Genomic DNA, 144,179 nt, shown 5'->3' with positions numbered 1-144,179 from the left:
TTATATTTCAGTTTTAAACTACATCTATGAATCAGAACTTACCGCTGAAGAGTAGAATATATAGCCAGTCATCTAAATATTTGCCATTGTGTAGACATCACTTAAAAATACAAAAAGAAGAAACAAAACAAAAACTCAGCTTTCTTTTGAGTGGGTTGTTTGCCCTTCCCTGCGCTACATCCCAGGGAAGAAGGGGAGCATGCATTTCTTTACCAATTTATTTTAAATGTATTGAATTCTGAGAGCAGTTCACTTACTTATTCATTTGTTTCAATGTAACAACCATTTACTGTATGTTTTGTTTGTCAGTCCTGCATGCTGTGTGCTTGAGATAAAAAGGCAAAAATGTATAGTCCTCTACCTTCAAGTTGCTTACAGCTGGTGATCAAGTCAAATACATATGCAGCTAAGAATTAAGTTAGACCATATAAAACTGCCGTTTTTGTAGATCAAAATGATGAATGTTTGCAATTTCATATGGCTAAAACTAATACAAAACTTTGGAAAAAAATCTGTGAGGTATATTCAAAGTCCTGTTAGCACACAGTGCAGAGAGAGGGATAAATTATTTCTGAACTGCTTTCTGTTACATTTTGAGTAAAATATTCCTTAAAAGATCAGATTCAATTCAGGTCTTATGCTTGCATTTAGATGCTTCTGGAAAATGTTCCTTGTGTCTTCTAGCATAAAAATCTCTATGAATCTGTGCTTTTGTCATTGTCCTAACAACAAGAAGTTTACGGTAATTTGACAGGAAATATTTTGTTAAAGCAATGTGAAGTGCACAACTGAAAAGTATGAAAGTTTATTTCTAAATTTTGAAATTCCTGAATTCTAAGAATTTTGGAAATTCTGTCACTTATCCTACTCTTTCAGGGCCTCTGCCTCAGGTTTTCTAAGAGCGCCTGGTTTGCTCTAGAAAGGATTTACTGGAAAACTTTGGCAAGGCTATTTAGCTTTGTGTATCTTAGCACTCTCCTTCTCTCTGCATTTCAAGAGAGTTGCAAAAGTTTGTTTTTAACCAAGCTGCTTACTGTGAAGGTGAGTGAGCTGACACGCTGATCTATGCAGGAGTAAGTGATGGGACCTTTATTTTTAGGACTCATCGATACGCCACCTTCAGGCGGTTTCCCTGCAGTTACAGCTGTAGAGAGAAGATGGGAATTTCTTTAAATATGCAGAAATGATTCTGAACTGCACTTCTGAAAGAGAGGAAAGGAACAAATAGAGCTTTTCTTGATCTTGTTTGATTTTGTCACACCGAATTTCTCTTTAATCTCCTTATTGAGAAAAGAAGTCTACTTTATACCTTATAATTTAACTGTCCCCAAATTAATAGCCATTTAACTGAATAATTTTTTAGCATTTTTAGAATTAACTTCTATAATGTTCCAATAATATAATAATCATTCTGTGATTCCTTTTGGAACCTATTTTCAATGGGCCATTCCATAGTGAAACCAAGGCAATTTGAAGAAGGCATTTGAGTAAAATTTTGCTTAGAATTCAACAAAAAAACATTGAGAATAACAGCAGAGAACCAAAACTGAAGGACATTTTACAAAATAATTGACTAGTATGCCAGAATATACTTTTCTAAATAGTTGAGGTCATGAAAAACAAGGAAAGACTAAAAAATTGTTACCAAAGCTGACTAAGGAGAGGTAACAACTAAATGTAATGTGGTATCCTTGATGGCATCCTGAAACAGAAAAAGGACATTCGTGCAAAACTGGTGGAATCTGAATAAAGTATTAGGAAACACTTTATAAAGAAATTAGGAAATAGTCACTACTAGAGTTGGCTTCTTAGTTTTAACAAATGAACCACGGTAATGTAAGATGCTAACGTTAGAGGAAACCAGGTGATAGGTATAAAAAAAATCTCTGTTGTATTTTTATAACTTTTCTGTAAATAGAGAAATTATTCCAAAACAAAAAGATTTTTAAAAAATAAAAGCAAAAAATATTAAAGTTTTAAAAGTATATTTCTAAACTTCACTGATGTTGGATTCAAATCCCAGGAAGCAATACCAATCTTAACAACAAAAAACAATTCGATTTTGTTTTTGCTTTGTATTTTTCTCTGGAGCAATTCCATATGTAATCTCATTTGACCCTTACCACAGCTTTTTGAAGTAAGGAGAGCAAATTAGGAGGGAAAACATTTCCAATCCAAGGTCTCAAATGTTAGGCCATATTTTTTTCAAGTCACACTTTAACTGTTTTTCCCTGAGGATTTGAAAGAGGCGTCTTTCATCACAGAGTGGAATCTGGCCTACTCTGTTTATTTAAGGAGAGTCAACATTCAGATTTGTTTGGGGAGGCTTCCCATCTATCTCAGGTCACTCTGTGCTTTTTAAGTTACCAGTAGAAGAAAATCGATGTGAAGACCTGGGAAATGGGGGCGAATACTGGATTTTGGATTTGGGAAACACATTTTTGCCCCAGTTGTAGACCCGATTAAATGTAATGATCCTGAATTTAACTGTTTGTACCTTCAAATATTTCCCAAGGAAACTGAGATGAGCAAGAGCCTGAAATTGTGCCAGCCAGCCTTCACCAAAGGCTTTCAAACCTGATACAGAGGGGTGCTCTCTAAGCCAGTGGTCTAATCTACCATCAGTGCTCCTAATAGGTCATGGCTACAGGGCCGTTTGGGCCAAAGCTCATGCTTATGAGGCCAATATCTATTTGTTTATCTTTAGTTTGTTCGTTTTCCTTCTTAAAGGAAAAAGTATTAATGGTCTTCTGGTATTTAGGTCATTATTGGAGGGTGATTATGATTATGTATGCTTTTATGCCTCTGCTAATTCTCTGATAATTCCTCTATCCCAAAATAATTTGTGAAATCTCTCTCTCTCAAGAATCAATATCACCAAGATTACATTCTCCAACCATAATGCAATAAATTTAGATAGTAATTAAAAATAGTTTTAAAAACCACAAGCTTTAGAACCAAATTATATTCACTTTAGAGCCCTTGGGTTCAAAGGAAATCAAGGGAAATTATACAATACTCAGATTGTGGACAGATGGTAAAGACACAGTGCTGAATGAAAAAAGTGATAAGTACAATGAAGACCTTAGCTGTGCTTCTTGGAGTATTTGTGATAAAGGACCAGTTTTATTAAATTTCTAAACAATCACAGACCTATTAGATTGTAAAATGAAGTAAAAACAATTACTAGAAAAATGAAATTTTAAAAAGTGAAGATATACAAAACATAGGCTTGAATTTTTATCATTAGATTCCAAAGACACAAAATTACCTTTTATGTAATTTAAATATAATCAGAGCAAACAAAACATAGGAAAAATGTTTCTACATGCTAATTCTCAATTATTTTTCTTGTCTTAACACAGGCCAGTAACAAAGAATTTGGGGGTCAGTATTCTGAGTAACATTGATTTGTATGACAATGCCATTTATAAACTTTAAAAATATACAGAATAAAAGAACAATCCATGAATTATAAGAATACAACAAATAAAGAAACACACATCAAACCTATCGGCATGATTATTTATTAAGGGGACAAAGTTTGAGTAAATGAGAATCAACCAATCCAAAGAGTGACCCAGGGGGCAGCCTGTAGCGTAGTGGCTAAGTTCACATGCTCTGCTTCTGCAGCTGGGGGTTTGGAGGTTTGGATCCTGGGTGTAGACCTACACAACGCTCATCAAGCCATGCTGTAGTGGCATCCCACATACAAAACAGAGGAAGATTGGCACAGATATTAGCTCAGCGACAACCTTCCTCAAGCAAAAAGTGGAAGATTGGCAGTGGATGTTAGCTCAGGGCCAATCTTCCTCACCAAAAAAAAAAAAAAAAGTGACCCAGCACAGATGCATAAGAATGGTGTCCAAGGAGCAGGAGGATGACTAACAACTTCTGCCTCTGGGGGACACATGCACACACACACAAACACCTCCCAAAATGGTATATGAGATAGTCTTTCTCACACTCTTAGTTTCTATCACCAACTTATTATTTTCTATCTACTTTAAGTCATTTTATTGTCATTAACCCTTTTTTCCTACTCTTTTTGAGCTGCATCAAACTGATAAGAAATCATCAGGTGTATATATTTTCGCCAGGATTAAGTGTGTACTTTTTTTTCACCCTTATCATTCAGAAAAACCAAAGATATCTCCTATTAATACCTTGGCTAGTTTATACTGGTTAGAATCAGGGCCAAGGAATTTTAGATCTTGTAAAGATCTCCAATATGTTGTCTGTACTTATGGTTCTTCATTTCCCACTCACTTTCAACCCACCCACAAATCTGAAACATAATCTTTAAAGTATAACTATTAAACATAAGGTGAATTGAAAAAAAGCTTTAGCACTGCAGAGGTATATTTTAAAATCTTAACATTTGTCCAATAAGTGATTACTCCGGTCTGCTAATTCAAGAACTCTGCTCTGTAGTTGCATGAGCTGAAGTCATGGGATCAGTGCATCTGTATCCACACCTTCCTTTTTGGAAGCTCCCCTGTGTAGGCTTTTCAAAGTGTGTGACCGTGCACATCTGGTTTGCAATTAGCCTCCCTATTTTGCAGTGACCTGCATTTTTCTGCGCCCAGGAAAGTAAAGGGAAGGGTTGAGTAACAGTTATCTGTGATTTGAGCTGTGAAGAAAAATAATCTGTCTCTATGAGGCCCCAAACTCTTTGTTTCACTTAAAAGTAGATTTTTTAAAGTTGACTTATTAAGATTATCCTTTCGGTTTCTATTTTATTTGTGGAGACATGATCCAATTGAGACTGGAAATATATCTCATGCTTTATTTCTTAAACTGTAGCCCTTCAGTGTTCATCACTGAATATTAAAAACTAAACAAGTAAAATTTTGAAGTTCATCTGTTTTTTTCTACTTCATTGGGTTTTTAAATTAACTAAAAAATTAATATGGACTCATTGCAGCAAGTCAAACAGAAAAGATGTATACAGAGAGTTAGAAGCGCTTCCCTACCAAGCAAGGCTGGATTACTCAACATGCAGACCAAATATGTTCTTGGGATCCACAAAAACAGGGGGCTCCAAAATGTTTTTTGAAAGAACGTTCTAGTTGATATTTCAGAAGAAGCATTGGAAAAGTGATCATGGGAAAAATCAGAAACTTTTGGACTTTATATTTGCTTTGCGTTCAGTATTTTAATTAAATTTTAACATTACAGATTGGTTGGGGGAGAACAAATATGTACAAATAATGCATATATGGCAAAATTATATTTTGTCCAAAATGTAGATGCATATATAATTTCTATGTAATTATCATTGTAGAATTGTTTTTCATCTTAAAATTTCACTGATTTTATAAGTATTTCCATATTCAAAGAGAGAGATTATGCTTATTATGTAATCATTGTACTAATACCTTGCTTGTCCATTCTTCCACTGTTAAGTATTTTCTAAATTTCCCACTGTCAGTAAATTATGGCTACATTTATATTTTTGTTCATTGGCATTTTCTTTTTCAAAATGAATTTCTTGGGATAAATCACTGGAGTGAGATAAGTGCATCAAAACTTACAAATATTTATATAACTTTTCATATCTATGACCAAAGGCTCACCCAAAGGATTTTATAGATTCACAAAGTTGTAGACTGTATGCATTCTGATTTTAAACCAGTTTGGAGCATGATAAAGGTGGGTGCAGACAAGGCTGGAGGCAAGACGGAGGACAAGAAGGAGGAGAGTGCCATTATCCTGGCAGAAGATGTTGTATGTCCCAACTAGAATGTTAGCAGTGGGTATAGAGAAGGAAAGGAATATAATTCATATTTAGGAGGTGGATTTGACAGGCTTGATGATATGGGGAAGGAAGAATAAGGAAGATTGGGAGGACAAGTCACTGGCTTTTTGAAATTTGAGAACTGTATGGAATAGAATAGTTCTGGGAGAGAGGAGGATAGTACTATGTGCAATATCCACAATATCCAGCATAATAGCTAGACAACAAAGGCATTCAATAAATGTGAGTTGAATGAGTGTTCCAAGCATATATGAATGAATGAGTGCTGCAAAAAATGAATCAACATTCCTGTTCCCAAAGCCTCACAAGCATTTGGTTGTATACCTACAAGTTGATTTACTGTTTTAACTCCTTGACAGTATATTCAAAAATCAGGACTCATGAGAATAAGGAGGTGAGAGAATTAGGAAGGACATTTTGGAAAGGAAGAGAATCGAAAGCCAAAGCTCAGGACTTCAGAACAACCAGATCCTCCCCACATAAGACTAGTCAATTATTTACATGGTCAACCTTCCGCCAATTTATATAGACTTAGCTATTCCTTAGAGAAAGTGGCCTATCCCTATCTCTGGATGCTAAAAACTCAATATTCTTGGATTCAGAATGAAGCAATGGCTTCATTCCCTTCGCTTCATTCTTCACCAGTGAGGGACTGAGCAGATTTTTCATAAAGCTCTCTCCTCTGAGTTGCCGTCCTCTCCCAGTGCCCACATCTGGCCATAAGAGTTTGGAGCTGAAAGGTTTTTGTGGGAGAATCTCTAAACAGTCTTCTATCTCCGGCTGTACTTTGGGCACCATGAACCTTAGTTATGTGATTGTGACTTGTGTTTATGTTCCTACATCAAATTTTGTCACTTTGGGTTACCGTATTTTCCTATATTTGTCTTATATGCCCTGGAGGGCAAAAGCCACGATTTCTATTTCCTTCATAGCTCCCCAAGGATCAGATATAATAGTTAGCATCAAGTGAGGACTCAGAAGCTACTGACGATGACCGAAGTGTAATTACTAAATTGAAGAAAAGTGGTGTTTTTTAATGGTCAATAAAGGTACCAGGTATCTAGTCTTAGGAAACAAAATGTTTATTGAAATGGCATGTAGATAAATTATTACCAGCATAAAACTGTTAGTGGAGTTTTCGATAAGGGTTCTTTTTACTCTTAAAATGAAGTGAGGCTTTGCAAGTCCATTGTCCCATAGGAAAACATTATATTTCTCTGCTCAGATAAAGTCCTTTTAAAAAGGTCTACCATTTGAAGTTGTCTTCTAAACGTCTCCAGCCTATGACCAAACAGAAAATATATTAAAAAGATAAAATTCTCCCCATTTAAAAAGAAGCATTAAATATGTATGATTTAGAGGGAATAAATATGGAAAAAAATAGGCATTTGAAACACTAGAATTTACTCCTATTTTATTAGTATATACTGAAATATTTAAGAAATAACTTTAAAAATCACCAAGATAAAATGACATGTTAAAATAAAAGATATGGCAATAACTTTATTTTATATCTAGGAGATAAGCTAAAATGTTATCTCATCAAATAAACAAATTTTAAATAACTCTGAGCTCAGTAATTTGCGTCAACAGTCCAAAGTGAGTTTTAATTTCCATTTAAGGCTAAATATCCTTAATAAAAGACTTAAAATTAATAAGTATAGTAAGAGAAACCGAGAAGAAACTTTCAGAAAAGTTTCTGAAACTTTGTGGGTTAATAGAAATGAGCATTTAATTCTCAGTGTAAAATCACTCGTCATATTCTGTGTCATATTCATGTTCTATTTTGCCACGGTGTTCTGGTCCAACCTGTTTGGCTGCCCCAAGGTGGAACTGCTGTCCTTCTCCAATGGCGATTCTGTTGAATGGGATTATCTTCATGGTGGTTTTCTTCATGGAATACCACCGGCTTTTCCAAGTGGCCCAAATTATGCCATTATCATAACCATTAAGCGTAGATGATTTTGAGTAAGTGCCACCTAAAACAAGTTGGAGATGTACGTATTATTGCTCTTGAATTTCCTTACCTCAAAAAATCTGTAAAGAAGTCTGTTATGAAGTCCACTGTCACATCAAATCTATAGTGTTATCTACTAACTGAAAATATCCTTAAAGATTCCCAAAATCTTGATTTACAATTGAAATAAGTTTATTATTAAACAATTCCTTACATCTGTGTTGTGCTTCCTGGTCATATTCATACTCTAAATGTACCCACTACTAACAGGGCTAGAATCCCCAATTTCCCCAACTGGTCTCTCTGCCTGAGCTTAGCCATCGTGGACTCAGCTGTTATGGACCATCTTCCTGCAAGCAGGTTAGAAAGGCGGGAGTCATAATTCCTGATCAGATGGTCTCAGGTCATCTGAAACACAATTTTATTGGAAAGTATGAGGGACTTTAGAAAACAGTTCTGGAATGTTATGTTACATCTCCATTATAAAGTGGAGACTAGGTTGATTTGCTTTCTTTTTGTCCCAGGGCACCGGATCTCATGTAATTTTGTAAGGGATTGTCTGAGCCCAATACTGGAGTGTACCGCAGACTATGAACATGGATCAAGCACCTTCCCTGAGAGTTTCTTATAATTGTATGGTTTGTAGATGCAAGGATAAGTTAGGTTTCTAAAACAGAAATGTGAAAACTAAAAGGTAAATTTAAATATTTTTTAAGAAGAAGACAAGTAATCTATTGGCTAGGTCAGCCCTAAGAAGGAAAGATTGCTCATCTTAATGGATCTTTTAGCATCAGGAGGGCTTCCCCAGATGTAACTGTCAGGTAGTAGCAATAGTTTGTCAGTAAGTAAAACCGGTGTTCAGAACTACTCCAGCCTTAGAGAAAACTCTGACTTGCCCTGCCCCCATTCTAAAATAAGGGCCTACTCTCCTCAGATGGACTCCTCTCCTCTCTGGCTTTCATGGACCCCTGCCCTTACCAATATTTCCCTGCTCTCTACTCTCCTCCCCCAGATACCTGTTCATTGCTCACTGGTTTTATCTGACACATAGGTCATGGGCAGCTGAGCCAGTTGAATGTGTTAACAAGCATAAATACAGTAATTAGTCCATCCAGATCATATGCAGGGTTAGTCTAGAGGAGATACCATAACTCAAAGTGTCAACTCTGATAGTGGTAGTTTCCGGCATAACGACAAGCTACCGGATATTTTGCAGCAGGTGGATTTCTTGTAGAGGGGCCAATTTGAGGTATAAGCTTAGTATTATCCAATTCTGGTTTAAAATACAGAACTATACAATAAATCCCCCAATATCTTTACTAATTATTTCTCATTTCCCTATATCTATTTATTACCTTTTATTAAAATATAGACTAAAGCATACCTTGGTAATAAACTCCATTGAGGTGGCCAGCATGACACTTGTTCATCCACCAACCCGATCCATCCTGTTCAGCACAGTTGCCTTCAAATCTATCGTTGTCATTGTCCCAGGTACTGAACTGCATGCCATTGTGGGATGTGAAAACCTTGTCACTAGGATCATCACCAAAATCAAAGCCATCAAAGGCATCTCCGGCCTCTCCACCCATGAAGTAGGCATATGTCAAGCGGTATTTGTCATTTTCAGGTCCCACCCTGAACGTGGAATAGTCTGCAGTGCTACAATAAAGGGAATACAGATATCATATCTGAGCCCCGCTAGGGATGTCAGAAGTTCACTCTTTCACAGGACAATTGTTTAGAACTTTTAACTTTGCTTCTTAAGTCTGAAATATGCTCACTGCATAGTTTTCTGCAAGTCTGGCAAGAGGCAATGGATGTCTGAACCAGTTCAGAGCTGATCAGCACCACCCAAAATGAGTCTAGAAATCTTCAGGGCATCCGAGTGAAAACTAAAAACTGCAGCCATTTGAATGGCTATAGGATCCTAACAGGAAACATACATGTGTGGATGAATCTGACTGATTTCATATTTTCCACTTTTGTCTAAGTGTTTAGCATTGTGCACAAAGTTATCATAAACCACAGGAATCATCTGGTAGTGAGTGACCATTAGTTAAAGCACCAAACTTGAAGAAGCTACAGCTTCATTAGCCACTTCTACCATCTAAAAGGTGAGATCCTAAAGGGGTTTTTCTTTACCAAAGCATTGTGATAGTGGCAAGAAGGAGGGCTTCCTAGAGCATCGCATAAAAGAAGTGGTCCCTGTGTGGCCCACAAAACATGAGCTATAGGATAAGAGTGAGATTCCTCCCCAGAAAAAATTGTGAGGTTCAGGGAAGAATGGGCCTTGGTGCACAAAAAGAGATTTCCAGAAAATATTTATCTTCTTCCCCGATCTCCAGTAGTTGGAAAATGGGAGATGTTCTCACAGAAGGTCTACTGACTATGGTGTTTTCTGGGTAAAAATTAAAAAAATAAAAATAGTGTTTGGATACAGAATATATTTCATTATTTCATAGACACAACAAGAGGGTTGAATATTTTTCTCAATTCTAATTAGGGACACAATGCTCAAGGCCTCCAGATATCTCTGAGCACAGAAGGGGCTTTAGGGGCTGGCCCAGTGGTGCAGTGGTTAAATGTGCACGTTCTGCTTCGGCGGCCCGGGGTTCGTCGGTTCAGATCCGGGGTGCGTACATGGCACCGCTTGGCACGCCATGCTGTGGTAGGCATCCATATATAAAGTAGAGGAAGATGGGCATGGATGTTAGCTCAGGGCCAGTCTTCCTCAGTGAAAGGAGGAGGATTGGCAACAGTTAGCTCAGGGCTAATCTTCCTCAAAAAAAAAAAAAAAGAAGAAGATGCTTTATCTCACCAAAGGAGCTGGCTGATTTGATTTTAAGATAGCTCTAGATTTTGACTGAATGAATGGTCATTAAAGCACAGGGAAATCTGAAGAGGCTGGATTCACTTTTCAACTAGCATATTTGTTAAGAGGACAGGCTGTAGAGTCAAACTACCTGAGTTCAGATCCAACCTTTACCATGTACCAGCACTGTGAACTTAGGAAAGTTCATCTGTAAAGTGGGATTAATAATAGTAACTGCCTCATGAAATAGTTATTTGTAATAAATTATAATTTCATGCTCAATTTCTGGTACATATTCAACTCTTAGTAAATATTGACTTTTATGATGGTTGGAAAGTGCACATTCCAGACGGTCTCTATGACAAAAAGAAGTCCTTTCTAAACAGTACCTGGTTTTGCCATTCCAGTCCTCCAGCTGCACTCTTAGTACATATGGGATGGTAGTCTGTGTGCTTATCAAATGAATCTTCTCATTTCCCAGCCAAAATTCTGTGGTGCCAGTAGGAGATAGATATCCAAACCCTTCTTTATATTGAATCCAGTTTTTCTTGAAATCCACACTGCCATCGAGCCTCTAATTACACAATTACATGGGCAAAAGGAGAGAATAGATTATCAGTGCACATGAAGAACACATTATAAACATCTTGTCTAAAATATGGAGGGTATGATTCCATCATTTACTAACTAAGTGAACTTGGGCAAGCTGCCTCAGTTTCCTCATCTGTCAAATAGGAATAATGATGCTTACTTCTCGGGGTTATTGCAGGGATTACACAACAGAATGTAAGAGAAGTACTTAAAAAGTGCCTGGCACATTATAAATTCTAAATTAGTGATAGTTTTAAAAAAACACCTAAAGGATTTCAGAACTCCACCTTGATATTGCTGATTCTAGTACTGATGGTGGAAAGGTCAACCCATTGCTCAATCTTTGTCTACCTACCAGCACATCTATCAGTCACTCCCTCTGAGCGCCCCCTGCAGGAGTAGTTGTAATAGCGGTCCAAGGTAAACAAAAGGTAAAAGGATCCACAGTGGGCGCCAGGCACTGGCAGAGGCAGCAGAGGGCCATTGTCTTGGAGCAGCCCAACTGTATCCTCTGTGGGACTTCATCTTCTTGTGATGGGCAGTCTTAGGTCTTGATCTACCTGATGAAAGAGGTCTTTTCTAGTTCTTCATCAATATGATACTGTGATTGCTTGCTATCATGAATCTACAACAGCAGTGCCAGCATAGTAGAGAGTCAAAGCACAGCCTCTGAAACCAGATCACCTGGGTTCAAGTCCTGACTCTGTTACTTAAGAGTTATGTGACCTTGGGCAAGTTACTTAACCTCTCATGCCTAAGTTTTCTCCTCTGTGAATAGAGGTAATAGTTGCAGCAACCTCATAGAGAAGTTGTGAGGATTGAGTTAATGTTCGTTAATGTTCACGAAGTGTTTAGAAAAGCATATGGCAGGGGTTTATTAAATGTACATGGGGAGGAAAACATACCTTCTGAAGCACAGTCCACCCATTTCCAGTTGCATCGATTTCACAGTAGACTAAGAACTGCTGCTTAGCTTTCAGAGGTTTGATAAAGTAAAGCCCACTCTCTTTGGCTCCCTTATTGGCAATGTCTTGACAATCTGAAGAAGAAGACATTTTTACTGTGGTTTGAAATCCAGGTAAGACTGTTCCAGTCTTGAAAATGAGCTTTTAACATGTTGCAAACCACTGTGTTCATTTCCCAAGAAGCATTTTCTTACTTCTCTCATCATCATTCCTTTCAGACTATTTTTAGCTACTCAAGAAAAGTCTAAGCAATCGGACACGTTAGATTTAATGAGTAGACACTTTCCAAATTATTCCTATATATTCTAATTTGTAAAATCTCCTTCACTTTATATATTCACTTTAATGGACATAATCCCAATATAAACCTTTCACTTACCTTTCCCAGTGGTATCTTGTATGTGTACTGTGTCTCTGCAAGGTTCCTGACACTTTGCTTCAAGCTGGGCTACTTTCTGTTTCAGATTAATGATCTTTTGATTATTTGAATTATATATATCCTGCAAAAATCTGCAAGCAGAAGAATAAGATAACAGAATATTCTTTCAGAGGAGTAATTTTGTGTTTTCTTTTAAAAATACTACCTTATTTTCTCAGGAATGGCTTCTTGATAAATTACTCCATTTTGGAAAAATTAAATTATGTTACTAATTTGAGATGAATTAAAATTCTAAGCTTTTTAGAAAAGAAAATAACAAAGCCCTTGTCAATAAACAAAGTCATTGTAAATGGTCATTCTGATTTTTACCTTCTGCATGAAGGGCAGCAGATAACAAGCTATGTGAGTGATGAGCCTGGTTAATAGGAAAACCATCTGATAATTATTCTTAGGATAGAGTTTTCTTAGGCAAGGAAGAGCTCTGATTAGTAATTCACATATGTTGAAGCATTATTCCTTTTCACTTGTGGAACTTCTGAGGATTTATTTATGGATGTCAATCTATAACTTACATGGGAAAACTATCTGGGGCATTATCTTGCATAAAATAAAACAGACACTTTCCCTTTTTCCTTAATGTTCATATTTACATAGCTTTGGAAAAAGGCTAGGGCAAGTAATGACCCCACTTTTGTTGTTTCTCACAGGCTTGCTTCTACATATTCAAAAATGACAGAAAACTATCTACAATGAATAGACTGTTGTGTCTTCCTTTGAAGTAAAGAAGGATAGACAAACTATTCGACTACTTCTTTTTCTCTACTGCGCCTTAGAAAATTATTGCACCATAGTCTCCTTCAGCTTCAATGATGAGCAATAATTATACAAATTTTAATGCTAATAATAATCACAGCAATAAAAACAATGGCCTTCTGATACCAAAAAAGTGGAGAAACCCCTCCTTGGCCACTTTTCCTCAGCCACTGTTTAGCTCAATTTCTTATGCTGCTTTGAGAACAATTTGCAAAAGAAATTGAGATAGAAACTAAAACTGATATCTGAGACCCCATGTTCAGAAAGTTCATGAGTCCCTAAGAAGTTGTTAACAGAGACATTTTACTCTCAAGTGAAAGGAGGAAAACCCATTTTTGCAGGTTCATTTTGCCACGATCAACACGTAGCTTCATAATGTGTGTTACACTTAGTCTCTTAAAACACATTTTTTTCTGCTCTAACTTCAATATAATTTACTTTTATAGCTAAGATCCTTCTTATGTCTCTGCTTGCAAATTCCTCATCACTGATTTATTGACAATCTTATAAAATAATCTTATTTTCAACACCCAAATTCTCATCAGTTTGAATTTATATTGTAAGACAAATGGGGGTGCGGGGGTGGGGGAGGGCGGAACATTCTGACCATTGCATTTGAAGACAACTACACACCTTTCTCCCACACGATTACTAAAAAGCTATTATAACCCAATAGAATTCATTGCACTAAAAATTCCTATCTCCACTGTGTTCAAGATGGTCAGGCATAATGCCAATTGGATAAATGGGAAAAAAAAATAAAAAGATTATTTCCATGGAAGCTTGGAATATTGAATAAACACTAAATCAGTCTTGGAGAGTAAATTAAAACAAAAATGCTTACCGAATAGTTGATTCATGTGTTACAACCAAAGCTTCATATTTCACAATTTCTTCCATCATTTTCTTGGACTCTCTAGTAGCAGCATCTATTCTGCCTGTAATATGGGATCAGAGACATAAACTTGCTCAGACAAATACAACAACTAAAACAACAGCAAAAGAAATCCACAAATTATTTTCTCCGTCGGTGGTATTCCGTTTCTCACCTGTCTTTGGTGGTTCATCAGGATTATAGCTGGTTCGGATTGCTTGGATCAGTTGTTCGGCTTCTGAGGTTTGATTTTCAGCTCGATGTAAGATGTCTTCAAAATCCTGTAGATCCTTGTCCACACTGGTTTGGTAATTCGACAGGAAATCTGCAATTCCACAGGTAGTCGGACAATAACTGCCCTGGAAATACAAGAGAGTGATTAGAAATCTTGATGAAAGCTATACTTAAAATCTATCAATAAAAATAGCTAAAATGTAGACTATGTTAAAAAAAAAAAGAGTTTAAAACGCTAAATGATATTTATGAGAGAATTCCTTTCATTCCTCTGCCCCTTTCCAGTTCAAACACAGCGAGAAACATAAAAATTACTTACAAATCTTTCATCTAAGATGCAGCAGTTGTCTCTGGTAGCAACATACTAGAGGAGAAAAATACAGAAATTTCACTAGTTTATCATATATTTTCTTATTTTTTAGCTTTCTGTTTAAAACAAATATGTCTTGTGAACAGCACACTTACTGCCAGGCATGTTGAAGAGAGCAAAAAAAGAGTATAGAAGTACAGAATTAAATTCCGGGGGTACAAGGACCAACTCATGATGTCAGGGGTCCTCTGTGCTCCCAGCCCTGAAAGTGTTCACACTGTGGCCTCTCAGGTTCCAATTGTCCCTTTATGTAAGCTCCAGGAATGGCCAAGAGTGCCAGTGGCTGGAGCTGATCACGAGGTATTCTGACCTAGAAGGTGGGGACATCTTTCCCGTCTCTTTTTCTTCATCCTGGCCCCCAACCTGTGCCGGGTCGGGTTCCCAGATTTTGCACACAGGTTTAAGCTCCTCCTTTGTGACCCAGCTCAACCTTTCTCCCCTGAAGCAGATCCATCTGCAAAGGGTAGTGAAGCATTAGCCATTGCGATGAGGAGGGCGGGGAGCCTGGGAGGCTGCGTGATGCAACCTCTTCCAGTACAGGGCCAAGAGAGCAAACACAGAGTGCTGACCTCGACCAGAACAAACTCTGCCAGCTGACCTCGACCAGAACAACCCAGCCCAACTTTAAGATGGAACCTGGTGCCATAACCCAATTTACCGAAAGTTCTTTCTTAGCCCAGGGATGAGATAACAATTATTTGCAACCTGTGACTATGGCCACAGGACACTGCTTTCCACCTGTTCCCAATCTTCCAGTACTTTCAGGAACAAATGACACCGGAAATACATTCCTGTTCGTTTGGGTTGACCATTTTCTTAATTTTCTTCTTCCTTTTTAAAAAATTGAGATATAATTGACATATAACATTAAATTAGTTTCAGGTGTACAACATATTGATTCGATATTTGTATATATTGCAAAATGATCATTACAATGTCTCATTAACATCCATCACTACATAGTTACAAATTTCTTTTTCTTGTGATGAGAACTGTTAACATCTACTTTCTTAGAAACTTTTAAATACACACTACAGTATTATTAACTATAGTCCCCACGCTGTACATTGTATCTCCAGGACTTATTTATTTTATAACTGGAAGTTTGTACTTTTGACCCTCCTCACCAATAAGTTGACTATTTCCTAGGCTCTGGGTTCACAGTGAGCTTTCGAGCTCAGTTCTTCTCTTGGTCTTGAAGAACTGGCTGATGAGGCAACGCATGTGGCACAGAGGGGAAACCAGTCAGGAGCTTACTTTGTTTTTCCTGAGGTTCCATCTAGATACCTCAGAGGAAAGCCTGGACAGAGGAGGCAGCAGCTAGAAAATCCACCTCCCATAAGTGACTAGAAGCATAGCTGGAGGAAAAGGGCTAAAATGAGACATTAGGGCAGGGCTGTCCTTTTTTTTTTTTTTTTAAGGAACATTAGCCCTGAGCTAACATCTGCCACTAATCTTTTTGCTGAGGAAGACTGGCCCTGAGCTAACATCTGTGCCCATCTTCCTCTACTTTATATGTGGGAGCCTGCCACAGCACCGCTGGACAAGGGATGCATAGGTCTGCACTTTGGATCTAAACCTGCGAACCCTGGGCCACTGAAGTGGAAAGTGTGAACTTAAATGTTGTGCCATCGGGCCAGCCCCAGGGCTGTCCCTTTTGCTCTGCCCCTAGATCTTCCTGGTATATTGGGAAAACACATTTATTATCATCTCCTGTCGATAATTTACAATTGTGCATTATCACTATTATTAAATTCCTATTTTGGGTTATTCCTCATTTCCTCCTCTGAAACTAAGCTTACTGCAAACTTTGATTAAATACATTAGTGAGAAAAATGCATCTAGATTGAAAGAAATCCTGATGCTTTAATGTTTAGTCCTAAGTCTTTATAAAGGAATATTTATGTTTTGACTTGAAACAAAGGTAAATATTCCTACTCAGTCAGTAATAATTATTATAACAAAGTGAATATATCAAAACCAGACTTGCCTTTTCTCTCCTCCTTAATAGTTCCCCTTAATAGTATTGTCAGTTAGTGCCAATCACAACACCTTGACCACCAGCCAATTAAAGTTTCACAGTCTTCCTCATCCTCCTTATCTATCCACCTAATCAGCTGTCAGAGCTTGTGGTTAAAACTGTTTTTACGCTGTCACTTCTATTTTATTCCTACTTTCTATTTCCACCGCTGACATCCCAGAGTAGGCCCTCTTATTTCTTGTCTAGACTGCTTGTCTAGACTGCCTGCCAATTGATCTCCCTTCCTCCACTCCACTCACTTCCTGCTCCTAACTGTTTGTCACTCTGCTGACAGATTCTTCTTCCTATAATGTAGCTCTGATTATGACATCCACCTGCTTAAAAACCTTCTATGACTCTCTATCCCCCATCACAGTGAATATAAACATAATAAATGTCCCTCCTACCTTTGCTGTTTTTCTCCCTTGATTCTATTTCCTACACCCTCTTGTCTAACCAAATTGAATCACATAGCATCCCCTTAATGTGCACCTTATAGTATTATCTCTCAGATTGTGTTTTTCTTTTTATATGTAGCTCCCTCTGCCTGGATTGCCTTCATACTCACCCCTGCATCTCTGGCTGTCAAAATCCTATACAACTTTAAGATCCTGTTTCATGATTCCTACTTCTCCCCAAAACAAAAACCAAAACTCTGGAGGCCAGCTCTACGTTTTTCATAGGATTTATAGCAACCTTGTATTGTATATATTTGTGCCATATCTACCTCATTAGACTGTAAACATTTTTATGGCTACTGCACCTACCATAGCAATATTTAATACTCAATAATGATTTGATGGCATAGAATTGAATTGGGCTGGAAGTAAGCCTTTATAGTTTACATTTCTAATATCTCTCAAAACTTCCAAATTGCAAAAATAAAGCACTTTGGTAAGGGTAACCACGTAAAGTAAATGAATGACAATCAGAAAGTAGCTATTGATAAAGTGGGTATGTAAAAGTCACTAATCAGAAATCAATAACCATCTGATTAGTGATAAAAACACCACCAAGTTAGAATATGTAATGGAAGAAGAAAATTGCACTTATAATTTCAACCACAAACACACAACTAGATAAAATATCCAAGGAAAAATTTAACAAGAAATAGGAGGATTGATATTACTAAAAATTCCAAACAATACCTTGGAGGTGTAAATTAAGAACTGGAAAAGGTGAAATCATGTTCTGTTTCTAAATTTAAAAAATCAAGAAGAATGTCAATGATTTCCGCAATTTAGAACTGTATTGATATTCCAATAAAACTATGAACAAGATATTTTCCTCTTCTTTTCTTTCTTTTTATAAGAATTAGATGAGCTATTATAAACTTCAAATTAAAAATAAAAATAAAATTATCCTGGAAAATTCTAAACAAGAGGAAGAATAATGAGGACCAAAACATGTCCCAAATATTAAAACATATGATAATCCATAATTTTTTAAACAATGATACTGAGCCATTGTAGGTAGATAAGTATTGTCAAGATAATAGGCTTAGACTTATTTTGATGTTTAGTATGATAAAGTCGACATTACAATATCAGTGAAGACAAAAAGATTATTCAATATTGCATACTGTATACTGTATACAAAATACAAAAAGACAACCGAATGAATATACATACATGTTAGCATACGCATTGAATATCATTTCTAGATTACACACTAGAGTTGACCAGTGTTCACATGGAGGGGTGTGGGGCAGGAGAATGCAGGACAAACTTGGAAAAAAGGCTTCATTTTCTCTGTATACTCTCTATATTTAGAATTTTGAATATATGCACATATTACCTTCCCCAAAAGTACGTATAATTAAAATATGCCATTATTGATGATTCACAATGATTTATTTGTTGTACTAGTAATTATTTCTTGATTATTTTTTATTTCAATATAAAAGGTGACTAAGGCATTGCCTTTTAAGGGAAGTATAGCCCAATGGAGGAGAATATGCCTAAGCAGTTGTTACGAGCTCTGGAGTCTGTCTTCCTGAGTCTGAATCCCATTTCTATAACTTACTAGCTGTGTCACTCAGGACAAGTGACTTAATCACTCTAAGTTTCAGAATCTGTGTTGGTAAAATAGAAATAATATTTATAATATAATACTGCATAGGACTGTTACAAGGATTCAATGAAATAATGTGCTGAGCACATTGCCTAATTCACAGAAAACACTAAACAAATGTTTATAAGGTTTATGAATTACCAAATGTTTTACAGTGACAATTGGAATTTGTATAAATAGGCATTTAATTTCACAAAATTGTAAGAGGGACCATTATTGGTAGATTTGCTTCATGGGGACCAAGCTTTGTTGTTCCAGCTATAGAAAGTTCTCTTTAATAAATGATCTGTTGCAACTAACTACAGGTTGATTCTGTAATGCTCCCAAGAGAAGAAAGCATCTAGTTGTCTAATTTAAGAAGAAATTCCACCTAAATTAATTGCACCAATCAAAGATGAAATAGTAAGAGAGCTAGAGTGCATGCCTTGTGAGAAGGTATACTTCCCGTCAGTAAAAGAGTTCAAGCAAAGCATGTCCGACCAAGCATGTTGCCATTGTGGTTCTTTTTGCTGAGGATCATAAATCATAGGTTTGTGGAATTTAAGGTAACAATTCATAATTTTGTGTTAAAACTTATGTATCTATTATATATGATGTATTATATGTAATCTCATACACACAAAGTTGATAAGCATAAATTGAGGAAATTGAATATTCTATCATCCAATTTTAGAAGTATAGTACTTGTATTCCTGGCTTTTTGTTGACTTGCATTAGAATCTGAGATGTGTTATCACAATTTTAGAGAAAAGACTTGCTTTTTACCACAATCTCAAGTCCTAAATCAGAATCCTATTAGACAAGATGCTCTCTGAAAGAAAATAACCAACATTGATTTAGACGCCTACACTGGTCCTGCATTCAGTCACTAGGTTTATTAAATTTTAACTAGCTGCTCTTGCCCATATTTGGGCAAATTTTTTCTCTGGTAAACTATAAATGATTAACGAATTCCAGGAAAAAAGAATATTTCTTAAATCAAATTTCCTCTACTTCCAGGTTTGTTTTCTGAGAAAATAGCATAGGTAGTTTTTAAGCCAAAGTAATTATTTTATTTAATTCAGAGGTCAATGGGCTTGTTTATTGAAATAATAATTTCCCAAACTGCCTATCGACCAACTCTCTGTATTCTGATTTGAAAATATAATATCAACGGCTAATGGTTGTCATGCATATTGATAATTCACTCTGTGAACACCTTGTCTGTTTTGTTCATCTCCGCTCCAAAATTGCTTGCTAAATTTGAATTGGATTATGTAGAGTTAATTTAGGACTTTCTGACTTGGCCACACATGATATAGGCCTGAAGGAATAATAAATGAGCCACTGATTTTGAGCATCTTCTTTATGTTCCATGTCATGTGATAGTTCAGTTGTTGCTGTTTTGTGTATTCTCTCATTTAATCCTCACAAAAAGCTTAGGAGGTAGATATGATTATCTGCATCTTATAAATGAAGAATGAGAGCCTTGGAGAGGTTATGGTGATGTATGCAAAGTCACCGTGCCAGAACATGGATTCAGACCCATGGACGCAAAGCCTGCACTCTTAACCATGACTCTAAACAAAATCGTGAAGCACTTCTTAAGCTAAGATGATACACAGATACAAGATGTTATTACAAGAATCAAAGTTATTCACTGATGGAATGGATTCCTAGAGGAGTTGATGACTTTAAAAATATAACATGTGTGTGTGTGTGTGTGTGTGTGTATGTGTACATATATATGTATATAAGCTTGTGTGTGTGATTGTATGAACATATATTATCTGTCTAATCTGCATATCTTCTCTGGGTTAGAAACAAGATTGGCTAGATGGTCTTTTACAGTCTTTCTCAAACCTGGATTTTTATTGTTTTATAATGCTTGTATTTTCAGCCAATTTTAGATGGAAGCAGCTTTTCAATGCTGACCTCATGGTTCAAGTTCAATAGGACTTGATGAATTGAATTCTTTCAGTAACTTAAAGGAAAATACATCCATTGGGCGGTCCTAGGAAGCTCAGATTAATGCTGACAATGATATGTCTATTTTTCCAATAAATAAATCATTTATAGACCTAAGCTAAATTTATAGCCTGACTCCTCAACACTGGATTTCCTCAAAATAGGCAGAATGAACATGACCTGTTGGTTGGCTTGTCAAAAGTCATTCCAATCTAATAGGAAAAATATCTCACTAAGGGAAACAAAGTTGTCTGTTAGAACGTTTACTTTGTTTATAAACAAAAATAGCCCAGGGAAAGTGAAAATGAAAATGTTCCCTGGATAGCCTATGAACAATGTGCTTTTAGTTTCACTATGTAAATCACAGAGAGAAAAACAACATGGGGCACGTAATATGGAGTTCTCACTGGGGGCAGGACAGCAGCCACAGGTTGGGTTCTGAGCTTCTTCATTTCATAAAACTTCCCTGGATGTATCAATTGGAGCATGTGGCCAAGTGGCAGGGATGTTCAAAAAGTGCTATGTATAGGATTTAGAAAATAAAGCAACCAAGGGCCTAGAAAATGAAGAATTATCCAAATTGGAATTAATCCAGAGCCAAAAATGGCTGGAGATGAAGGAATGTTCTGAGGGTGCCCTGGATTAAGAGAAATTGGAATGGAGACAGATTTAAGTGTTTGCTGTGCCAAATTGGTCTATTAATTGAGTTTCTGGTTCATTCATTTGTTTCTATCTTCACGTAACTTACAATTTGAGATTTTTTTCACCCTATGAAAGAATTTTCACCCTACATGAGATCAGTAGAAGATTTACAAGAGCAAGAGAGTGTGGTAAAAACAAAACAAAACAAAGGGGCCAAGTTACATTGACAAGTTACATTTCCCTGTTTAAGGAAAACTCTGGTTACTTTGTCAAATAAATTATTTATGGAGAAAAAAATATATATTTCCAAAGAAGGAAGGAAGGTAGGAAAAATACAAAATGCTATTAGATCAACAAAACAATTCATCTTATCTTACTTAATGTCCATATTTTCTTTAAACTTCAATCTTGAATGAGGGCAAATAAATTATCTATAAGTTTTATACCTTTGTTTAAAATTCTAACCTCTTGGGTTAGTTTACTCCCTTACTATGATTGCACTATGGTCCTTTCAACTCAAATTTAAATCCATAAAGAATACACTGTGTATGAAATACTGTGTATGTGTATTTTTAATTGAAATTTGAAGGACTTGGCTTCATGCATGAAAGGTGACAAACCTTGCCCTTCCTCAAAGGTAGATTGCTGAGTATGCTGTACCTTCAGTGGTGGAGCAGTGACCTCTGTTTGGTAAACAAAGATATGATTTGTAAAACCCCAAATATTTACTGAATGTTTTGCAAGGAACACCGCAGTGTAAACCACACTCTTGGTTGGTAACTACTGTGCCAGTAGATTACTGAAAAACGGCCTGTCTGCAGGACTATCTAGGACAAGCTCATCCGTAAAGAAACAAAGTAAGTAAAAATTCAGAACACTGTGTTTCACTGTTTATAAACAACACAGAGGAAATTCTGTTTAAGAAGATCCAGGAAACCAATTGCTCAATCATGCATCCCTCTGGATCAGAAAACTACCTGATATTCTCATATCAACAATTCCTGTGGATCTCACCCAATATGTTTTATTAGGTTAATTTCCCCATTAGCACTTCATCCATATTTAATACTGCATCATCTCATTATGGTTGTGGAAGACCCCTTCTTCTCATCCCTACTCATAGCTTCCTGATATGGCAAACTGCCTCTAGCTCTGACACAGAAACTTATAAAATTATCCCAGGAAAATTCCTGAAATAATGCTTAATCAAATACACACCCTAAAACTTTGTTAAAGGGTCCCATGATGTTCCTCCAGGCGATGCTTGGACCAGATGTTTATTGAGCATGTACTATTTGCCAGGACCTCCTCATCCAATGTAATGAGCAAAATAAAGTCCCTGCGGTCAAGTTTACACTCTACCAGAGAGACAGAGGCAATAGATGACATATTATATAATGTCAATTGGTGACAAAGGCTGTGAGCAAAAGTACAGAAGAGTTAAGGGAATGAAACACTCTGGCCAGTACTCGCTGAGCTATGGCAGTCTTGGAAGGACTCTGTGATAAGGTGCTGCTTGCTGGGTTTGTAGTGGTGATAGCCACAAAGCTCATGGCTGGCTCACCATTGCCACCTGCAGGCCCCCATATATTTGGAAGGTGGGTGGTTCAAAGCAAACCTATGTATTTTTTTTTGATTTGGGGCTGTCAGAGATTTGACAAGCCCAGGTAAGTGACCTAGTGAGAATGAAAGAGAGGAAGCTTCTGAAAGTTAGCCTGAAAACACCATGAAGTCCATCTACACACTACAGTCATGTCCAGTCTCCTATGAGGGAGCTCTAATGACATCATTCTCCTCACCAAAAATCTCCAAGGACTCCCTATCTCCTATCCAATTAAATACAAACTTCTCCACCTTATATTTAAGCTTCTCCACCAAAATATGCCCAATATAACTTATTAGCCAGATCTTCTAAGTTAAATTGAGGGATTGGAATCCCATACAATTTTAAGATATTATTTTAATAATATAATAATTAATTAAATAAATTTTATGTAAGCCCCATGAAGGCAAGGATTTTTATCTGTTGTTACCTGCAGCATTTAAAACAAGCACTCAGGGCCAGCCCTGATGGCCTGGTGGTTAAGATCAGTGCCTTCTGCTTTGGTGGCCTGGGTTCCGTTCCTGGGTGTGGACCCGCACTGCTTATCTATTGGTGGCTGTGTTGCGGCAGTGGTTCACATACAAAAAGAGGAAGATTGGCAATATGTGTTAGCTCAGGGCCAATCTTCCTCAGAAAAACACACACGAAAACAAAAAAACCCAGTGCACTCAATAAATACTTGTGGAATGAATAAAGTATATTTTACTAAATATTACTAAATGCTAAATATTACTCAAAACTGAAATAAAATGTTAAAATTCAGTTTGAAGCAGAGCACATGACCACAAAAGGGCGTACAAAATCAGTCAAGGAAAGAAAAGACAAAGTACACCAGCCTCGAAAGCATCTGTCTCAGAGCAAAGTCTGTTCACAGATGTAGCAAGTCCATCAGATGCCGCAGGGCGGGTCAGCTGTGAAACTGGTGCAGAGCAGCTGCCCATAGATAGACCCCGGTGATTCTTCTATGACTCCATTTGTGTGGCCTCAGGAGGGGAGAGAGATGTTCAACATGACTTTTTGACGGAAGGGCACCTCGCAAGTGTTTAATTTTTGGAAAACAAAAGCAAAACTATATGGCACTTTAAAAGAAATCCAAGTTGAATGATGTCAATAAAATAGGCTGGTCAAGTCCCAGAAAACCACGACCCTAGGAAGAATTTCATGAGCCGCTGCTCACCATTTCTCCTGATCCATTGTATGAAGTGTAAGGAGAGAAGAGTATATACTGGATTCTGGGCTTCTTCCACTTGCCTGGAACAAGGGGGCTATAACCAAACTGTACAACCTTAACAAATTTAAATCAAACACTAGAAGAGGGGGAAATGAGGGAATTTATATAGCATTGTGTGTTGGAGCTCTGACAGGTAGTTGCATTAATGTAAGAAAAATGTCTAGAAGGGCCGGCCCAGTGGTGCAGCGGTTAAGTTCACACATTGTGCTTCAGTGGCCTGGGGTTTGCCGGTTAGGATCCTGGGTGCGGACATGGCACTGCTTGGCACCCCATGCTGTGGTAAGCATCCCACGTATAAAGTAGAGGAAGATGGGCATGGATGTTAGCTCAGGGCCAGTTTTCCTCAGCAAACAGAGGAGGATTGGCAACAGTTAGCTCAGGGCTAATCTTCCTCAAAATAAAAGAAAGAAAGAAAGAAAGAAAATGTCTAGAGCACACAGGACTAGGGTTAGTGTGTATGGTAAAGAAAGCCTAATGACTTTACCCTGTTCTTTCCCGAGGCTTGTCTGTGCTGGTCCCATGCTTTAGCTCAGCTCACTCAACTACGCTCCAAGCCAGCATCAACAAGAATGGTGATGGCCCGCCTTTGGGAAGTTCTTACAGGGTCTTGGGTTCCCCACTCCACTTCTCTGATCAACTAGAATTTGCAACTGAGCTCCAGACTGCCACACCTCTGCTGTAAGAAAATATACTAGCGCCTCCCAGCCTGGCCCCAGCACCCTACCCTCTTTGGTTGTATTGTGCTACCTTCTTTCCCCTTTCAGGAATCCCTGCCTACTTCTTGCTCTCCCAAGAACAGGTCTGATAAACTCATATATGGTAAGGCATGAATGACTGATCTGGTCTAAGGTGTTACTTCTTCCAAGACTGAAATTCAAACTTGAGATAAAACTGGAAACCAAAGTTACAAGCTTCTAAAGATAGAATTTTAGGAAACAGCTACTGGGAGAGAAACACAGGATCAAATTACACAACTTACGTGATTAAATTAAGAGTAGTTGTATAAGCAATTTAATGATATAAGGACAATCTTTAATTTCTGTATTAAGTATTTAGACTTCTTTTCTTCATGACTATTTCTTAAAAATACTCCTTAGAATTTTGTTTTGTTTAAAATGCAGATTCCTTCACTCCTTTCCAAGTATACTGATTCAGAGTATCTGGGTGTGGGCTCCAGGAATCTGCATTTTATTAACAAGCTTCCCCACGTGATTACTGCACACGGGAAGGCAGGAGACCCCCTGCCTCACTCAGAGCTGAGAGTCACCACACCTGCTTGACATAAGGAGGCTTGAGTCCTACTCAGCAATTCCAAAGCTCACATAATTCCTCTTATATTTCTACTGATGGTGCACTGAAATCATTTCTTGTTTCAAAAAGAATAAAAAAATAAACTGTAATCAGTTCCTTCTATTTAAGTCACAAAGTAGATTTTTGGTAATTCAATTTATAGATATGTATTGCTTCATTTGTGAGTATCGCTTCAATGCTGCCGAAAGTACAAAAAGTAGACTGGCACCAAGCCCAATGCCTTAACACGTTGCAGAAGCCCTTGTGCATAGTAGGTGTTCAAGAAATAGTTTGGAGAGATTCAAGCACTTTACAGAAATACACTAAAAAGGACGTAGGGAAGGACTGATTTGGGAAGAAGAGGAGAGGAGAAAGGGGTGAAAGACAAGAACTCTGAGGAACAGAAGAGACGGGGACCATCAACATAAATAGGAAAAACAGAAGGAGGAACTGGTTTAGGGGAGAGAGAAAATGAGGCCAGTTTCCGACATTTTAAGTTTGAGCGGTAGTGCGATCTCTAACAGGTGATGGCATTGGAATGCTGGAGACAGAGCTTTGGGAATGAGAATTGATGTTGAGTAAATGGGACACAATGACAGTTTCCCAGAAGAAAATATGGTGTGAAAATAAAGGAGCCTGAGGACAGAAATTGGACCTGAATTTAAAGCCAACAGGACAGAGAGGGAATGAAAGAATGGTTGTATCCCCATCTCATGCCTCCATCCTGCAGACTTGCTGTGGACTTTCAGATCTCCAAAATGAAATCCCTCGGACTTGAGGTCACCTATTTATCTGGGCCTTTGGAAGGCTTTCAAATTAAAGAATAATGAGCAACATTACATAGAGAGAACCTTTGCTGTTGTAGAATATGTTCAATAACACAGAATGAGTAGTGGAGTAGTCATTTTACTTATTTCATGTTCTATGGAGCCGGAAGCAGGTAGAGTGTCTAATAAGTAGATATAGTTAGTATATTCTGTGAAACAAAACTCCTATTTGTGCTGAGTTTCCTGAAGGGCTTGGAGGAATCTGCTGGAGTGCACAGTGAATGGGTTTGACGTAGTACATGTCATTGTAGATGTGTTTGATTACACAGGGCTTACTCGAGCTAGTCACCAGAATAGAAGGAATTTAGAAGTCTGCTTTAAGACCCTGTTGGAAGACACGAGCCCTCTCCGATAAGTAATGTAATAGCGCCACCTCCTGGTGAAGTTATTTCACTACTAGACAACAGCAGGCACAGCTGCGGACACTTAACCTCTCCACTCAAAATGCCTCTTAGATTCTTATGGGTAAAACATCCTCCTATCCATTCCTCTTATATGTAGCTAATTTATTGTCTGAATGTTAGATTTCTCTGCTTTTGTGCTGATGAAGGGATGGTAATGTAGGAATCAATTATCAGCCAGTATTGACCACTGGCATTCAAAGTGGGTCCTCAGGTCAGAACCCGGAACTCAGAATTTGAGTGTGCAACACGCCTAGGAGAGACTAGGGCATCAGACTGGGCCTGGTGGAGCTGTGGATTCTGGGTGTGTTTGGCTGTACTTCTTACTGGGTCTTAGGATGTTACATAAATAAGCCAAAGATAGCCTCAGTATTTTAGTCCCTAGGTTGTTGCTTTGTTCACAATAGGCTGGGACCCATGAACTCAAAAGCCTGTGGGCACCAAAGCTAAATTCTCATACTTAAAACATATTCAATTGTTTTAAACACAGCCTAAAATAAGCAGATTTTTAGCAATTTAGAACCAGCCGCATTTGCACACTGCATTCAACATCGGCTAGCCATAGATAAGATAAACTTTGTAGCTATTAAAGACCCCACCCTGCGGCTGTCCTTTGGAGCTCACTGACCCACAGCTGCCCAGAGGGGCTGCTGAGCCACCTCACTCGGACATGTGTCTCCTCTCCCATCCCCTTCTCCGCCAGAAGTTCCCTTGTCCTCCTACCCTTCTGGGTGGTGGCTCCCTGCTGCCACAGCCTCTGGATGGACCCATGCTGTGTGGGACTGACTCCCCTCCCCACCTGTTGCTTGCAAACCTGTCAAAGTGTTGCCCAAATAAAGCTTGTTGTATGCTACTCCCATCTCATAGTCATCTCTCTTTCCTTGATCAGCCCCAGAATCCCTTGAACTCACTACATGGGGCAAGATAAGCCTTGCCTCTGCAGAGAGAAGCAGATGAACTTCATAAACTGAGATGACGCAAGCTGTTCATATAGCCATGTCTTCCATAACTCTGTGCCTCCTCTTTGATTGTTCTTGTTCCCCTTCAGAAAACAACACTGTTTCCCAGATAGGGGCAAAGGGCTTGGTGGTACTAGTGTCCCTGGTGTCCCTTACCAAAGTACCCTGGAGGTCTGGCCACAAAAGGGATGAAAGCTCCCAGTGTGTAGCTGCTTTGACATGCTATTCCCTCCTCAGGGAGGAGTTATCCCATCTGTAGGCAAAATTGGTGGACCTTGTCTGGCTCTGAATTTGGTCAAGGGCCCCTTACCTTCTTGGCATCCCTAGTGAACTGCAGGAATGGTGGAGCTACCTGGAGAGACAGTCCAGCCCAGCACGAAGCCTAAGAAAGGGCACTGAGGACTGAGTCTGAAGCCCATGGGCTCAGTATTTGAAGGTTATGAAAGCTCCACACGCTTTCCAGGAAACTCCTCCTCCCTCTGTACCATTGAATGTACGAAAATAGCGTCTCCCTTCCCACGATTGCTAAAGGATCAGACTGACTGTTCCAGTCTTGCCTGCACCCCCAGTTACTAGTTGCATGATCCTGGACAGTTATTCAGCCTCTCTGTGCCTAAGTTTCCTTGTCTGTAAAATGGAGACAATAACAGTGTCCACCTTGTAGGTTTGTTGTGAGGATTAAATGGGATCGTAGTTAATTTTTTTCTAACGAAGGCAGTAGAACATGAGAGCTGAGAGTCTGGACACTAGACCCAGAGTGCCTGGGTTCAGATCCCAGCTTTCTAACTTACTTCTAGCTGTGCGGCCTTGGGATAGGCACTTACTTGGGAAAGATCCCGGTTTCCTCAACTGTAAAATGGGGATAATGATATTATCCACCTCATAGGATTGTTTTATTTAATGTATTAACAAATGTAAAAAATTTCAAGCATCTTATAACCGCTTATTTTTACTAGTTTTATAAATAAAGCTCTTGAGAACGGTTTCTGGTCAATAGTAAGAACTCAGTAAATGTTAACTATTTTATTATTAGTCACATACTTGCTCAGATAATCCATAAACTTGATTAACCATCCTATAAAAGTGGAAGGCTTGGTTTCTGTTTTCTTCCTTTTATTCTAAAATTTTTTCTTCTAACAAACTCTTGCCTTGCTAAATTCAGTCTAGGAAAAGAGTCAGTGCCCTCTGGGACTTGAAAGAAAGACAAGCGCGTAAATGGAAACAAAAATGACTCAAATACTAAGTGTAAAAAAAGGAGACTAGCTCTCCTTTCTTTGTCAACTAATAATTCACGAGACTGTAAACTGCCCGCGCGTTCTTCCGCATCCGTCTCAGTACCTAGGAGAGAATATTTGCAGTGACCCTCAGATTCCCCAGCACACCTTGCTCGGATGGTATTTATTACTACAGGAAAACCAGTTTCTTCACGGACCTGGCTGGAGAAACAGAGCTGGCCTAGGATACAACTCTGGAGCTCCTTGGAGGAGAATTTGCGGGCTCCCATACTCTTTATCTTGCTGATTTTTCCTTCTTAAACTCAGAATTTGGAAGGGAACAGGGAGTGCGGGGAGGTCTCTTTAAATCTTTGTCGCAAACTCCAAAATCAGAGGAAAGAAGCCGAGCCGGCAGCCCTAAACCACGTCTCCTGGTCATGTTTGTTGAAATCAGAGGAACACAGGGCGGCGGGGACTGGGGACCTCAGACCCGGGCTCGGCGCGCAGGTGGGGTCTGGCCAGCAGGAGGCGCGCGGGGCACCAACCGCGCGCAGAGGCGCCGAGGCGCGCGCGGCTCCTGGGCTCTCCGCCTCCCGCGCGCTGCACCTGCTGCAGGGGACTCTCCGGCTCCCGCCGGCGGCCGCCTCGGCGCAGGGCCCCGGACAGGGGCCCCAGAGCCGGGGACGGCGGGGATGGCCGTCCGGCGTTGGAGGGCTGCGCCTCCGCCTTCTGGGGAGACAGGGCGGTATCAGGTAAGCCAGCAGCTGCCTGCGCCCCGCCCTCACCCCCACGGAGCCCCGCACCTCGTCCACCCCGCGCCCCTTTCTGCCCGGGGTCCCGGGAAGGGAGGCACGAGAAGTTAGCTGCAGCTCTGGAGGGAGACACCAGGTATGGGGCTGGAGTCCGAGCGATGGCACTTGGATTCTGGAAAGTTTAGAGCCCACAGCTGAGCTCTTCTCCGCCACGCGTCCCAGCTTGGCACCGACATTTCCCCTCACCAGAGGGCGAGTTGGCCGTGTGCCGGCCCTCGCTCAACCTCTCCCACGAGAAGTGCCTGCCTTCTTCCCTTTCCCTGCCCCGTGGCAGTCAGTCCCTCCTTCCCCGTCCGGTGCTGAGTAACTTTATTGTTCTGAGCCTTGTGCATCTCCTTTTCATCCATCCTCAGCTCTTCTTCCTTTTGGAGATCTTCACTTTCTATTCTACAAAATCGTTCAGCAGACGTTGGCAACAGAGTGAATTTCTTAAAGGATTGAGCCTCTTTGGTTGTGGGTGATTGTGGGTTTGAAGGGACGAGTAGGGTCTGTTAAAAGTGTAGCTTTTATATCTGAATGGTTTGGGGCTTTCTTATGCCTTTGGCCCAAAATTTGTTTGATTTAGTAAAATCTAAAGGAAAAATATATCCTCCCTCTCCCCCTTTTTGGGCACTTTGATAAAGAAACCAAGTGAAGGAAAGGGGATCATCATAATTTAAGCCCTGACTCTTAGTAATAGTAGTAATGTGTGGTAATCAGGCCCGGGGGTATTTATCTGTTTACATGGAAATCATTTAGTGAAATACAGTGAACAGATTTTGAGGCGATGTAAACATTTCTTTGTATTGAAGTGTATTTTGACACCTGGCTGGGCTGCCCTGGTTGCAGTGTGTGCCTATTTCATTTGATTTGAGGGCTAGTGTCTCTGTCATGAAACACGAAACCGTTGTCTACTGTCATTGTGCCCCGAAATTCTGCTACTGATGTTTATTCCTTTTTGTATACAGTCCTAATGTTCTTTTAGAGTCTCCCTGATAAATCACAGTTACCATGGGAAGGATGACATCACAGTATGTTATTGAAGAAGAGCCTGGTCTGGGATTCAAGAAACGTGGCTAACTTCTGAAGGCCTGTATTCAGTGTTTGGTTCTAGGCCCTGTTCTGCAGCTAATTGGCTATGTGACCTTGGTTCAATTTATTTAATCGCTAAGAACCTTGATTTTTCTCCTTTCAGTGAAGCTGGGACTAATAACCTCCATCTGTTGGCCAATGACTTCTAAAGTCAGTGGTCAATCTTGGTCCTCATCTTTAGCTATCTTTTACTATGATTTATCATAGTGTTGGACCAAACTGACTACTCTCTCCTTAAAATGCTTTCTTCTTGAAGTCTTTTGAAGTTTTCCTCCTTCCTCCTTGCTTGCTCCTTCTCAGTATCCTTGACTGATTCCCCCTCATCTCTAAACACTAAAGTTTGGAGTGTCCCAGGCCTCTTCTCTGACTCACTCTTTGGGTGCTTTCATTTATGATATTCAATATCAGTGCCTTGATATTGACTCCTGCAGTTATGCCTCCAATGTGGAATTGTCCTCCTCTAAAATCTACATTCAGGTATCCAGCTGCCTTCTGGACATCTGTGAAGGCATCTCAGAAGTAACATGTTTAAAACTGATGTCTGATCTTCACCCCCAAATCTGCTTCTCCCCATCTTGCCCGTCTCAGTAAATGGCAACCCTATCTTTCCACGCTCAGGCCAAAACCCTTGTGGTCAAACTTGTCTTGTCTTCCACCATCACCCTCGTCTAAAGCACGGTCTCTTTAATTGGACTATAGGAATAGCCTCCTACCTAGTCTTCGTGGCTTTTCCTTTGCCCTTCTGTAGTTTATTCTGCTCGCAGCTGCAAGAGTAATCATGCAAATCAGTCGTGTCCTGCATTGAATGAAAACTGTCCAGTGGTTTATCTCATTCAGAGTAAAATCTGAAGTCCTTACAGTGACCTAAAATTTATGAGATTTAATCTCAGCTTCCTTTCTGGCCTCATCTCTTTCTTGTCCCGCCTTGCTCACTAGCACTGCTGGCACATTGACCATTGGAGCTAACACTCCAATATGCCAAACACATCCTTGTCTTGGGGACTCTGCACTTACTAGTCCCTCCATCTGGAACACTCTTTCCCTGGACAACCCATGGCTGGCTCCTTCACTTCCTTCAGGTTTCTGCTCATTCAAATATTATCAAGATGCATGCCTTGACCACTCCATATCCAAAGCTACAATTCTACCCCATCTATCTTGGTACCTCCTAACTCCTTATCTTGCTTTATATTTTCCCACAGCACTTGCCAGCTGACAATACTTGTTAGGCTTTTTTTCCCCTTCCCACCCCCTCCCAAGAATGTAAACTCCAAAGAGGGCAGAGATGTTGAGTTTTGATTGCTGCTGTGACTCCAGTGCCTAGAAGAGTGCTTGCCATGTGTCTTAGTCCCTTTGGGCTGCTACCCCAAAATCCAAGAGACTGTCTGTCATACAAACAACAGAAATTTATTTCTCACAGTTCTGAAGGCTGGAAGTCTGAGATCCGGGTGCTGGCATGATCAGATGAGGACCCTCTTCCAGGTCGCAGACTTTTTGTTGTATCCTCACAATTTGGAAGGGGACCAGGGAGCTTGCGGTGGTCGTAGTGGTAGGGTGTCTCTTTTATAAAGGCACTAATCTCATCCATGACCCCTCCCAAAGGCCCCACCTGCTAATACCATACATTTGGCGTTAGGATTTCAACATGAATTTTGCTGGAGACACATTTGGACCATCAGCATGTAAGCTTATCAACACATCTTTATTGAATGAAACAGTTTGTAAAGTGATATTTGTAGTGTTTCTATCACAAGGCTAAAGTGAAGATCACATTGTGAGACCACTTTGGATACTAGAAAGAACCCTGGCTTTACAATTAGATAAACCTGGTTTTGAATCCTGGTTACAGTCTCACTAGTAGTGTCAACTCTCAGAATGTCCATTTTCCATATTTGTGGGATGGGCATAATATAATACCTTGAAGGTTTATTGTGAGTATAAGATGAGACATAAATGTACATAAAGCATTTAGGTATGAGGAGGCTAAAAGATGAGCAGCTTTGATAATTTATGCGTGAATGTGCTTTGTAAGCTATAAAGTCACACATATACATATAGCACTAATATTACTGAGGACTATTGTATGCAATGTACTGTACTAAATATTTCAGGGTGAATGGTTTCAGTGCACAGAGCATAGTGCAATTGAAAAAATGAATAATTAGTGGCATCTATGCCTCATATCTATGGAACCGATGTCTGACATCCCATTATTCCTGCATAATTTTCCCTTATCTTTTGGCCCTGCTATGCCCACAAAGAAGTTAGTATATATTCTTATTATCTGAGTCTCTCACAAAAAAAATTTGTGCACAAATTCAGCCAGTTAACTCGCTCACAGGTAACTCAGGTAATTTGCTGGTGAACAGCTGTCAGTTGCCATTTCTTCAGCTTGGTCCTGCTGGGTGAGTATTATTTATTTTAGTGCAGCACACAGTGCTCGGCTCTAGAGATTCAAAGGGGAATGTGACATGTCCTTATCCTCAGGAAACTCATCATCTCTTGCTATAGTCTAGGCCAGTTTTACAAGGTGAATACAATACAGGCTATTAGAGGACAAGAGGGAAGTCAGCTCCTGCTGCAGTTTGAAGACAGCAAGAAGCCAGACAGATAGCATACTGTATTTTTTTCATCTTGAATTAGTGTTTTCTTGCAACTCCAAGGTGTAGGCCATGTTCTTGAGACTCTGTTTTATCTTCGAAGCCTCTAGGGCACCGAGGGTTGTGAGGTGGCGAGGCCCTGAGACTCAAGCCCAGTTCTGTGTTCTTATGGGTGGAGATTTAAACATTATAGACTACAGGACTGCTAGATAAATGGAGGCAGCTTCAGAACCTCCCTGTGGGCTCCCAAGCAGTTCTGCTTTGACTTTGAGGTACTTTTCCCTGGGTTGCAACGTGCTCTTTAGTAATCATGCAGGCTCAAAATGACTTTAAGAACTGGCAGCCCCGCCTCCCGGCAGCCCCGCCTCCCGGCAGCCCCGCCTCCCGGCAGCCCTGCCTCCCACGCCACCTGAACAAGGCTGGATTCCAGAGCTAAAAAGCCGAGGGCACCAGACAGCGGTGAGGAGATGATGCTGATGTGTGAGGGCTCCACTGGGATAGAGTTGTCCTAGACCTGGAGAAGAGAAAGGTGTGCATGACGTGGGACGTTACACTTGAAGAAGGCACTTCAATAAAGAAGTTGGCCCTGGCCAGTAAATGCCTTTATTTCCCAATAAAGTAGACCAGCCTTGAAAGCACTCATAGAATTGGGACCAGGTTTTATTCATCCTTCTGGCACAGTGCCTCTCACACATAGTACACCAGTTACTTATCAATTGTACGTAGGTTTATTCTTCAGGGATATCTACTAGTCTTATATTTATTGATCTGGAATTCTGGAAAAGCTATGTAATTTGAATTGTTTCAGTTTAACATTTACTTGTCAATAAATATTTCTTGGGAGCTGTAATGGGCTATACAAAACAGAATACAACCTATTTCCTGAACCCAAGGTAGTTTCTATTGATCTTTCTTTGTTTTAACTCCAGATTTACACCAAAGTCAACACATTGTTTACCTTTCAAAAATCCAGGGCTCTCGACAAGGAATAAGAACTTTTTGTAAATATAGACCATGGAGAAATACTTTAAATGGTTATTTCTATCTTCTCATCTCTATTTACTTTTTGAAAAGTTCTGATTAACACAGTGTAACAAGCAAGTTTGTTCAATTAATTCTTCAATATCCTTCAGCCCCACAGTTAGAGTGGGATAAAGTCAGATCAAACTCTGACTCTTGGGCTCTATCCCCATAGAGGGTGACTTCAGTGAGGGAGCCCTACAGCCCTCGGGAGAGGGTCTAGCCAGACGTCTGCTGCTTCTGTATCCTTGCACCTTCCCTTTGGGCCGCTTGCAGGTTCCCATACACTGAAGGGAAAGCAGACTGACAGCTAGTTCTGCTCCCTCTTGAAATTTCCACTGTGTCTTATACTTGTTCAGATAGTTTTTCTCAAGAATGCACATTTCATGAACCACTCCATTTGCTTCTGGACCATTGGAACATTGGCTGATACGATTTAAGAATCTGAACAAGGAAACATTTAAAAATACATTAAACTAATTTGCAATGCAGTTTACATCCCTCTCTTGGATTTTACATTGTCTGTGAAGCCTATGGTGGTCATTTGAATGATCCATCAGCCACAAAGCGGGCTTTGTCTGATTTTTGTGGCATCCATTTGTTCTTGTCTTCTTTTCCTCCCTTCCCACAATATTCCCACGTTTGCAGACACAATCACTTGTTGTACCCTGTTTGAATTTTGCACTTTTACTAAACATCTTGACACGAAATCACCAAGTGAGATTTTTCTTCCTTCTCTGAAATCACTGATGAAAAGATTCTGTTCTGTGTGCAGTCTGTAGAATGACTTAATTGGAGATTGACTGATGGGCAACATTTCGTCGGATGGTACTGCTTCTCATCTCAGTGTAGTTTCTGTTGACTTTTCTGAGCTTGTGTCCTGGAGAAATAACATAGAATTAATTATAGAACCATTTATATTTCAATTATTTCCCCTCATATTTTGATAGGTTTTTCATAGGTATATCACATCCTGTCTGAGTTTACACATTTATGATTGTAAAGGCCATCCATCTGCCTTATGGAGTATTGTAGTTGTATTATACGTCAATGCGTCAATGACTATCTTAATAACTAAGAAATACTTCTGACACTGCATGTGTTTATTTTATGTATTTATGTAAGACTTTGCTGTGCCCAGGTCTCTGACCCAGAGGAAAATGTTTCCACCTGTGAAAAACCTTTACAGTAGGTTTTAGGAATTTCAACATGTAAGAATAAAAGATTCAATGGCAGTTAATAAGAAATTAGAGGCTTAAGTAATCCTTGGGTATGCCATGGTTGCTTATGAAAAATGAGAGAGAGGATGTGAAGACAGACACCTCTGAGAAGAAGAGCAGTTTTGAAATATACTCTCTTAGTCATTCAACCATTAATTCAACCAACTTTTGCTGAATGCCCATCAGGTACAATGCTGGAAACTAAGGACACCACATTAAGACAAAGTGCCTGCCTTTGATCATACCACTGTTTAGGAGGAAAAAATATCTATGATAGTAGATAGGATTTTTATTTATACTCTTTTTTCTCTTGTTTTGTACTTTGGGAATTGCCTTTGAATGAGGTTTTTAATAAGGGAGTAACTTGAAGACAATGAGTTATTTTAGAATGATGGAAGGAGGAAAACTAGAGGCTTGATAAGAGCAAATGCTCCTCTTACCTATACCAAAGGCTCTGAGAGGCAGAGCTGATTTTTGCCTGAACTGAGTATGAGCTTGGAATAGCAACGAAGATTTTACATCTGATGAATTGGAAATATATAATCTCTTTTATGAAGAGATTCTTGCCGTTGGAAGGAAATAATTTCTGGAGAGCACTGGGAATCCGGAAATCAGCTACCACTGCTATAGATATTATTCTATTTTGTCTTTTCTCTTACCCTCTAATAATTTACTTTTCCTTTAGTCAGCATGACTAACCATGTGGATTATCACCCCAATCTGGCAGTGCTTGAATGTCAAATACAGTGACAAAAAACTCACTAAGATAGAAAGGGTTCCTAGGGCCACACCCCCAAAATGCAAAAGTATGTATCCACAACTTTTGTATTTGGATAATGTGAAGGAAATGAAATTTTACTCATACATTTTTTCAATTTTGATTAAATTATTGTTCATCTTAAATTTTGAAAAGTAAATTACACTTTGTGCTTTACTTGTAGTTCCTCAGCTATGGTATGGAGAGAAGCTGGATTATTAGGTTTTTCATTATCTCTCAGAGATAATCATGTGCCTGCTCATTGCTGCAAAATGAAATCGTCTGAAAGTTAATTATCGTAGTCATTTCAATGACTATGTAACCATACCTTACAGGATAATTATACAAGACACGTTGATGTAAGTGACTTGTAAAATGTTAAAATATTAAATCTCATTATTATTAGGAAAAAATGTAAATCATTTGGTTATTTACCATCACTTAAGTGAGATTATCTTAAGGAGATACAGCTAACTTGCTTACAGAGATGGATGATGTAGCTTTATTTATAACATACACAAAAACTAAAGGCCTAACAGCCCAAGAATAAGGAACTGATAAATAAATGAGATCCAGGTAATGAAATCTTATGTAGCCAGTAAAATTATATTTATGAAAATCTTTATTAACATGGAAAATCGCTCATGCTCTCATATATATTGTGATAAATGTCTTAGTCTTAACTTTGAAATGTTTCTGTTAATTCCAGTGGATTAAGTTTTATTTTAGTATGTGAGGCCTAGAAATTGGCCTGAGTCATGAAATATCCCAGCAGAAATTCCATATAGACAAGAGAACCATTCAAATTCTTTAGCTTGTTAGAGAATATATGAAAGTCTTGGTACACCTATGTCATCCACTTTGTGATATTTAGTCAATGTAAGAAGCTGCATTTACTTGGTAGAATTAATTAAAAAAAAAAGAACCTGTAGTAACATAACTAATTATCTTGTTTGTACTTTAAAGTATAGTTTGACTGAAAATGAGGTACTTTTGAATAATTACATCACCCATGTAACTCTCAGTTCAATCTTACCCTTTTGGTCTCCCGCATTTGTTTCACTGATCTATCAAGTAAATGTGAAATCATTGGCTTTCCTGAAAATTAGTGTAGGATTTTAGTGATTGATGCTCAGGACATGTATACTGTTGGGAGTTTTAGATTTCAATCAAACTTTAGAGTTAAAACAGCTAATAGATCACAAAAGAGAAGTAATTATTTTGTTTAGTTATTATCCTTATTTCATCCCTTTGGTGATAACGAAAGTTCAGTTTATTTTGAATATAGTGTTAGACCTTTCCATTAATGGATTATATTTTCAAATTCACATGGGTTTGGTTCTTTTCAAACAACAACAAATATTACAATTACTTAATTTTAATGTAGCCTTGCAAGGAGTTAAAGATTGATTAGTCTGTTGCCTTTGAGTTGACTAAATACATTTTACGGTGGATAACACATTTATTTATATATTTAAAGATTGGGCTATGTTCCTGATTTTGTACGGACTGCTGTGGCACCATATATAAAGGACATTCACCGAAAAGGTAATCTGAAAAATGTTTGCCATTAAATCATCTCAAAGTCCTGCATTCAGTGGCATGTCAAATTTTAAGAATCAGAGGATTTATATATAGATTTATATACCTATATATATAGAGAGACATAAAAGACTCACATAGTCACTAAAAGTAAATAATTAGATAACTCAGTGAACATTTAAAGGGCTTTATTAGCCACGTTGATGTGGTCCTGAGGAAAGAAGGCAGTCGCCATTAGGTGAAAGAATATTTAAAAATATAGTGACTGTTACCCGGCCCCCGCCCCCCCCCCCCAGCATATTTGGATTGATTTCCAGTCAGAGAGGTAGAATTGTACCAGTTGTTTGCTCTCTCTCACCTTGAGTCTTCTGTGGCTCAGGGCAAATCTTATTAAGATGGCTCCCTGGAGTCAGGGTGAGACTTGTGGGTTAGGGGACCCATAAAAGCTGCCTACTCTACTTGAAACACTTCCAAGACTCTGGCCTCATTATCATAGTGCTGTGATTTATTGGGCTAACAAAGACAGTCTTTTGCAGTGGGGTGTGGAGGTAAGCTTAAGGGGCATTACTGAAAATGTATTTCTGCTTAAGAAGGATAAATCTGTTAGAATATACTGTTGTTTAAGTTCTTTAAGACAAACAGCTTTGAATAATTAATAGTCTGGATATAGTTCTTATGTACCCTTTAGTTTTATTGTTGATGCATTTCAGAAGACACCAGGTTTAGGGGAGTCTGCTTTTTAAAATATCATCATTATCCACTAGGCGGAGCTATATCCTCTTTTTAAAAAAATCCGTCACCCAGGAAAGAGGCAAAAGGAATGCAAGGTGTGGACTTACCAAAACTTCTTATATACCCAAATATTGGTGGTAAATTTGTTATTTGTATATTATGTTTCATTTTGGAATCATAAAATGTCATTTAATCCACAGGGGTTTATACTGCTCTTGCTGTGTGGCAAATAAGACATCACGGTACCAACGTGGTCCCAGACACTAGCGCTTCTTAGAGGAGAGGGTGGCAGGACAAACACAGGTCTGGGGGGGCAGTTTCATTCAATAGAAATCACAGGTGAAGCTGTCGTTGGGAAGGATTTCTGGGAGAATGGATGTAAAGGAGAGTAGAGTCGAGCTTTAGGGAACCCCTGGATAGAGAAGGGATGATGGCGGCAAAGGATGAGATGATAAAATGTGTGTGTGTGTGTTGGGGGGCGGGTGAGCCATTGAAGAGGCAGGGGAAGGGTCTGGAGAGGGCAGTGTCTCCAGAGCCCAGGGAGGAGGGAGATTTAAGGAAGGGTTGGCGGGGTGGGAGGGAGGGAAGGAGGATGGGAGTGGGTTCACAGGTACCTGAATATGTTGAGGAGAGGGAAAACAGAGAAAAAAGTGTTGTACATGGTTAGAAAGAGGACTAGTGGGTTTACATTCTAATTATGTGCACTTAATAATCGTTATTTGGCCAGTTAATAGGAGTGGTTTAGCAGAGCTTATAAGCCCTTTGTAGATATTGTCAGACCACCTTGTGGTCGACCACACACAAGTCCACGTAGAGTCTGACACTGCAGGTGAGGAGAGGGAAGAGCAGGCTTTTCATCTTGCTTCTGTCACTAAAAGCTGCATGACCCTGGACAAGTCACTTAGCCTCTCTCTCAATTTCTTCATCTGTAAATGAGGTGGTTGGATTAAGTCGAGGTTTCATAATCTGATGTCCAAGGATGGGTTCCAGGGAATCTGAGATGCCCCTGAAATTATAAACAAAAAATGTTTTTCCCTCTAGGGAGAGGATCCATAGCTTTTATCAGAGTCCCCAAAGACTAATGAATCTTAAAAAGGTGATCACTAAAACCTCGTCTCCTTTAGAATTCTGGAAATTTGAATCTCTAGCTTTAGCCACTCTGTAGTATTCCACATGGCCCGTCTCAACAACTCACTGTCAGAGATGGAATTAAAGATTAGAGTTTCTGAAAGGTAATTGATTGGATCAGCCCTCTCTAGAGGATTATTTAGAAAATAGAGGGAATTTTAAAAATTAAAACTGATCATTTCTTGGGGTCGGCCCCACAGCCCAGTGGTTAAGTTCGGCACACTCCACTTTGGTGGCCTGGGTTCAGTTCCTAGATGTGAATCTCCACCACTTGTTAGTGGCCATGCTGTGGTGACAACCCACATACAAAATAAAGGAAGATTGGCACAGATGTTAGCTCAGGGTGAATCTTCCTCAAGCACAAAGAGGAAGATTGGCAACAGATGTTAGCTCAGGGTGTATCTTCCTCAGCAAAAAAACCAAACAAACAAAAACCCCCCAAAAACACAAAGCTGATCATTTCTTTAATAGACCACAGATCTTTTTATTAGGACCCAACTGTTACATCTCCATTCACATAAGTTCCTAGCCACGCATCTGATAAGCATAAACACCAGAAGTGGCTGCAGCCACTTAAATGTTATGCGGGGCTGCCACTGCCTTTGGTGTGTTTGCCTTTAAAAGAAGAAAAGAAAAAACAATGGGAAGATGAAGCAGTTCATTGAATGCAAACTAGTGATTGGACTCACATCAGAGTGATTGGCGAAGTGTCTCTCTTCTGGCAGGCATGCCCGTGGTCAGCAGTGCAGGGGGCACCAATCCAATGCAGTACACTGCTGCCCTTGACAAGATGACCAAGAAGGCTGGTGTTGATCTGAAAAGAGCAGTTGTCTCTGGAGATGATCTCGTGGGAGAGGTTATTAACATTTATGTGATATGTTCCTAAGCCAGAAGCCATTGGGTCACATGATAAACAGTTATGATGATTCGATTTGGTCTAATTATTGGATTTTGGCATAACTCTTAGGACCGAGTTCTAGAAATCCCCTTCTGATCTGTGTTACTTTACAAAACGTAGTATGTCAGCTGCCTGGATTGGCTATCCATTTATGTTTATAAACCACTTTGTGTGTGTGGTATTAAAGACTTACTGATTCATTGAAAGCAGTGTTTAAAATGACTTTAGACCTTTCTATGGACGTGGTAGGTTAAATGGAAATCGTGCTTCTTACAAAACGTGAAGTTATTTAGTGCAAGTCGTCATCTGCCTCTCTCGTCTTACCATCATTTTGGTTTCAACCGATGGATTTTGCTGCAGGTGATACATTCTGTGTCACAACAGGAAGGGAAATGAATAAATGAATAAATTCTTCTATTAACACTTCAATTTGAAATGCTAGATATTTCAGGCAAGTTTCTTGCTTTTCATTGGTGCTGTTTCCTTAGTACCATCTCACCTTGGCTCCCTGTGAAATGAAGAAGGTGTCAGATCCCACTTGTGAAACGCAAACAGTTTTTGCAGGTCCTTGGATACTTGTAATATTGGGACAAGCTGTCAGGAACACACAGAAATCAATTGGCTCGTTTGTTTGAGTGTAAACAGAGCAGCTCTGCTAATGAGCTCTATCTTCCTGGAGCCGTTGGCCTCCCGCACATAGGCCTGCTAAATGTACCGTCTGTGCAGGGTCAGATTTACGGTTTGTGAAAACTGCTGTGGAGATAACCTTTGAGAGCTACCTTATTTCTGTGTGGATAGTATATTTCCAGTTGAACTCTCTCCTTCTTCTAAAAACGAGGTTCTTATTTTTACATTACCTAAAAAGGAACTTCTCTGAGTGAATTTGCTGCCATAACTATCTGTTGGTATATTTTCAATGTGATGTAACGCTAGCATGTGGCCGACTTCTGACTTAACGATCCCAAGGTGATGACAAATGTGTTCAATCTTATCCACAGAGAATTAAACTGTAGACCTGTTTTCCCCTGATGGAAAGGAAAATACCCCTAGAGACATTTTAATTTGTTTATAGAAAACAAACATGGAAACAGTAGTACCTTGAAGCAGGTCCCTGCCTGGGAATATCAAAGTATGACCTTTAATAGCCTAAACCCTACCTTCTCCCTGTTATAATAGTAACTGAGCACAATGTAAAATATACTTTTCATATATATATATATACATGTTCTTATATGTTCTATATTATATATACATTTTATACTACCTATACATCACACTATATAACATTGGATCCCATATTGTTGACTCAAGGATGGAGCGGTCCCACTCTAACCTTTGGTGGTGAAGTTATGTTATGGCTTTGGTAGCACTCTGTGCTGTGGACGGCCTCAGAGTGACAGAAAGTGTCCTTGGCAGCTTTAGGGTCTCTGCAAGGTGATGGCATGCTCCCTTTGTGAATGACCATATCTGAGCAGCTTCAGCTGGTGCTGTGGTGTTTCACACCATTTTCAGGTGCTTTGTCTTGTTTTCTGTAACTGTAGCCTGAGCCCGTTTTTGCGGGGGGGGGGGGGGGGGGGGCGCACAGATCACCTGATAATCATAATCTCTCCGGTGCTTTGGTGCTTAGCCTGGGAAAATGTGCCCGTATCAGGAGTTCCCGAACACATAACCTCGTGATTATAGGGGGAAGAATCAAAACAAGACTCAGGTCTTTCAGGGAAGTGTTTTGGTAACTTTGATTCTTGACTTTGGCTTGATAGGAAGCATGGTTCTTTACTGGAGATAAATTGCTAAAGGACCTTTCAAATTTGGCAAATCACTTTGCAAGAGCAAGAAGAGATTATATATGTATTTACAACAGTCCTTTGAGATAGACACTATCAGTGTCTTACTTTAAAGATGAAGAAACTCAAAGAAGCCAGGTGGTTTGCCCGAGTCCAAAGCCCACACGTCAGCCCTTGGCTTCACTTGGCCTCTCTTTGGCTCAGGTTCCTTGTCTATGAAACGGAGGTTATAATACCTGCCTTACAGGGTTGTTTGGAAAACTCAAATAAACATTGAATGAAAAGTGCTTGAAACAGAATACCTTTTTACCTTTTTCAATACAAATTCCTTTCTTTATTCCAGTAATGAAATTTCTAGGATTCTACTTATGTATCATGTTTTTATTGTTTAGTATATATAATAAAAAGTAAGTTCTCTGTGAATAAAGATTTAAAATATATTTTGCAAAATATTTATAGAAGGAGACTGCAAAGATCAGCTATCACAGATATGGAGAGTGGGAAGAAATTTCCAGACACCATTGAAAGCATGAATGTGTACCTCGAGTAAGGCCTTTTCTCTTCTTTATTGTTCCTCTCTTTCCCTCTTCCCCTTCTCCATCCCTTTTTCCCTTCCATCCTTCCTTCGTTCAGAGTGTAGATGGACACATGTGGCTTCAAAGTGTTGATCATTTGAAAATCTTTTCTCCCAGGGTGCCCAAGTAGCAGCAAAAATTCTTAGGAGTATCAAAAGGACTTTCTCAAAAACCACCATAGTTTTTACCTCCCAGACCACACAATAGGCCTGGAGTAAGGAAGCAGAAATTCTATGGCATCTGTAGCCACTAGAGGGGTGTCCCTTGGTCTATCTAAACCAATAGCAAGACTGAAAAAGGAATTAAACTTTAACCCTTGCAGGTTAAAAGTCACTGGTTGTAAGAGGTTGGAAGGGTGGGGGCACTGTATACTTCCTACTTCAGTGGCTTTATAGAGCACTACAAGGCACAGGTGTGTGCTATAAGCTACAGATGCACAGTCAAGTAAAAACCTCTTCCAGCCCTCAAGGAACTGATAATGTAGCTAGAAGAGAGATGTACTGTGACCCTTTTCTGTCTCCCACTGCACTGAGTCCCTTTTGGGCCAGGATTCTACTTCTTATCTCTGAATGCCTGTTGTCCATCACAGGGCCTACCCACAGAAGGCTCATAGCAAGTGGATCCTGATCAAACCGACTAACTGTAGTGATTTAGACTGAGACGCCGAGAATAGTTTTTGGAGTAACAAAGCCTTGTTTTGTTGAAGGCCTGCGGGTGTTTTTCAGTATGGTTCAACTTAACATAAGCTGACACAAATGCCCTACCTATTTTTCTCTCTGCTTAACCCCAATTTTTACAAAGTCTAGTAGGAATTCTGCCTCCTGTCCTCCTCTTAACTCATGTGGCACTTAATTCATTTCTGGGGCACTTGATTCCCCAGCTAGATGGCATCTCCAGAAACGCTACCTCCACCCTGCTGTGTCCCTGGCTCCTGTCATAGCATCCTGGTACCTTGTTGGTGCTCAGTAAATGTAGAGTCTAATGAAGGCTGGTGGGTGGATTGTGGAGATATGACATCAAGGGAGGCTGTGGGAATGCAGTAGTCAGGAATAAACTAGCAGGTATTTTTGAGAGCACCACTTTACTTAATTTTAGGAGTCCAAGAATTTATCCATTTCTTCGAGATTTTCCAATTTGTTAGCGTATAGCTTTTCATAGTATTCTCTTATAATCATTTGTATTTCTGTGGTATCCATTGTAATTTCTCTTCTTTCATTTCTAATTTTATTTATCTGAACTTTGTCTCTTTTTTTCCTTGTAAGTCTGGTTAGGGGTTTACCAATTTTGTTTATCTTCTCAAAGAACCAGCTGTTTGTTTCATTGATCCTTTCTACTGTCTTTTTTGTTTCAGTTGCATTTATTTCTGCTCTGATTTTTATTGTTCCTCTCTTTCTGCTGACTTTGGGCTTTGTTCTTATTCTTCTAATTCAGTGAGGTGTGGTTTGAAATTGCTTATTTGGGACTTTTCTTTTTTGTTAAGGTGAACCAGTACTGCAATGACTTTCCCTCTTAGCACCACTTTTGCTGCATCCCATATGAGTTGGTATGGTATGTTTTCATTCTTGTTTGTCTCTAGATATTTTTTGATTTCTCCAAGAATCTGTTGGTTGTTCAGTAGCATATTGTTTAGTCTCTACATCTTTGTCCCTTTCTCAGCTTTTTTCTTGTAGTTGGTTTCTAGTTTCATAGCATTGTGGTCAGAAAAAAAGCTTGTTATTACTTCATTCTTCTTAAATTTATTGAGGTTTGCCTTATTTCCCAACGTATAGTCTATCCTTGAGAATGTTCCATGTGCACTTGAGAAGAATGTGTATTCTGCTGTTTTTGGATGGAATGTTATATCTATCTATCTATCTATCTATCTATCTATGTATCTATATCTATTAAGTCCATCTTATCTAGCTTTTCATTTAATTCTGCTGTTTCCTTGTTGACTTTCTATTTGGATGATCTATCCATTGATGTGAGTGAAATGTTGAGGCCTCCTACTATTATTGTACTCTTGTTAATATCTCCTTTGTATTTCTTAATAGTTGCTTTATGTACTTTGGTGCTCCTGTGTTGGGTGCATACATATTTATTTATAAGTATTATGTCTTCTTGGTGGAGTGTTCCTTTGATAATTATATACTGCCCCTTTTTGTCTCCCTTTACATGTCTTATCTTGAAGTCTACTGTGTCTGAGATAAGTATTGAAACCCCTGCTTTTTTTGTTTGCCATTAGCTTGGAGTATCATCTTCCATCCCTTCACTCTAAGCCTGTGTTTGTTGTTGGAGCTGAGGTGTGTTTCCTAGAGGCAGCCTATTGTTGGGTCTTGTTCTTTAATCCATCTCGCCACTCTGTGTCTTTTTATTGGAGAATTCAATCCGTTTACATTTAGAGTGATTATTGATATATGAGGGTGTAATGCTGTCATTTTTTTTGAGGAAGATTAGCCCTGAGCTAACACCTGCTGCCAATCCTCCTCGTTTTGCTGAGCAAGACTGGCCCTAAGCTAGCATCCATGCCCATCTTCCACTACTTTTTTTTTTTTATGTGTGGGATGCCTGCCACAGCATGGCTTGACAAGCATTGCATAGGTCTGCACCTGGGATCTGCACCAGTGAACCCCAGGCCAACTAAGTGGAACATACAAACTTAACTGCTTCACCACTGGGCCAACCCTTAATGAGGCCATTTTATTGCTCGTTTTCTGGTTCTCTTGCATTTCCTTTGTTTCTTGTCCTGTGCATTTTGGACTACCAATTCGGTTAGGTAGTTTTTTATGCTGGGTATCTTAGTTTCCCCTTATTTATTATCTGTGACTCTGATCTACTTTTTTGTTTAGTGGTTACCATTTTGTTCATGTTTAAAATCCCCTAGATGAGATAGTACGTTTTCTGATGACTTCTTATTTCCTTAGATTAAACCAATTCAGTCCCTTTCCTCTTCCCCTCCTAAGTCATTTTTGTCATATCTTATTCTATCTTGTGATGTGAGTTTGTGGCTCAAATGACAAGATTATCTTTGTTTTTTGTGTTTTCTTTCCCTTTACTTTTCATGTCATACCTGAGTATTTGCTAGCCTATTCTGCTGGATAGCTCCAATTTTCTGATTTTGTCTACCTATTCATCTTCTTATGCAGGGCTTTCTAGCCTCTTTTGTCTTTCTTTTTTCAGGTGTGAGAGCCTTCTTGATGATTTCTTGTAGGGGGGGTCTTGTTGCAATGAATTCCCTTAATTTTTTTTTATCTGGGTAAGTTTTTTATTTCTCCATCATATCTGAAGGATATTTTCGCTGGATAGAATATTCTTGGCTGCAAGTTTTTGTCTTTCAAAGATTTGAATATATCATTCCACTCTCTCCTAGCTGTAAGGTTTCTGCTGAGAAATCCACTGAAAGCCTGATAGGGGTTCCTTTGTAAGTTACTTTCTTCTGCCTTGCTGCTCTTAGTATATTTTCTTTGTCACTGACTTTTGCCAGCTTCAGTACTATATGTCTTGCAGTAGGTCGTTTTATATTGACCTGGGTAGAAGATCTGATGGTCTCTTTCACATGGATTTCCATCTCCTTCCCCAGGTTTGGAAAGTTCTCTGCTGTTATTTCTTTGAAGACATTTTCTGCTCCACTCGTCTTCTCTTCTTCCTCTTGAAAACCTATAATTCTTACATTGCATTTCCTAATTGAGTCAGATATTTCTTGGAGACTTTCTTCATTTCTTTTTAGTCTTAATTCTCTCTCTTCCTCCATCTGAAGCATTTCTATATTTCTGTCCTCAATGACACTGATTCATTCCTCGATGTTACCAGCTCTACCATTCATGGAATCTATATTCCGCTTTATCTCACTGTGTTTTTTGTCTCCAATATTTCTGATTGGTTCTTCTTTATAGTTTCAATCTCTTTTGTGAAGTAGCTCCTGAACTCATTGAATTGTCTATCTGCATTCTCTTTTAACTTGTTGAGTTTTTTAATGGTAGCTATTTTGAAATCTCTGTCATTTAGTTTATAGATTTCTGTGTCTTCAGGATTGATTTCTGAGTACTTGTCATTTTCCTTTTGGTCTGGAGATTTTATATATTTAATATATTTAAACTCATTATATATTTAAAATATATTTAATAATTTTTCATACTACTAGAAGGTGTGGATTTGTGCTTCCACATTGTGGTAGTATTTGAGTGCCACTTCCACCTTTCACCACTGGGTAGTGGTCAAGACCTGCATATTCTGAGCCTGCTGGGATCTATGGGGAAAACTCCAAGGTGCTGAGCTGGGGTGCTGGGTGTGTGGGGGGGTGTGCTTTCTTCTCCTGCGTGACCTTGGGGGCTTCTCACTATGCCCTTGCTATCTGCTCTCCTCGGGTGTTGGCTTGATGAAGATTCCCCATGATAGCTAGACTTCTCTGTGAAGGGCTTTGCCCTGGGCTGTGAGGGACCTCAGTGATCTATGGTGTTCCCGTGGTGGGTCACTGCTCCCTCCTTACTTTCCTTTCAGAGGCTGCACGCACTCCCTGGGTCTCTGTCCTTTGGGGAGGAAGAGAAGCATTCTCTTACCTTGGTCCACTTCCTCAGGGCAGCTCCAGCACCTCCACTCTCTGACGTATGGCCACCTGGGCCTCTCAGATGTCTTTTGTGTTCTGTGGATGTCCTCTGTTGGAATATGAATGTCCTTTTTATTGTATCTTTGAAGAGAGAGTTTACAGGGAGAGCTCACTCTGCCATGATGCAGTTTAATTCATTTTAGATGTAAGAGCTCCTTCAAAACAGTGGTGATGAGCTGGTAAGTAAAATGGCACCTGTAATAATTTCTTGAAAGCAGAGCATTTGAATCTTTTTTTTTAAAGGAAAGAAAACAGAAAGAAATCACAAGGAAACATGTCTGTCTTGGCCTGGGGTTCATTGTGGGGGGAGGATGTCTCCCCTGAGAATCTGTGATCATAGACCTGCCTTCATACAGGTTGATATTCAAAAATATACCACTTTCATGGTCGAGGAAAACCACAATCCAAATATTTTATTTGGTAATTTACCAAAGAAGTCCCTGATTGCTCATATCCCCAGGGCAGCTGACAGAAGCAAATGCAAATCCAGGATGTTCCCTCAAAAGAGTCTGCTTCACAGATAAATCTTCACCAAACCTAATAGGAGTTTACAGTCCAAAATTTCTAACATATACAAATGTCCACGGAATTCATAAATTGGAATGATTCAATGCAGAATGGAATAAGCTTGCTAAAGATGTTTAATGAAATGAGGATGAATTAAAAACCTCAGCAAGGAGCTTTCAAATAAGGCCTAGATAGATTTGTGTAGAAACCAAAGGAACTTCTCTTAATTAAACATATAATCATTGAAATAAAAACTCAATGGGGGACCAGCCCCGTGGCCTAGTGGTTAAGTTTGGTGCACTCTACTTCCATGGCCCGGGTTCAGATCCTGGGTGTAGGCCTACACCACTTGACAGCCATGCTGTGGCAGTGACCCACATACAAAATAGAGGAAGATTGGCACAGATGTTAGCTGAGTACAAATCTTCCTCAGCAAAGAAACAAACAAACAGAAAAACCCAACTCAGTGGAAAGATTAAACAGCAGATTAGATACAGTTAATGGAAGATTAATGAGTTGGAAAATGGATCTGAGAAAATCACCCAACATGCAGCCCAGAGAAAGGAGATGGAAAATGAGAGAGAAAAGTTAGAGATACATGGATAGAATTATAAGGTCTAACATTTTTTCAATTAAGAGTTCTAGAAGAAGAGAATATAAATAATGGGATGGAAGCAATGTCCAAAAGACAGTGGCTGAGCATTTTTCGGGATTGATGAAACATATATATCCACAGAGTCAAGGAGAATTATTCCCAAGCAGATTAAACAAAAAGAAATCCATACCAGATATATCACAGTGCAACGTTCTGAGACCAAAACTATCATAAGAGCATCTAAGGGAAAGACAACACGGAGATCGACATTCAGACTGACAGCTTACTTCTCACCAGGAGCATGGGATACCAGAAGATTGTGAGACAGTATCCATGAAGCAAAATGACTGTCATTCTAGATTGTATGTCCAGATCAATAAGCATTATAGAATGGGGGTAGCGCTGAGAGAATACTTGATAAACAGTTCTACAGGAAATGCTGATTAAAAAAAAGTGGCGGGAGTATTTAGGAGAGTGTTTTTACATCATTTTGTGCTGCTGAGACCAGTTAGGCAGCCAGCCAAAGGGGTGGACAGAATTAATAGGCAGAACACAATCTATATTATTCAATAGGACAGGGGACCATCTGCCTCAAGGACTGAGGTGAGGTCCCTCGGATCGCCACATATTTATTTGCGGGTAAAGAATCACAAGCAACTACAATAGCAGAAACTCATGCCTGCAGGGACACGCAGGCCAGACTCCAAAGGTTCTGTTCTTCATCCTACAAAGCACACCAGCCCATCCCAGGTCATTCCCTTGGGGAGTATCTTAAGGACAATCAGCAAGGTATGCAGGCAGCATTCTATTCCTGCAAGGGCCTGGTGTTCCTAAGCCCCTTGCCTTCATGCCCAATAACATATTGCCCTCCGGCCTGAGAGTCCAAAGCATGAGCAATCTGGTATAATGATTATGATAATTAGCAGATCACATATCCCCCCAGTCACCCATTTGGAATTTATTTTTCCTTAGGCTTAAAGCCTAGCAAGAAAGCTGCTGTGATCTCCTGCAGCAATTTTGTGCCTGGAATCACTTGAAGCATATTTGAGTCATTGGACAAAATGATACATTGGCAATTTTGTTTGTTTTAATCAAAAGCTTTAATCTGACCTAGGTTAAAAACAGTAACAAGAATGTCCTGTTTCCCAAAGAGCAAGACCAATAAGCGGGGCCCTGGACCTTGGTGCTGACATCGTCATGACAGGGCACTGCATTGACCGTGCTCTGGGGCTGGGAACCCTCATTTGTGGCGTAAGTTTATCAGGAGAACACATTGATCACCTTGAGCTTATCGTCTTTGATTTACTTAGTAACACATCATTAATTTTCTATGGCCATTACAAAACAAATGGGCACTTGAAAACACATTACAAAATGTGTTTTCAAGTGCCCATTTGTTAACTTTAAAATATTAAAAGCAAGCTGAAATAAATAAATTTCACTCTCCTATTTGAGGTTTAATATGTCTAGTGTGCCAAAAGGCACACAGTGAATCTCAAATTTGATTTAAAAGAACTATGATGTTCCATTAAAAAATAGTAGAATAAGGGGCCAGCCCGGTGGTGCAGCAATTAAGTTTGCACATTCTGCCTCGGCAGCCCGGGGTTTGCCAGTTCAGATCTCTCGTGTGGACCTACATACCACTTGTCAAGCCGTGCTGTGGTAGGTATCCCACATAGAAAGTAGAGGAAGATGGGCATGGATGTTATCTCAGGGCTAATCTTCCTCAAAAAAAAAAAAGGTGGAATAATATTTTTGTTGTTGTTAACCAAATTATTCAGAGATGGCCATTTGAATCTGTTTCATAAACTATGTGTGGTTGGTGTGATAATTTCTGCACCTTTATATTTAATACCCCCAGGCTTTATATCCAATATCTTGGAATCCTTTAGAATCTTAATGTGATTAGAAAAGTCTTTACAGTTTGAGGACCCTGCTGCATGTTTGGGAACTATTTTGCCTATGTTAATTTTTTTAATTGTAATTTTTCCTAAAATTACGTGGATCAAATTCCCAACTCTTGGTGTGCCTCCATTTAATTCCTTAGGAGCTTGAGGTTCTTTATTGTAAAATGTTCTCAAGTCTAATAAGGCTTCTCAAGGGTAGGAGAGCCTCTTTTCCCACATAAGGAGGGAGAATGATGATAATTGTGTTATCTAGACAGACAGGAAGATCCATATTTTAGGCTTCTTGGATACCCACATTAACCCATTAAGACACAACCCAGAAGTTGCATAATTTGGTGTTAAGTATGCGTCTCCCATGGGAGGCTGCTTCTAAAGTGATATCCCTCATATTGATGCTCAAATCCGTCTCCCTTTTGGGTCCAGCAATTCCTCCTGCAGACTCTTTCCTCCCTTCCCTTTTCCAATCAGTTTATCTTTTCAGGGCCTAGTTCTTACTGAAATAGATCTATCTTTTCCTCTCTTTTCTTCTTTCCACTCAGCAAGTAGTGTTTTTGGTAATCTTGGTTTTGCTAAAATTTTGAACAAATTGTATCCTGTGCATACTCAAGAGGCTTCCAGTATTTATCGTTATCTCTTACTAATTGTGTGGCTTTTGGAAGTTACATTATCTCTGGGCCTCTGCTTCCTCATCTTTGCAACCACATAGGTTATTACGAGGAGTAGGTGAGAGCATGCAGATGAAACACTTAGCACAGCATCTGCTTAGTGTGCTAAGTATTTCACCTGCATGCTCTCACCTAATCCTCATAATATTACGAGGCCCCAACAAACATGTTAATTGTTACTAGAGATCTGACGAATGTTGTGAAAGGGCATGTTCAGGGAGCCTAGGAAATTTAGAGCTGGGGGCTCTAACCTGTTCTGAATGGGACAAGTACAGTCCTCCAGAGGAACTGACATTTAAGCTGAGACCTCCAGGGTGAATATAATTTGTCCTGGAAAAAAACAAAGGTTCCAAGTAGGAGAAACTAGACTGAATGTTCCAGGGCCGGAAGGCAGGAGCTGAGGGATGCAGGACTGAAAAGTGCTGAATGGTGGGATGGAGAGAAAGAGCTGGAAGGATGGTGAGAAGTGAGCCTTGGAGAAGTAGGCAGGAGTCAGAGGGCAGAGGACTCTGAAGGTCATGGTTAGGATTTTATACTTTACCTTGACCACAAATCAAGAACTACTAAAGGAAAGTGAAAGCAAGGGAATGACGTGATCAATGTAAGTTCTAAAGAGATCATTCTGGCTACAAAGTGATTGAGGGGCGAGAGACAGGAACGAGAGGGTATTGCCAGCTGCCAGTTGAGAGCTAGTGGCTTCAGCAAGGCAGGGAATTGAGTGTGTATTGATTAAAGAATTTTTTAGGAAGCAGAACTGGCAAGATTTGATAATAGAGGGGATGTGCAAAGTTAGAGAAAAGGGGGTCCCTTCTCTATTAAATAATACTCCATCATTAATTAAAACATAGGAAAGGCATATGATTTAATTTCAGGAAAATAATAAGTGCATGATAATAAAAATATACCAGTAGTCTGATTTAAAATACCTTGAAAATATTGAGATTAAAACCCTATACATAGGAAGGATCAGGAAAGAATTTATACCAGCTGCTATAGTTGATAGTGGCTTAATGAGTAACTTCTTCCCTTTTTTCTTAACTTTTCAATTTTCTTTGATGACCAAGTATTACTTTTATAATATTAAGTTATTTATATGTAAAATAATATGGACAAGAACTGCTATTTTTTAAAGGAAAATCCTTTGTCTCTTGTACTTTGTTATTTGTATAAATCTAAATTTTTGTTTGTGTCATATTTAAAGTGAGATAAGGTGGCATAGATTTTTTTAGGAAGAAGTTGCCATTATTCATTTTAGTTTATGTTCAGTGACATCTGCTAATTGTTCAGAATTAACTAGTTTAAAAATGTTTGAAATGGGTTTCTGTGTTGAACACTGTGTGGTATCTCATTTAACCCTCACATGAACCCAGGTAGGACTGCCCCATGTGTTGATTGTGGACCATACAGTTTATGTGGCCATGTCGGAACCCCAAGGGGAGAGGTGGGTCCTGGATCCCAGGTCTACCGAGCGCTAGACCCATGCATGTAACCACTGCTCACTCAACACTGTATCTCTCTGGTCCTTCTGTACCAAAAGCTGCATGAGGACTGGGACTGTTGTTGGTCACTACTTATCCTCAAGCCCTGATACATGATAGGTTCACAGGAAACTTTGTTGAACAAGTGGATGATTTGTTTTTCTGCCTATACAAGTATTTCTGTAGGTTACCTTCAAGAAATCAAATTAGTGTGTTAAAGGTTATGAATATATTACATTTCTCAGGTTCTTATAATGTATTACCAAATTATTTTGTAGAGGTCTTGTACCAGTTTATGTTCACATCTACCAAAAGTTTAATTATGTTTGTTTAAATACATCTTTGCTAGCATTCTATATCTTCATTTTCTTAATACTTTTAATATTTTTGGTAAGAAATATGCTTTGCTTTTTGATTTCTGGGGTTTTATCTAATTTTTGTGTTTTGTTTTGGACCACACATTTTCATTTTTCTTTATAAAAGTACTTCAGGTTCATTTTTAAAAATATGGTTAACCAAAAACAAAATAAAATGCAATAATCATCCCATTACTTATAGCTACAGTCAACATTTTGGTGTATATCCTTTCAGCCATCTATATATGGATATATACACAACATATTTCATAGATAACCCATCATCATATATGTGTAATAAAGTCTAACTCCGTTTGGATGTTTGACTGCTGACAGCTGTCAAGTTCCATCTCTCCCCCTTCTTATTCTCCCCTACACTTGGGCAGGCCAATAAGAAAGACCTGTTGCTCCCTCATTCGGCTCCAGTGAAAAGTTAAAAATAACAAACTCCAGTTCACATGTGGGAACCCTTACCCCAGCCCTACCCCTTGATTGCAATAAAATCCAACCCAGTTTCCTTTTCCTGCTCTCTAAAGCCAGTTTTAGACCTGCTTGGGAGCCTTCCCTGCTCTCTACAGAAAGCCTCATTATGTGAGTAATAAACTTTTTCATATGCTCTTGGTGTGTGTGTGGCATCATTATCAATCTGAACCAAATTCAGATGGTGGGGGTTGGGGTGTCCACCATGCCTTCTGTGGCGACTACAACAATATGGATTATAAACATGAAAACTTTAACATATATATCTCAAACAAGAGTGAATTATACTATGAATATTGTTTAATAATCTGATTTTTTAAACAGTGTGCTTTGAACAATGATATCATTAAGTGTTTTCACAACATCAGTTTTAATGGCAGTATATTATACTAGTATGTAGTACAAATGATCTAACCAACTTATAATTGGACGTATATGTTGGTCCCAATTTTTTGACAATTTTACATAAGTTACAGTTGATATCCTTGTAGCTAAACCTTTGTGTCTTGATTATTTCTTTACGATAAATTCTTCTGGTTTTAAGTATGAATGAATGATAAGCACATTCAGCTCACTAGAGTAAACATTTATGGAGCACCTGCCATGTGTAGTTATTGAGGATCCTAAATACAAAAGACATCAAAATTGTTTCAGAGAGATCCTGATACAATGAAGGATTCTGAAGAATATTTGCAAGTTAAAAACTGAAATTTTTTTAAAAATTAAGACAGGTAAAACCAATAAATGCAACCTCTTTATTTGTGTAAAATTTTATAGTGTGAGCTTTACCACAGGATGGCACTAAAACATTTCTATTAATTTGTGACATGTTAATGAGCATTTTTTCCTCTGCTGATCTGTTTTTTTGGTGAGTTATAACTGGAAAAATATTTAGTTTGACATTTAAAAAATTAGTTTACATTACAAAAATATGACAGGATTTTTATTTAAGGACCCAAATATTATATATGTTTTCATAACCATGGAGCCTGACAAATAATTTGCTCTTGTAAAAACCAAAAATCACATTACTGAACATGGTGTACACACACACACACACACACACACACACAAACTTATGGACCTAAGAGGGTGAAATAACCAATTTACAGAGTTGGGTTTATTTTCTGATCTTGTGTCTAACTGAAATTTCAGCTTTTATATTTTCTTAAATTAGAGAATCTCAATGGTCCATTTCCTCTCTCCTCTGCACCAATAAAATCTTAGGGGCAGGAAACTTTTACAGAATATCCTGTACACCCCTGCTTCTTCCCATCTCTGAACATTCTGAATGCACCTAGGGGGCACTCCCTCCCCTCCTTCAAATTAGTGCTCTAGCTAGCTTCTGGTAATGACAATTACATTTATATAATTAATTATTATGTCCTTCTGATGAAATGCCTCCTTATCATTATGAAATGAGCTTTTTTATTCCTGGTAGTAGTCTTTGCTCTGAAATCTACCGTGTCTTTCCAACTTTCTTGGAACTTTCTTTTGAATCCTGCTTTTCCATGTAATCTGATATCTCTGCCTTTTAATTGGGTGTATTTAGACCATTTATTTTAATGTGACTATTGATATTGTTAGGTTTAAATCTATCGTCTTGCTATTTTTTTCCTGTTTTTTCTCCTCTAATTCTCTGTTTCCCTTTTTTCTCTCTTTCTGCCTTGTTTCAGGTGAGGTTTTTCTTTCTTTAATGATTCCATTTTATCTCAGTTATTGGTTTATTAGCTGTAACTGTTTGTTTTGTGATTTTATTGCTGGCCTTGGCATGTGTTGTATATATCTTTAACACAGCAGCCTGCTTTCAAGTGATGCTATACTATTTCTCATATAATTTAAGAACTTGATAATCATATACTTCTGTTTCTTTCCTCCCATCTTTTGTGGTTTTGTTTTCATACATTTTACTTCTACGTATGTTATAAACCAAACAATACATTGTTATTAAGTATTATGTTATTACTCATTGTTCTTTATATTTTATTGGCATCCTAATAATAAATTCTCCTTTAAAGTGCCTTAAATGCTAAGGAAGATCTTGTGTATTTATCCATGTAGTTAACATTTCTGGTACTCTTCAGTCTTTTGTGTGGATCAATATTACCATCAACTATCATTTTCCTTGTTCCTGAGGGACTTCCTATAACATTTAGAGTGTTATAATACAGTTCTACAGGTGATGAGCTCTTTCGGCTTTTGTATGTCTGAAAAAGTCTTTATTTCCCCATTGCTTTTTGAAAGTTATTTTCCCCGAGTATAGAATTCGAAGTTGACAGGTATTTTTCTTTCGATATTTAACATTATTGCTCTACTACCTTCAGCATTGCTTCTGATGACAAATCTGCTGTCATCCTTATCGCTGGGTCTCTACATATGACAGCTTTCTTTTGTTATCTGCTCTTAAGATTTTCTCTTTATCACTGGTTTTGAGCAACTTTATTATGATGTGCCTTTTCTTTATATTTCTTGTGTTTGGTGTTTGTTCTTGGATCTGTGAATTTATAGTTTTCATCAAATTTGAAAATATTTTAGCCTTTATTTCTTCAAATATTTTTTATGTTCTTCTCCCTTTTCTGGGATTGTAATTACACATATATCAAGCCACTTAAAATTTTCTAACAGCTCTCTGATGCTCTCTTCATTTTTTAAATTCTTTTTTGTCTCCATGAAACTTTTTGATAGTTTCTATTGCTATATTGTCAAGTGAACTAATCTTTTATTTCTGTAATGTCTAATTTGCTATTATTATAATCAGTGTTTTTTCATCTCAGACTTGCAGTTTTCTTCTTTAGAAATTCAAATTTGGGTCTCTTTTGTGTTTTGGTTTTGGTTTTTTTTGGTCATTTCAGGCAGTAGGATAAATTTGGTCCAGGTTTTCGATCTTCTTCAGAGTGAAATTTCTGCTTCAAGCTTTTATGAGAGTTTTTTGCTATTTTCTCCATATAATTTGTATTTGAATCTGTGCAGTAATCTTGAATTGTACTTTAGATCAAGTAGGGGATGAATTACTTTATTGTGAACACATACTATTTAAAAATTGTACATATGAATGGATGTATTGTAAATAAAATAATTAATTTCTGTGTTTTTTGGTCATACTTTGGTTGGAAAAGCAATGACTTTGATTTATTAGCAGCTGGAAGGTAAGTCTAATAATAATATTAGTAGTAATTTTGCTACATTACAGTAAAATTTACTTAAGTTTTTCAGAAATTAAAATATGTGTCTGGTAGGTCAGATTCAATACATTTTATTTTATTTTATTTTATGCTTTTTAAGATTGGCCCTGAGCTAACATCTGTTGCCAATCTTCCTTTTTTTTTTCTTCTCCCCAAAGCCCTCCAGTACATAGTTGTATATTCTAGTTGTAGGTCCTTCTAGTTCTGCTATGTGGGACACTGCATCAGCATGGCTTGATGAGCAGTCTAGATCTGTGCCTAGGATTTGAACCAGTGCAACCCTGGCCCCCTGAAACAGAGTGAAAGAACTTTACCACTCGGCCACAGGGCCAGCCCCTAAATACATTTTAAACTGAACATAATTGAATTTTTTCGTACTGCTAACTTTTTTGTTGTTGTGTTTTTGTGAGGAAGATTGGCCCCGAGCTAACATCTATTGCCAATCTTTCTCTTTTTGCTTGAGGAAGATTGTTGCTCAGCTAACATCTGTGACAATCTTCTGTTTTATGTGGGATGCTACCACAGCATGGCTTGACAAGTGGTGCTAGGTCTGCATCCGGACTCTGAACCTGTGAATTCCAGGCCACTGAAGTGGAGCATGCGAACTTAACCACTATGCCACCAAGCCGGCCCTACTGCTGACTTTTAAAGCTAAAGAAATATGTCGTATACAAAGATTCAAGAAATTTTACGAAACAAAGTAGTCATCATTTATTGAGTGCATACTATGTGATAGACATTTCACAAAATTATTTTTTTATTTTCATTGGGCTGATATTATTCTCTCTATGTGAAAGATGAGGAAATGGATATACAATAGGGTTATATAACTTGCCCAAAGTTGCAGAGCTAGTTAAGTGGTGGAGTCTGGATTCACACAGGCCAAATAACTAAAACCCAAAGTATTTTATTATAGCACGTGATTGAAGCTCTCAACTCAATAAAGAACTTCAGATAGTCCAGATTTTTGGAGAGTGAGTTTTAATAATAGATTTATTGATAAGTTTCAGTCCATTAACATATCAAATAGGACAGTGATATTTTATACATTTTCTCTCCTATTCTATAATATAATGACAATCTAATGTCACACTTGAAGTCTGAAAACAACTTACATTTTGAAGCACTTTGCAATTTTCGTGGTGCTTTCACATCTTTTTATCTCAGTTGATTCTCATAACCACACCGGTAACACATTACCCCCATTTTGCTCAAAGTCTATCACTTGGCCTAGGTTCCTGTGATTCTTAGACCAGTGAACTTTCTATTCTTCCAAGCTAGCCTTTCTGCATCATTTGCTTGCTTTGTTAAAATAAACAAATAAAAACAAAATGGCACCCATGTAAAGTCACAAGTTTTTCCCCACTTTTATGAAAATACCTTCAAATAAAGTTTTATTTATAGCCTACTGTTTTATATTTGGACAGATATTGAAAATTTTGCTCATCATATTAATGCCATCTTTTTGTTTGCTTTGCAGCCTTGCTGGTCATCTCATTGAATGCGGTGCTCAGAGTATTGGTGGAATATTCACTAACTGGCGTTTGGTGCCAGACTGGTAGGAAGCAAAATATATATATATATACACACACAAAAAGAGTATATCATGGCATATCATATCTACATTTTAGAAATTTTATCTGTTTATTAAACTGTATTTAATTATTGTCCTTTTTAAAATTTGTATTGTTTTTTACATCTATTGCCCTGTATCACAACTCCATTAGAAATAACTGAGTAGATTTGCTTTTGTTTATACTTTAATTCTTACCTCAAACTCATGACCCTATGTTTAAGACTTGTACTTTTCAGCCAGTGATATGGTCAATCTCCCATTGACCTAGACTCAGGTGATCTTTGTTCTCTTCCTTCCATGGTCTCCCTTGTCTTATCAATCACCAGTAAGGTCGATTTTCAGTCCTTAGTATCTTTCATTTTCTTGCTTTCATATTCATCCAGGTTTTTCTTTGCCAGTTTTCTTATCCAGATTCTGAAGGCTATTATAATAGTCTTTTAATTGGTTTCCATGCCTCTTGTTTCCAGTGCAACAGCTTTCCAATGGTGAAACAAATAGTTGAAGTGCCAGAAATCTGACTTCCTAGATTTTATCATTTTGGTCTTATCTATTCAACCAGATTGTAAACTCTTTGAAGGCATGGATCTTTGCATTCCTAAAGAATTATCAGAATTGCACCACTTAGCCCAGAGTAGCAATTAAAGAAGATAAACTCTAGAGACATTGCCTGGAATCCTGGTCCAGCCACTTACTAGCTCTGAAATAGAACAAGATACTCAACGTTCATGTGCCTCAGTTCACCCATCTGCAGAATAAGAATAATGAAATGTCTGCTCTCTTTGGGTTATTATGGAAGGGAAGTGAATAAAGTAATAACTATAAGGCACTTAGAACGGTGCCAAAACATATATAGTATGCTTTCAATAAAATGTTCACTTTTATTGTTTTACACTTAGATGTCCATGAAATATTTGTAGACTAATAAAAGATAAATTGCCGTAACACATGAAGAGAAGCATCCTTTGATTTTATCTGAACATGTGTTGCAAATCTCAATTATGGTGATGTAGTTCTGAGTCTTGCTGAGTTCCTTCAGTATAAAATAAGGGTAAGACCTACTCAGAGGGTTGTCGTAAAGATTACAGTAAATGGGTTGCTGTGCCTGACACACAGTAAACATTAATTAAATGGTACCCAGTGGAAACAGTAATAACAGTAATACTAATAACAGTAATACTAATAGTCGTGAAGCAGTAGGAGCTGTGATGGGAGTGGTAGTGATAATGGTAATAGTCACAGAGGCAGAGGCAATATTTCATTTAGTTTTGATAATTGTGGGACGTATAAGCAATTGAAAGTAGTTTGGGGAAATGTGAGGAAAAGACGTAAAGATTTACTTGACATTCAGTGAGAGTTGATAGTTGAAGCCATGGGAAGGGATGAGTGGCTTGGGTGAGGAGAACAGCAAGGAGGGAATCAGGGAACCGGGGGAAGGCAAGGACGGGGGGAAGTTGAGGGTGGGGGAGAGAGTATAGTTTAAATTCAGAGATAACGGGAGGAAGAAAATAAGTTGTAAGATAGGAAGCTGTGATTAGAGAGTGCCAAATGGTGAGAGAAAGTGGTAGAGGGAGACAGCCTCTGATCTGCCCTAGCCCATGTTACAAGTCATTTCTTCACCATTTTCTCATCTTTCCTTCTTACTTGGAATTGTCTTTCTTTCCTTGTCTAACAGTTAAAAAATTAATTTCTTTACATATATATATACACACATATAAAATATTTATCATAAATGAGTAAATGTGGTCATATCCTACCTGCCCTCCTTAATGCAGCTTTTTAAAATTTTTTTTGGCTCCCTTTTCCCACTAATCCTCTCTCTTGCTTATCAGCACCACTTCTGCCCATGTAATCATGTTACTGATCTAACATATATTCTTTTATACTTTTAATTAATCCTCAGATAGTCATATATGGATGTAAGTGAATATACAAGTACGGACATATTGGTGCATGATAAAATGTTTTAATATCTGCTAAGCCAATCCTTCCTCTCTCCCCAATCTTTAAAAAATTTTTTTACTGCTCTCTGGCCTTTATTCTTCCGCATGAATCTTAAGATTATTTTATCCAAAGGAGTTAATTCCAATTGAATTTCTTTTGAGTGTATAATTAATTTGGTAGAGTTGACATTTTTATTATAATGTCTTTTCATCTAATAAGGTGGTTCGTTTTTCCATCAAAAGATCTGTTTTAAAAAAGACCTTACAGGGCCGGCCCCACGGCAAAGTGGTTGCGTTTTACACGCTCTGCATCGGCGGCCCAATGTTTCGCCGGCCAGATCTGGGGCATGGACATGGCACTGCTCATCAAGCCTGCTGAGGTGGCATCCCACACAGCACAACCAGAAGGACCTACAACTAGAATATACAACTATGTACTGGGGTGTGCTTTGGGGAGAAAAAGGAAAAAAAAATATTGGCAACAGATGTTAGCTCAGGGCCAGCCTTAGAAAGAAAAAAAACTTAAAAAAAGATTTTGTTTTGTTCTCTTTCAAAATATTTTAGAAATATAGAAATGAAATGCATTAGCTTTCATTATTTTTGTCACTTTGACTTTTAAATTTATATTATGATCTACCACAGTGAAATGCTCTTTTCTCCTAGAATCAAAGAGGAGTCTTTCTTACGGTTCAAAATAATCATTTAATTTTGAACATTACCAAATGACCGTTTCAGGACCAAACTAGGGTCACAGGCTATATCAAATTGCCCTGTATTTCCCTTTTTACTGTATCCTTTTAGTTATCTTATGTTTCTTATCGAACAAAAGGTCAACATAAATTAACACCTCTTTGAAAGCTGAGGCCCGAGTGCCACCAGCTTGGGTTTATAACAAGCAGTAAGAGGAGAGGGGAGGGACCCAACTGATCACCAATGGAGTAAGCCAGGCTGTAGTCTGAGGGTCACCAGGGACCAGAGGATGCTGGGCAGGAATCTGACATGTCGCCCTCTGTAGCCATCATAGCTCCTGTGGTCTCATTCTCCCTGATTTCTTATCTTTGAACTTCATGCTCCATCTAGCTGGGGTTCTCATCACTCTCACATCCAGAGGATGTAGAGACCGTTTCCAAACCTTTTGAAGAATAGTATCTGCATATCTATACTATATATTCATTCATTCCTCTCAATATGATTTCTTTCTCTTTGGCTCCCAGACATCATCTGCGTTCAGTGCTTATCACAGATTAAGAAGTCATCATGTAATTTAAAATGTATAATATCAAATATAAAAATAGAATATGTAAAATACACAGTTAGCTTTGGATAATTGTTATTCATGTAAGTATTGTTTGGTATAATGTAGTCTCTTTTCCTCAGGTTTTCCTCCTGGTGGTTCTGAACCATAGGTTTCCCTGTGTTTTACCTAGGCACAATATAGGATTTCCTGTACTGGAATGTTTTCCTTATGGATAGTTCATCCTCTCCAAGCCCCCTGGCATGGGGGGGTTGGTCTCCTTTGGTACAGGGCTGAGCAGCTATTGTTCGAAATTCTTGATCCTCAGCATTTTCTCTTACCTGATGTAATTTGTGACTTTTCTCAAGTCTTATTACTGAAATTCCAGGTCAGTGACTAATCTGTTTTTGTTTTTAAATGTTACATTCTCTCTTCTTTCTAGAAGTTTTTAACATATAAAATTGTGATTATTTTCAAATTCAGTACCATCTTTTCCAACCAAAATGTGGAAGAAATTGACAATTCTGTGATGTGATCAATGGCATATGTTAGAACATAGTTGCAATGAAGTGGTAAGGAGATTTTTTAAAGTTTGCTCCTAATTGACGTTTAGTAATTTGGAAAAAAATATAGCATCTTAGGTATTTAGCTAATAATTAACTCCAAGATTATTTTGCTGACTGGAACTAATGTCTTCTATGAACCTCCAAGTCTTTTTACCTCTGTCTTTCATATGGCACTAAATTATCTCAACTTTGTGTTATTTACTTATTTATATTATTTTTATTTCATATTTCTTCTACTGGATCGTAGAAGAAATGGCTTCCTGAAAACAGAACTTTTGTTAATGTGTGGATAAATTTGTGTCTTTTATAATGCATAGCACAGCACCTTGCAAATAATTAATAATGGGTAAACATTTATTGGGTGAATGAATGAATAAATGTTATAATCCATTAAAACCAGTTAGCAGTATGTCATAAAGAGACTATAAACATGCCAGAGAGAAACAGATGTGGTTTTCAATTTAAGAAGCAAATTATAGACTTAAAGTAATATTATGAGGCTGAGGATATGCATTTGACAAGAGAAACTGAGAAATAGTGAAATGCACCTTTATTTAATACATTAAGAAGTTTTTGCTGAACTCTAATATGTACCAGTTGTTTATAGAAAGAAAATGTCTTTAATCTATGAACCCAGAAGTTATGTCCTAAATTTTATATATGTGTTCACTGTTATTTTCCTTGAAAATTATTCTTCTAAGCATTTTTAAAATATGAACATTTCACCCAAAGAAATCTTAATTTTTGCTTCAGCAATTCAAATAATATTGACTTGTGTTTGTTTGATTTGGATTTTTTCAATGATTTAGTAATTTTATTCCAAATGAACCATTTTTCTCTTGACTTCCCGCTTTTGCTATAAGCAGCCCACAAATGATGTACCTCAAATAACATTCTTAGCAATTGCAAATTAAAAATCATCTCTATTCAGATAAATAGTAAGATGATATTTGTTTATTATTTGTGACATTTCTCTTTTTTCTATGTCTCTATATTACTGTTTAAATTTTTAGTTTAAACAAAATATTCAATACAACGTAAAATACGAAAAGTGTTTTACTGTAAGAAATATCTAGAGCAACCAAAATTATCTACAGCTTCTTCTCTAAAAACAAATCCCAAGGATACTGTCCTAGGCATCTTCCTTGTAATCATAATTGTTGCCATTATGCATTGCACATGGCCTTTAAAAATTTATAATTTTTATTTATGATGCTTAAAAATGTGGTGGTCATAATGCAATATAAAATGGCTTCAATTAGTATATTTATTCTTTTTCCACTTCAGTCTTTAAAAAATAATAATAAACTCCCAGTGAACTTTTACCCTGTAAATGACCTGATATGACATATTTGAACTTACAGTGAACTTTTACATGAACTTTCAGTTATCCTCTGAGAAATATAACAGATGGAAAATAGGCAGATTTTTCAAATACTTTTGGATGCAGTATTTTGACATGTTTAACAGAAACAACAAGGCCAACTATCTCTTTCCAGTGTTTACTTTGCTGACTTTATTGTGCCGCAGGCTGTTTAGTTACATTCTATGCCCGAATTAAGAGGTTCACTTATATTTTTGTTTGACCAGCATCTTGATTTTAAATCAGCACTTGTATAAGCACTTAAAGACAAAGCTAATTGGGTGATAAAATCTAACAAATTCTAAGAGAACCTCATTGAACCTATTGAAATACTACTGTTGCAAATCATTTAGATACTAGGTACTTTTAATGATCCATTTCAGATTTTAGAGTATGAATCAGCTATAATGTCTTTCACTTTGAATAGTTTGCAGCTAGGAATTCAGTTCAAAATGCACATGGTTTCTGAAAGGTCACTTGGGAAAGGAAGGGGAAAATTAATTGAGCACCAACTATTGTATTACTACTGCTATGGGTTGACATAGGCTCCCTAGTTATTCAACCTTTACGCCTCTCTTCCGAAGTAGTTATCATGCTCATTTTACAGAAGAGGAAAGGGAGACAGAGAGGTGGGGTAACTTGCCTAAGAAGGCACAGCTAAACTGGGAATTAAATCTAGGGCTTCCAGACTCTCATATCCTTGCTCCTTCAACAATTTCATCTCCCAGAAACAAAAAGTTTTATTTGGTTAAATAGCTGCTAAAGATAAAAGTATGATAAAGTTATAACACTTTTATAATCTTTGTTTTTGAACTTAAAGAATTTATTTCTTTGTATTTATTGCACAATATTGTTGTTAGATTGAAAAACTCTCCGAATGTTCTCAGTGATATGAAGATAGTAACTAAGATTTTTGCTTCTCTGGAAAATTTCCTGTTGTTTGCAAAAGACTGTATATATCAATTACATTTACCAAATAATGCAGTCATGTGTATTATTTATCCATTGATATGCATCTCCTTGCTCAGAATCAATTCTTATTAACACTCACTTTGTTTTCATACTATACTTTATTTATTCTGAGTAGTGTTCTAGATGTTATTTAGTTCAGAGAGAGATTATACTTGATGGACATAGACATGTATAAATGGCACACAACTGCATTTGTAAGATCAGAGTGTGAACTATATTCAGCTGTAATGATCCCAACTTTTTTGACACTTTACTTAATAATGACAGTATCATTGGGGAGACAGATAAGGATCTTTCCGTTTCGCAAGGGTGTATTCAGAAGCTTAAAAGGGCTGTTGTGCTCTTGTCAGTGATGTAATTTAAACAGATAGCAAGTTAAAATAAACTGTTACTATGGCAACTAGACTTTTGGTGGTGAGCACGACGCAGTCTATACAGAAGTTGAAATATAATGATGTACACCTGAAATTTATATAATGTTATAAACCAATGTGATCCCAATAAAAAAATAATAATAAATAAAATAAAATAAGTTGTTACTACTTTTAAGGGAATTTCTAATATTCTCCACTCTTTAATTTTTTAGTTCATTTTTAAAAACAGCTTCTTATTAAAAGTAATGAACAGTTTTTTGTATTAAAATAAATGATCCTGTTCTTCTCTCCAATGTTTAGGTATTGAAGGTGGAGCAGTTCAGGTTCAAGGAGCAAAGGGGTCTCTTCCTTCTTCCTTTTATAAGGTCTTTTCTCTTGTGTTATTTTGTTACTTGTTTAGAGTTCAGGGAGGAGGCACATAAATTTCCCTCTGTACAATAGATAGGAGGATTTTATTAGCAGTAAAGTATTAATTTCCTGTGAAAAGTAGACAGAAAATGTGGAAAGGTAGATAAGCCCATAGACCATCTTTGGTTTCCTGATATTGGTTAAGACTAATTTGTATATATACATTCCAAAACTTATAAAATTAAACCTATAATATTGCAATTTCTTAGATTTAGGGTAATCAATATTTACCCAAAACTCTAGGTGTGTTTGGTGGCACGAAATTATAAAGCATTATAGAGAAGGACTAAAGAGTAGGTTTTGAAGTATTAATACAGAGAACGTATATATGATATTAAAAATAATGTTACTTTTTTAGATGTGAGAAATCCATGGCAGAAAACATAAAAATTAGGCATACATGCCTTTTTCTTTTATTCTATTGCTTTAATAAGGGCTCTGACAGCTACAAAGAGATGCTGTTTCTAAAAAACAGTGTCAGTTAAAAAAAGAAAACTGTTAACGTTAAGTTTTTTAATTAAGTTTTTATTAATAATCTACAAGTGGTCTAGTTAGGACTTCTTTTATTGCAAGTGACAGAAAATTCAACTAGCATAAACAAAAAAGTGTGGCAGTCACATGCAAACAAACACATATTTACATTATAGTATATACTGTTTTTGCATCTTTTAAAAAATATATAACATTAAGAGCATTTCCTCATGATTAAATGCTTTTTAACATTATTTCAAAAGCGCCCCTTGGCATTTCATCATCTGCATATATCATAGTTTATTTAACCATTCCATTCTTGTTGGACATTTAGATTGTTTGCAATAGAGTATTTTCAAATTCTCTGCCCAAGATGAAGAAAAAGCTTGATTGGAAGTGTAAATGGCAGTCAAATTTAAAGTCACAAAAATATTTCTCTAAATTCAGAAATATAATCTTACCCTCACAGACACAATTTATTTTTTTTGCTGAGGAAGATTCACCCTGAGCTAACATCTGTGCCAGTTTTCCTCTGTTTTGTATGTGGGTTGCTGCCACAGCGTGGCTGACAAGTGGTGTAGGTTTGAGCCTGGAATCTGAACCTGTGAACCCAGGCTGCCAAAGTGGAGCATGCAGAACTTTAACCACTAGCCCATAGAGCCAGCCCCAGACACAATTTATTTTTAAAGCCTCCACTTTACCTCTGTGAAAATTATTATTTCACTTAAGAAAAGATAACTTTATTTCCTTATGCACTTGGGATAGATAAAATAGTTTCTGATCAATAGTTATGTGGTCCATTCTAGAGCATTTCATTGTTGGCATAGATTAATCACATTTATATTTGTAACCTGATGTCATCAGGTGAGTGCTTGTTACTATGATGGTTTCTGAGCAGCTGCTCTCTGCACCATGGAGGGCCAAAAGCAACTGATAAGGGAAAGAGAACGGCTGAAAGTATTTTGCAAAGGTTTGTACATAAAACTAAAAGATAGGGTTTCCAGTCTAACTAAATTTAAAGCATGTTAGCGATCAAATTATTTGACGAGGATTATTCTTGTGATCAGTAAACATTCCCCTAAAGTATTTATATGTTCACTCAGCACATTATATATTAAGCGACAGGTACTGTTGACAAGACAAATGAGCCCTGCACCACAGTTTAAGTTTCGCATGCTCAGATACCTGGAAACAAGTGAATATTAGGAAAGCTTTATGGATGCTAACTGCTGTGTGAACACCTGTACATTTTTTTCTCTTGGCTGAGAGGTGAAGTTCGGTAACAAGCAGTAGAATCAGGAGTAGACCCTTTGACAGGTCATATGGTACATCTGACTGTTTTTTGTGCCTGGAGATCATTTAGTTTGGCCCAGAAAGTTCTCTTTTTTTTAAAAATATCCAGATAAAGAAATTTCATATTTCTGTAACCAAATTTAATTATTTAACAACTTTTATAAAACTTCTGAGGCTTGAACCAAATCGTTTACATGCTATCTTCAGTAGTAATGCTCCCTGCCATGGCATGTGTTTAACACACGTTCTTGAGTTAATTAAGAGAATCTAGGTTAAAGATTCAATCCCCTATTAATAAAAATATGTAAGTGTTGGTGACAGATATGAAAAGACAGATTAGTGCTAATGTCGTCTTTAATAAGGAGGGACTTATATAAACTCATTTCATTCTTTATCAACAGTGGTGATCAAAAACATTTAAAAGTACAAAAAAATATAAATAGGAAAACAAATGAAAATAGCCTATGATCCTATCATTCACTATAAAGTCAAAGTGTTTTTAAATTAAAGACAACTACAATTTGAATTTTTAAGACTATCTACATTATTAATTAATTAATTAGTTCTCTCTTTCAACTAACGTTTGAGTCCCTACATGATGGCAATCACTTCTGGGCCATGGGTATATAGTCGTGAGCAGGACAGGCCAAGTAGCCATCCTCATAGAGTTTAGGATGTGAGTAGACATTAAACTAATAACCCAAAAACAAAGAATTGAAAAGTACTTTGAAGAAATACTAAACAGTATTATGAAAAAGAAAAATGGAGGAACGTAATTTAAATATAGTGGTTAAGGAAGGTTTTACTAAGTGATGTTTAAACAGACAAACCTGAAAGATTAGTACTTTCTTAGGCACATGAGTAAAATAAAAGCAATAACAACATAATCATATGTCACAATATCCATCAGACGTTATTCAGTAAATATTGTTGAATGAATGGATGACTATTGCAGAAGTCAGAAAATAAAGCAAACATTAAAACAGAAAGCATAAAACAAGATCTCACAAGTTGTCAAAATCATAGTTGTGCAAATAAACATAAATGCTATAAACTGCTCAATTAAAAGATAACGTCTCCTAGAAGAGATTCAAATCAAAGTCCAACTAACTGTTGTGATGCACACTGAAACAAAACAATGCAAGAACGTCAGAAATCTCAGAACAGACAGGGAGAAAGAAGAAGGGTGAGGAGGTAGAAAAGGAGGAGGAGGAAAGTGAGGAACAAAAAAAATAGAGGGAAATGATATTGACAGTAAAGTGAGATTCAAATAGCACAAAATGTATTGTTCACAATAAAAATCATGTCGTCATGCACTTTCCAGTGCCAAATAACATAGCATTAAGACATTAAAGTTGGAACGGTTAGATGTTTAAAAACAAATGGAGAGAAATGCAATTGCTGTAGAAGATTTTGACAGATCTTAATATTAATCAAGTTGATTAAAAAAGAATATAGAGTGTTAGGATAATATAATAGTGTTGAATTAATGGCTGCAAATAGAACATTTCCCCCTACAAGGCAAGTATGCAGCTTGTTTTCAAGCATCCTCAATGCTACCTTATTCTGTTTCAGAAGGTAGAAATTTTGTAGAACATATTCTTTGACTACATGTAATACAGCAGATTAATAATAAAACTTTAACAACAAAAAGCAAAAACTCTAATCTCTTAGAAATAGAAAAAAGTGCTTGTACATATAATTATTGGATCAAAGAGGAAATCTTCAGTTTTAGACTGTTTAGAAAATAAGAACATTGAGGCTATAACATATCAAATATTGTGATTTGAAGCTAAAGCTATATTCAGGACTCACTTGATAGCCCTAAATGTCCCAGATTGTCCTAGTCCTTTAACTGTAAATGTTATTGACATTCAAAATGAGTGCTTTCTATCAAAGAACAAAACTAAGGGAATGTTGGAATTAATCTACCATAAATTCATGAATTTTTTTTTTATCACATACACTTTGCTGCAGAACTTGTCTTATATTTGAAGAAGCTGGCTTGGAAGATTATAGTGAAGTTCATGTTCAAATTTTAGGATCTGAAGAAACATATAGAGAACAACCTAAAGCAAACTTAAATGGAGCAAGTAGAACAGGAGATATCTTATTCCAGTGTAAATGAGTGGGTGGGAATATTCTTAATTGCTTATGTATGAAAGTATTTATTGTAAAGACCAACCTGGCTAAGGTTTAATGAGTTATGCATTTTGGGTTACTTCTATTTTAGAGTATGTATTTTTAAAGAAAATCTATAGTTCTATAACAAGCTTTTTATTCAATTTGAATTTTCTATTTGCCTACGGCAAAACTCGCCACAATCCCATTGCCTTCCTTTCTTGTTCCACCTTTAACATTTGAGTTATGTTTAGGCTCTTGGGTGTCACATATATGATTTTCTTCAAAAGTTTTTAGAGAGCTTTGAATATTTAAATTTTTAACTGCTAACTAGTTCTTAATATATATTGTTCTTTAGCAGTAAAGACAGAAATAATATTTCTTTCATTCTTGCTGGAAAATTTCTAGCTATTCACTAGAAAAGGGATCAGAGATTCAGAGTTGTGTTTTGCTTACATTAAAAAAATCAACATATAAAGTGTGTCAAAGTCTATTGTGACCACTCATTAAAAATCAATTTCATTAATCTAATTTAATCCAAGGCATTTTAAGATTTTTTTAAAAAATAGAAATGGCCAAATCACACAAAATTAAATATGAGCAATGTCTCATTAAATTATGGATAATTTATTCCTAGCAGCATTATTACAGACGTGTCTCATATAAACTTTCTGTTCACTTCTGTAGCCCTTTTGAAAATTTTTTTAGGACTTTTTAACCCCAATAGGCATATTTGGGTTTGACCATCTTATTTATTTTGGATTATTTGTAGATATTTTTGTCTTTAGTGATTCCTTTCCCTTAATAAGTGTTAATCAAAGATGAGAAAGTGTATGGAAAATAACAGTGACAACAGTAACAGTAGCACTAATTGAGAGGTTAATATATGCCCAGCACCATTCTAAGAGCTTTACTTGTGTCGTCATTTAGCCCTCACAACAACCCTTTTAGGTATATCTGTTAGTACTTCTATTTTAGAAATGAGGAAACTGAGGCACAGAGAAGTGGAATAATTTGTCTATGATCAAACACCTAATGAGGGGCAGGGCTGGATTTTGAACTCCCTACCACCTTCTTCTAGCACCTGCACTTTTAACCCCTAGGAGCAAGTTTCATTTTAGTGTAGAGTCAATGAAAATGATCGAGAACCTTTGTAACCAAATTATTAAGGTTTGAATAATATAAAAAGAATAATTTATTACATTTTATAAAAGAAAAATAATATTGTTATGTATAATCCTAGATATATTAAAGTAAAAATAACTCAAGTATCTGTGTCCTAGTCTTTGTAGAGACTCTTTTCAATTTAGGAATTTTCTCTTCTGTATAAAATAGTAAGCTCAACATGATATTGGCTAAATATTTTGTTTTGATAACACTTTTTGGAGAAAGAATTCTTGGTTTCATAATTTTTGCAGTCTGTTATTCATTTCATTTTATAAAGCCCCAAAAATGCCAAGAACTCTTGTGTTTTATTTTGTAGACTAGTGTGTGGTAAGGTCAGGACATAAACTTAGAAGCTGTTTAGAATTATATGAGAAGTTTTAGGTGCTTGATAAAACCCAGAAACAGAACCAGGTGTCAATGTGTAGATATTTCACTATACATAGAAATATGTGCTCTATTAGTTGCCAGGTGATTTAATTGCCATATTGAATTCACTGAATTAGAATTAGTGAATGCAGAACTTAAAATGAAAGGTCATTGTGAAAGCCAACTTTTAATCTGTTGTTTGAAAGGTGTTTTTTATTGAAGGATGCTTGAAAACAGTACCTATGTCTATTTTTCATGATGCATCCATGAACCTCAACTTAGTCACACAGTTAAATTGTCAAATAGATTCATTAAGTTGGTTTTAGAGAGAGTAACATAATAGGAAAAGTAGAAGTTTAATTATTGGTTTTACTAAAATAACTATATCTCGTATTTGTACTTGAAGAAATTTTTCGCATCTGATGCCACATTGTTTCATCACAGTAGTTCTGTGAAATAGTTAGGAAGGTGATATGATCTGCATTGTACTAAGAAGCAAAATTAAGTTATAGAGAAATGAACTGACTTAATTAAGGACAAGCAAGTCTTTAAAATCAGAGGCAGGACTAGACTTTCGACTTCTTTCTGTTGACCTTCCAAATGACCACACATTTCAAAGAAGGTGATTGCTGAATTCTTAAAGTATTCAAATAAGACATTTTTACTTACACATTATACTTCTGTTTCAAACAAGGATAATTGATTCATTCTATAATAAATTTTCCAATGACTCTAGATCTTCTATGTTGGAGATGTTCTTTAGGTGAAATTGAGCTATAGCAATTATACACATACAATTTAAAATCATCTGTCATATGAAGAAAGTGAGCAGCATCAATTAAATACGAGAGGAAAAATGGAGGAAAAAAAGGAATTTTACAAATGCAATTTTAGCAATTTTTCCAAGCTATCATTACCATGTGTTGTTGTCTTCCAAAGATAAAATTTATTGTTATTTATTTATGAGGGACTAAGAGTGTTATCTATTTTTAATAAGATGTTTATTTTTGTGGACATACGTGGCACAATCGGGAAAACTTATAATAATCATCTCCTTATAGTAATCATGCAAACCAGAGATAATTATATGGTCCAGAAAAAACTCTTGGAACATCCTACCTTTAAGTATGGCTGTATATATTTGTCTTCTATGTGTGTGCCAAATGGTGGATTTAGGTGATCACCCCAGGCAAAGCAACCTGGTAAAGTTTATTTTGGGTTGCTCTGCCCAAGCCACCACCTCCATCCTGTGTTCTACTTCTCCCATATTAGGATCTCATTTCCCCAGAATGGTCTCTGCTTTCCTGTGCTCTCTGAACAGGTCTCCTGGTGTGCTGTGCCATGCCATCCCTGGGCACACAGGATCCTTTCCTACAGTGGTCTTGCTTTTCCGTCACAACTGAAATGGACCTGCCATGGTCACAGGACCAGGCCTCTCAAGGCTTTACTTTTGCTAATCCAACGAACTCATGCATCCATCAGGACATGACATTTGAAAGACCTCGAATTCCCACATTTCACATATGGAGAAATTGAGGCTTAGAGAGGTGAAGTGGGTCAAATGAGAGAGGGCAGTCACTCTCCTTGGGCTTGCAAGGGGAGAAGTACAATTTGCTAGAAATGTTAGTATCCTAGGAAGAAGTTCTGTTCTATTTACTCTTCTTCCTCTCCCTCTACCAATGATTAAAAATGGAGGGGCAAATTGAATTTTGACTATGCATGACCTACATCTTAAAAGTACAGCAAAGCAAAAATCAACAAGAGGGGCTACATCCTACACGTTTCTGCACAGCAAAAGAAATAATCAACAAAATGGAAGGCAACCTATAGAATAGGGGAAAGTATCTGCAAATCATATAGCTGATAAAGGACTAATATCCAAAATACATAAGGAACTCATACAGCTCCATAGCAAAACAACAGAAAATATGATTAAAAAATGGGCAGAGGACTTGAAAAGACATTTTTCCACAGAAGACATAGAAATGGCCAACAAGCACATGAAATGGTGCTCATCATCATTAATCATCAGGAAAATGCAAATCAAAACCATAGTGAGATATCACTTCACAACTGTTAGAATGGTTATTATCAGAAAGAAAACAGATAAGAAATGCTGGCGAGGATGTAGAGAAAAGGGAACCTTGTGCGCTTCTGGTGGGAATGCATATTGGTGCAGCCACTATGGAAAACAGTATGGAGATTCCTCAAAAAATTAAAAATAGAATTAGCATATGACCCAGCAATCTCACTTCTGGGTATATATCCAAAGGAAATGAAATCACTATCTCGAAGAGATATCTGCACTCCCATGTTCATTGCAGCATTATTCACAATAGCCAAGAGATGGAAACAACCTAAGTGTCCACTGACAGATTAATGGATGAAGAAAACATAGCGTGTGTGTGTGTATAGGAATATTATTCAGCCATAATAACGAGGAAATCTTGTCATTTGTGAGAACATGGATGGACTTGAGGGCATTATGCTAAGTGAAATAAGTCAGAGAAACACAAATACTGTATGATCTCGCTTATATGTGGAATTGAAAAACATTGAACTCGTAGAAACAGATAGAATAGTGATTGTATGGGGCTGAGGGGTGGGGGAAATGGGGAGATTTTGGTCAAAGGGTACAAACTTTCAGTTATAAGATTAATAAGTTCCAGGGATCGAGTGTACAGCATGGTGATTATAGTTAATACTGTATGCATACTTAAAAGTTGCTATGATAGTAAAGCTTTCATGTAGTAATCATAACAACAATAGCAACATGGTAATTAAATGAGATGAAGGATGTGTTAACTAACCTTATTGTGGTAAACATTTTGCAATATATACTTGTATCAAATCATCAGATTGTATACCTTAAACTTACATAATGTTATATGTCAACTATATCTCAATAAAACTGGAAAAAAGTTAAATTAAAACAAGAACCACATTATGAAAAGAACGGAGGAATAGATACTGTAAAGTTAATGAAGGTTAAACTCCAGGGCCCCCTACTTGCATGGGTCTCTTCCAAGGCCCTACCATTGTGCTCACATAGATGTTTTTGTAAATTTTCTAAGAATAAGATATTTTCTCTGAAGACTATTATCTCTTTCTACCTTAACTACCATTTTGTCAAACTTTTCTATGTGTATTTACGTGCCTACCCGGCTGTTCTGTGAATGGTATTGTTAGCCTGCTTGGTGTAGGCTGTGCTCCACAGGAATATTGCTGCCCCATCCACACCAACTCACCTAAAATTTCATGATGTTGAAGGTGGGGCCAGAAGTTTAGTTGTTGTGTGACTGATTTTTAGCTCCCAGCGCCAGAAGTATGTGGATAGTGGAGCAGAAACAGGTTTAAGAAGTGTGCAGTTAGAAGCCAATCCATAGGTTCAAAATTCTTCCAGGATTGTAAAATTCATTTAGGAGTGTGAAATTCATGAGGCATATAAGCAGAATTCAATTCTCGTTGTCATCTTGTCGAAACTGGAAGTTCTCCCCTCTCAGAAGTATAATTGGCAATGACACAATTATAATTATAATAACACCCCAAAGTGAAGTTATTTTTAATATATTTCTATATGAGATCACCAGATATTCTTCTTTCAAGAAATAAATTGTAACAAATTTTCAGACTACATCAAAAGCAGTAATTTATTGAGAGAGAGAAATTTCAAATAGAAACCGATTAATGAAGAGTAATGAATCAGATGAACATGGTGGAAAAAGACAACTTTCTTGCTGATTTGACAACAAATACTGACACCCATAAAATAGCATAAAACTTCTGATACCCCACTTCAATGAATCATCAATGACAAGCCGGTTGAGTGTTGTCACAAAGTATTTAAAATTAACTTGACAGGAAAATTGAAATGCTTTGAAGTATTATAGCTCATGGATGAAAGAAACTTCTTTCCCAAACTTAAACTTATAGGACATAAACAAGTTGTGAAGCTGAACATTTTTTTCAAAACTATCAATAATAAAGAAGACATTTCAGTCTACTATGCTGAAGAGATGACTGAAAACCTTTTTGACTATCTCAATAGGAATTTGTATTTAAAAATTGTTTTAAAATAAATAAACAAAAATTATTTGTATTTGAAGAAATCATCAGTGTATGCAGCCTAAAAATACAGGAAAAGATGTTGGAGAAGAATGTTTAGCAGTTAATTAATAAAAATATTATACTGTTTTTCTAGATTCTGTTATATTAGTGGTATTTGTCAGGTTTATAAATGGTTTCTTTTTTTCTTGTAGAAGATTAGCCCTGAGCTCACATCCATGCCGGTCTTCCTCTACTTTATATGTGGGTCGCTGCCACAGTGTAGCTGACAGTAGCGTAGGTCTGCACCCAGGATCTGAACCCATGAACCTGGGCCACTGAAGCAGAATGCATTGAACTTAACCACTATACCATGGGGATGGCCCCCCGATTTATAAAATTTTATAATTTCTTGTGATTTTTTTTTCATTCACCTTCATATCTGATTTTTTAGTTTTAATTTTTTATTGTTTTCCTTAAAGTTTCTGCAAATTGTATTAGTTTTGGTCCTCTGGATCTGCTCCACTTCTAATCAATGAGTCTGCTATTTGATTCTTATGTTAAAAAAGTTACAAAACTTTTTTTTTAATTAATGGGTTTTTTTTTTTTTTTTTTTTTGGTGAGGAAGGTTGGCCCTGAGCTAATGTCTGTTGCCAATCTTCCTCTTTTTCCTTGAGGAAGATTGTCCTTGAGCTAAGATCTGTGGCATTCTATGTTATATGGGGGACACCACCACAGCATGGCTTGATGAGCAGTGTGTGTAGGATCTGAACCCATGAACCCCCAGGCCACTGAAGTGGAGCATGTGAGCTTAACCACTACACCACTGGGACCAGCCCCATTAGAAAGCTTTTTAAAGCCCAGTTTCTTCTCTTTTCTAGGAATAGTATTGAATAATGCCCACTCAGATATCCTATAAGGTTATACCGTTCTAAAAGAAGGACAGAGGGAGAAGATGGGAGAGGAAAGAAAGGGTGGGGGAGAGAAGGAGAGAGAGAGAGAGGGAGGAGGAGAAGGAGGAGAAGAGGGAAGCGGGAGGAGAGGAGAGAGGAAGAAGGGGAGGGAAGGGGGGAGGGATGGAAGGGGAATATGTGACAGTTTATGTTTTAAGCTGCAAAAGGAGTATGCATGAGCAAGATACAAAGTGATCGCAAAGAAATATTTCTATAGCGTATGACCTACTCCTATCCTTAAATGGCCTATTGCTCATCACATTATGTTTTTGTTGATGATTTGTGAGTGCCGTTTTGAACATATGCACTGTGTAGACTGCCTCTCCCTTTATAGTGTCCATTAATCTTCAGATTTGAGAAAAATAAAACCCCCACTTTGTTTGAGTCACTGGTTTTTTTAGTTTCTGATGCAGCTAAAAATAATTTCTAAGTGATATTGAATTTGGCAAGGAGTTTAGGAATTCTGAGGACTTCTACTAAATGTCCTCATTCTAGGCCAAATTTTTCTAACCATTTCTTCTAATGGGACATCCACAGCACAAAATCTGTTTTCTGAGGTACAGCATGGGACAGTTTGACAAAATTTTACATCACTGCTTAATAAAAATTACCTGCTTTCTGCTTTTAGGGTCTGTGCCTTGACTGCGCAAAGCATCCCCTCCTTCAGCAATCTAATTCCGTATTTTAGTTGCAGCGCCCCATTTCCAAGTACCAAATCCTATATAGGTCAACGTTCTTGGTCTCAAGCAGAACTCTACCTAGATTAAGCAGAAAGAGATTCATTGAAAGTTCTTCGGCGGCTCCCAGAATCTTGGGAGAACTGTAGAACTTGTTTTAGATACTACTCATTCAACACACAAACAGTGTGGTTCCAGGGAGCCACTGCTGCACCAGGCATCTAGGATACTGTAGGCCAGAGTCTGCCTTAGTTGTCTCCAAAGAACCACATGGCTCTATCACCATGCTCCCCAGAAGACACAAGCTCCCGGCATGCAGTGGCCACCGCTCATTGCTCATTTCTCATCCAAGTCCTGGCTAGATGCCTCTGCTTGCTGGGAACTTAGGCCACATGAGTGCACCCTAGCTGCAAGAAGACTGGAAAATGTTGGAGTTAGAATGAGTGAGGGTGAGCCAACCTTCAGAGTCTGCCAGTTTCCTGCTTCCTTACTAATTCATTGTGAGAGTTTAGGCAAGGTACTTAGCCTCTCTAATCCATTTTCCTAATACCTAACATGAGAATTTTGGACTCCATGAATTCCAAGAGTCCTTACAGTAATACAAATCTGTGTCTGTACTAGTTAGAATTCTGGCTTCCAGTTATGGAAACCTTACATGAACTAGGGAAAGTAAGTCGGTGGAATTTATTGGCTCTTACGACCTAATTATGGGAAGAGCAGGGGTGAAGCTGGGTTTAGGGGTGTCTGGCTCACCTGGCCTCTCACTGTCTCTCCTCTCTGCTTTCTGCGTGTTGGTTACAAAAACCAGCTTCTCCATGAGGCTGGAGAAGCAGCCCCTGACAGCTCCAAAGCTCGTATCCAAACGAGTCTGAGATCATAGAGGAAAAGAACTCCTCTTCCCCAGAATCAGTTTCTGCGGTCCGGAAGGGCTCTTATTAACTAAGCTTGGTTTGTGTGTCCACTCTTGTGGCCAGAGGAGTGGCGTCTTTAGCTGGAGAAAGGGTGTCCCACAGGCATGGCCACCAGAGAATTGTTTTGAGGCCGTCAGCCACCTCAATCGGTGACCAACACAGATTCTAAGATCTAGTGTGCCGCAGTGATGTCATGTGGGGTTTATTCGTTTGTTTTCAGGCTCTTATTTTTGTGTATCTCAATGTCGTATGGGATTTAACAGGAGATACAAACACCTTATACAACCGAGTAGCTGCACTCATGGAGCTTAAAATTTATTTATAGAGATAAAAGCAAATAGAGACATATGAAGTCCTAACTGTAAACAAACAATGTAATAGTTCCAGGGAAAGATCTGAGATCCTAAAGCAGATGAATCTGGGACTTGAGAGGTCATGGATTTAACAGTTTTTACCAGGCATTTCGCCCCAAATCATATTCCCAAGCCAAATCATATTTGGCTTGAAAGATCAGTGGTAAAATATAAAATTGATACTTTTTTCTTGAACTTATGGCCTTGATTTTTTTTTTTTTTTTTTGGATGTTGACTGTGTTGGTATATAGACAGTATTTTCTTTTGGAAAGTTACATTATTGTACTGAAATATATTTTGTCTTCAGCAATAAATATGAAAATATGGTATTTTGGATTTATCCTTTATGAACATAGCTTGTACAATGAACTATAGAAGTGATCCCTGAAAGTGTAGTCTTTGAACATAGATTGTATAGCAGGAAGAAACATCTACTCTTTTCTCCTTGGAATCAAAGAACAGATAGCTGACCCTACAATTTATCTGGGAGGCAGATTGCATTTTGTGTCTTAAGTTATATTGTGTTGGCAATTAGATTGTTGAAAATGTGTGAAAAGTTTCAGCTGATCAATGTATTGGCCTTTGGTTCATCATACAAATGAACTTCTTGGTTTTATAATCTGAAGCACATGCATATTCAGCAGAAAAAACTAATTGCAGTAAATCCTGGTAATAATCCGGATGTTTCAATAATGTCACATTGTTATTTCTGAATTTACTTCTAACACTGTTACATAAGGGTGTTATTTTTAAATTGTTTTAGTCTTCTTGGCTTCTGCTTCTCTGATGATTAAATTAATTGATTTAATTAGACTTAGTTTAATTAGATTTTATGCTTAGATGTCATGTCAAAACTCTTAAATGCATTTTGTACCCTTTTCCTTGTGGACAATCTGTATCAATGTCGTTAGTGGTTTATACATATTCTGTTTAATTATTTCTTTCTTGGAATTTCTATTGCAATAGGTAGTAACCAATTTATATACTTCAGAGATGATAGAGGATCACTTCTTGCTTTTAAAAGTAGGATATATCCATTCCAATAAGTGGAATATAACCGTTTTAATGACTACCAAAGTCATTTTAATGACTATTTATCCCAGCATTCATGTTCCTTTTCCAGTGTAGGATAAATGGCTTTTAAAATTCAATGAGAATCTTTAATATTCCAGGGATTCAATCCACGACCTTTGATGAATGCCAGTGCCGTATAGAGAATTGTCTTGCTGCAAATAAAGTGAAAAATCCTGGCATTACAATCTAATTGAGCAATCTATTTGGAGAGTTGCGTTACTGGAGATGAAATGTGTCCTCATGGAGCAAAAGAAAACAAAAACAATGATAGTAGGGGTATAGGGTGTTATGGAATCACACAGCAGGAGCACCCAGCCCAGTCTCAGGGTACCAGGGCAGTGGTAATAAACTGAGAATGAGAGATTACTAGTAGTGATACTTAGCCTTGTGAAAAGAATTCTAGTCAAAGGAGATAGCATGCACGAAAGCCCAGACATAAAAGACAGGTTGGAAGTTTTGGAGAAACTAAAAGAAGTTCCCTTTAGCAGCAGCATAGAGATGGGGTCAGCTGAGGGAGAGGTGTTAGGAAACTGATAACTGAGGCCTAAACTAGGGTAAGATTAGCAAGACTAAGCAAAATGGGCAGATCACAGACCTTAAGGAGGCTGAATTTACAGGGCTTACTGATTAACTGGATTTGGGAAACAATGGAGAGAGGAGAATCAGGGATCATTTTGGAATCTGGCTTGGACTACTGACTGGATGGTACCACTCACGGAGAAAGAGAACATGGGGGTAGGAGCAGGTTTGGGGAGAGTCTGAGGGACATTTCAAAATATCCACTAGGGAGCTGCTGAGGAGATAAAGACTGAGGAGACATCAATATATAGGTATTAATTTCATATCAACATGCAAAGGATTTGCAAAAGAAGATCCTTCAAAATAGACTTAGAAGGCTCTGCCAGAGGAGGGAAGAAGCACTCGGACAGAATGCTTTTAAAAATTCAAGGAAGAAGGTAATTCAAAAAGGATTGAATGGTCATAGTGTCAAATGCTACTAAGAGGTCAAATAAGACAAAAACCAAAAAGTTCACTTTGGATTTTGCAATAAGGATGTTGCTGGTGACCTTTGCAAAAACACTTTCAGTCAAGTGGCCTGGGCTGAATCCAGATGCAGTGAGTTGTGGAATGACTAGGAAATAGGAAATAAGAAGAATGTTAGTGAAAGGGAGGATGGAGATAAGGCAGTAGCTGGAGGAAGATGGGAAGTTGGACAGTTTAATTACTTAATGCAGGAGAGACCTGAGTGTGTTAAACACTGATGATGTGAAATAATCAGTGGAAAGAGAAAGATTGAAGATACTGAAGGAAGAGGGTGCAATCAGTAGAGGGAGACCTCTGAGAGGGTGGAGGAAGATGGGATCCACAGCTCTGGATAAGGGGCCTCTCTTTGACTGTAAAAGGGCTGGAAGATTGGATTCAGTGTCAGGAATGCTTTCAATTGCAAATAACAGAAAACCTAGCTACTAATATTGCCTCACTCAAGCAGAGGTTTATTTTTCTCACATGACAATTATTTTACCATACTGTAACTTTTGAAATATTTTGGTGGCATATATCATTGTAATTGGTTTTGTTTATACTAATTATATATACCAAAATATATTTAAAATATGTTTTATTTTATCTATTTAAAATGTCATTCAGGGAAGGAGTCTGAGCATCTTAACAGACTTTCAAAGGAGTTCATGGCACAGAAACCTTTACCAGTCCATACCCTAAATGGTTTCAGTGTCTAATCTCACAGCTTTAAATACTATCGAAAGTGTATGTCTCTTAGATTTATGTTTTCTGCCCAACTTCCCTTTACAGCCACTAAACTCAAATGTTCAGCTAAACTCATACACTCAACATTTCCTCTCGGATGTCTATTAGTACCTCAAAACTAACACATCAAAAACCAACCTCCTGAATCTCACTCCCCAAACCTCTTACAGTCTCCCCTCCCCTCAGTAAAAGGCAACTCCATTTTTCTAGTTGCTTGGGACAAAAACCACGGAGTCACCCTTGACTCCTCTCTTTCATAAGCCACATCTGATCTAGTGGCAATCTCATCGACTCTGTCTTCTGAGGCTATGTAGGGTCTAACCATTTCTTACCGGTTCCACTGTCCATCCTGGTCCAAGCTATTGTTGTCTCTTGCGTGGACTTTTGCAATAGTGCCCTAACAGTGCTCCCTGCTTCCACCGCTGCCTACCCCACCCCCCAGCATGGATGTGTGTGCACACATACACAAACACACACATACACACTCACAGTGATCAAAACAGCAGCCGGAATGATCCTGTTAAAACGTCTTTAATCAGATCATGCTGCTCCTCTCCTTGGAACGCTCCAAGGGCTTCTCTACTCAAAGTAAAAGCAAAAGTCTTACAGTGGCCCATGAGGACCCCGGGATTTGGTCCCTGTTTGTCTCTGTGACCCAGGTACCACCACGTACCCTTCATTCTGTGCCAACCCCTTCTTGTTATTTCTCCCATACACCAAGCATGCTTCCACCTCTTGGACTTTGAACTTGCTGTTCCCTCTGCCTGGATGGAATGCTCTTTTTCTGAATGACTTTTTCCCGTACATATAAAATAGCAATCCCTTCCACCACACTCCTCATCGTCTTTTCCATGCTTTATTTTTCCCCATACTACCATCATTACCTGATGTATTACAAATTAGTTACTTCTTTATTGCCTTTCTCCCACCATTAGAATGTTAAGTTCCATGCAGGCAAGGACTTTTTGTTTCTCTTGATCCCAGCTGTTTCCTTGTTGACTAGAGCAATGCCTGGCCTCTATAGGTACTCAGTAAATGTTTGTTGAAAAAAATCATTTCTTCTGGTCCACACAGATTTTTTCAGTATCTTTAGAAGAAGAAGATTATAAGGTTTTTGTTTGTTTGTTTTGGTGAGGAAGATTGGCCCTGAACTAACATCTCTTGCCAATCTTCCTCTTTTTGCTTGAGGAAGATTTGCCCTGAGCTAATATCTGTGCCAGGCTTCCTCTATTTAATATGTGGGACACTGCCACAGTGTGGCTTGATGCCCGGCATCCAAACCCACGAACCCCATGACACCAAAGCAAAGCATGCGAACTTAACCACTACACCACCGGAGTGGCCTTGATTATAAGGTTTTTTAAAAATAAAGTATTCAGAAACTTATTGTTTTAAAAAATAGTTTTAAACAGTATTAATATTTTACTCAACTCTATATTGAACTATAGCATTTCCATATATAAGATTTATTTATTCACATTGATTATTTTTATAATGATTAAAACTATGATATAGCTTGTTTTGGGTCTCATTAAGAAAGTCTTAGAAATGTGAGCAATTTAAAAATTGGTATCCTGAAAAGGTAACCACATTTTAAGTTAAAGATACCATCTAGAGACAGAAAATTGAAGGAAAAGATATAGTTATGGCCAGCCCATTGCTATTTTAGAAGTCTAGGTTGCTCACAGAGTTATGTCCCAAGGGAAAAATATTTTGTAATGAAATCTTGTTCATTCTGGATATTTTTGTGAACCTAAAAAATGACCTGCTATTTTAGCATATTGGTATTTATATTATTGTTACAGCAGGAGGCATGAATTGCCGCTTTGGATGTTCCCAAGATTATGTGCTTTCCCTGCTTCTAACCTGTTTGAGCTACAGGAGAAACAGATTATTAGATTCTGTTACTCTGTGATCCCTTCCAATTCTAATATTCTGTGATTAAATGGTGTCAATGAGTATTGTGCTTTTGGAGAAATTGGATTATTCACCATCCTGGGGTTGGGGTAGGCAGTGGTGGAAGCAGGGAGCACTGTTAGGGCACTATTGCAAAAATCCAGGCAAAAGAACAATAGCTTGGACCAAGATGGACAGTGGAACCGGTAAGAAATGGTTAGACCCTACATAGCCTCAGAAGACAGAGTCGATGAGATTGCCACTAGATCAGATGTGGCTTATGAAAGAGAGGAGTCAAGGGTGACTCCGTGGTTTTTGTCCCAAGCAACTAGAAAAATGGAGTTGCCTTTTACTGAGGGGGGGAGACTGTAAGAGGTTTGGGGAGTGAGATTCAGGAGGTTGGTTTTTGATGTGTTAGTTTTGAGGTACTAATAGACATCCAAGAGGAAATGTTGAGTGTATGAGTTTAGTTGAACATTTGAGTTTAGTGGCTGAAAAGGGAGGTTGGGCAGAAAATATAAATCTAGGAGACATGTACTTTCGATAGTATTTAAAGCTGTGAGATTAGAGACCATTTAGGGTATGGACTGGTAAAGGTTTCTGTGCCATGAACTCCTTTGGAAATCTGGTAAGATGCTCAGACTCCTTCCCTGAATGACATTTTAAATGCACAAAACAAAATATATTTTAAATATATTTTGGTATATATAGTTGTTATAAAGAAACCCAATTATAGTGAATATGCCATCAAAATATTTAAAAAGTTACACTGTGGTAAAATTATGGTTTTTATTAATACACTAAGTAGTGAGATCTAACAGTGAGCAGAATAACTATCATCACTTCAGAGAAGTCGTGTGCCTAAATATTTCAGGAAATCTGTAACAACTGTAATGAGATGAAAATATCTATAAATTTTTATGAGATAAAGTCACAGGTACTGCTAATATTACTGTGATTTGCCTGTCTACGTTCACAATAGCAGGAAACAATATGCCACAAGCATATTGTCATCATGTGATATCATGCTATGTACCATGGATGGTGCTTTTTGCTAGCTATTACTAGTTATTTTTTGGAGTGAAAAGTGCTAAAGTATAGGAAATATTAAGGCTCTTCATTTTTCATAAGAGCCCCATCAGTGACTACCTCCAAGGCTAACCACTTCTTACCACATCCCGTCTAAACCCTGATCTACATCACTGGCCTCTCTTACCTGGATTGTTGCGAAAGCCTTCTAACTTCCTAGAGTCACTATCTTTGCAACAGCCAGAGTTAACGCCTGCATCTTGTCCCTACATAGCCTCCAGAGGGATCTTCCGGTGGTGGTTTCCTGCTGCCAGTAAAGCAGAATACAGACTCCTTCCATGGCCACAGGGCCTCACCTGTGGGAGCCTGCCCACCTCACTAACCTTACTTCCCACCTTGCACCCCTCACTCACTGCCTTCTTTCTGCTCCTTGAAGATGCCAAGCCCAGGCCCCTTGTTCTTCCTGCTCTATCCTGCCAACTTCCCTGGGAAGTTCTGTCCTGACATCTTCTCCTGAGTTAGGTATCAGCTCAGAGAGGCCTGTCTTTATCACCACAGCTGAAGTAGCACCTCGCCTAGCACTCTCTAGCCTGTTACTTTACTTCTTTTTACCATAAAACTTACCACTGTCTGCAATTATGTTATGTCTTTGCCCTGCCTTTACTGTCTGTCCCTCCCTTCTAAAATGTAAGCTCTCAGAGGACAAGTTATTGTTACCAGTCACTACCAACTTTCCAGCCACAAGAGTAGTGCCTGACTCATCGGAGATGCTCAATATATTTATGTTCAATGAATCGATGAATGAGCTAGGTGCAAATGACAGTGAAATACTAACTGGGAGAATGTGTCACTCAGCAGGACTAAGCCTCACTTAGAGGGAACCAAATGGATACCTCCAAATACTTTCCCTCAGTTGCCATGATTTGAATGCACAATTCTAAGAACTTACTCTTTAAAATGATGGCTAATTCTTATAATAAAACAATTCCATACAATTCATTATCCTGATGCAGATTAGCAAAAATTTTGAAGATGAGAATCAAAGTCTAGAAAAAAACCAGAAATAGATATTGACCAAAAAACATGTATATATGTAATTATTATTATTATTTTTGGATTAAACAATAAACTGAGAAAATAAGCTTTAGAAATAAATATTTTTAAAGGCCAACAATTTAGCAAAATTTGGAATGATCTTTACAGTGTAGATTCTAGAATGACCAATGAAAAAACAACTATACCATCTTATTTTAGTTACAGAGAAAGAATTGAATTGGCATTATGTTCATACTGGATATCAGTCTTAGATGTAAATGTTCCTTAATAATCGATGCCAAACTTGTATAGATCATACTGGGTTGTCTGCACTTTGGGTTGTTGATAGTGCTTTAAATATTAATTTGACATTTTTACTTTTCTTCATTGCTGTGCATTTTATTTGTGAACAATCATAAACTCCCATGTGACCTAGATAACAGGAGTATGCCGTAGGGTCTTAATGTTGGGAGTTTAAGCAGAGTTCAATAACTATAAAGTATTTCACTAATAGGAAAAGAAGAAGAGAAACCCTCTGTTGACCTTTGTTTCACATTAAAATGACCGGAGTTTGACACCAAAATGACAGCTGGTTAAAACAGCTTGAGATTTCAAAGTGCTTGAGTATATATAAATATTATGACTGATCTCATAAGTGTGTTGGAAAACACTTTAAGAAAGGTCCTTGGTTTAACAGTTTGCTACATTCTCCCCGTTTAGTTGGAGGGAAATATCATCCCACAAAAAGTTTTATCTTCTGGATTTAGAGGAAATGTAATAATTAAAAACATGTAGTTGAACTCAACAGAACCAAGATTGGAGGTTAATACTGTGAATGTAAATTACTCCTTTGTGCAGAAACATAGGGTTGAGATTCCTGTAGTTTGATAATAGGACAGATACTGCTCCAAATGAACTTTATGTAATGAGATGTTAATAGTTATAGTATGTAGAAAATTCATCACTAAAATTAATTTTTACCATTTCCTTTTCTACAACAGAACATGTTAGGGCAAGGAGAACTCTCAGGGACCAAAGGTACATCGTGGGCAGCTCATTCCTATACTCTGGTCTCATAATATTCCAAAGGGCACATCTACCATCCAGCCTCTACTTAAAATTGACTCGACTTTATTTTTTAAAATCTCACTCAAGCTACTGTTTCTCCTAAACATTATATAATATCTACTTGGAATCTGCTGTGCATTTTTCTGTAGGCAAGGAGAACTTGAGATGACAGAGTGGAAAGAATAGGAAGCAGCAGTGATAAACAACAGTCAGAATGATGTAGTTTGTTAGTGGACTGGATAGATTAAGATTATCAGCAGCACAGAGTTCAGGCAGAAGCTTTCCCATGAGGCTCGTAACATTTCTAGAAGGCATTAGCATCAATTAGTGAAGAATTAATCTCCGAAAGTGGAGGCTGACTAGGGCCCTGCAGTCAGGGAGTGAGTGCAGATCCAGGGGCAGAGAAAAGGCTGTGCCAGTCTCCAGCAGGCAGGAGAGTGAAAGGAGAGGGAGAAAGCATGCTTGGCATAGGTTGAGGTGAATAATTTTATTTCTATTTTTACTTTTTAATTTTTAAAAAGATAGTGCATGCACACAGTACAGAATTCAAACAACACAACGGAAAATTGAATGAAAATTGTCAGCTTTCCATCCCAACTCCCAGTTCCCAATTCCCCTCCAAAAGGTCAACACTTTCTTGTAAATCCTATGCTCTGTGCATGGACAACCATTTATATACAACTCCCTTTTTAAAAAAAATACAAACAGTAGTATTATATACAATGCCTCTGTTTTTCACACAGCGTGCAAGTCACATTATTCTAAACTTTGCTTTTTAACTTAATAGATTATAGTTTTATTCCTCCATATTTCCTCAATCCCTTTTAACAGCATATTATATTCTGTCCTATGGATGTGACAGTTCCTTATGTTGGACATTTAAGTTGTTTCCAGGCTTTGGTCCTATAAGTAGTGCTTCAGTCATAGCCTTATATGTATGAGGTTCTCTCTTTTTATATTTCTGCTCGAGAATATTAGAATGGGATGGAAAGATCAGAAAATGAAATTGTCCTAATTAGAGTGGTGTATTTAGGATGGGCTGATTTACACTGGGACAGAGAGATGTTAGCATTAGGTGGCATTGATAAGAGAATAAAAGTTAACTTAGGTAATAGAGTTTCATTGCTCCATGGGTTGATTGGAGGCAAACAGCAATATGGTTTTTGGTATTTTGGTGCTAATCTTCATAAAATAAAAATTCAAAGTTAGAGTAAGTAGTTAATGAAAGTGAGTAAACAGGAAATATAATGATGACCCATATAAAACCTGCTGTTCTTTTAAAGGAAAACAAGCTATTATTGAGCAGATATTCTCTCACAGCATTAACTACTGATTTAACAGCTATGAATAAAATGAGAAAAATGCATTAACACATATAGCCAGTAAGTGTGTTAAAGTGTGAAACATCATTACAAAACAAAGAAATGAAATGAAAGGGACATCTTTTCTGTACAATCCAGAAAAAAATTGTCTTTAATTACAATACACAGTGATAATGGTTAAATAATTAAAGGTCCCTTTATATGGGGGACTTTCATGTTACTGTTTAAAATAATAATTTAAAGAATACTTGCATGTAAATATTCACATTATAATGGTAGATCAAAGACTGTGCCATAGGGTTACATGTATAACTAAATCTATGATGCAGACTCATATGTGTCAGAATGGGAACACTAAAATGTTAGAGGTAATTATCTCTGATTAATGGGATTATTTTTTTTTATACTTTTCTGTGTTTTCCAAATGTGCTTCAGTAAGTCCTTTAATTAATTTATTATTTTTTTTTAGGAAGATTAGCTCTGAGCTAATACCTGCTGCCAATCTCCCTCTTTTTGCTGAGGAAGATGGGCCCTGAGCTAACATCTGTGCCCATCTTCCTCTATTTTACATGTGGGATGCTGCGACAGTGTGGCTTGATAAGTGGTGTGTAGGTCCGTGCCTGGGGTCCAAACTGGCAAACCCCGGGCTGCAGAAGCAGAGTATGCAAACTTAACTGCTACACCACCTGGCCAGTCCCAGTAAGTCCTTTTATTTATTTATTTATTATTTTAAAAAATTTTTCGAGGAAGATTAGCCCTGAGCTAACATCTGCTGCCAATCCTCCTCTCTTTTTTGCTGAAGAAGATTGGCCCTGAGCTAACATCTGTGTCCATTTTCCTCTCCTTTATATGTGGGATGCCTGCCACGGCATGGCTTGACAAACAGTGAATAGGTCCACACCTGGGATCCAGACTGGTGAACCCCAGGCCGCCAAAGTAGAGCCTCTGAACTTAACCACTATGCCTCTGGCTGGCCCCCATTTTATTTTTTTAAAAAATATTTATTTAAAAAGGAAAAATTGAAATACATAGAAATGGAGGTAAGGCTTATTTTTAATAAAAGCTTTTTAAAAAATATATGTTCCTTTTCTCGAAGTTGCCTCCTTCCCATTCTTAGCCCCATTTACATTTATGGAAATATTTGAATCAAATTTTTTACAGGAACACACATTATTATAGATTTTATGTTTCAGTTGGTAAGCGTCACTTTGAGATTCAGTGTGAATGATGTTAAAGCCTTTCCCTACTTAATCAAGATAAAGCCTGACATATGTACAGACTTTCCTAAATGTACCTCTCCAGTCTAGATGTGCCTTCTGAGCTTCAGACCTGTGCGTCCAAATGCCTCTGGGGCATCTCTGCTTGCATGCCTCACAGGCAGCTCAAACATAGCATGTGTTCATCCTAAAATGAGTTCCTGGTCTTCCCCCAGTCTCTCCTGTGATGCCAGCATCCCTCCCTCACCATCATTCAAACACCTGAGAGTCACCCTTGACATTTCCCTCTCTCTCCTTCTCCACGTCCAGCGCATGGCCAGCTCCTGTCAGTTCTACCTGCACAATATGTTGTTCATCTGTCCCCTCTCACTGTCTCCACTACCATACCCTGGCCACTTCTCACGTGGCTTACTGCAATAGCTTCTCACTGGTCGCCATGACTTCACTTTTGCTCCCTTCAGGTCATTCTCCACATACAGTGGAAATGTCCTGTTCTCATCATAAGAGAAATGCAGACTACAATGAGATGCGATTTTCCACCTATCAGATTGGCGCATTTCAAAAATTTTGATAATACGATGTGTTGGCAAGGGGTAGAAGACAATAGGCACTTGTGCATTGCTGGTGGGAGTATAAATTAATTCACTCACTTTGGGAAGCAATTTGGCAAAATCGGAATTAAAATTATATAAAGCCTTTATGACTCACCTGTTTATTTCTAGGAATTTATCTTTCAAGTAGCTTACACAAGGACAAAATGATATATGCATATGCATATCCATTGTAGCATATAAATATGTGTATATATGTATACATGCGTATGTATATGTGTGTGTGTGTGTATATATATATATATACATCCTAAATGTCCATCAACGGAGAACTGATTTAAAATAAAGTGTGGCATGCAATAGAATACTATATAGCTTTTGGTCAGCTCTAAATGAGCTGATGTGAAAAGTGCTCCAAGATGATTAAGGGAATAAAGCAAAATGCAGAATAATGTGTATATTACAAGAAGATTAGTCCTGAGCTAACATCTGCTGCCAATCCTCCTCTTTTTGATGAGGAAGACTGGCCCTGAGCTAACATCCGTGCCCATCTTCCTCTACTTTATATGTGGGACGCCTGCCACAGCATGGCGTGCCAAGTAGTGCAAACTTAACCGCTGCACCGCTGGGCTGACCCCGAGAGAGAAGACTTTTAATGTATACTTTTTTATTGATAATGCATATAGTTTACACATTCAAGAGGAAAGAACATTTCTTTTAAAGAATGATCTTTAAACAGTCAAAACGTAGGCACGTGGCCCCTCTGCTTAGCATCCTTCTGTGGATTCCTTTGCAGTTAGGATAAAACCTGGTCCAGGACTACATGCCCCGTCTTGGGCCAGCCTCTGTCTGTCTCCCCAGAGAACCTTTTGAGGACTTTTGTTCCCCATGCTCCAGCCCTGCTTTCAGTTTCTCTAACATGCCATGTCTTTTTTTACCTCAGGAAGGAGAAAGTATATCACCTTTGCTTGTATTCTTCCTGCTGCCTGAAATGTTTATTTCCTTTCCTTATTCCCTTCTTTCATGAGTGACTTCCACAGAGCAAACGTCTCCAATCTAAATTAGGTTCCCTTGCTAGTCTCCCTCATAGAAGGATGAAATTATGTGTTTACTTGTCTGAATTTTAGTGTTTGTCCCATGCACCACTTTTTGCCTTATCAGGCTGGGGTAGTGGAAAAAACATTTTGTTGAGACTCAAGAGATCTGAGTACTGATCCTACCACTGCATAATTTCAGCAAGTCTCTTAACTTCCCTGGGCTTCAGTTCTCTCATCTGTACAATGAGAAAACTAGACTAGTTGCTTTCTAAGGCCCTATAATTTATAGTATCAGAATACTGTGTGCTTATAGTATAAAGTGAAATACACATAAATATTGAGTGCTAGTGTGCTCTTTATATAACGTGAAATACACCTAAATATTGTATGCACGTATGAAAGCACTTCATGGTATAAATGAAAGTTTCGTGAACTTCTTTCTTCAGAGTAACTTAACTTTATGAGTATTCCCCACAGTATGGTTTTTTGAGTGCTTCCTTTACCTTTACAAAGGTGGCAAAAACCTGGATATCCAGCTAACGTTCAAAAATGTACTTAATGTACAGACAGGATATTCTAATATGCCAAACTCTGATTGTTTTCTTATAATGCTCTCCTTGCTGTATTTTTATAAGGTATTAGTTTTTATCCAGTCTATAACTTGAGTCGTTAGATCATATAGGCTTTTTCTCATTCTTGTTTTTGATTAAATTACAAATCCACTAGACGGTGTGTATGGGCAGAGAGAGAGAAAAGCTAGTTTGTTGTTTCTACTCTATAGCTGAAGTTAAAAGGTTCCATTTAAGAAGGCTAAAGATTTCTGATTACATTTTGATTTTTGGAGCAAGAAGAAAACCAAAAAAGGATTTTCTGCAATAAATTTTAAAGTTTCTGTTGGCCATTAAAATGGCTAATTCTACAAATTGAATATTTAAATTAGAAGACTATATCAGATAAATACCATTTGACTCAATAATGTTATAAAACTTGTTTGCCTTCATATCACTTTCAGCTTTCTCAGTGGTGATAGTAACTTGACTCCGTTCCGTAAGAATTTTCAGTTGGCACATTATTCCTGCATTTACTGATTTCTACTTATGAATTCTGGACATTTGTTTTAACCTGTATTTTCTGAAGAGCTAATAGCACTCTGTGTTAGAAAACTAATCCTTTCTTACAATGGACCACAGTGGGGTTATATTATAATAATTTACCAAACCCTAATATTGTAAGAAGGAAATTGTTTTAATTATTTTTTTCTCTTTAGCACCCGGTCTGACGGCAGTGGTTGGAGGTCGTCCTAAAGTGTAAATTGACTGATGATACGCTAAAGTCAGTCTTTTATATGTTGCTCCCCTCGGCATAGTTTTCTGGGTAGGGGTGAGAGCAGGGCGGGTCTAGAATCAGGGGCCTGTCCTCTTGGCACATCTTGCTCATTAACTTTCCTCAGACTCACGGGAGCCCTACCATAGCTCTTGAATAGTAAGCCGGCCTTATCAGAGAATCACCTGTGCTGATCCTGGATGAATCAGACAGGTGAGTTAGTCCCTGGGTTTAAAGTTCTCACGAGATAAGTGGCTTTCTAGGGAATAGCGTAATAAGGCTGAGCTAACCTATTTTTCCAACCACCACTTTACAATAGGGGAAATTTGATTTATTGACAAACAAATTATTGACAAATAAATGATTGACAAATAAAGGGGCCCTCTTTGGCTTTACATAACAATATTAGAGGAAGGCGGCCACCTCATTTACACGAGCCCTTCTCCTACTATAGTGCCTAGTTCAGTTTCTCTTGGTAGTTCTTTCTGTTTGTAAAAAATGAAGTAAATTCTTGCACTTTAGTGGAATTTTCTGGCGGCTTTGTGTTCTATTCTTTGGAGATGAGATAAGACATGTTTAGATTGCTGGATTCCAGAATGCATTTGTGTCAGTTTAATCAGGAATGCATGGATTCTCTTTCTGTCTAAAGTCAGATAAGGCTGAAAAAGAGCCTCAAAAGAGTTATCTTTCCTGTTTATTCCTTTCTCTTCACTCTCTCCTGAACCATCTATGAGTTTCACCCCCCACCCGCTCCTCCAGAACTGCCCTTGTCAAGGTCTCCTGTAACGTTTATTTTGTTTAATAGAAAGTCTGTTATTGTCACCATCTTACTTGGACCCTGAGCATAATTTGACACTGTTGGTCACTTTTCTCCTCCTTTAAATACTTTCTTCTCTTGGCTTCCAACACACTACATTTTTGTGGATGTCTCCTACCTCATTGCCTGATACTCCTCCATCTCCTTTGCTGCACCCTCCTCTTCCTCCCTGACTTCTAAACGTTGCAGTGCCTTGAGACATGGTCCTTGGACCTCTCTTCCGTTCTAGCTACGCTTACTACCTTCATGATCTTTTACCTTTAAATACCACCTACATGCAAATGGCTCTCAAATTTCCTTCTCCAGCTTCCATGTCTCCCTTGACCCTCCAGCTTATGTACCAACTGTCTACTTAACATCTCCCATTTGGATGCCTAGTAAACATCTTGAGTTTAATATGTCCAAAACTGAACCCCACCCACCTCATCCAATCAGCTCCCCCTCTTCTTAGTAAATGGCAACTTCAAACCAAAAACCTTTGCATCATCGTTGACTGCTCCCTTTTTCTCATGCCTCATATACAATCTTTCAGCGATAGCTGTGTACTTTTGTCTTCAAAATATGTCAAAAGTCCAATCACTTCTTATCACCTCCATTGTTGCCACCCTGGTTCCAGTGACCATCATCTCTGGCCTCAATTATTGCAATAATCTCCTAACTGGTCTTGTTTCTACTTCCCACTATCATCTATTCTCAGAAGAGAGTGATCCTTTACACGTGTAAACAAGATAATGTCACTCCTTTGTTCCAAATGCTTAATCTCACCTAGAGTAGAAGCTAAAATCCTTAAAATGGTCTAGCAGGCTCTGCCAAACCTCTGATCTCCTCTCCTGACCCTGTCCCAGGCACTCTCTCTGCTCTGCACTGGCCTCCTTTCCAGGCTGCCTGAAGATCTTTGCACTTTCTCCTCCTACATTCTGACTCAAATGCTTATGGCTCCCTCCCTCACCCCAGGTCTTAGCCCAAAGGTCACTTTCTCAAAGGGAACAACCTGACAACCTGTTTAATATTGCCTAAAATCTTCTAATACTTCCTGTCCCCCTTCCCTGCTGTGTTTTTCTTGAGGGCACTTATCCCCATCTGACCAACTACCTATTTTACTGATTTATGGTTTTTATTATTGATACACTTCTGCCCCCCCCCCCGACTAAATATAAGCCCCTTGAGGGGAGGAAATTTTGCTTATGTTCACTGTTGTATCCTTAACACTAGAAGAGGACCTGCATTATAGTGTGCCCTAATAGATACATGTAAAATGAATGTGAGATTAAAAAATGTTTGTGTTACTGGATACCCTGATGTGATGGGATGGAAGCATTTTATTTCTGTTTAAGGGTCAACACTGTAATATCATATGAGCTTTTGTTTTGTATGTTTGGTTGACTATTCAACAAACATTAATTGGGGCATCTCCTCTGTGCCAGGCACTTTGCTTGGCACCAAGCATAGAGAGATGAGCAAAATATGGCCGTATGCACTTAGAAGCTCATGAAACTTCCTCCATTTAAAGTTTTATTTTGCAATATTTAATATATACAAAAAAGACATAAAAATAATGTATATTCTTTATATCATAAACATATAAAAAATAATGAATTCTTGTATGCCCGTCTTATATACCTGAAGAAATAAAACATTACCAGTGCAGGAAAGCCCCCATTTTACTCCTTTCCAGTGGCATCTCCTCCCTCACTGCCAGTAGTAACTACTCTCCTGAATTTGGTGTTTATTATTCCCATGCATTTTTAAAATACTTTTACTACATATGGATCCCTAAAGCACATATAGTTTTATTTTATATGTTTAAATGGTGTCAAAGTTCAGGTCTTTTGCTTTTCTCACTGAATTTTATTTGTGAGACTCATCTGTGTTCTTACCTATAACCATTCATTTTAATTGCTGTATAGCATTTCACTTGCTTACCCATTCCCCTATTAATGGACACATAGGTTGCTTCCATGTCTTTGATATTACAAATATTGTTGCCTTAACATTCTAGACCAAATACTGTCCAGTAGAACTTTCCGTGCTGATGGAAATGCCTTATGTCTGAACTCTACAATACTGTAGCCACTAGCCACATGTGGCTATTGGGCACTTGGAATGTGGCTAGTATGACTGAGGGACTTAATTTTTAATTTCATTTAATTTTAATTAATGTGGTTAGTGACTACTGTCTTGGAGAGCACAGTTCTACACTAAGTTTCTTTGTGTCTTTGGGTGCATCCAGGACAGCAATTCTCAATACTGTCAGACCCAATGCACGCTTCTTATAACAAATATATTTTGTATCACCCCATTTACTATCTTTAAATGAAGTTCATAATTAATTTAGTTCATCTACACACATTTAAAAAAATAAAATGTAATGTACTTACTGTGATATAAAGTGAAAATATAAGGAAACTAATTTATCTTTTTGAGGAAGATGAGCCCTGAGCTAACCTCTGCCTCCAATCCTCCTCTTTTTGCTGAGGAAAATTGGCTCTGAGCTAACATCTTTGCCCATCTTTCTCTTCTTTATATGTGGGATGCCTGCCACAGCATGGCTTGATAAGTGGTGCATAGGTCCACACCTGGGATCTGAACCCATGAACCCCACGCTGCCAAAGTGGAATATGTGAACTTAACCACTGCACCACTGGGCTGGCCCCATAAGAAAACTAATTTAAATAAAATAAATAGGTATATCAATATGTCAGCAGCCAATACACTACAGTACATTAGGAGACAAAATGAAGTTGTCTATAAATGCAGACTCTTAGAGGTTTGTGATATTGGAAACAAACATCAAAAGTGATGTTGTTATTGGTGATGTGAACGACTCTTGGTGAGGTTCTGACAAGACAAAATACATTCTTCCCTTTTGTAGTAGTTGTGTTCCCTGGAAAATTTATACATATTGAAATCTTACAAAAATACTCGGTGTTTATATCTAAAACAGAGTTATGTTTTCCTTTTAGATAAATATAAATAGTTTTGTCACCTGCATGAATATTCTACTAGAGCTTCTAAAAGTCATGGAGGACGTAGGACAGTTCTCCTTTGAATAGGACTGTATTTCAAATAGCAGGACATATGGGATCCCTGGCCCCCTACCGACTACATGGCAGTAAATCCCTCATCACTGTTATAAACAAAAATGCCCCCTCAGGTGTGGCACCAGTCCTGTTGAGGCCCACTGATCTGTGGTATATTCCCAGCACCAAATTACTGTGTCTTAGATATGAGCTTCTTCAACTTTACTGAATATATACTTGTTCTCCAAAGTATTTAGACCAATTTACCCTCTCACCAGCAGGATATGAAATTTACCATTTCTCGACATAGGTACAGTTTTTACCTCTAAAGATGCACTTTTCCTGGGTTATAACTTTGTTGACCTCAACAGTTAGCTGTTAAAAAACATAACTTACCTGTGCCCTAACTCTTTGTCTACTTCCGTTCAAAGTAGGGCCTCTCCCACCTTTCTGAATAAACCCAGAATAGAATACCTGCTAACCTGAACGCAAGTGTGGTCTCTTCTGCCATTTTCCCAAGTGTAGTTATGGCCCAAGAAGTCCCTAACTGATCCTAGCTCCTCTCCATTAACCCCAAGGATATGTATCTTCATCTCCTGTCAGACCCTTCAAATTCCAGAGGTATCTGATTAGGGTCCCGTGGGCATTTAGAATTTACACTAAAAAGATTCTTGAAATCTTAATTCCTGTTTTCATAGAGCAAATGCAGAAGAAGGTAAATGGAGCCAAGTGCATTGCTATTAAGGAGTGATAACGACCTGACCTTTACACCTCTGACTATAGCTGTAAAACAATGTTTGCTGCTGTAACGGCAAAATACTCCATACTCAGTGGCTCACGATAACGAGCACTTAATTCCCACGCTCGTGGTCAACTTCAGCTGGGCTGACATAGGCTCAGCGAGGGTGGGCAGCTCTGCTCCAGGTTGTGGGTTGTCTGGGCTTTGGGATGGGTTCAAGTCTGCGCCACATTTTTCATTCTGGGGCCTCAGGCAGAGACCAGCTAGGGCTTTCTGTTCTCTTGGCAGATCACTGGAGCACAAGAGCATGAGTCCACCACTCCAGCACATTTAGAGCTGCTGCTACTATCATGTCTGCTGATTTTCCAGGGACCAAATCATGTCACACAGACAAGCCTGAAGACAGGAAAATATACTTCTCCAAGAGAGAAGTAGAGAGGGCTGAGTATTTGCTGAACCATAGCCTAGTCCAATGCAAAGCAGCAACCCTTTTTATAGTGAAATAGAGTCTGTGATTAATAGGACATTTTTGGTGTTATGACCAAAATACAGCAAATGTATCCACACCAATACCAAGAACTAATGGAATAACAGCTCGAACTGCAGATTTTTGTGCATGGATACTTGCACCTGCTCTTTTTCTCTTTCACACCAAGCACATTTGCTCTGTCGATGTAGCATGGTTTCCCCACTCCTCCTTCAGTGACAGAAGATGGAGCTATTTGGTTTGGAACATGGCCTCTAGTGTTTCTCCAAAGGGAAAAAATTGGGGAAGAAACCTCCTCAGTTCTCCCTCCACCTTCCCTCTCTGCCGACAAAATCAGAGTCAACTCTGTCCAGTTACCCCTTTTCTGAAGCATGCTAAATTTAAGAAACTTTTTTTCTTCTTTCCCTTAATCAACATAAGAAATTAAAAAGATAGTCCATATCTTCACCATAATGAGAGTCTATGTATGTAGAAAAACAGATTAAAACTTCTTGGGCTTTTTGAAACATCTAAGAACAGAATGGATAAATAGCTTATGCTATATTATTTCAATGAAATACTATACTGTAATAAAAGTTTACTGTATAGTGTTTACTGTATGTAGCTGGACAAATGACACTTACATTCAACAATATGCATGAATCTCACAAATGTAATGTCTCTACTTTCAACTCTTGATTAATTCAATCCACAAATACTCAATGACTTCTGTGTCTGTGTTCCTGTTTATGACTTTTATGGGTTTTTCTCATACATTGTTGTCTGTCCACATTGGATAAGCAGATTTCCTTCCGACCCTTGTATTTGTGATTAAGGTTAAACTTAAATATTAGACCACATCAAAGGCTATTTATCTCTATCCCTGTCTACAAGTTAAGTCCTGGCTCCACCCAGACCTCTTTTAGGTACTCACTTAGTCTTAAGGGAGACTGGGTAAAGGAGTGTCCTGTGGAAAATCCATAGTTCTAGAAAAACAACTTCAACTTATAATGACTCACTAGTGCTTGGTTTTGTGTCTATAGAGACACTTTCTGATGAAGAAATCTCAGTGCTCCTTGGGAAGATCAAAGGGAAATGCAAATGAGAAATAGATTGGTGTATATGGTCAATAAGAAAACCAGATAGAGATGGGACTGGCATGACAAGTGAACAGAGGTCTGTGGAAACCTCACCTCCCTCTTTTCTGGGCCCCCAGATTTGAAAACCAAATTTTTATTGTCTCTTCTTTTGTATTATATCACTAGATCTCATGTTCTAAAACCGTTTTTCTTCCCGTATCCACCCCCCCCCCCAAAAAGGTTAAAGTAAGAGAGACTCCTTAATCTGCTACAATAGTATCTTAATTATACTTACAAGCATATCTGATACAGGTGTTTTTTGGAGAGGTTAGTCTTGATAAGCCTCTTTAACTATATTGTTTATTTGATTAGAAAGAGAAAAACTGTTAATGGTCATGGTTGGGGAATGGGTCTCCCTAATTACCTGATCGTTCCTATTAAGTGAAGATTAACCCTCCCCAAGAACTGAATTTGTCTTGACTTTAAACTTAGTATATAACTACTCAGATGGCTAGACTGCACATTATTGTGTCTGGATTTTTTCTCAGGGTTACAAGATTATATTGGATATTGTCTTGGTTGTTTACTTTTAAAGATACTGCACTGTGCTAATTGGTTTTGGCTTAGGAATCAGGATAGCATTCACCGTGACAGTATACTGATAAAAATATAGATGTCTCTGATAATTTAAATTAAACGGAATAAACCAAAAGGAAAAAAATAAATGTTCCTAAACTTTCACACATTAAATATAAAACTTCAGAAGCGACAAGTACTCCTAAAAACATTGAGTTTCTTTAAAAAGTGATTGTCAAAGGAATCAAAGTGCTTCTGAATTTTTTAGTCAGCAAAATTAGGGAAATTTTGAAAGCCAACATTTAATGCTAATAAATTACATGAAGGGAGGGATTGTGTCTGTCTTATTCAGCACTGTATCCCCAGAGCAATGCCTGGCACAATGTATGTGTCAAAAAAATATTTTTAAATGAATGAATGAATATCCATTGTGGGCAGATGAAATTATATATGTTATTTAATCTTCACAATAATGCTGTAAGTTAGGTTTTGGTATCCCCATTTTATAGATGAGGAAATTGATTCTCAGAGAGGATAAGGGTGTTGCGCAAGGTCACACACACAACTAGGAAATGGCCGAGATGGGAATCAAACTAGGATATGCCAGACTCCAAATCTGACATTTGTTTGACGATGACACTTGTTTTAGCAAAGACTGCTAATTGCCTCCCCAAAGCCATTTCCCTCCTCATCCTTAATTAGAGCCCTAATTTTGTTTTCGTGTCCTATAACCTCAGCTCACTCAAGTGAATCCTGATTGGTCTAGGCCAAAATAATGCCCCCAGTCCCCATGCTGGTGACCAGTTTAGGGGATTGGAATATAGCCTTACTTGGCCAGTGAGATTACAGGGAAATATTCTGATGGTGGGGGGCAGGATGAGGGTTATGGGAAATGATTTTTGTGACCTCTTTAACAAAGAAACACAAGGGAGGAACAGAGCTTTCTCTGAGTCCTAAGTGGGGACTATGGGGATGTGATGCCTAGAGCTGCTGAGGCCATCCTGTAGCCAGGAGGGATGCTAGAAGACACTCTTAGGTGCCTTGTATACTGTTGGGCTCCTAAGGTTGCTCAGTAAGTGGTAACTATCAATCAAGTTCTTGGTTTTGCTCAGACAGGTACTTGACAGCTTGGGCTGCCAGCCAGCTAACTGGAGTGCCTGTCACTCTATAATACTGACCTTGTCAAAACTAATTCCACCTCAGTTTTAAATCTCTCTATTCTAAATGGACATATAAAATGAAATGTTATAGTTTTTATTGTTATTTTATGGAAATGAGATGTCTTCAGTTATTTGTTAATTCACTAACTGTTTACTGGTTGCCAGCTGCTGAGGAGCAATGGTAAATACTTGAATAGAGATATATTCACATGGAAGAACAAAGAGAGACACTCAACCAGCCTGGTCAGGAAGAGGAAAGGTCAGGGAGGAAGGGTTTAAGTCTCTACACTGGAGCTGACAAGAGGTAACCTTTGAACTCAACTGTAAAAGACTAGTAGGAGTTATCCAGGTAGAAAAAGAAAAAAAAGGGGCATTCCCTGCAAAGGAGTTCACGTAGGAGATGCAGGGAGGTATGAGAGAATATGGCCCAGTCAAGGAAGTGCAAGGAATTGAGTGTATAGAGTGTAGCCTGGACAAATCTAGAAAGGAGTCCAGAGAAGTGAACAGGGGCCTGGTCACAAAGGGCCTTGGGGCCAAGCTATAGTGTGAGACCTATGTCAGAAAGCAGTCTGGAGTTGCTGAAGGATATTAAGTATGTATGGAACACGATGGTGCTTGAACTTCAGGAAGATTGCTTTGGCAGCAGAGAGGAGAATATTTTGGAGAAGGGAAAGGAGATGGTTAGAGATGATGAGAAGCAGAGAAGAAATGAAGAGGGGCCTTTAGATTCAAGAGATTTTGGGGCCGGCCCCATGGCCGAGTGTTTAAGTTTGGGCACTCTGCTTTGGCGGCCCAGGGTTTTGCTGGTTCGGATCGTGGGTGCAGACATGGCCCTGCTCGTCAGGCCACAGTGAGGCGGCGTCCCACATGCCACAACTAGAAGGACCCACAACTAAAATATACAGCTATATACTGGGGGGATTCTTGGAGAAAAAAGCAGAAAAAAAAAAGATTGGCAACAGTTGTTAGCTCAGGTGCCAATCTTTTTAAAAAAGAGATTTTTATGAAGTGGTTTAGATAGAACTTGGTGACTAGATATGAGAGATGAGAGAGTAGTGGGTAGGAAGTTTGCAAAGAATTGCAGAGCTGGCGAGGGGCATAGAAGAGGCTGCCACACCGTGCTGAGAGCTAAGCTGAGGATAGAGACCATGAGTTAATGGCTCCAGTGCACTTGTTTGAGTGACTGACTTAATGTGATTTTAGGAGTGAAGAAGGCTGGATCCATCCACTTTTGGGTAAGTATTGTAGAAGGAAAATGGAGTGAAAGGAGTGAGAAGTTGGACATAGTGTTTAAAGAGGCAGGTTGAAGTGCTGAACTAAAGCAAGATGGAGATGGAAGCAAAACTAGAAGTCTAATACATGAAGTGAAAGGAATAGGACTTCAGCCACAATCCTGGTGAATAAGCAGGTCTAATTCGAGCAATGAGGATCATAGGGGCTTGTGGGAAGAAAGTTGAACAGTGTTTTCAGCTTTTACCGGTGGAGCAGCTCCAGGGAGAAGGGATGAGTTGTTGGTGTCTGTGTGGAGATAGAGGTCTTTGGAGTTGAAGAAGCCAAGGTACTGGCTACTGGAGGAGTTGTCAACATGAACATTGAAAAGAGCAGGATTATGGCAGATTTGGGGTAGAGAGAAAAATCATAAGCCATGTTCCAGAATCTCTGATACGTAACAGGGAGTGATGAGAACAACAAGGATGGAGGATAGTAAACTTGAGAGGCGCAATCTTCAAAGGAAGAAGGATTTTCACAGGAGATCGGAGGAATATTGAATGGGCAAGTGCTAGTAGTTACATCACACTTACTGTGTGCCAGATTCCGTTCTAAGTGCTTTACTTGGACTAAACTCACTGAATTCCCACCTACGCGGTAAGTACTGTTATTATCCCCCACTTTACAAATAAGGAAACTGAGGCTCTGAGACATTTAATAACATGCTCAAGGTACGTAGCTGTGACTCCAATCCGGGCAGTTAGGCTCCAAAGTCCACACCCTTACCCACGTCACTGTCCTGCTGATTCTGCTGGGCAAGCCCAGCCACCACTGTGGTTAAGTGGAAAGTTCAAGAACAAACAGCGTCCACTTAAAAGTGTGTGGAGGAAGTAGTGTCTGGGGTGGGGAGCCATTCACAAAAGGCAGAATGTAACTGGTTCTTGATAGCATCAACTCCTGTATGTTTCCTAGAATCTATTTTATTTAGTACTTAAACATAATAGTGTGCCTTTGAACTATGTGTTAATATGTAAACTGCCTTAGGTCTTTTTAGAAGTAGGTGAATGAAGTACTTTTAAAATAAATGGTTATGTTAATTATTAACTGTAAGTACCCAATTATATAAAGGAATTAATTGGCATCTTTCAGAGAACTTATATATGTTCCAACTAAGAATGGCAAAAAAGAAACTCAAATATGCAATCTTGATTATATAGTTCTATCTCAGGCATTACTAAGCTTTATCACAAATCAGTTTATTTGGGGTTCATGACTACCTGTTGGAGGAAATCCTCCTTCTTTTTCTTTTTAATTTTTATTACCTGCCAGACTAGTGTTTCAAGATAGTTTTAAGTTAGATAGTTAGTACTATCTTAAAAACTAAGGCCCCAAGAATGTTAGAAGGCTTTATAATCCAAAGGAGAAGTCTATTTGGCTCAGCTCTTATTAAATTCTATTTATTTTCTGGCTGGCCCAGTGGCGCAGCAGTTAAGTTGCCATGTTCCGCTTCTCAGCAGCCCGGGGTTCACCGGTTCGGATCCCGGGTGCAGACATGGCACCGCTTGGCAAAAGCCATGCTGTGGTAGGCATCCCACATATAATGAAGAGGGAGATGGGCACGGATGTTAGCTCAGGGCCAATCTTCCTCAGCAAAAAGAGGAAGATTAGCAGTAGTTAGCTCAGGGATAATCTTCCTCAAAAAAAAAAATTTATTTATTTTCTTAGAATTAAGGCCCAGAGAGTCTTGAATAAAGTGCTAATCCTATCAGGGAGTGAGAAACCAGCTTCCTTATCTTACGGAGTTACTCCTCTTCATGAAAAGTGTGGCTCCAAGAAGTGTAGACATGAGGAAAATATGGATTTATACAAAAGGAAATTTATGGTGTAATTATAAACTGTACCAGGGACTCATAATTGGAAGTCTGCATCTCATGGTTACATTTAAGAACTCTGGTACATGTAAAATAAGTTCTTTCAAAATGTGACTTAGGCTTTATTTAGAAATGCATCTACTGGGGCCGGCCCCTTGGCCGAGTGGTTAAGTTCGTATGCTCCACTTTGGCAGCCCCGTTTGTGCCTCCGTTTTGCTGGTTGGGATCTTGGGCATGGACCTAGCACAGCTTGTCGGGCCATGCTGAGGTGGGGTCCCACGTAGCACAGGCAGAAGGACCTACAACTAGAATATACAACTATGTACTGGGGGACTTCGTGGAGAAGAAGAGGAAGAAGAAAAAAAAGATTGGCAGCAGATGTTAGCTCAGGTGCCAATCTAAAAAAACAAAAACAAAACAAAACAAAAACCATGTAAGATACCACTTCAAAAAAAAAAAAAAGAAACGCATCTACTGAAATGAAGCGTACCCCACAAAGTTTATGCTTATCGTGAATGTGATCATGGATAGTTTAATCCAAATTAAGAGTGAATTAGTCAGATGTAGAGTCTCAGTGAGGTGATTTGAAAAACCAAATGATTTCTTCTTCATCCGAGAGGTTCAGAGATGCAGCTTTTGGAAAGGTGCCAGTGACTCTTCAAGTAACTGTTCTTAGAGCAGCTTTGGTTTCTAGAATAGCTAGATTTATAGACCAAATAGTTCCACACAAGAGGAGACAAGGGAAATTGGTGAATTGTTCGTAAAAGAGATTATCTTCCAGTTCTACTGCTATTCCACTCTTTGGAAAAAATTATTTTGTGAAGTCAGGAAGAAGAGCAGAAGAAAAGGTAGTGAAATTCAACACAAACCAGTTTATCGGATGCTTTTGCAGTGGCCAGTTTGCAAGGCTCTGAGTTCCCTGCTCACTTCATCTATAAAGTGGGGGTGGTGGCAGGGGCAGGGAGAAATAAGTACAAGTTGCAGCCTTGCCCCTCAAGTTGCTAATAATATACTTGCATTTTCCTGTTCTCTTGCTTGTCTGTATAGTTTTGTCACTTATATATAATCTCTAAACAATCTATTGCTGTTTTACATAATTTTGAACTTTATATACGTGGATTCAAGCTGTTTATTTTCTTTTGTAACTTGGTTTTTTCACTCAAAATTGTCTTCTGAAATTTATCTGCTTCGAGGCATGTAGCAAAAATTCATTCCTTTTTCATCACTATAGGGGTACTCCATTTTATGAGTATGCTATAATTTACAAACTTATTTTTGTTTTAGAAGAACATTGACTTTTTGGGAGGTTTTTCTTTGTTTGCCTGCTCTGCTCTTATACATGTGGCTGCTTTGAACATGCTTGTACATCGCCTGGTACTCAGGTGCAAAGTTTTCTCTAGGTGTTTATCTAGAAGTAGAACTGTCGAGTCATTGGGTATGTGCAGCTTTAACTTTATTTACTGGAAAATGGCAACTTGTTTTCCAAAGTATTAATTTGAACTCATCTCATCAGTATCTGAGTGGTTGAGTGTCTCTCCAACACTCAGTATTAGCCAATTTTCTAATTATTGCCAATGTGATTGGTACAAAGTAGTTGTTCATGTAGTTTTGATTTGCGTTTCCCATATGTTTATTACCAGTCCTGTTGCCTTTCTGGAAGTGCCCATTTTTTTCTGCTCAGTTGTCTGTCTTGTCTTCACCATTTTGAGTTCTTTAAGCTGTCTTTTGAATTCCATATATTCTGGGAATTAATCCTTTGTTAGGTATATATTGTCACAAATAATTTTGTCCTGGGCTTTATGGGATTTATTGATGAACAAAATCACTCATTTTAATGTAATTCATTTCATAAGGAAAATTTTTTCCTTATGATTTGCTCTAGGTTCTAGAAATTCTTACCTGTTCTGAGGTCATTTATTCTATATTTCCTTCTAAAAGTTTTAAGGTTTGCCTTTCACATTTAAGTCCTTAGTCTACCTGAATTTCTTTAATGTATTTCCAATGAAGTTTCATAATTTTCTCAATGATTGTCTTACATATTGAGATAATCATATGTTTTCTTTCTTCATCATCTGTTAAGGTAATATGGGAGTAATAGATTTAATAACATTAAGTCAATCTTGTATGATTTTTGCATCTGTTCATAAAGAGACTGATCTAAAATTTTTTTGATTTTTGTATCAAGTTACTTTAGCCCACCAAAATTAGTTGGAGAATGTTCTCTTTTTTCTATCTTCTGAAAGGAGATTGAAATTACCTTTTCTTCTTATAGAACTTATCTATAAAACTATTGGTACCCCGAGCCTTTTGTGTGGGAAAATACTTTACTGATTGAATTTCTTTAATGGTTATAGAACTGTTCAGTTTTTCAAATTTTTTATTGAATTAGTTTTTTGTTATATTTTTCTAAGAATTTTTTTTCAAGTTTACTACCATAAGTGAATCATAACATAATCATACTACATTTTTATCTTTTTGCTTCTGAAGCAGTGACCCCTTTTCATCATGATATTGCTTATTTTTCCTTTTTGTCATGATCAAACCTTGCTGGAGGTTTCTCATTTTTATTATTTATTCAGATACCGATGCTTGGCATTTTTATTCTCTCTCTTGTACATTTACTTCTTAGTTCATTAATTTTTGCTCTTGCCTCTGTTATTTCTACTTTCTTTGTATCTGTTTTGCTGATCTTTCCTAACTTCTTATGCTGAATGCCTAGTTCATTAATTTTTAGTTTTTCCTCATTTCGCATGTAGAGATTTAAGGCTATAAATCTCTACATTCTACCTTTTTTGAAATTTTGTTTTCATTATTATTTTCTAACTTGTATTATGTTCCCCTTTTAATCATGAGTTATTTAGATGTATATTTTCAAATTTCTGAATGTAAGTGGTTTTTCTACTTATCAATTTGTTATTGGTTTTTAACCTAAATATATGTATGGTTAAAGGAATGATACAGTAGATACTGTTTTTTAAAATTTTGTTGAGATTTGCTTAGTATGTGGTTAGTTTCCTAGATATTTCTTGTATACTTAAAAACAATGTGTATTTTCTACTTGGTAGTTGCAGAATTCTGTACCTAAATGCCTATAAGTTCAAGCTTGCTGATTATTTATCTAAATCTCCTATGTTCTGTTTTGTTTTTTTCTTTTAGCTGTTTGAGCTATTCTTTCCTAATAGGCAGCATTATGTGATCATACCATATGGTAGATTTTTAAATTTCTTGTTGTAGTTATTTCAGCTTTTCTTTATATATTTTGAAGTTATATTACTGAATGCGTACAAGTTTAGAACTTGTGAATTTAACCTTTTGTCCTTATGCAGAAACTCTTGTTTTATATCTGTTAATGTTTTTTCCTTTATGTACATTTTGCCTTATGTACATTTCGTCAGTATTAATGTATCTATGTTACCTAATTTTTATCATTATTTGTTGGTAGATACATTTTTTAACCCTTTTACTTTTGTGTCATTATGCTTTAGATGAGATTATTATAAACAACTGAATTTGAATGTTTGTTTATTTGATTCCAGGTGACAACATTTGTCTTTTAATTGCAATAATTAGTTGATTTACATATATTGTATTTATCAATATATTCAGTTTTATTTCCATCTCATTTCGGCTTTCTATTTGTCCTAGCCTTCTGTTTCTCTTTTTCTTTTTTCTAGTCTTCTTTTTGATTAGCATAAAATTTTTATTGTTTTTTTGTTTTGTTTGTTCTTTGTAAACTAATTCATTTTTTCCTACTATCAGTTTGGAAACTTACACTCCTTTCTATTTTTCTTACAATTACTCCTAGAAATTTCAGCATACATCTTAACAAGTGCAAGATTAATCTAGAGCTTCACTTCCCCCCTACACTATAAGGACCCTACAATGCCTTACCTCCAATCGCTCTTCCTGAAACATTTCGGTGACCAACCTTCCTGTTTTGCCTGGGATTGAAGGGGTTTCTGTTTATGACACTTTGAGTTATAAAATCCAAAAAGTCCTGGACAAACCGAGATGAGTTAGTTGGTCACAGTACATGTGTTATTGTGGCTCCAACATTCTTTTTCCTAACCCCTCAAATATGAAATCAGCATTACTGATTTATACATTCTTTTTAGGTTTACATATATGTTTGCCATTTGCTCTGCTCATTAATTGTTCAACCTTAGACCATTCTTCTGGGATCATTTTCCTTCTTCCTTGAGGTCTTTATGACATTTTGTTGATGAAAGAAGCCAGGCACAAATAAGGATATCCTATATGATTCCATTTATGTAAAATTCAGAAGTATGCAATTTCTCTTACCAATTTATGGTAAGAGAAGTCAGAATAGTGATTAACTCCAGAGGAGGGGTGTGTTGCTGTTGACTGGAATAAAGGTACAAGGGAACTTTTTGAGGTGGTGGAAATATAGTGATCTAGGTGGTGGTCACCTGGGTATAGGTATACACACATACACACATATATGTGTTTGTATACTCATTAAGCTGTACAATTAATATTTGTACATTTTACTTTATGTAAATTATGCCTCAGTAAAGTACTGTTCAAAAAGAAAAACTTAACAAACAACCAAGGGTGTATGGACTATCTCAGCTACCACCATCAAGTTTCAGTAAGGGACTGAAACAGGTAAAGCAAACATGCATAAACCAAAGCAAAATTAATCAATCCTTTCATTTAGAGAAAAAAAGCTCTTATTAAAAAATTTCTTTAGTGCAGATCTGTTGGTGGCAGTTTCAGTTTTTGTATTTAAAAAAGTGTATTTATGAGAAAGTAGAAGACTTTCTGCTAAGATCAAGAACAAGGCAAGGATGTCCACTTCCACCATGCCTTCTCAACATCGTGCTGAAAGTCTTAGCTAATGCAGTAAGACAAGAAAAGGAAATAAAAGGTATGCAGTTTAGAGAGAAAGAAGTAAAATTGTCGAGATGATAGTCTATGTGGAAAATGTGAAAGAATCCACAAAAAAAACTCCTGGAACTAATAAGCAGTTATAGCAAGGTTGCAGGATATAAAGTTAATATACAAAAGCCAATGACTTTCCTGTATACAAACAATGAACAAGTGGAATTTGGAAAAAACATTACCATTTACATTAGCATGCAAAAAAATGAAATACGTATAAATCTAACAAAATATGTACAAGATCTATATGAAGAAAACTACAAAACTCTGATGAAAGAAATCAAAGAACTAAATAAATGGAGAGATAGTCCATGTTCATGGACCGTAGAACTAAGTGTAAAGTATAAAACTATAAGACTCCTAGAGGATAACATAGGAGAAAACCTGGATGACCTTGGGTATGATGATGACTTTTTAGATACACCACCAAAGGCACAGCCCATTAAAGAAATAATTGATAAGCTGGTTTTCACTAAAATTGGAATTTCCTGCTCTGTGGAAGACATTGTCAAGAGAATGAGAAGAAAAGCCACATTCTGGGAGAATATGTTTGCAAAAAGACATATCTGATAAAGGAGTGTTACTCAAAAGAACTATTAAAACTCAACAATGAGAAAACAAACAACTGATTAAAGTACAGGCAAAAGACCTTAACAGGCACCTTACCGAAAAAGATATACAGATAGCAAGTAAGCATGTGAAAAGATGCTCAACATTATATGTCATGAGGGAAATGCAAATTAAAACAACAATGAGACGCCACAGACCTATTACAATGGCCAAAATCTGGAACACTGACAACACCAAATGCTGGTGAGGATGTGGAACAACAGGAACTTTGATTCATTGCTGGTGAGAATGCAAATTGGTACAGCCACTTTAGAAGACAGTTTGGCAGTTTCTTGCAAAACTAAATATGCTCTTGCCATATCACCCAACAATGATATTCCTTGTTATTTACCCAAATGAATTGAAAACTTATGTCCACACAAAATTCTGCACACAGATGTCTATGGCAGCTCTATTCTTAATTGCCAAAACTTGTAAGCAACCAAGATGCCCTTCAGTAGTTGAATGGATCAATAAACTATGGTACATCAGACAATGGAATATTATTTGTTGCTAAAAAGAAATAAGTTATCAAGCCATAAAAAGATATGGAGCAACTTTAAATGCATATTACTAAACAAAAGGAGCCAATCCGAAAAGGCTGCGTACTGTATGACTCCAACTATATGACATTCTAGAAAAGGCAAAACTGTGCAGACAGTAAAAGGAATAGTGGTTGCCAGGCATTAGGGAGACGGAAGGATGATTAGGAGCAACAAAAGATTTTTAGGGCAGTGAAACTATTTGGTATGATAGTATAATGGTTGATGCATATCACTATACATTTGTAAAAACTCAGAATGTACGCCAAGAGTGAACCCTAAGGGAAACTATGGACTTTGGTGATAATGTGTTAATGTAGCTTCACTAATTTTAACAAATAGACAATTCTGGTGCAGGATGTTGATACTGGGGAAGGCAATGCATGTGTGGGGGTAAAGGGTATATGAAAACTCTGTACTTTTTGCCCAGTTTTACTGTGAACCTAAACTGGCCCTAAACGATAGTCTTAAAAAATGAGTTTATTTCTCCCCTAAGTTTAAAAGATAATTTTACTAGAAATATCTGTAGGCTGAAAGTTGTAACACTTTGATTATTTCACTATTGCTGCTAGAAAATCAGCTTTGAAGAGGCCAGCCTGGTGGTGTAGTGGTTAAGTTCATGCTCTGCTTTGGCAACCCGGGGTTTGCCAGTTAGAATCCTGGATGCAGACCTACACACCACTCATCAAGCCATACTAGGGTGGCATCCCACATAGAAGAGCTAGAATGACCTACAACTAGGACATACAACTATGTACTGGGGCTTTGGAGAGGAAAAAAAGAGGAAGATTGACTACAGATGTTAGCTCAGGGCCAAACTTCCTCACCAAAAAGAAAAAGAAAGTTGTCAGTTTATCATCCTTTGATGTTAATTTCTTTTCTCTTTTCTGGCTTCTTTTTGTTTTTGGTATTCTACAGTTTCACCATGTTGTGTCTAGGTATGCATTCCTTCTTATCTTGTTCGGGATTTATTGGGTTTCTTCTATCAGAAAATTTGTCCTTTCATTCATTCTGGAAATTTGTAAGCCACAATCTCTCTGAATAATTTCTTTTCCCTCTCTGTTTTCTCCTTTAACTCCCAATGGAAGTATGTGAGACTCTTTTCCCAAAAATAAGCTTCTTAGAGTTACATCATCTTTGTCAAAACCATAGAAAATATATCCTGTGTAGGATTTTCTAGACTTGCCCTTATAATCTACCTGAACCATGACTTTCCTGAATTGTCCTCTGTTGTGAAAAGTCCATTGTTTAGAGTTTGAAAAGAATGCAATAACACAATATGACATTTTGCATTGATGAATTCATTGGTAAGATTCATGGCAACTTCATTTTTGACATTATGGCGGCCACGTTTTCAATTATCTGTAATATCATTGAAACTTGAGATGTTCCAGTCTTGTGGGTCATGGAAAATGATGGAAATGTTCCATGATGGACAAGGAGTGGGTAGTATCACCAATCAATGCCATCTGCAGATGTTTTATATATTCATAGTTGCTGGAAATTTGGGCCTTAACAGATTGATAAGGAAGTTCTAGGGCTACCAATGTATGGCATGACTATAAAGGTTATTTTTATTTTTATTTTATTTTTAAATTATTATTATTTTTTACCCTGGCCCCCTAATCCAGCTCAGACAGGCTCTAACACTCCTTTTTTTTTTTTTTATTGCTAGGAAAGATTCACCTTGAGCTAACATCTGTTGCCAATCTTCCCTTTTTGTTCCCCCTCCCAAAAGCCCCAGTACATGGTTGTATATTCTAATTGTAAGTCCTTCTAGTTCGTCTATGTGAACCACCACGACAGCATGGCTACTGACAGACGAGTGATACAGTTCTGTGCCTGGGAATTGAACCCAGGCCACCAAAGTGGAGCATGCCGAACTTTAACTACTAGGCCATCAGGGTTGGCTCTAAAGCTAATTTTGAAAAGAGATTTGCAACTCATTTTTATTGCTTGATTTAAAAAAGCCTCCTCGAGGACGTCAGCAACATGGCGTAGCGAGTAGTTTTCTTTGTCTCTCCCCCTTCGAACTACAACTAGTTGGACATTCATTGATCAACAAAGGATATCCACATAGCACCTCAGGACACCTGAGAGACCTGCATGGCTATACATCGCAAGGTGGATAGACTACCCCCTGAGAGCAGGTGGAGATTGGTGAAAATTCTCTGACCCCCAGACAGCCTAGTACCTGCAAGAGACTATCTCCCAGCTGACATGCTCATAGCACTGCCATGGCACTGAGGGTGGGCATGCACATCGGCAGCATGACTGTGGAAACAGGTGACTACAGCCCTAAGCCCCCTGTGATTGCTCCTTAGTCCAGTGGGAAAATCCACGGTCCCACAGGGGCTGTGGGGAAAGTCTCTGGTCAGCCCTAGTGGAGAGGCCCCACCCAGCAAACACAAAGGCTGGGAGGCCCTGGGGCAGAAGGGGCTCAGCTGAGCAACCCACCAGCTGCATTAAACACACGCAGCCCTGCTGCAGCCCTGAGGGGGCAAGGGAGACCCAACAGGACTGTGTGAATCAGCAGTGACAATCCGGAGCCCCAGTGTGACTGCTTCTTGGTCCAGTGGGAAAATCCATAGTCCCACAGCAGCTGCAGGGAAAGTCTCTCATCAGCCCTAATGAAGAGGCCCCGCCCACCAAACACAAAGGCTGAGAGGCCATGGGGCAGAAGTGGCGTAGCTGGTTGAGCTAACCACTGGCTGCATTAGATACCCACAGCTCTGCTGTGGCTCAGAGTGAACAAGTGAGATCTTGCGGGACCTAATGGTGGCAGAGCTGTGAGTCTAGGTGAACCAGCTGCCGGCTGCTGTGAACACCCATAACACTGCTGCAGATCCTAAAGAGGGAGTGTGTCTAGGTGGTCTGTGAGAGCAGGCACAAGCAACCCGAAGCCCCCTTGTGATTATTCCCACAGCTGATGGGAGATGCCACAGGGCCACTGCAATCCCGAGGAGGGGCCCAGGTTCGGTCAGGAACAGCTGACAGGGATCCTGGTCAGTGCAGATTACACAGCTTCTGCTCCCTCCCCACCAGTAGAAGCAAGTGGAAGTAGTAACCGAACTCTATCTCTATGCGGAGGCACAAATCCATGACATCAAGCAGTATGAAAAATTATATTAAATCTCAAGAACAGAAGGAAAATGACAAGTACCCAGAAAACAATCCTGAAGACACTGAAATCTATAACCTAAATGACAATGAATTCAAAATAGCTATCATTAAAAAACTTGATGAGTTAAAAGAGAATACAGATAGACAACTCAATGAGTTCAGGAGCTACGTCACAAAAGAGCTTGATACTATAAAGAAGAACCAATCAGAAATGGTGGAGATACAAAACACAATCGAGGAGACTAAGAAAAATCTGTACTCTCTGAACAGTAGGGTTGATAATATGGAGGACAGAATTAGCAATTTGGAGGATAGGAATATAGAAATGCTTCAGATAGAGGAGGAGAGAGGACTAAGACTAAAAAGAAATAAAGAAACTCTCTGAGAAATATCTGACTCAATTAGGAAATGTAACATAAGGATTATAGGTATCCCAGATGGAGAAGAGAAGGAGAAGGAGGCAGAAAGCCTGGTCAAAGAAATAATGACTGAGAACTTCCCAAACCTGGGGAGAGAGATGGAAATACATGTGACAGAAGCTAATAGATCTTTAAACTTTATCAATGTAGAAAGAGCAACCCCAAGTCATAGTGTAGTGAAGCTTTCAAAAGTCAACAACAGAGAGAAAATATTAAGGGCAGCAAGGCAGAAGAAAATAACCTACTAAGGAACCCCCAACAGGCTGTCAGCAGATTTCTCAGCAGATACCTTACAGGCTAGGAGACAGTGGAAAGATATATTCAAAACTCTGAAGGACAAAAATTTACAGCCAAGAATACTCTATCCAGTGAAAATATCCTTCAAATATGATGGAGAAGTAAAAACTTTCCAAGATAAACAAAAGTTAAGAGAGTTCATCGCCACAGGAGACCCCCTACAAGAAATGCTCAGGAAGACCCTCATACCTGAAAAAAAAAAAAAAAAAAGGAAAGGGGTTACAAAATTCTGAGTAAAGGAGATAAGTAGAAAGACAAAATCAGAAAATTGAAGCTTTCCATTAGAACAGGTTAGCAAATGCTTAAGTATAACATTAAAGATAATAGGAAGGGAAACACCAAGAATAAATATAATCTTGTCATTTTAACCACAAATTTACAACACAAGAAGAGAAAAAGATCTGACAATAACAACATAGAAGGGGAAGAGGAGAGGGATGAAACGGCTTAATCTTAGGAAATAATAGTCTATCAGAAAATGGACTATCTCATCTATGAGATGTTTTATACAAACCACATGGTAACCACTAAACAAATAACAAGAAGAGAGACACAAATTATAAATAAGAAGGAAGCCATTATAGAAAACTACCTATCTGAATTTGTAGTCCAAAATTCATGGAATGAGAAACAAAGGAAATGCAGGAGAACCGGAGAATGAGCAATAAAATGGCAGCATTAGGCCCTCACATTTCAATAATCACTTTAAATGTACATGGATTGAATTCTCCAATCAAAAGACACAGAGTGGTAGGATGGATTAAAGAGCAAGCTCCAAAAATATGCTACCTCCAGGAAACATGTCAGCCACAAAGACAAACACAGACTCAGAGCGAAGGATGGAAGACAATACTCCAAGCGAATAGTGAACATAAGAAAGCAGGTGTCGCCATACTTACATCAGACAAAGTAGACTTCAAGGCAAAATAGGTAAAGAGAAACAGAGGGGCAGTTTATAATAATAAAAGGGACACTCCACCAAGAAGACGTAACACTTATAAATATATATGCACCCAACACAGGAGCACCAAAGTGTGTAAAGCAACTATTAACAAAAGTATAAGGAGATATCAACAATAACACAATTATAGAAGGGGACCTCAACACTACACTAATACCAATGGATAGATCATCCTGACAGAAAGTCAACAAGGAAATTGTAGAGTTAAATGAAAAACTAGACCAGATGGACTTAATAGCTACACGTAGAACACTCCATCCAAAAACAGCAGGTTACACATTCTTCTCAAGTGCTCATGGAACATTCTCAAGGATAGACCCTACGCTGGGAAACAAAGCAAGCCTCAACAAATTCAAGAGCATGGAAATAATATCAAGCATATTTTCTGACCATAATGCTGTGAAACTAGAAATCAACTATAAGAAAAAACCTGGAAAAGGGGCAAAAATGTGGAGATTGTACGCTACTGAACGACCAGTGGATCATTGAAGAAATTAAAGAAGAACTCAAATATTATCTGGAGACAAATGAAAATGAAAACACACCATGCCAACTCATTTGAGATGCAGCAAAATTGGTTCTAAGAGGGAAATTCTTCGGAATACAGGCTCACCTCAATAAATAAGAAAAATCTGAGATAAGCAATCTCAAACTACACCTAACAGAATTAGAAAAAGAAGAACAAACAAAACCCAAAGTCAGTAGAAGGAGGGAAATAATAGAAGATAGAGCAGAAATAAATGAAATTGAAACAAAAAAGACAGTAGAAGGATCAATAAAACAAAGAGCTGGTTCTTTGAGAAAATAAACAAAATTGACAAACCCTTAGCCAGGCTCACTAAGAAAAAAAGAGAGAAGACTCAAATAAATAAAATTAGAAATGAAAGAGGAGAAATCACAACGGATACCACAGAAATACAAAAGATTATAAGAGAATACTATGAAAAACTATATGCCAACAAATTGGACAACCTAGAAGAAATGGATAAATTCTTAGACTCTTACAACCTCCCAAGACTGAATCGGGAAGAAACGGAGAATCCAAATAGACCAATCACAAGTAAAGAAATTGAAACAGTAATCAAAGACTTCCCCCAAAATAAAAGTCCAGGACCAGATGGCTTCTCTGGAGAATTGTACCAAACATTCAAAGAAGATTTAATACCTCTCCTTCTCAAACTATTCCAGAAAATCGAGGAAGATGGAGCACTTCCTAACACATTCTATGAAGCCAACATCCTCCTGATCCCAAAACCAGACAAGGACAACACAAAGAAGGAAAACTACAGGCCAATATCACTGATGAACATAGATGCAAAAATCCTCAAAAAAATTTTGGCAAACCGAATACAGCAATACATTAAAAAGATCATACACCATGATCAAGTGAGATTTATACCAGGGACACAGGGATGGTTCAACATCCGCAAGTCAATCAACGTGATACACCCCATTAACAAAGTGAGAAACAAAAACCACATGATCATGTCAATAGATGCAGAGAAAGCATTCGACAAGATCCAACATCCATTTATGATAAAAACTCTCAATAAAATGGGTATAGAAGGAAAGCAACTCAACATAATAAAGGCCATATGTGACAAACCCACAGCCAACATCACACTCAATGGGAAAAAACTGAAAGCCATCCCTCTGAGAACAGGAACAAGACAAGGGTGTCCACTCTCACCACTTTTATTCAACATAGTACTGGAGGTTTTGGCCAGAGCAATTAGTCAGGAAAAAGAAATAAAAGGATTCTAAATAGGCAACGAAGAAGTGAAACTGTTGCTCTTTGCAGATGACATGATCTTATATATAGAAAATCCTGAAGAATTCATTGGAAAACTATTAGAAATAATCAACAACTATAGCAAAGTTGCAGAGTATAAAATCAACTTACATAAATCAGTAGCATTTCTATACTCTAATAATGAGCTAACAGAAAGAGAACTCAAGAATACAATCCCATTCACAATTGCAACAAAAAGAATAAAATATCTTGAGGTAAATTTAGCAAAGGAAGTGAAAGATCTATACAATGAAAACTACGAGACTCTCCTGAAAGAAATTAATGACATAAAGAGATGGAAAGACATTCCATGCACATGTATTGGGAGAATAAACATAGTTAAAATGTCCATACCACCTAAATAAATCTACAGATTCAATGCAATGCCAATCAGAATCCCAATGACATTCTTTACAGAATAAAACAAAGAATCCTAAAATTCATATGGGGCAACAAAATGCCCCGAATTGCTAAAGCAGTCCTGAGAAAAAAGAACAAAGCTGGAGGCATCACAATCCCTGACTTCAAAACATATTATAAAGCTACAGTAATCAAATCAGCGTGGTACTGGTACAAAAACAGGCATGCAGATCAATGGAACAGAATTGAAAGCCCAGAAATAAAACCACACATCTACGGACAGCTAATCTTTGACAAAGGAACTGAGAACATACAATGGAGAAAAGAAAGTCTCTTCAACAAATGATGTTGGGAAAACTGGACAGCCACATGTAAAAGAATGAAAATAGACCATTCTTTTACATCATTCACAAAAATAAACTCAAAATGGATCAAAGACCTAAAGGTAAGACCTGAAACCTAAGGTTTCTAGAAGAAAATATAGGCAGTACACTATGACATCAGTCTCAAGAGGATCTTTTCGGACACCATATCTTCTCAGACAAGGGAAACAATAGAAAGAATTTAAAAATGAGACTTCATCAGGCTAAAGATCTTCTTCAAGGCAAGGGAAAACAGGATTGAAACAAAAAAACAACCCACCAATTGGGAAAAAATATTTGCAAATCATATATCCGACAAAGGGTTAATCTCCATAATACATAAAGAACTCACACAACTCAACAACAAAAAGTCAAACAACCCGATCAAAAAATGGGCAGGGGACATGAACAGACATTTCCCCAAGAAGATATATAGATGGATGATAGGCACATGAAAAGATGCTCATCATCGCTGATCATCAGGGAAATGAAAATCAAAACTACACTAAAATATCACCTTACACCCATTAGACTGGCTATCATAACCAAGACAAAAAACAACAAATGTTGGAGAGGTTGTGGAGAAAAAGGAACCCTCATACACTGCTGGTGGGAATGCAAACTGGTGCAGCCACTATGGAAAACAGTATGGAGATTTCTCAAAAAATTAAAAATAGAAATACCGTATGACCCAGCCATTCCACTACTGGTTATCTATCCAAAGAACTTGAAATCAGCAATTCCAAAAGTCCCATGCACCCCTTTGTTCATTACAGCATTATTTACAATAGCCAAGATGTGGAAGCAACCTAAGTGCCCAGTGACTGATGATTGGATAAAGAAGATATGGTATGTATATGTAATGGAATGCTACTCAGCCATAAAAAAGGATAAAATCGTCCCATTCACAACAACATGGATGGACCTGGAGGGTATTATGTTAAGTGCAATAAGCCAGATAGAGAAAGACAATCTCTGTATGACTCCACTCGTATGTGGAAGTTAAACACATGGACAAAGAGAACAGATTAGTAGTTACAGGGGAAAGGGGGGATAAGGGGTGAGCACAAAGGGTGAAGTGGTGCACCTACAACATGACTGACAAATAATAATGTACAACTGCAATTTCACAAGGTTGTAAACTATCATAATCTCAATAAAAAGTTTTTTAAAATAGCCTCCTCTTCACTCATTAATAAAAAGACAAGCCCACTAACTGTTTTCTCATAGGCCACTCTGAGTTCATAAACAATAGGAAAATGGATGATAAGCTAATTCGCAGCTAGTGAAGTTCTCCATCTGGAAATATTTTAAAGATAGTTTATCAGAACAAATATTCAAATGCCTCTACTTCAGTATCTTTCTTAACATTTGGAAGGAGCATAACCTGAATGAGAACCTGTAGGTAAACACCTGATAATAGCGTTCACCATGGCCATACACGTTTATGCCAGATCAGCTTGTAAAATGGGTGAAGCCTGATATTGCCAGGGATCTTAGTTTTGCCCAGAACTTGCAATGGCAACAAGTGTAAACAAGCTGTGAAATAACAGTGGCATAGTTCAGTCAGTTACTCTTGCCTTAGTAGCCTTAAGCAAGAAAAACTAAGATCAGTTTTAAGCAGGCTCGTCACAATGGGAGGGGAATGAGGATGCCATTTGTTTAGATAGAACAACTTGGAGATAAAAAAATAATCCCAGAATAAACACAGAATACCATTCCAACTTATATTTATTGCCTGCCTGTTCTGTGCAACATGCTTCCAGTTCCTACAGCCCTTGCATTGGTCATGAAGAGGATCAAAAGTAATTGCAAGGGCAGCCTTGGAAAACAAGAAATAAATAAAACTCATACAGTTTAGTATAACATTTAATAAGAGCTTATACTTGCAGGCACTGATCATGCTAGGCATTAGGACAATGAAGAAAAAGACATAGCTCCACTCTCATATGATCATATAAACAAATGTAGTCCTCTAAATCAATTTAAAAGATGCTATTCTAAATTCCCTGTCACAATATGACTTGACTGTACATTGGTGTGTGAGCCACGTTCACCACATCCTGATGAAAAGTTGAGGCTGATATTGCTCATGACACAGAAAGCTGCCTCGTGAGGCTCTGGCACTTCAGAGAAGGTGTGCCCAGACCTGACTGAATTCTCAGAGGACAGGGTGAGGAAGCTGGAAATGCTTTTCCAGGACTCCGGACTGATGAGGCAGCCATCAGTCATCAATCCACAAGAAACAAAGAGTCTTTGATTCCAGTGTGGGCCTCAGGGCCATACTGGTTAGTGCTGCTTCAACTGAGTTTGCCCCAGACTACCAGATACTGTAGGATTCATTGTCACTCTCTACTCACCAACAGGAAGCAGCAGCAGGAACTCCTGAGAGAGGAATACTTGTCCAGAAGCAGAAGGGAAGTTGGAAGCAGGTTATGATCTTTCTTTGCACTAACAGAAAGGACAAAGCAGTATGCTCCATGTAGTTCTCTAAAAGCTTCAAAGACAGAACTTCTAAGGTAGGAGTAAAGAACTGACCAATTAGTATTTCACTTATACTAAATTATCAGTACAGACCCTCTTAGTCATAAAATCTTTTTTTCACTATTTCTTCGTTTAAAAATTTTTTTTCAGGTTGATATTTACCTTAATGGAGAACATGTCAAAACCTTCCATGAAGCGCTCACATTTACATTAGACACCTTGGCTTCACCAAATTTGCCCAAGATAGATGATGCCCTAAAAGGTATATTCATTTTCTCTACTTGGTATTTTCTGCCGAAACAGTTATTCTCTCCACTCTTCATTACTTATTCTTTCTTCCAGTGTATTTTTGGTGTATTTGTAAAGGTGATGTGGCAAGTATGTAGGATACTTTGGCAGCAAGTACTAATGTAGGTTATCTGAGGTCAGGTCATGGTAAGACCTGAGTGTGGCATACAGGACAGAGTTGGGGGTTTAGTTCATGAAAGGTACTGAATAGATTAAGATTCTTGGAGAAAAATGATGAGCCTACAATTCTATTTGGTCTCTCATCTCTTTCTTGATGAGAGGATCCAAGCAAATGTAGAGGTTCTTGTTGCATAAATCAAGGTTAGGCCTACGTAAGTAGAAGGCTAGATTTTAGGTTGGATTCAGAGAGAAAAACTTTCAGAAAAATGATCTTATCTTAGCTGGAGTGAGGGAGAGAGCTAACCCTCTAGGGAAGGTAGGAAGGGTCCACCATGATCGCTATGGAAAATACTCATGAAGGAACATTTGAATCAGAAAGACAGAGCTTGAAAGCTCTCAGCCTTTTAGAGATTCAGCTTCAGGAAACTAAAATATAGTAGTCCCCCCTTATCCTCAGGGATATGAGACCTCCAGTGGGTATCTGAAACTGAATAGCACCCAACCCTATATATTCTGTGTTTTTTCCTATACATACATACTTATGATAAAGTTTAATTTATAAATTAGGCACAGTAAGAGATTAACAACAATAACTAATAGTGACATAAGACAATTATAACAATATACTGTAATAAAAGTTAATGTAGATCTTAGTAACCTCAGCATATGATTTTTTTTCTTTCCTTAAGTCGAAAACTTTCATCTTTTCACTAAAAGGAAGCTTTTTATGGCTTCTCTATGGTATATCTGAATTGCCAGCATCACTACTCTTGTGCTTTGAGGCCATTATTAAGTAAAATAAGGGTCACTTCAACACAAGCACGCGGATACCAGGACAGTCAGTCCCATAACTGTTGACTACTAAGTGACTAATGAGTGGTAGCAAATATGCCTATACAGTGTGCATGGGCTGGACAGAGGGGTGATTCATGTCCTGGGAACAAGATGGTGCAAGATTTCATCATGCTACCCAGAATGGCTCACAACATAATACTTATGAATTGTTTATTTCTAGAATTTTCCATGTAATAATTTCGGACCACGGGTAACTGAAACCATGTATAAAAGAGGACTACTGTAAACCCACAATCTACTCTAACTTGTCATATTCCTTTCTACATTTGGATCAGCTTCACATTTTATCCTTTGGGCTCTCAATGGTTATGAAGTTTCTTCAAGAATTTCTTTAACGTGAAGGTTTTCTTTTAGCTGGCATGGATTCCTCTGGGACATCTTCATCCTTTTAGTCACAATCACTTCCCTCATTTATGTTGAGAAATTTCCTCTGGCTGTGGATCTAGGGTCTTTCAAATGTTGAAAGTGTCAACATTCCTACTGTCAGCTCTTTCTTCTCTAATTTGATTTACAATTGATTCAAATTTTACCTCCCATGTTATTACTTATTATTTCTTTGCTACACTTTATTATAAAACAAAATTCAACCAAGTAAGTTGGAAGATCTAATTGGCTTTATTAAGTGATTCATGAATCGAGCAGCTGACATCCCTTCTAGCAAGTAGAAGGGCGCTGTGAGGGGTTGTACAAACTGGAAGGTTTTTATAGCCAGGAGGGTAGGGCAGGGGAATCATTGGCAAAACAAGAGAAAAGATTATTTTTAGGCCAGGCCATCTCCTCTAGGGGGAAGGGACCGGCAAGGATTTTATCATGTAGATTGCCTCCTCTTCCTCTGAGGAATGGGGAGGGCTCATCTGACAGATTACCTCATTAGTGCTGACCAGAAAATTTCAGACTGGCCGACTAAAATCACCTTTCTGGGAGAGGTTGAAACTGCAGTTAGGTCGGGTATTAAGTCTAGGTTTAGGATCATGGACTTGAGCACAAGTGATGCCATTTGGGGCCTGGAGTTTTCTTTTCGACATCTTCCATCATTCTCAGCCAATTCTCTCCATGATCCAGTTTTGTAAAATGCCATGTGGATTTATCGCTAGGAGACAAGGAAGCAACACAACTATACACTTTGGGTATGTGTGCAAACTGAATAATAATTATGTGATTACGTCCAGTTGATACATTGGGGTAACTGAAATTGGAACTGTGTTGTTTGGGGATTGGTGTTAATAAGCTAAATTTTGGTAACTGAAAGTTGTTCATATTGAAACTGTGCAAAATGAGGATTGCGTATTTTTCAAAGGGTTTACATTATAATTGTCAATGTGCTTCTTGGCCTAATTTTAATTTTCATATGCTTATGAAATTTGCTTTAAAGATATTTTACAATTGAGCATTTTTTTCCCACTCTTTTGGAATCATTTTCTTACTAATTCATTTTAAGGAGGTCTTACTGGTTTTGCATATCCTTTACATTTATCTTGGTGAACTGGTATTTATTGCATGGTTCCCTAGCTTAAATTAAATGCTGTTCAACCTTAGAGAGTATCTATAAAGTTTCGGTCTCCCACGAAGATGAGATGTGGATTTAAAGTCTAAACAAAGAGTTATTATTCCCACAAAATCATCATAAAAAGAAAAACTCTGAAATGTTCTGCTTCCCATTTGTTAAATGACACTGTAGATCTTTAGCTTTCTACTAATTATGCAGGTACGCTCATTTAGGATCATGTGAATATCTCAACTAATATTGTCACCTGCTCTCATTTTATTATTGGTTTTACATAAAAATTGGATTTTTTTTTAAGCAAAGCATATAGTTATGCCTCATGAATGTTGTGTTCTTAGAAATCTAAAGAAACATGTATTCAACCTAGAGTGTTGAGAGAAAATTCCTCCAAAAAGGGATTATCTAATCTTGACCAACTAAACTGCTCTCTGTAACTTCCATGTCAGAACAACCACGTTCCATATGACCATCTTTTAATTTTTTTTAATGTATCTCTTCAATTTTCTTCCACTGGTAGATCTACTAAGTGGTTCACTGACATATCGTTTAGAAGATCTGGCCAATACAAGAAGTGGGGACAGGGGCTGCCCTGTGGCCGAGTTGTTAAGTTCACGTGCTCCATCTCAGCGGCCCAGGGTTTTGCTGGTTCAGATCCTGGGCATGGACATGGCGCCGCTCATCAAGCCATGCTGAGGCAGTGTCCCACATAGCAGAACTAGAATGTACAACTATGTACCGGGAGGCTTTGGGGAGAGGAAGAAGAAAAGAAAAAAAGAAAAAATATTGGCAACAGATGTTAGCTCAGGTACCAATCTTTAAAAAAAAAAAGAAAAACAAGTGAGGACAAAGGCAAGTCTGCAAATATCGGTATGTTTTTGCTTATAAAAACCATTTTTCACATCTCTAAAATTGATTTCAGTCATTTAATAAGTTTTCATTTGGATTCAAAGTCTTTCGTTACTGTTATTGGTTAAGCTACATTGAGATGTCCAAGGCTGCATAACTGTTTTCTTACTGACTGACATAACAAATAAACAAAAACGTGTACTTCAGAGAAGCTTTGGCTCTCAATGTAATAATTCATTTTCACAAAAAATAAATATTTTTAACATATTTGGGGCCAGAAAATCCACTCCTATTTCATAGTATTACAATGTACTTCTTCTATGAATTGGCCTTTTGCCAAGAGCTCCCTTTTAGTCTTTTCTCTGATGTTCTCTAAATAGTACAATACATCATTATTATCACCATAGTTCTATTTTTCCTTATTCATATATATTTTCTTTTCTTTCTTTCTTTTTTTTGGGAGGAAGTTTAGCCCTGAGCTAACATCTGCCACCAATCCTCCTCTTTTTGCCAAGGAAGACTGGCCCTGAGCTCACATCCGTGCCCATCTTCCTCTACTTTATATGTGGGACACCTGCCACAGCATGGCTTGCCAAGCAGTGCTATGTCCACACCCGGGATCCGAACCAGTGAACCCTGGGTCTCCAAAGCGGAACATGTGCACTTAACTGCTGCGCCACTGGGCCAGCCCCTATATTTTCTTTATTTATATATTTTTAAAGAAGATCTCTTCACTTTTAAAACTCCTTTCTCCTTCTTTTCTTCTCCAGAAATTGCTGGATCCTTTCCTTTTCTTCTTAGAGTAATTTCCCTGGTTCCTTCTCCTTTTTAACCTCATGGAATACCATTCACTCATCTCTTTACTGAAATCCCAAGAATAACCAAACTTTTTATAATAAATGCCTTTAAGTGGACTGTAAAAGTTATTATCCTTTAGTAAAAATAATATATAAAAATCATAGTGGACCTAAATCTCTATCATCTCATGAGTTGGTAAACTGAAAGAAATGCAGTGTACAGATTCTTATTCAAGGTGCCTGCATCTGAAATCCTATAAACAATGACTCCATTGCTGCTTTGTCTGTAGATGGCAGGCTCTCTGGATTATAGTGACAGCCAGTTTGTGTACTCAGCCGCACTGTTACCTGCTGTATTTATTTGAGCCGTGTGAGCTGAGGTGACTAAAAGGAATGGACTAGCCAACCTTTTCTTCCTGATGATAAAAGAGAGGAGTTTGCATTCTCAAAAAAAATTGAGACATTTATATCTGCTATTTTTTTAGTCAAAAAATATTTAGCCCCTACCATTCCCTAGTACTTCAGTTGTGAGTGGAAATATAGCAGTGAACATGATAGTCAAGGTCCTTAACCTTGGCAACTAGTCTTTTCAAGTGAATAGCCCAACATTCTTCATTTGATTTTGTGTCACTCTTCCATCCTCTCTTTGCAAGTTGCCACTATATGGTATATCCTTAGTTTCAAAAATTAAAGGAATGAAAATAAGTTTTCTTAGAATTTCATAGTACCCCTTGAGATAACTAGAATTGACAGATAAAATAAAGAATGTCTTGTTAAATTTGAATTTCAGGTAAACAAGGAGAAATTTTAATGTATGTCCCACGCAATATTTAGGTATATCCTAAATTAGAGATACCTAAATCTGGCAACCCTAAATTAGAGAAACTCTGGACATTGGCAAAGCAGAGAGAATGATACTCACCACCAAGAGATTCGCCTTGATGACAACAATTTGTCCTTTGTATCCACCCCAAATCTCCCCACCACTCCCATCCCCACCTGATATACAACATCCTCCCAGAATCAGATTAAGGTACTTCAAATTAGTGAGTCATCTTAATCCATCTTCAGGATATGTGCTTATTAATGTAATGTTTTGTATACAATAGGCATCATAGCACGGCACCCTCTCTACTACCCATACTTAAAAAAATTTCCGATGGCTTACATCATAGAAGATTACTTCCAACATATTCTGCATAAAGAACAACCTGAAGGGAATTCAGTAATAAGGTATGGTTCAATTTAAGTGATTAAATTACCACATTTATATTTGGGAGTTATAAGTCATCAATGGTGTTGATTTTGAATTAGATCAATAGGTTTTATTTTGATTCTAGGACTTTTATCTCTTGCCCACATTATGGGAGATTAAAAAAGCAGAAGACATGATCATTATCTTTCAAAAGGAACTGGTGGTCTTGCTAAATTGACACTCTTTGTATACTTGTCAAATTGAGAAGATTTGGAGCATCTCGAGGTCAGTATGAGACCCTTTGATATATGCTAAATTGGATGGTCCAAACACTAAACCTAGGAGATGAGAGGGAGCTGTGTGACATGGGCTTGGGAAAACCTTGATGGAAATAGTATGTTAGCCCTTTAGATGCTGCCTCAGTGTCAGAATCTTAACGTAATTGAATCATATGCCAGAGAATATTTATTAATGAAATATAAGTCTCTTTTGGTTGCTCACTGTAAATGAAATGTAAGTAGTCTAATTTTCTCAAAGTTCAGAAGTTTTTAAAGAGTATAAAATATATTCAAATTATGGGGTAGTATGTACATTTTAAAACTCTATATATGTATTGTTTGACATTATGTTATGTTTTCTTTAAAGATGATTAACATTTTTTTCTTGAAATCAGGTTTCTCTTTCATTACTAGTTAGTGTCTGTTCATTTTCTGATAATTGACTTTTAGAAATTCATATAACTTAACAGTTTATTCTAAGCCCAGAGGCTTGAAATGAATAGTTAGATGAAGTTATTTACCATCCAAAGTCAGCAATCAGAACATTCAAAGCTAAAGGTGGTGTAATAGATGTTACTACTTCTGTATAAAATATAATCTTTTCTTTAGTCTTAGATTTTGGAATATGGTCTAACAAACACATTGCGAGTTTTCTTTATTTTAGCTCATGAGTGTTTTATGCCTCACTAAAAGGCACACTGAGGCTCTACATTATTTTTGGCCCTACTTCAACCCAAAGTAAAGCCCTTTGGCACTCCCTCACGCTCTAGATGGGTCTTATGAAATGCCTTGGCCTATTTCAGATATTTGGAAATGTCAGATAAGTAGCTATTGGGGCTGGAAAGTGCTACTACACTTCGATAAAGAAGATTAGAAGGCAGGGCATTGCAGTTAGAGGGTCTATGCAAGAGTTTTGGGAAGACAGGCAGGGACCAAAACCAGACAGATCACCATCAGTGTTTTGAGTGGGAGGAGTGTTTGAAGTGGGCTAAGGTTGAAGAATCAATGTGGCAAGGCTTAATTGAGGGCCGTGACCCAGAAGACTGGGGTCAAGACAGGGTGAAGTTATTGGCAGGATGAAGTCCATTGGCTTAGCCCTATGGGACAGGCTGAGGGGAGGCTGAGGTCATGATCAGATGAGTTAGCAAGGCATACTGAGAATTTCTTAAGGAACCTAAGACAGTTGATGAGCAGAAGCCAAGGTCTAGCTGTGAGATAGTACTAGGTATCAGTTCCCCTAAGTTATTTTGATAAGAGGCTATATTTAACTTAGACCTTTTCTCTGTCTGGGCAGGTCCAAGTCTTGCACAGACAGCTCTGCTACTGCGTCAGTATTTCTAGAACTGTGTTTGTTGGAGCAAATCAGCAGCTGTATTTTCAAACTCCCAAGATCTGAGCCATGTTTGTGTGCTCCGCCCAGAGACCTCAGCAGGGCCTCTCTTAGAGACTAAGTCCTCTGATTTCCTTTGTCTGCCTTTGTGGGACTTTTACTCGAGTCCCTCCTCACCTCCTCATCCTGGGCAAAGGGCCAGGCTTAGAAAACCAGGCTTTGGATCAGGGTTTAGACATACTTCGCCTATAAAAATGTCTCTGAATCAGCAATAATTAACATCCTGTGCCGCTCTAAAATGCTATGTGTGCTTAGGAATTGCTCTTGCTGGAGACAGATCTAGGCATGTAGGATGGGGATGATATATTCTCAATCAATGGGGGGGAAATCTAGGAACATTTCTTTTACTGTCTCCTTATCAAAGCTTTTAAAACTACTGAACTCTGATCTTAGGTTTCTAAGTGTTACTGGGGAAGGCCATATACTAGGCTGATTTGATTCTGCTGTAGTGTCAGGCTGTCTAATGTCAGCGAAATGATTCTCAACCTAGGACATTTGGAAATTAACGAGGATGTTTTTTGATTATCACAAAGACAGAGGAGCAATCCTAGCATTGAATGCACAGGAGCCGGTGACGCTAAACTTCCTACAATGCACAGGAGAGTTCTGCCAAACCAAGAATTACCCTGCACAAAACTCCTATAGCACACCCACAATTGGCAATGCTTGTAGTGGTCTCTGGTTGAGTCCCAGCTGCATTCCCCCTAGAAACTGTCTTCAAATTTTTCTGCTCTTCTCAAATCCACTCAGTTATTGGCGTTACAGATAATTTTATAGTCCTGTTTCTTCAGAATCTTGAGATCATTCCACAAAAACTGAACTTCCTTCCCTCTTCTCCTTACTGTTCTCTCTCTGGGCCCACCTTGTTCTCCTTCTCCTCTCAGAGAAAGAAATCTTTTATCTCTTTTCCAGGGATAAAGACAGCTGCACCCAAGGCTTTGGTCCTGTCCCACCGGTTTCCATCCCATCCCACTCTATCCACCCCCCATTCCCAACTCTGTCTCTTGCATCTTTAATGCCTTGCCAGTCCTGTCTTCCCCTTAGAAAAGTACTTGAGGTTTCTTATCTTAAGTATCAAATAAAAGCATAAACAAAAACTCTTAAACCTGCTGCTTACCCCCTCAAATCAACATTCCATTTCATTTCTTCAGGGTAGGGCGCAGCATCAGTTAAGTGTTTTGTGCACTCACTTCTTGTTTCTTCACTGTCTGCTGGCTCCTAAAACCCTCATAATCTGGTTTCAATTTCCCTAATTCTGTTCTCCTGAAAGTTACCTCAATGACAAGTTGCCAGATCACTGACTCTTCAAATTCTTTGGATTTCTCTGCAAAATTGGATCTCTTATTAAAGATCATTTCTCCTCCCTTTGCTTCAGTTTGCCTCTTGATGTTCCCAAGAAGACTAGGGCAGCCACACCATGATGAGCTTCTTCATTTTCCGCCCTCCATTTTAGTATTTCCGTATCCGCAGTGTCCAGGATTCTGGCTGTTCCATCTTTGGGGCTCCTTTTCCTCAGCCTTTTTCCATACACTGGATACAGGTGTTGGCCACCCTCCACTCACTGTCCTTAGCCTTCTTCTAAACTAAATGAGTGATCCTCAGATCTACAGACATAGAAAGCCATAAGCCCTCTCTTGAACTCCAGGCCAGACTGCCAGCTGCCTGGAAGGTCCACTGCCACTCCCTGAATTTAACAAAATAAAATCTAAAACATTTTGATTATTTCTTTTATAGCAGCGTGAGTTTGGTCATCAATTTGTGTGTGACTGTTTCCACTATGAGCCTGAGAACTCCTTGAAGACAAGGATGATTTCTTCTTTAATTTTTGCCTAACATCTAGTGCTTTGAAAATGTTAATTGGGGGGCTGGCCTGATGGCATGGTGGTTAAGTTCATGCGCTCTGCTCCAGTGGCCTGAGGTTTGCAAGTTCAATTCTTGGGTGCAGACTTACACACTGCTCATCAAGCCATGCTGTGGTGGTTTCCCACATACGAAATAGAGAAAGATGGGCAACAGATGTTAGCTCAGGGGCAATCTTCCTCACCAAAAAAAAAAAAGTTAATTGGATAATAAAGAAATTGATGAGTGAGTGAAGACTTGAAGCTCCTTTAGAAGATAGATTGTGTCTTTCATATCCATTGTCCAATGCCCAGCAGACTGCTTGGCACCCTGTAGGAAGTAAGCAAATATTTTTTGAGTGAATCTGTCTTCTTTTCTTGAATTAGCTAAAATATACTGTAAATATCTTAAAAAGACAACATAATATATAAAGTTTTCCAGATTTGTTTTACCATGAAAGCATTTTACTGATGCTACATCAGTTTGTATCTCCTGAAAGAGACTTCCATAGAGCATAAGTCTGGGAGCTAGAGACCAAGACTACTATAATAGGATCCTAATTTCTCTCCCTGACTTCAGTTCATCTTTTTGTTTTAAATCTGTCATTAAAAAGAATCTTCAACTAGTTTTCCTGAAATCTAGCTCTGATAGATTATTCCCTTGTTTACCTTCCCTGCCAGAAAAAGGAAATTCTTAATGGCTCCCAAAGACTTACCTCATAAACTTTCCAAAAGTCTAATTCTTTAGCACAGTGCAATAGCCAGGATAAATTAGGTTATGCTGCATTAGCAAATGCTTCAGAAGTCTCAATGGATTAAAACAACAGATATTTATTTCTTACTCATGTTATGTGTCCATCACATGTTGGCAGGGAGACTGCTCATTTTTACTGGCTCAGGGACTCAGGCTGGTGGAGGGAAGAGGGGAGAGAGAGCTCTGGAGTGTCTTGCACTGGCAATTAACTACTCTGACCAGGAAATGACATGTCACTTCCACTCAAAACTTATGGCCAGAAGTAGTAATGTGACCCTATTCCATCACAATGGGGCAGGAAGTACATTTATATCATATGTCTAAAAGGAGATAAAACCAGAGGTATTTGAGAAACAACACTCATGACACCACACATAGCAGACATGCCCTGTATGATCTTCTCTAATCTATCTTTCCTGGTTTGTTTCTTTTATCATACATCCTACATACATTTCAGTCAAGCTAGGCCATTTCTGTCGTTCATTCAATAACCAGTAAATGTTTACCATGTACCTACTGTGTGTCAGGCACTGAGATAAAAATGAACAAAAGTGAACAAGCCCCAGGAAGGGGATAGACAATGAACAGTCAATTCCATTACTGAGTGATGTGGGCCACCCTGGTACTAGGGGAACACAGAAGATAAGCACCAAACCCCAGCTTTGTGTGTATGGGGGCAAAGGAGTGGGAGCAGATGGAAGCAGAAGTGGGAGAGACCTAAACTGAGTCTTGAAGAACAAATAGATGTTAATTTGCCAAGATGGAGGTGGGGAGGTGTCTCAGACAGGAGGAGGGAATGAGAGGAAGGGTGTTCTAATCTCAGGGAACAGAGAGGGAGAGCTTGCAAGTAGGAAGTCAGCACAGATGAGACTGAAGATGGGAGCCTTGGTCAGAATGTGGAGTGCCTCTTTGCTGGGCTAAAGAGCTTGGACTTTACTGTCCCCCAAATATAACCTGCTTTCCCAACTCCGTGTCTCAGATCACACTATTTCTCTCTGACGACCTGCCCTCCTTCCCATCTGGCTTTTCGTAACCAAATACTCATAGCTACCCATACAAATCCTAACTCAAATGATCCTTCCCGTGTGGACCATCCTGAATTCTCCCAGGCAGAAACAGTCTCCACTTTTTGCTCTTTAATCACCTTCTGCTTCGCTTTGGCATGCGTGTCTCTCTGTTTTGTATTAAAGTTGTGTCTACTTGCTGGCACTGTCTGCTCCTTGAAGGATATAGGGTATGTTTTGTTCTTCCTTTATGCTGTCCTTACATTCTTTCCTGCTGGGCACCAAGCACATAATAAATACTCAATATTTGTAACCCTTTGATCACTTTTTCATAGATTTTTAGTATCAATTTGCAAGCTAGTATTTAGTAATGAAGAGAATATCTTTTTCAATGAGAAAATATCTTTAGGAAAAGAAATCATTTAATGTATCTACTTTTTTGAGAGAGTTTTTTTGGGAGGCTTTTAAAAATACTTTGAATTATTAATTATTATAATTGGGGTCCATTTTCTTTGATTGGTGTTAGAATGAATTTTTGAGAATGGAAAGTAAAGCTTTTGGGAGAAAGCTTAGAGAGTTTAATTTGTGAGAATTATCAGGATTGTGTTAAGATGTCTTAGTTCCTAAAGGTTTAATTTTTTTTTTTTTTAAAGATTGGCACCTGAGCTAACAACTGTTGCCAACCTTTTTTCTTTTTCTGCTTTATCTACTCCCCCTCCCGCCCAGCACATAGTTGTATATCTTAGTTGCAGGTCCTTCTAGTTGTGGGATGTGGGACGCCACCTCAATGTGGCCTGATGAGCGGTGCCATGTCCGCACCCAGGATCCGAACCCTGGGCCGCTGCAGTGGAACGCGAGAACTTAACCACTCGGCCACAGAGCCGGCCCCTAATTTTTAAGCTATATTTTTACGTTGGTGGAAAGTTTCATTCAACTGTTTTTTCAGACATATTGTGAATGTCATTTACTAAAAGTTATGTAATTAAATATTTTAGGAAAATTTGCATGTTTCATGTTTCTAAATTTTTTTAGTTTTCTGCCTTAAAAAAAATCTGTTGTCCTAAGGAAATCAATTTGCATCATAGTGGAGGTATTTTGTCAGAAATAGAAAGACATATATTCTATTGCTGTTCAGTTTCTGTTTCAGTGAATATTCAGTATTTGAATTAAGTAATAAAGTACTCTCCCTAAGAATGTATAGTAATAGCTCCTCTAATATTCAACATTAGGGGGCCGGCCCAATGGGGTAGTGGTTAAGTTCATGCACTCTGTCATTGGCCCAGAGTTCGCCAGTTCAGATCCTGGGTGCCGACCTAAACACTATTCATCAAGCCATGCTGTGGCAGTGTTCCACGTAGAGGAACTGGAAGGACTTACAACTAGAATATACAACTGTGCACTGGCACTTTGGGGAGGAAAAAAAAAAAGAAAGGAGGATGATTGGCAACAGATGTTAGCTCAGGGCTAATCTTCCTCAAAAAAAAAAAAACAAGTTTAGTCTAAGTTTAGTCTAGTGTGCGTAAGTAGGGTAAATGTACAGATTTGTGCCCACATGTGGATTTCCCCAGGAGATGGTTGTAGGATTTGCTAAATCACATAGTGACCTGCAGCTTGTATCACCTAAGCCCAATTACTCTTTACTTTAAATATTTCAGCAAGTGTGATATATTCATTGATATCTAGGGATGTTGATAGATTTCTACCTGTTCATCCCCACCCTCTCACCCTGACCCCTTTGTTATTTCTAGGATGTCCTAAGATTAGAGCCATTTGCACTAGGGACTGAAAACCTAATTTCCCTGTGTAATTCCAATTTTGTGTTCATTAACATCTTTCCCTAGTCAGTTGGACTATAACTAGCCCCAACAGCATGAGGGTGTTGAATTTAAACATTTCTCCAGAATACAATAATTTAAAAATAGTATGGCCATTATCGGCATTTGGATAATCTTGGAATCTATACTCAAAAAACCAAATCCTAGAGAAAGCATAGACCTAGAAAAGCAATTTCTGATTTTGTTAACCAGAGAAGCATGTGGCCACCATGGCTTACCTTCTGGTCAGCAATACCACCCCCCACCCAGCTCTCTCACTACACATATATACATATACATACACGGGGTTCAAATTTTCCTAAGAACAAAGAACATAGTTTATCAATCTTCCTAAGAAACTCACCATAGTAGAGTAATTTAGTCTAAATGTTTCCTGTGAGAATCAGGAAACACTACACAAAGCATCTCTTTGAATATCTTTTTTTTCCTAGAGAGGTGGGAATAGGCCTGAGTGGTATAAGCAAAGGAAACAACATGTACCAGGAGGGTGCGTAGAACATTCTGCGGCCCCCCATGCAGTGCAGGCTGGCTTGATCACAGACTACAAGAGGTGGAAAAACACAGGTGAGTGAGGGTGGTGATATTTGTACAGGTGGGACTGTGAATCTGCCCTGACAGGTGGAAATAGTTCACCAGTTTCAGTAACAGCTGGCTTGTTACTGACTGCGGTATAGCGTTGAGACAGGACACCGAGTTTGGGAATTGCCAGGGAGGAGGAAGACTCTGGCAAGACATTTGACTGTTAAGGGACATGGAAAAATAAAGCAGAGGCGAGGAAAGACTTGAATATGAGGTGCTTTTTATTTATTTTTTTAAATTTTTATTTATTTATTTATTTTTAAAGATTTTATTTTTCCTTTTTCTCCCCAAAGCTCCCCAGTACATAGTTGTATATTCTTCTTTGTGGGTCCTTCTAGTTGTGGCATGTGGGATGCTGCCTCAGCGTGGTTTGATGAGCAGTGCCATGTCTGCACCCAGGATTCGAACCAACGAAACACTGGGCCGCCTGCAGCGGAGCGCGCGAACTTAACCACTCGACCATGGGGCCAGCCCCAAGGTGCTTTTTATTTTTTAAATTTCATCTAAGTTATCTACTTGTAAACCTACAATTGTTCATGGTATTCCTTTTTAAATCTTTATATTTCTGTAAGATCATTAGTGATATCCCTCTTTAACTACTGATTTGAATAATTTAGCTATTTTTTCTCTTGTTTTCTTAGTCAGGCTAATGGTTTGTTAATTTGTAAACAACTTTTGGTTTCAATGATTGTTCCTATTCTCATTCCACAACTTTATTATTTCCTTCCTGCTGCTTGCTTTGAACTTAGTTTTCTCTTCATTTTCTAATTATTAAGGTATAAGGCTTAATAATTGTTGATTTGAGATTTAACTTCTTTTTTAATATTGGTTTTATAGCTAAAAATTTCCTATAAACACTGCATTTGCTGTACCCTGTTAGTTTTAGTATCTTGTGTTTTCATTTGTACTCATCATCAAATATTTAAAACTTTTCCTTGTAATTTTCTCTTCCATTCATTGGTTATTTGGAATAATATAGTTTAATTTCCAAATAGTTGTTAATTTCCCAAATCTCCTTCTGTTGGTTGTTTTTTTGAATAAATTTTTATTCAACTTATTTAAACTGAAAAAATAAGACCCAGAAACAGTTCACCCATTACTTTGGAATATCTTTGAATGACTTAATGCTTAGATTGATTCCTAAAGGGCTGGAATTTTCTTTGTGTAACATCATTTCCTAGCTGTGTTTAATCACGATGAAATCGTGAAAGCTATAATACATTTAAATTTAAGATTTTTATTCTCGGGATAAGTAAAACTGGAGAGAAATCATATTCTTTCCTGGGGGCCATCTGGTAACTTCACTAAGAAGCAAGGGATAAATGTGTTTCTAGTTGCTTTGAGTAAACCCATATGGTGCCAGTCATTACCAACAGTGGCCAATGAAAGAGTTCAATTTCACTAGTGTATTCTAAGATTTAGTCTAATCATCTGTGGTTTCTACTGTGGTTTCTATTGCTAGATTCTATGTAGATACATTTTCTTTATTGTATTTTCATCTAATACTTTCCAGAGACTATCTATAATCGATATATTTTGTTTTTCTATATAATTCACCAATAAAAATTTAGCCAAAACTAACAGGAAATTCTCCTGGAAGTCTGATCTCTAATGATACTGAAACCAGACTCAGAACATTAAAGAAAGTAATTAAGAAGGCACCCCATTGTGTTTAGGTATGCTAGGTCAGCCAAAACAGAAGATTTTTCTATTTTTATGACCTTTTGTCAAATTTAAAGTATGTCTACATTTTAAAACAAAAATTTAAAAGAATTTGCTAGTAGCAATGCTACTCTATAAATATTTATTTTTAAAATTATTCTTCATGTAACTTAAAGATGAGTTTTTGAAATAATTGGCCTAGATATGCCAATAAAAGTACCTATTTAATTTGCAAAAAAGAAAGCAATAAATACCACAGGTATTTTCTGGTTAATTATATATGCACACACTATAGTAGGTATGTGTGTGTGTGTGTCCATGCCGTATAACATACCAGCCAGCCAAGTAGTAACCGTTAATTGTGAAAGACTGTAGAGGTCGTCTGGGTCATCACTTTTCCTCAGAAAGGGCTGCTCTTGTATGATCCCTGCAACCTGGTTAGTTAATGTGGTTTCTTACTCCTTGCTCTTACACCTAGTTTTCTTCGTTGCAGTCATAGTCACAACTAGCCCTTGTGTGGTGTTCACCATTTGCCAAGCACTATTGCACCATTCACATGCTGACTCTTGTAAGGGGACCCTTACAGCAACCTCTCAAATAGTACATCCAAACTCCTTTTCTTTCTTTCCCTTCTCGTTGAACTCGACTCTGACTTTAGAATCTCCTGTCTTCTTATATCCTCATCTTCATCCTACCTCCTTCTTATTCTTTTTTTTCCTGACCTATTCCCCTATTTGTGTCACTACTTTATTTTCCTGCCATTTTTCTTCCTTCTCCTCTCTATCACATTTTTCAGTACTTTCACCTTTCCTAAAATCCTTAGCTGACAGCTTTTGCAGGGCTGTGACCTCTCAAGGTATGTAGGGTGAGTGCTCAGCACTCCCAAGGCTGAGCTGCTCACTTGGTCCCACATCGTGGGGTATGTGTGAGGCAGCCAGGCAGCCTGGGGCACCTGGGGTGTCTAATGGGCTTGGCCAGCAGCAGTTGCAATGAATGGTGTTCTGTGCCTGTCTGGGTCTGGAGATAATCAGTCGGTCAGACGGCTGTTCAGATTAGCAATATTGAGAGAAATAAAGGCCCACCTTCTCTGATGAATATTTCTAGTACACCCTTCCAGCAGCAGTGCTTAAATAACTTGCACTTGCATCAGAGTCTCCTGGAGGTCTTGTTAGAACAGACTACCAACCCTGCGACCCCCTGGATTCTGATTCCATAAGTCTGAGGAGGGGATTGGAAATTTGCAATTCTAACTAGCATCCAGGCCAGGAGATGCTGCCTGCCCACAGACCACTGTTTGAGTAGCACTGCTTTCTGGATCTTTCCATTTTTCTAATCTCTAACTTCAATAATTCTGGAAGCGCTTCAAGGCCGATCACGTGTGTCCTTCTTTCTGTGGAAAAGATCTGTTGGCAATCCCCATTGTGTGACATTCACTCATTAGATCATTTTCTTATGGCTAAATGACGCAGATTTCTTTAACTTTTTGTAAAATCCATTCTCCAAATCTTTCATCCCTCTTATTGCTCTCTTCCATTTCTTCTGTCAGTTGTTTACATCATCTGCCCATCGTAGATACGCAAACTGAATTTAATGATCTATATAGTATTTAAATTGAAAAGAGACTTGTCTAATTTAGACTTTGCTGTGTGGATTAACTTTTGGTTCCCATATATTATACTTATTTATTATTTTTTTTTTTGGTGAGGAAGATTGGCCCTGAGCTAACATCCGTGCCAATCTTCCTTTTTTTTAAATTTATTTTTTAAATTTTATGTGAGGAGGATTGGCCCCAAGCTAACATCTGTTGCCGATCTTCCTCTTTTTTTTCTTGAGGAAGATTGTTGCTGAGCTAACATCTGTGCCAATCTTTGGCTACTTTATGTGGCATGCTGCCACAGTGTGGCCTGACAAGCAGTGCTAGGTCCACACCTGGGATCCGAATCTGTGAACCCTGAGACACCAAAGCAGAGCATGTGAACTTAACCACTATGCCACTGGGCTGGCCCCAGTCTTCCTCTATTTTGTGTGTGGGATGCCACCACAGCATGGCTTGATGAGCGATGTGTAGGTCTGCACCCAGGATCAGAACCTGCGAACCCCAGGCTGCCAAAGCAGGGCAGGCAAACCCAACCACTATGCCACTGGGCTGGCCCTATTATACTTACTAAAATAAACAATTTTATATATATATATATATATATATATATATATATATTTAGCACCAACATGTAATGTACTGTGCAAAGTGAAGTAGGGGTCCAAAAAAATTTAACGTATGGACCCAGCACTCAAGTTGCTTTCAAATTCTTTAGGAATAGAAACCAAAACAAAAATATGACAACAAAACAAGCAAAATCTCCAAGAAATAGAACTTTTGGAGCTGGAGTGGACCTACTAAATATCAAGCCTTGAGTAGCAATACAAAATTGAAACAGCAATTCAAGGGAAAATAATTGGGTCAATCATGCTTACTTGAGAAAAGAATGACCCTGGTAATAACTGTTCATTTGTATAGCAGTACCAATACAGATACATTTCCAATCTATGTCACACAATTATCACTTGACACCCATCACCTTTTTGTAGTCATGTATTGTGTATGTCCTATTGCTTTTGCTACCATTTAAGGACCTCCAAGGCAGAGATGATGTCTCATACCTCTTCAATATTACCAACACTTAATATAGAATAAGTATGTGTTTCCAATTTTCTATTGATTATATATGTGAAAGTGAGCACACAGGACATAAGCTGGTTGGCAAGTAATTTTTATTGGTCACTGAATCAGTTTTTTAAAGCTAACTAGGTAATTCCTATCAACCATTTTAAAGATCCTTGGGGAAGTAGCATCTAAGCCCAAGCACAATGTCCTGCATGTAGAAAGACCTCATTAGCATATATTGAACTATATCAATTCATTCAATGAGTGTTAATTATTTATTGAAAGTCTATCTGACCTACTCAGGGTTACTCAGCACTTACTAATTCATTTATTCCTCATTACAATCTTCTTTTGAAGGAATTTTTGCTTTTCAAGTGTCTGGTAAAATATTTTTATAGTTTTTTAAACATTAAGATTAGTATCTGGTACAGTCACTATGGAAAACAGTATGGAGATTTCTCAAAAAATTAAAAATGGAAATACTGTATGACCCAACTATCCCACTGCTGGGTATTTATCCAAAGAATGTGAAATCAACAATACAAAGAGACTTATTTACCCCTATGTTCATTGCCGTATTATTCACAACAGCCAAGATGTGGAAGCAACCCAAGTGCTCATTGACTGATGATTGGATAAAGAAGATCGGGTGTATATATATATACAATGGAATACTACTCAGCCATGAAAAAGACAAAATCGTTCTATTTATAACCACGTGGACAGAACTTGAGGGTATTATGTTAAGTGAAATAAGCCAGACAAAGACAGACAAACACCATATGATTTCACTTATTTGTGGAACACAAACAAACTTACAGACAAAGAGAACAGTTTAGTGGTTACCGGGGGAATGGGGGTGGGAGGTGGGCACAAGGGGTGAAGAGGCACTTTGATATAGTGTCTGACAAATAAGAATGTACAACTGAAATTTCACAATGTTATAACCTATTATGACCACACACAAAAAAAAGATTAGTATCTCAATTCTTCATTATCTGAGGTTTGGTGTTCTGTTTTTGTAAATAAATTGTTGATCCTACTCACAATCTCCCTCTGCAACTGGGTGTCCCTCTCTTGTGTTATTTCTTTTTGCAGAGTTGGACGTTGATGCCTCTAAGGTATAAGGGGATGTGTGGTGCACGTGGATTTTGGGCTTTGTCCTGATCTAGCACTGAAGTGCCTAAAGCAATTCAACTTTAAATAACACGAAGCAATCTTGGCCAACATCTCCTCCTTCTTTGAGCTCCTCAAGGACCTTATATTATTCTCTTGTCGCACATTGCCCTGGATTGTTATGGAAGATTGCTATATATCCTTTATAGCAGGGCAGAAATATTTTTCCAGTTATTCAAGAAATGAATGAAAGAAGACTGGGGAGAATTTTTCATCACCTGAAGTTCATGAGCAGACTTTTCTTTTTGAATATAATTGCAATAATTATAAAAGTGTGATTAATAACAGTTCTCATATAATTTTGGATCTCCTCATTAAGCCCACTTTCCACCTAGTTATATGTACAAGGAAAAAAATGAGTCAATTTTATATTAATAGTCATCAACTTACAAAGGAAATAGTAACCTAGGGCAAGTTCTCTTATTTAAAGTAATCTTTGCTTGAAATAACACGTTTCGAAATTGCTCTTAAACATGACCTTTATTTATTTGAATAATAATGAATATATTTAAGACTATGTAAAATTGGTAGCTGAAACTGCACAGTGGAAAAAAAATAAAAGGCCAGTTGTTTCCCTTCGTTGAAGGTAAAAAGAGGGAAAAAAAAATCCTTCTTAATAACAGTCTTATGATTAACACATTATATGCTGCGGGTAGACATCAACACAAAATGAAAAAAATTGTTTTAAAGACATTGATGATGAAGGTGTCTTCTGTCCATCTTAATGCTAAAGCAAATGTTGAATGTGTAAATTCTTATATTGGTGCCTGTGCATCAATCAGGATAGTTATTCTACTTCCATAATAATTTTATTGTTTTATACATCCCCGCATAGTTTCAAGCATTTGTTTCCATGTTCTTATTCAAAAATTAACAATGACAATGTTTAAAATAGCATAAGAAAAGGAAAATATTTTGTTACTAGATGGCAGTATATCTACACTACATCCAAGCAATTCAACTACCTTTCCCTTTTCATTTAATTTTCCCATTTCTGTGTCTACCCCTTTTGCAGATACACATCATGGTCACAATGCCCTGTTTCACACTGCCTTGGACAGTGTTGATCTTCTCTGAACTATTTCCATGCATGTGCACATACACATAAACATAAATATACACATATATGACAAAGTCTATTAGTACATACTGTTAATATATGTGTGTGTGTGTTTGTATATGTAAGTATTTTTCCTATGATCTAAGTTCAATGAACACTGGACAGAAGACACAATATAACTTTGCCTCATGGTCATTAGTAAGTCTTCCCTGTGAATACTCTTCTGAAGTGTGTATTGAGATATTCTAACCTCAGCACATACTTTGTGGTATATGGTTTAGTCCGTGGTCAAAGGCTAATACTTGAACCTTGAAGGCAAGAAGTTTTAGAGGAAAAAAACATGTCCTGATACCAGTCTCATGATTAACACAATATATGTTATGTATAGACTTCTTGTTTTCTACCACCAATTTTGTGTCCTGGCAAACAGTTTTGAATTCTAAGGCTGACAGCAGTATGCTAGCACTAGTGCTGAAACTGTAGCAAAGAGACTGGAAAGATGTTCCTGTCTGTTCAAATGCAAGTTTTACCATGGTATAAGTCTTCTTCAAACTAATTTTCAGTGAAACAATGGGCAAAAATCAAGTTAGGATTGATGGAAGACTATTGCTGATCTGAAGGGCATCATTACCATGGCTGACACTTGGGAGGACTGACCAGTAACAGTAAGGATGGTGGCTGGAAGAAACTATGCCTAGACTCTAATCAGAGCTTTAGTTAGAGGGATTGCTGATATACAGCAATAGACACGCACGTCCATAAGGCCCACACTACACCTATCCTGTACAATGCTCTTCAGTTAAAGCTGCCGTTGTTGAGGACATGCTCTTTACCTTCCATCCGGGATGTGTGTGTGTGTGTGTGCGTGTGTGTGTGTACTTAAAATGCCTTCCAACTCTAGAAGGACCACTTTGGGGTTAGATTGGAGGAATCAGGATGAACTCATGGTTTTCAGTATATAAAGATGGACAGGAAAATAGATATAGATTACAACATATATGTGCCCATATAAATGCATGCATGTGCATGTACAGCTATTTCCTCCTTTCTGCTGAGAGGGCCTAGGAGCAGTGACAGTCTAGTAGCAATGAACATACCAAGTGTCCAGATTTTTATCTCTAAATACCATTCAACACTAGAAGGAACAAGGGCTGTGTGGAGAAATGCTTTATGGTAGGATTGGGGTGGAAAAGAAAAAGATGAGTGTGGAACATCTTGTGGTAGCAGAAAGTAGAGACATGCTCAAAGAATGATAGAGACAAATCAAAAGAATACACAAGCCAGGCTGACGGAGCTCACACAAGACAAACTTGGAATAATTTGACCATGAAAATAAATAAAACATTAATGGATTGTAATCCATTGAATAAAATAACAATACAGTGAAGTCCAAAATAATAAGTAGGGGAGAATGGAAAGCATTTCCTTATGATAGAAATCTAACTCCTTTCTGTAGAAAGAATGATGAAAATAGGAAAATTACCATTTGGTAATATTTTGGGTTCCTGGACTCAATTTCAACATGGTGGTGGTGGTGGGGTCCCACACCACCAAGAATTCTCTGGACACCAACTGGGTGTCCTAAAATTCAACTCCATTCTGACACTATCTACCTGGATATAGCATCAGATCCCACAGGTTAAGGGATCAGTGCTATAGGACTGTCCGCCTCATCACCACTTCAGACACCATTTGCAAGCCCAGGTTGTTACCTGTGCTTTTGACCTACCAACTACAAATTGGAGGTTCCCACCACCCTCTCCTTGTACTTCAGACTCCAGTCACAAGTCCAGGTTGTTACCTGTACTTCTGACAACAGGCTATAAATCATAGGTTCCCATAACCCTCTCTTTGAGTTTGATTAATTTGCTAAAGTAGCTCATAGAACTCAGGAAACCTATTTACTCACTAGATTACTGATTTATTATAAAAGAATATAACTCAGGAACAGCCAGGTGGAAGAGATAGATGCATAAGTCAAGGTATGTGGGAAGGGGCACAGAGCTTCCATGACCTCTCCAGGCACGCCATCTCCCCACATCTCCACGTGTTCACCAACCCAGAAGCTCTCCAAACCCTGTCCATTTGGGTTTTTAAGGAGACTTCATTACATAGGCATGATTGATTAAATCATGGGCCATTGGCGATTGATTCAACTTCCAGCTCCTCACCTCTCTGGTACTGAAAGTTCCAACCCTCTAATCATATGCTTGGTTCCTCTGGTGACCAGGCCCCATCCTTAGGTGAGGTAGGGGCAAGCCAAAAGTTGCCTCATTAACGTAACAAAAGACGCATTTATTGCTCTCACCACTTAGGAAATTTCAAGGGTTTTAAGAGTTTTGTGCTAGAAACAGGACAAAGACCAAATACATGTATTTCTTATTATAAATTGCAATATCACAGGCAACTATCTTAGTAATAACTGATTCAGGCAAGAATCATCAATGGATGCTAAAACTATGGTAGAAAGTTGGAGATTACCAGGATATATATGTAATCTCAAAGTGTCACCCCATAAGATATATATTAATTACAAAAGGAAAATAGCAACTTTACAATGGGTAAATCTGGCATACGTAGTTGACCAATTGATCAAAGTTATCCTCATAAGTATCAGTGCCTTGCAGGCTAAGACCACCAGGCATATGCCTGTACCCGAACAAGCTGAATTTATTAATTGTTGCAATGAGGGAGAATGCACACCATGGGAAATCATGCGGTATCTCAGTAAAAGGGTGTTAGAAAGGAATTGCAGGATTTGGGTTTGTGTTAGGTAATTTTGGGGAGGGGTTAAGGCAGTGGTTCTGGATCGGAAGCTGCCAGGAAGTAGGGGCAATTTTATCATTGGGTATCTTATTAAATCTTACATGGAAGGAAGACTTGACTGACGGTAGAGCTGTAATTGGTGAAGAAGCCATAGGCATACATATGAGGATGTTTGGCCATTTGTGTGACGATGACAATATTCTTTGTTTTGTCTGTGTTCACACATGATAATGGCAGGGGCTTGTCACAAGGTTACAGAGTGGCTTTGACTGATATTGGTGTTCTGGGAAATAGTTTATGTTCAACAGAAGAACACTAAGGCCTAGCTCTGAGTGCCAGCTCATCTCTTAGCAACACCAAGACCTAGCTGGTGGCATTCTCAGATCCCAGATGTCAGGGGCTGCTTTGCTCTTTCTCACTTGTAGTGGGACAAATCAACATCATGTGCCTTCTAATATGAAAACAACATCACTCTTGTGGCATTCCTGCCAAAAATGCATAACTTGAATCTAATCATGAAACATCAAACACAAACTGATGGATATGCTACAAAATAGCAGGCCTGAGTTCCTCAAAAGTGTCAGTGTAATGAAGGAAGGAGACTGAGGAATTGTTCTAGATTAACGGAGACGAGCCAAACATAACAGATACCGCAGTGCATGATTTGGAATTTTCTTTTGCTATAACAGACATAACTGAGACAATTGGCAGATTCTAAATAAATCTGAAGATTAGATAATCGAAGCAATGTTAATTTCCTGATTTTGATAATTATACTGTGCTGTGTAAGCAAATATCTTTACTTTTAGGAAACACATTGAAGAATTTAGGGGTCATGGGTCATCATATCTGCAACTAATTCTCAGACACTTAAGAAAAAAAGGTATATATATGTATATACATGTGTGTGCATACAGAGAAATAGAAAGAAAGGATAAAGGAAGATTTGGAAAATCTGGGTGAAAAATATATGGGAATTTTTTATGCAGTTTTTGCATCTTTTCTACAGTTGGTAATTATGTTAAAATTAAAAGGAAAAATGCCTTCCTCTTCCCATTTACCAAGTGCTTTTCTTTTTGGAGTAAAGATATCCTGGGTGGATTCAGCGTTGGTGTTTCACTCACAGCATTCTTGAATAAAATATCACTTTAGGTTCATATTTACATCTAATCCCCTACCTTAATTTGTTATGGCTATCATAAGGCTTACTTGAGGGGTTTTCTTGGGAGGTAGATATTTCCTTTAGCAGTCTTGATATTTGGTAAAATTTGTTATCATTCATCTTTTCTTTTCTTAACTCTGTAGATATGAATTGCCAGGAACATATGCATTAAACTTTGTTTTGAAAAATTCCCTTGGTGGTGGAGGCATTGCCTCGCTGAGAAGTGATCCACAGCTGGGCATCTAAACATTGAATGCTTTCTCTTTTGTGTCTTTTTTCCATGCGTTGTTGAGATCAGTTTGTATCAACAACATTCTGTAAAACATAACATACACAGGAATACTACAGAGCTCTCACGTTCAGAATGAGAAGAAAATAGGAGTGAAGTCTTTTTGGATAACTTCTTAGTGAAACATGGTTATCTTCATTTTAATGAATGTTGCTTTAGAGGATTTGAAGATCATATAGCAAGAGAGAAAACTTAGTATCTTGACGCTTAAGAAAATAGTTCTTAATCTTGAATCTTGAATCTTGAAGCTAAAGAATATTTAGGGGCTGACCTGGTGGCATAGTGGTTAAGTTTACGTGCTGCTTCCCTGAGTTCACCAGTTCTGATCCTGGGCGCAGACCTACACACTGCTCAGCAAGCCATGCTGTGGCAGCATCCCACATAGAAGAACTAGGACAACATACAGCTAGGATATACAACTGTGTACTGGGGCTTTGGGGAGAAAATAAAAAGAGGAAGATTGGCAACAGATGTTAGCTCAGGGCCAATCTTCCTCACCAAAAAGCATTTAAAAAAAAAGAAAAGAATATTTGATATTATATATATTATGGAGAGCCATTATTTGAGATAAAGTTATTATCTTATTATCATCGTCTCAAACTAGCTGAAGCCAGATGCTGTGGAATTGGCTTGAAATATGCCTGGGTCATCCTAGGAAGGAACTAAAATCAGAAACTGTAGCCCAGTCCAGTGTATCACTTAGCCTTAAAATTTGCCTATTATTTTGAAACTTTTCTATGTTTAGATCTTCTTAATGATAATTGACAACTGGTGGTGCTATGTAATTTTTAATGAATGTGTTGTTACAGTATCTTGTTTAGTGGGAGTTTCTCTTAGGTTCTCACGTTTAAGTGTGTGGGTTACCTCACCATGAGGACTCCACTATCAACCTCACTCAGCCCCGTTACCTTTTGGCAGTGACCTGAGGTTTGGGAGAATTGTAAGGAAGAAGAACAAGCTCCAGTAACAGCGGTTCTGAAGGTGTGAGGGCCATCTGCCTCAGAATCACCTGGGCTGCTCATTAGAATGAAGATCCCTGCCTCCGCCTCAGACCTACTGAGTTGGAGGCTCTTGATATGAGGCGCAGGAATCTGTCTATAAATAGGCTCCAGAAGGGGATTCTTAGGCATCTAATGTAGGAAAAACATTCTCCATAAAACTTGACTGAAAGCAAATTCTTAAGAGTGAATGTACTTTGCACTCCTCCATATCTCTTTCAAATTTCTTTCCACATCACACACTTAATCAGTTTCTCAAGTTAAATACATAAAAAGCCATAGAAATAACGTTATTCAATCCAAATCTTCAAAGGCTGGAACTACATAAATTATCCTTGGCTCAGCTTCTCTATTTCTGCTGTCTTTCAACCCATCGTTCGAATTATCTGAAGCTTGTGAAGTCATTCTAAGCTGTCGTTATTGGATAAAGGAAAGGAATGTAAAGTTGATCAAAACCACTCACATCTTCAGCTATGCTTCTTGTCTAAGCCAATAACTTGCAGTCACCATTGATGAAATTAAAATACTTGTAGTCATATGGTGAATGACTAGCAGAAAGAACATACTATTTCAGCTTCTTTATATGTTCAGTATCCTAAGATATTTATCTGTTTGTTATGCTCTGTATATGATTCTTATTTTCCTCTTAAAATTTTTCTTCTCTTCTATTTTCCAGCAACGAGTACATTCCCATGTAAACGCTGAGAGTTTCTAATTCAGGAACTGTCTCTCCTTTGCACACACTAAACTCTATTTTTTTCTTCACATAGAATTAACCTATCAAATAATAAATTTTACTTTTAACTGTGTTCCCTTAGTATGTGTTTTTGAAACATATTAATTGTTATTATATCAAATGAAATCTTATTTACCCAAATCATTTAAATAGAAGCCACTTTTTCAAAATGTGTGACGTGAGAATTAATAACTGTAATAGAATCCTCTAAACAGTCAGTGATTTTCGCTTTGTCTTGTTCAACAGGGCAAAGAACTTGGACAAATGGTACTGGACTTACAGATAAAAAATGTTCCTCATTTAAAGTCATTAGTAGGTGAATAAAAGAGCTTCAGCTTCGGGAAACTTCATATTTCTTAATGCAAAATTGAATCCAAGGTAAAAGAAAATAGAAAATATGCATTATAAGTCAACACTAGCTTGGATTGAATATCAGCGTTAACAATGTGGTCACTGAGGGTGGAAGAGAGTTGGTGATTTTTAGCTAACATAGAACTGTAAATGCCAAAGATAAAACATAAGAGACAAGAAGGCAGGTAGATATCATGTAGGCATTTGATGAAGATGTTCTTTTTTTTCTGAAAGCTAATACTTTAAAACCTTGGTAAACTATGACTTGTTTAAGAATA

The 144,179-nt window shown here is 37.9% G+C and overlaps 1 protein-coding gene and 2 long non-coding RNA genes across 3 annotated transcripts; 1 reads left to right on the top strand and 2 right to left on the bottom strand.

Annotated features, from left to right (window-relative positions):
* Positions 1–6,822: 6,822 nt before the first annotated feature.
* On the bottom strand, positions 6,823–15,239 carry FGG (fibrinogen gamma chain). The gene is made up of 10 exons (XM_008524542.2): positions 14,855–15,239; positions 14,709–14,753; positions 14,331–14,514; positions 14,126–14,219; positions 12,469–12,599; positions 12,030–12,163; positions 10,923–11,107; positions 9,103–9,380; positions 7,571–7,740; positions 6,823–7,042 (listed from the first exon to the last, which is right to left on the bottom strand). Exons 1-10 carry the CDS (start codon positions 14,930–14,932, stop codon positions 7,028–7,030), a joined length of 1,314 nt encoding a protein of 437 aa, XP_008522764.1. The 5' UTR covers positions 14,933–15,239; the 3' UTR covers positions 6,823–7,027.
* Positions 15,240–29,518: 14,279 nt separating this feature from the next.
* On the top strand, positions 29,519–123,646 carry LOC103553819 (uncharacterized). Its single transcript, XR_545555.2, has 6 exons — positions 29,519–29,718; positions 58,338–58,415; positions 117,639–117,791; positions 117,907–118,018; positions 123,276–123,399; positions 123,507–123,646. It is a non-coding gene; the product is annotated as an uncharacterized lncRNA (long non-coding RNA).
* A 1,877-nt stretch (positions 123,647–125,523) lies between these two features.
* On the bottom strand, positions 125,524–129,352 carry LOC139081787 (uncharacterized). The gene is made up of 2 exons (XR_011537103.1): positions 128,766–129,352; positions 125,524–127,198 (listed from the first exon to the last, which is right to left on the bottom strand). It is a non-coding gene; the product is annotated as an uncharacterized lncRNA (long non-coding RNA).
* Positions 129,353–144,179: the final 14,827 nt, after the last annotated feature.

Source organism: Equus przewalskii, chromosome 2, assembly GCF_037783145.1.
Source record: "Equus przewalskii isolate Varuska chromosome 2, EquPr2, whole genome shotgun sequence".
Taxonomy (NCBI): Eukaryota; Metazoa; Chordata; class Mammalia; order Perissodactyla; family Equidae; genus Equus; species Equus przewalskii.
Note: the sequence above shows the minus strand (reverse complement) of the source record. Positions and strands in the feature narration are given on the sequence as shown.

Bases quoted from the DNA above. Each gene is read 5' to 3' on its own strand.
- FGG (XM_008524542.2), bottom strand. From the start codon at position 14,932: ATGAGTTGGTCCTTGTACCCCCGGAATTTAATTCTGTACTTCTATACT. The intron at 14,754-14,854 runs GTAAGTGTGCTG...TTTCTCCTCTAG, and splicing joins TCTCTTCAACATGCCTGGCA to TATGTTGCTACCAGAGACAA. The intron at 11,108-12,029 runs GTATGTTTTCCT...TTGTGTAATTAG, and splicing joins GGTGGACTGTGCTTCAGAAG to AGGCTCGATGGCAGTGTGGA.